Source organism: Pinus tabuliformis, chromosome 6 (assembly GCF_031772625.1).
Source record: "Pinus tabuliformis cultivar Carrire ecotype Pingquan chromosome 6, CPIR1, whole genome shotgun sequence".
NCBI lineage: Eukaryota > Viridiplantae > Streptophyta > Pinopsida > Pinales > Pinaceae > Pinus > Pinus tabuliformis.
Window position 1 is genome coordinate 1,307,797,271 of NC_142292.1, and position 144,179 is coordinate 1,307,941,449.

At 39.1% G+C, this 144,179-nt stretch overlaps 1 protein-coding gene and 2 long non-coding RNA genes across 3 annotated transcripts; 1 reads left to right on the top strand and 2 right to left on the bottom strand.

Moving 5' to 3' along the window:
- Window positions 1–34,632: 34,632 nt before the first annotated feature.
- Window positions 34,633–34,895, bottom strand: LOC149263417 (uncharacterized). Its single transcript, XR_016249672.1, has 2 exons — window positions 34,863–34,895; window positions 34,633–34,755 (listed from the first exon to the last, which is right to left on the bottom strand). It is a non-coding gene; the product is annotated as an uncharacterized LOC149263417 (long non-coding RNA).
- A 249-nt stretch (window positions 34,896–35,144) lies between these two features.
- On the bottom strand, window positions 35,145–121,624 carry LOC149263418 (uncharacterized). The gene is made up of 2 exons (XR_016249673.1): window positions 121,559–121,624; window positions 35,145–35,201 (listed from the first exon to the last, which is right to left on the bottom strand). It is a non-coding gene; the product is annotated as an uncharacterized LOC149263418 (long non-coding RNA).
- Window positions 121,625–125,249: 3,625 nt separating this feature from the next.
- On the top strand, window positions 125,250–126,545 carry LOC149263419 (uncharacterized). Its single transcript, XM_089388209.1, has one exon. The coding sequence runs from the start codon at window positions 125,250–125,252 to the stop codon at window positions 126,543–126,545; it is 1,296 nt and encodes a 431-aa protein (XP_089244335.1).
- Window positions 126,546–144,179: the final 17,634 nt, after the last annotated feature.

The following is a 144,179-nucleotide window of genomic DNA, read 5'->3' on the forward strand; positions in this document are numbered from 1 at the left end:
GTAATGTTATTTACAAGATAATAACAACCTTGATCGCCAAAAGATTGAAACCCCTGTTGGACAAGTTAATATCTACTGAACAAACGGGTTTTGTAGAAGGTAGACAAATCCTAGATGGTCTTGTAGTAACCCAAGAGGTTATCCACTCATTAAAAGTGAAAAAACAAAAGGGCATGATGATTAAATTAGATCTGTCGAAATCATATGATAGACTGAATTGGAAATACTTGGAAGTAGTCCCGGAAAGTTTTGGCTTCAGTAAGAGATGGGTAAAATGGATTCATAGTCTTATTACAACTCCGAATTTATCCATACTTGTTAATGGAACCCCCTCAAAAACTTTTAATGTGTCTAGAGGAATTAGACAGGGAGACCCATTATCTCCGTTTCTTTTCATATTGGCAGCAGAGGGCCTTGGTAGATATATTAAAAAAGAACGGGCAGCGAACAAAATCAAGGGCTTGAAGCTATGGGGTAATGATCTGCCCTTAACCCATCAGCAATTCGTTGACGATATTATGTTGTTTGGGGAACCAACTGTAAAAGAAGTGAGACAGCTGAAGAGGATTTTGGACTTATTTGCTGAAGCCTCCGGACTGGAAATTAATAGAGACAAATCCTGTGTATTTATATTTAACACTATGGATCAGATTAAAACTCATCTTACAAGACTGATGGGCTTTAAACGAGGAGAGCTGCCTACGAAATACCTGGGGAATTTACTGGACTTCACATCCAAAAAATTGAAAAATTGGCAAGGAGTCTTGGACAAATTGAGAAACAGAGTAGCGAACTGGGCTTTTAGAACTTTAAACATGGCAGGAAGGGTAGTGCTGGTGAAATCAGTCCTCCAAGCTATTCCCATATATCCTCTGTCGATAATGGCGGCTCCTTTAGGAGTCTGTTCAAAGATTAGAGAGATCATGAGAAAGTTTATTTGGGGAGGGGCGAATCAACAGAAAAAATGGGCCCTAGTTTCTTGGAAACACCTAACGGAGAGGAAGGAAAAAGGAGGATTGGGATTACGCGACCCGGAAAAACTCAACAAAGTGTTAGGAGCAAAGCTCTGGTGCCAATGGTTAAGAGAGGGTAATGACCTGTGGAAAGCCATTTGGAGACTCAAATACAATATGCCAGACACAACAGTTGACATTTTAAGACAGAGAGAAACCCCCAAGGGTTCTACAATCTGGGATCTAGCTCGACAGAACAGAGATATAGTAGAAAACCATACATTCTGGGAAATTCGAGGCGGCGAGGAAGCCAACTTCTGGGATGAAAAATGGCAGTAGAAGGAAAAAATGAACAGAATTCAAACGGTCCAACAGCTACAGGAAAGAATAGAGGGAAATTGAAAATGTGTCAAAGATTATTGGAAAGATAATGAATTGGATGGAATCTGGAGAAAATGGATAGAACCAATTGAATGGGATTGCGAGCTAAATCAAGAGAAACAAGAAGCTTATATGAAAGAGTTGGATTCCAGGAAAATTAGAGCTCGTACAGGAAGGGACATTCTTAGATGGGGCAACTCCATGAAAGGCTCTTTCACCGTCAAAGAGGCATACTACTTAGCGGACACACAGGCTATAAATGAGGAGAATCTCGAATGGAAAATTATTTGGGGAAGCAACTGGTGGCCGAAAGTTTCCCTATTCATATGGCTTGCAGCTAAGAACAAGATCCTAACTTGGGACAGAATTCAAAAAAAAGGCTTCAGTGGACCCTCAAGATGTTGTCTCTGTAAAAACGAAGAGGAGACCCGAAATCACCTCCTAATTAATTGTTCGTTCACTAAGAAATTATGGATGGATACAAGAAAGATATTCGGCAAATCTGAGATAGTTCCCAGAGACATTAACACAATAATTTTCCAATGGAACAAGGAGAAATTCCAATGTAAAGTTGTTAGTAGAGCTTGGGATCTTATTGCAGGCTTCGTGCTATGGATGATATGGAAATAAAGGAACCGTCGGATTTTCCAGGACAAAATAAAAGATTCGGAAACTATATGGAGACGAGCGGTCAGTCTAATGAGGGAAACAATCTTGGTGGAGAAATGGGGTGTGGAGGACTGGAAGGCTAATCAAACAGAGGAGATGATCCTGAACAGGTTAAACTTAAAGTATGAGATGGTGTATCATAAGCAGGACATCAGGCATAGCGCGCGAGCCCAAAATTCAGATAAATTTATTTACCCTAGAGACAACTTCATCAAATTAAACTTTGATGGAGCATCGAAAGGGAATCCTAGCAATGCTGGTTTCGGAGGCATATTCCGCGATAGTCAGAAACAGGTAAGGTGGATTTATGCTGAATGGGGCGGGGAAATGACGAATAATGAGGCTGAACTTTGGGCGATCCACCAGGGGCTGAGAATCGCAATCAGAAATGGTTATACAAACTTGGAAATAGTTGGTGACTCTCAGATCGCGATTGAAATATTGAAGAAACTTAGCAATGGAAGAGATTGGGAACGAATTACCAGTAGTTGGAGAACTGTCGGAATTGTCCAAGAGATAGTGGGTCTGCTAAAAAGGATAGAATACAAATTATTTAACCATGTAAGGCGGAATGGGAATCGCGCGGCCGACTTCCTGGCGAACTGGGGTTGTAAAGGACGAGGCAACATTGTAGACATCCAATGGAAAGCGGTGCATGCCAGCAGAGATTGGGTAGACTTGGCAACGATTATTAATGAGGATCATGATCAGGCAACGAGCGAGAACGCCAGGATTAGTGAGCTGGATAGGTGAGTGGGACTGGAGATCTCGGTTAATGAATGCAGGTCAGTATGGACAGAGGAATGATATGATGGAAATGCATAGTGCAGTACACCGGCGGTGTGTGTGGAAGGCATCTTAGGATCACTCCCACCGAGAAATAATTAATGCATGTGATCGGAGAGGATGGTGGAGTGGCATGTCAGAACTTCAGACGGTAAATGATAAACAAGGAATGATGGCCAGGAGAGGCAATGTCCCGGATAATAAATGGCGGCAAGGCATCGCTGATATCGTGGCATAATTTGATGGCAGAAAGGTAATAAGTACCCAGACGGGCAAGGGAAGGCAGCAGGGTAGTTTCTTTCCACTTCAGCGTGCAGAGGTTAGGACAGTAGCGAGACAGCGAGACAGGAAAATTTTTAGCCAGCACCAGAACATACCCCGTGACATAATTAGAGATAGCATGGAAACCAGGATGAAGTCTAGGGTGGCGGAGGAGCTGACTATTGCAGCTGACAAGAACAGGGACAGAAAAGGCAAGGCTGTTGCGAACGAGGAGCTCCCGGCAGAAATTTTTGAGATTGAGGACGATTCTGAGGATGAAGAACCCCGTCGCGAAGCTAACAGGAAGTATAAACCACAGGGCAGATCAACAGGCAGTTGGGTCAACCAGCAGTCGAAAGAGGATCAGCCAGCACCGCAGGTGGAACGCGTAAGAAGATACGGCAGGAGAAGAAGTGATAGGGGAGCGGGAAGCAGGATGGATACGGGCGGCAAGAGAGGTCGGGGGCAGAGCAGGAATGAAGGCGACAAAGGCGAGAATCTGAAGCAGGAAGCGGGACCAGCCAAAAAAACAAGGAGATCGATGGAGCAGAGAATTCACCAGGCTGAGAGGGCCTATCAGCAGAATACAAATCCAGAGGTCAAAAGAATTATGCAGCATTTGGAGGAGGAGTCTTTACAAGGCCAATCTGACTCAGAAATGGAGGACTGAGAAGTCTTACTGCATGACCCAGGCAACACCAGGGGCAGAATGTCTCTGTTCAAGCAATCTCTCCACATTTACTGGGTAATGAAAAGGTTATTGGCAAAAGCTTTAGAGCAAGTTGCTACTGAGATGATGGAAATAGCGCAGGGAGGCCCTGAACTGCGTAGGGAACTGAGGTTCATCCACATTTCTTTAGAGAGGCAAGAGAAGAAATTGGATGAATTACAGCAGCTATTGAAGGGAGAACATCAGGGAGCAGATGGAGGAGCAAACCAGCAACCTGCAACTGAAGATGTCTGAGAAAAGATATGTATATGAAAGTACATAGTCTAGTTAAATATAGTTTTTTGCATGTTATAGATAAGGGAATATACTTTTTGCAGACTAGTAGGATTAGGAGTACTCAAGACTATTTAGTTCATCTTGCAAGGATAATCAGACTTTGGGATTTCTATTTTTGGTCGGCCATTAAAAACTTTAGATGGCTAAAATACTCGATTTCCCCATGAGGGCGAGTTAATATGTTTTGATACTATGTTATGTTTTATTTTCTATATAGTAATAGAAAGAGTCCCACCTCAGCTTACAAAAAAAAAATGTTATATAAAGAATCCACATTTATTCATTTTAATCATAATTCCCATGTCAAATTATTATATTTTTATCCTTTATGGACTACATGAGTTTGTCTCTTTTCTTATAATTCAACGATGGCTTCTCATAAGTATAATCAAGTTCATCACAAAGAAGCATCATCAACAAAAGGGGGATGCTTGATTCGTACCAACATCAACATCAATAAGTTGAATTGATACCTACATTGACATGACTTGACATGGTGACTTCACAATGCTACCCAAGTCAACTCTTCTTATTCACTTGTCAATTTGACCTTGGATATCTCAAATTCAATTAAGGATCTCAAAATTCACATCAACTTAATGAAGAAAAAAAGAAACCAACCACCCCTCGACTAAAATATCAACTATTGTAATCACAACATGATTCAATTTCAAGAGGTTGTAACTATGTCACAACCTCGTCCGATAAAGTACAACTACTTAACTCTAAGGATATAGAATTAAAATACATGTATTTTGAGCACTAAATTCTAAAATCTATAATACTCAATGGGGTTCAATAGGAAACTCCCATGACAACACTAAAATTGTGCTATAATAACAATTATACAAATTATTTTCACTACAATGTTTTATAAGCGTTTTCCTTTACAAGCTATGTTACTAAGTAGAATATAGATCTATAGTAAGAATTTCAACATAATAGAGAAGAGACATATCCACCCACCTCATTGCTAAACTATATAAGAGTAACTATATTTCCATTTAAAATCACAAAACAATACCCATACTAATACATAATTCAAAAGATGTAGCTACCCTTCATGCTCCAAGTTTCTTCCACCTAGTCTTTAGATCAAATCAATGCCTCCTTATATAGAGGCAATATCCTTCCCTCCAAAATCTTGAAGGCACACATAGTTTAAGTATCACGAGAGGAAACAACAACACAACCTACAAAATCTCTAGTGTAATCTTACCCATCTTGTTATTATAGAAGTAGAGATGCACTTTTTTACGAGGAAAACTCCCTTGTAAAAAGAACAAATGAACCAAAACCCCTTATTAGCTTTACATTTAATTGAATTAAACGTTTTTATCAATTGTCTACTCTATAATCTTGTGCCACAATTTCTTATATATATATATGATAATCTACTTTGAAGATCATGACATAAGGTAATATATGGCATCCAATTGGTTGTGGGACTATATCTATATATATCTATATATATATATATATATATATATATATATATATATATATATATATATATATATATATATATATATATATATATATATATATATATATATATATGGGTGTTGATACTAAGATAATTATATTTCATTAATTACAAAGTAACTACACCACTCATAAGGATATAGACAAGTACATTAACTAGGGAGAATTTAAATCACTGAGGAGCTCCACTTAGCAATACACGAGATAGGGAAAGAGCATTCATGTTAATGATTTGAACTTGAATCATCCCCATTGAAACCTCTAATACAACACATAGAGTGAGAGAATGTCTGCCTGTTGTGGGGAAAAGTATCCGATGCGGATGACACTAACCCTTCTAAAGGTGACAGTCTTTAGCAACAACTGAATGATAAAGTTTTCATGTTCCACTTTATGAAAGTACAGAGAGAATAGTAAGAAGGTCAACCAACCTGGTGTCTTGCGCTTAGTCGATCCTTGTCCTTCTCTCTTTGTATCCTGCTCCCAGCTCTTTGCTCTCCTAGCCGATCCAGCTACATACAGATCCTGCACAAAACAAGAGAGCGAACTACAAGATACATGTACTCATAACTGAAGCATGGATTAGGGTGCATCAAATATACATGTAAACACAAAGCATCTATGTAAAACAAGTATATAGGAGAACATGCAAACTTTATTGATAGAAAGTAACAGGGTTCCAGAGGAAGTTACAACCAATGATGTTGGATCCAATCCAGCAGCACTTCCTCGGCAGCAAGAACTCTCCTCTTCACCTCTAGTAAAACAATCACCCAATAATCCTGGCGGTATACCAACAGCACCTCCTTGCTTATACAAAATTCCAGCCTCCTTAGACCTCATAGAAGAGCTCTATATATAGGAGGGAAGAGGAAAGGATGAGTCAGCTGGAGGCTGGCATATAGCTGACTAGTGTCCTCTCCATCTTCAGTTAATCTTTAGTTCGTGTGTCCACTTGGAGGTCCTTGCTTACACATGGTGATCAAGTACCTCTTACTCATCACAGGGCGAATCTCCTGAACCAAGTGTCATTTTGGAAGCTTCCTGGGCAATTGACACCTTGCAGGATGACTGTGCCACTTGGCCAATCTCGCCCAGCGCAGGTAGCCTTCATTGTTTTTGACTTCCAGCGCAGGTACAGAGTGGGACAGTTGCAATACAGCGCAGATGCTCAGTTAAGCAGCTGACATGATCCAAAATAAGCCTGTTTTGAAGTGTTTTCAAGTGGAGAACTGATTGGAAGTGCTGTTGTTTGATGACCTTGTTCTTTTAGGGGTAAGAACAACATATTTAGGGACTGAGGATCCCTGTAATTATTGACATTCCATGCTCCTTGACGCGAGGCACAAAAATGTCTATAACACTGCCAAGGATTTGAATGAGTCATTTTCACTAAAATAGCTTGAAGTTAGTGCTATACCCCAATGTGATAAACAAATTTTTTGTTTGCATGTGCACAAACTAGTAGACCACAATGTGATGAAAAAATTGTCGAGGTGAGAGGAAAATATATTTTTTCTAATAAAACATAATATATTATAACATTCCATTATGTTAAAGCCCCCAACTTTTATCAATGTATACAATTTAAAAATAAATTGTAATGTTCTAACTTTTTAGTTATAAAGTGCGCTTATGATAGATTAATTATAGGGCCATCTATTTGCCCCCACATCCAACCTAGTCATTGTTGCTTAGGAATTTCAACACTCCAGGTATTTTATTTGGGGATCACAAATACCTTGTTAACTTAAGGACCATGGTGTTTGGACGTAATAGAGTGACTACAAGGTTGACATTAGACATGAAAACTCTAATTTTTAACTTCTCACAAGGGTTAAGTGTTAAAATTGGCAACCAGGGAAAAGCTTCATGCGGGTCATCTTATTCATGGCTGATAATATTTTTATTAGATTCCTCTCATCGAGAGGTGTAGGATTGATATAAAGATCATCCGATTCCGATAAGTATTCATGGAGATATGAATTTATTTTGATTATGGAATTATTATCAAGCCGACCTACAACTCATGTAGGCTCATAAGCCCAACAGTCGCATCTATTCACCCACCAAAGTTGTGTATAAATATAAGAGGACTTTTCCTTATTTGGAATCACTCATCTCATCACATCTCTCTCTCTCTCTCTACTGCACAAAAATGGGTCTCTTCTCTACTGCGCTGAAATGGGTCTCTCTCTCACACATGTGAAGCTGGAAGCTGTTGAATTTGAAGCTGCAACTGCAGAAGTAAAGATTAACTTGCGTGGCCTAGAAGATCTCCTCTTTCGAAATACGTTGTAGGTTCATCTGAACCTCCTCTGAAAGCCGCAACTTTTGGTGGTGGAATGAAGTCAATTCGATGAACGGTTTGCAAGATATCAACTGCCCTAGTTTGAAGCCGGAAACTGCTGAAACTGAAGCTGCAACTGCAGAAGTAAAGATTGACCTGCGTGGCCTAGAAGATCTCCTCATCTGAACTGCACTATAGGCTCATCTGAACCTCCTCTGGAAGCCGCAACTTTTGGTGGTGGAATGAAGTCAATCTGACGAACGGTTTGCAAGATATCGACTGCCCTAGTTTGAAGCCGGAAACTATTGAAACTAAAGCTGCAACTGCAGAAGTAAAGATTGACTTGTGTGGCCTAGAATATCTCCTCATCTAAACTGTGCTGTAGGTTCATCTAAACCTCCTCTGGAAGCCGAAACTTCTGGTGGTGGAATGAAGTCAATCCGACGGTCGGTTTGTGAGATATCGTCTGCCCTAGTTTGATAATGAAGCTGCTAATGCTGATGCTGCTGATCTAGGGTTTGCTACTGCTGATATGAATCAGATTTATTGTACTATTTCTCTTTGTTGAATTATTGAAGATAAAAGAAAATTTGATCAAAGGGTTTCCGCACACATTGTGGGGTTTGTCCCTGGCTAGCCGCCACATCTTGTGTCTCTTGTCTTGGCTTGTTTTCTGTCGATCGTTTAATGTTCTATCTGCACTTTAATTTATGTACATGTGATTGCTAATCTGTGGAATATAATAAGAAAAAGAAGTAAACTGTTATAAGCATAGAACATACCATAACTTAACATGGTATCAGAGCTGAGGTGAAGACAAAGCCCGAGCAAGAGCAAGAGAAATCATCGAAGAGAAGATTGGCAAGGCTATCCTAAAAGAACTATGGGGTCCTCAACACTCTTTCCTGCCGAAGACAAGCTCCATGAGAAAGATGACTATCACGGATGGAAGATGTCTATCGATCTGACCCTTGAGAATCAAGGAGTGTTGGATCATGTGAGAGGTAATATTATTGAGCCTCCATCAAATGCATATGCTGCTGCCTGGAACAAATGGAAAAATAGAGAAGTCAAAACAATAGAAGATCATCCGGGACTCTATCGACAAGCATTTGGTGGCCTACATCTTTGAACTGGACACCTCTAAGGAAATCTACGATAGACTGGATTACCATCCGAATGGTACGTGTTCAGGACTACTCTTCTGAACTATAATGTAATTCCTGGTTTCAAGGAATTAATGGCTAGATGCATTCAAGAAGAAACAAGGGAAGAAGTGCAAGAAATGCCCATGCCTAAAGGTCCTCATGTTGCCTTTTCTTCTCATGCTAAGAAAAGAAATAATTCCGAGACTAAATCAAAAGGAAAGGCTGGACCTAAGGCTAGAAGAAAATGACGATGTTACATTTGCGATAAAGCAAGTCACTATGTATGAGATCATGAGCATCATGATGAATGAGATCATGGACATAAAGGGCAACATGAGATCATGGACATATAGGACAGCATGATGATGATGCACACTAGTTTGAGCAACATTATGATGGATAAAATCATGGACATGGGCAACATGATGATAATCATGATTAGAGCAGCATGGTACAGTATGCAGTGGTGCAACTAGAAATCCCTCTGATGGCAATCAAAGGAATGACAAATTCAACAACAAAGGTAAGAGGAGAGTTGGGAATCAAGGAAGAGGACAAGCATTAAAGAAGGCTAGAAAGTTCAAGATGTATTAAATGCGCCTGACCTCAAAAAGAACCTAGTGTCCATCTTGGCAATGGAAGAGAAAGGCTACAAGGTAACCTTCAGCAATGGCAAGGTATGTATATGGAAAAATAATTTTAAAGATGCATTTACTCTTGGGTTTAGTGTTGATTCATTATATCAGGTCGATGGAAGTCTGCTAGGTGTCATGTCTTATGACACATCGCTTCAGTCTGAACTTTGGCATTAGAGGTTTGCCCCCCTTCATTATAAAGCTATACTTGGTGTAAGACAAATGGTGACAGGGATGCCCGAATTCTGAGTAGAGAAAGAAGGTGTATGTCCAGGATGTGCCGAAGGAAAGCTCAAAAGGGGACCATTCCCCTCAAGCCAAAGCAAGACCTCCGATATATTACAATTGGTTCACTCAGGCATACCTGAGGTTGGCATTAAGAGGGAGACTACTACACCACATACTCTTGAGCAGAATGGTGTGGTGAGGAGGAAGAACCGCACGATGATGGAAGCTGTCCGGGCCATGCTACATAATCAAAGACTTCCGAAGTTTCTATGGGCTAAAACTACTGTACAAAATCGATGCCCTCATCAAGCATTGGGTTCCAGGACTCCTAAAGAAAAGTTCACCGCAAGGTGAACACTCTTTCGACTTTGAGGAGCTCTCAAGAAGCCGACACCAGGGAACCGAAAGAAAAGGATGATGAATGAATGCCTGATGTAGAAGAACCCATGGATCTGATTGATTCTCATCCACATGAGCCTTCCTCTTCTAGGAAGTGGCCTTCATGGCTTAGGGGGATACTTGAAGATGCTGAAGGACATGCTGCACCCTGAGGAACCTTCCGTCAAAGTAAAAAACTTGACAGGTATCAGGGATACCTGACCATCATGCGCATGATCATACAAAATGATCCTTCATCATTCTCAGATGTCGTCAAGCATTAACTATGGAAGGGTGCTATGACCATAGAATATGAGTCTATTATGGAGAATGATGTCTAGGAAGTAGTTCCCAGACCCTGGACAAGACAATTGTTACTTCAAAACGGCTTTACAAGATAAAGCATGCAGCAAATGGAAGTATGGAAAAGTATAAGGTTCATTTTGTGGCTCGTGGTTTATCCCAGAAGGAAGGTATAGACTATGATATTTGCACCTGTTGCCAGATATACGACCATCCACTTGATCATAGCCCTTGTGGCTTCACAAGGATGGAACCTACATCAGATGGATGTCAAGACCGCGTTCTTGCATGGTTCTATCAAATAAGAGGTCTATGTGGAGCAACCTGAAGGATTTGAGATTTATGATTGAAAATCTCATGTATGCAGGTTGAAGAAGGCTCTCTATGGGCTGAAGCAAGCACCCCGAGCATGGTATGAGAGGATCGATAGCTACTTGATGAAGCTAGGATTCACTAGGAGTGAAGCCGATCCTAACCTTTACTTTAAGGTTGAAGATGACAAGCATCTCATACTGGTGTTGTATGAGGATGACCTCTTTCTAACAGGTGCAGACCCTCTCATTCACAAATGTAAGAGGGAGCTGGCTTCTGAATTTGAAATAAAGGACCAAGGACTTGAAGTATGGCAGAAGCAAAGGGAAATTTTCCTATCTCAAGGAAAATATGTGGTAAAGATATTGGAAAGATTTGGTATGATGGACTGCAAGCCTGTGACCACCTCGAGGATCTTAACTTTTAGAAGTTATATGGTAGTGATGTCGGACTAGACTTGGGAAATGCCTCTGAGTTTCAAAAACTCATTCGCATTGATGTTCTTGGTGAACCTCTGTCCGAACATATGTTTTGCAGTTAGCACTATGAGCTCATATTTGGTTGAGCCTCACTGCATTGATGCCAGGAATCTTCTGAGATGTCTTCAGGACACAATCTCTCATGGATTAAGATACACTGCCGGAGATGTGAGACTACTTGGATATACTAATGTTGATTGGGCAAGCAGTGTGGTGGACCGTAAGAGCACTTCCGTGTGTTGTTTCACCTTGGGATCTGCTTCAATATCCTGGATGAGCAGGAAGTAGAAGTCGGTGGCTTTGAGCACCGCCGTAGCAGGATATATTGTTGCTAGCATGACCTCGTGTGAGGCAATCTGGTTGCGAAAGCTCTTCAGTGAGCTGTTTGGATTTACATTGGATACCACTGTGATTCTCTATAACAACCAGAGGTGGGATTCAATTATTGAGGAATCCCGTATTCGTCGATTGCTCCAACAGATAGACATCATCTGGGATATGGTAATTTGATGAGCAAGGAGGCTCCATCGCATTAAGATGATGTACAGGTTGATACACCTTGTCAAAGCCCCGAGGAAAGATCTAATCTGTGATTTTCCCAAACGACTTGAAGTCGGCAAGAAACCCTTGTACAAGGGTCCTGCATGTTGCATACATTGAGCTCTAGGAGCTCTGAGGGCTTGCGGTTATTACTGGAGCAACATACGACCACAGGGTGACTCACCCCTGGTGGTGCGCACTGGAACAAGATGATTCGCTCTTGTGGGACAAGATGATTCGCTCTCTTGTGGAACAGGATGATTCGCTCTCCTGTGTAGCAGGATGATTAGTTCTCCCATAAGGCCTGGATTGATGTGTTCTCCATGGCGATTATAGCAGGATTGATGTGTTCTCCTGTGAGGGCAAGATTGATTAGTTCTCTTGTTGAGGCATCCTACCCATGCAGTCTGGGACTCATGGGAAGTACCTCTCATCTGATCAATGAGCAGGGAAATGAAGTTAGGGACCATAGTAGTACCGATGGACGCATCGTTGTATCTACCATACTCCCTACGCTAGGATGACCTCCATTGATCTGGGATCAATGATACTGGTCTGGGACCAGTGGTAGGAGTTGTACCATACTATGACGCTGACTTCGGGTCGGTTGAGACTGGTCTGGGACCAGTGGTACATACTCCGAGACTGACTTCGTGTCAGTGCAGTACTGGTCTGGGACCAATGAAAGTGGTACATATTATGACATTGACTTCGGGTTGGTTGAGACTGGTCTAGCACCAGTGGTACACTCTCTGAGACTGCGATACTGGTCTAGGACCAGTGGTAGGAGTTGTACCACACTATGACGCTGCCTTCGGGTCGGTTGAGACTGGTCTGGGACCAGTGGTACATACTCCGACACTGACTTCGTGTCAGTGCAGCACTGGTCTGGGACTAGTGAGAGTGGTACATACTATGACGCTGACTTCGGGTCGGTTGAGACTGGTCTGGGACCAGTGTTACACTCTTTGAGACTGCGATACTGGTCTAGGACCAGTGGTAGGAGTGGTACTTACTATGAAGCTGACTTCGGGTCGGCTGAGACTGGTCTAGGACCAGTGGTACGCACTCTGAGACTGACTTTGAGTCAGTGGAGGATGATACTGGTCTAGGACCAGTGGAGTTGTACTCACTATGACGCTGACTTCGGGTTGGTTGAGACTGGTCTGGGACCAGTGGTACATACTCTGAGACTGAATTTGAGTCAGTATGATACATCCTTGATCATTTCTTCTTCTTCATAATTCGGACAAAAGCAGAGCAGAACAGAACAATGCAAGAGCAGAGCAGAACAGAGAAAAACAGTACCGATCAGTACAGGGCAGAACAAGACAAAGCAGAATAGGTAGAATAGAGCAGAGCAAGGCAAGGGTCAGGCTGTACAGGGCAGTGCATTTGATTGATGAATAGTAACGACCAATAGACAGATTGCAGATGAAGTTCTCCCTAGTTGAGAGGGAGTGTTAAAATTGGCAACCAGGGCAAAACTTCATGTGGGTCATCTTATTCATGGCTGATAATATTTTTATTAGATTCCTCTCGTCGAGAGGTGTAGGATTGATATAAAGATCATCCGATTCCGATAAGTATTCATGGAGATATGAATTTATTTTGATTATGGAATTATTATCAAGCCGACCTACAACTCATGTAGGCTCAGAAGCCCAACGGTCGCATCTATTCACCCACCAATGTTGTGTATAAATATAAGAGGACTTTTCCTCATTTGGACTCACTCATCTCATCACATCTCTCTCTCTCTCTCTACTGCACAGAAATGAGTCTCTTCTCTACTGCGCTGAAATGGGTCTTTATCTCACACATGTGAAGCCGGAAGCTATTGAATTTGAAGCTGCAACTGCAGAAGTAAAGATTGACTTGCATGGCCTAGAAGATCTCCTCTTTGGAACTGCGTTGTAGGTTCATCTGAACCTCCTCTGAAATCCGCAACTTTTGGTGGTGGAATGAAGTCAATCCGACGAACGGTTTGCAAGATATCAACTACCCTAGTTCGACGCCGGAAACTGTTGAAATTGAAGCTGCAACTGCAGAAGTAAAGATTGACATGCGTGGCCTAGAAGATATCCTCATCTGAACTACGTTGTAGGTTCATCTGAACCTCCTCTGAAAGCCGCAACTTTTGGTGGTGGAATGAAGTCAATCCAACGAACAGTTTGCAAGATATCGACTACCCTAGTTTGAAGCCGGAAACTACTGAAACTGAAGCTACAACTGCAGAAGTAAAGATTGACTTGTGTGGCCTAGAAGATCTCCTCATATGAACTGCGCTATAGGTTCATCTAAACCTCCTCTGGAAGCCGAAACTTTTGGTGGTGGAATGAAGTCAATCCGACGGTCGGTTTGTGAGATATCGTCTACCCTAGTTTGATAATGAAGCCGCTAATGCTGATGCTGCTGATCTAGGGTTTGCTACCACTGATATGAATTAGATTTATTGTATTATTTCTCTTTGCTGAATTATTGAAGATAAAAAAAGATTTGATCAAAGGGTTTCCCCACACATTGTGGGGTTTGTCCCTGGCTAGCCACCACATCTTGTGTCTCTTGTCTTGGCTTGTTTTCTGTCAATCGTTTAATGTTCTATCTGCACTTTACTTTATGTACATGTGATTGCTAATCTGTGGAATATAATAAGAAAAAGAAGTAAACTATTATAAGCATAGAACATACCATAACTTAACATTAAGGCAACACTAGTAAAAATCCTATCCATCATGATAGGTCAACCCACATTCACAAGAGGTTAAACAATGACCATGAACCTTCATCCATCCTAGAAACACATGGATATTTCTTGTTCTCATGTTGACTCATTATTTATCCATATTAATGATCAACTAAGTGGAACTATTCATCATACACGCAAATACCATATCAAATACCATATCAAATACCACATCAACTAGTGCAACCATATAAATTAAATTGCTAGTAAATGCAAATAGACACCAATCCATGATCAACATCAAAACACTTACCCCATGATACATCTCACATTTCCAATATTAAAAAATTAAAATAAAAAATTAACTAAATAATAATAATAATAATAATAATAATTATTATTATTATTATTATTATTATGATTTATAAAAAGAAGTAATATATGAATCAAACAATATTCTTAACCATAGAGACTCACCCCCACTTTACCATGGAAATTCTTAACTTGTACATAGATTTTGTTACAATACCACAACTTATCAATACCACATACCCAATATGACATGTGTTGATATAACATTTTCTTTAATTAATTATTTTGAGATAAATTAATTAAAAGAACATAACTAACTTGGAGATAAATCTTAACCCTTGATATGTGAACATTGCTATGAATATTTTGGCATATTGCATGGAGATTAAATCTCTACCATTCCCCTAATGAATATTGATAATTAAATTAAAAATTTTAAAGGCCTATTCTGAAATAGACATGCATATCGCCATAAATACTTGACTCGTCATGGTTATATATATAACAAATTAGGAGGTGTCATTTAAGACCTTGAGAGTCCACAATTACAATAGATGCAATATTTTTACTCACACCTAGGTCAATTACACTTGTCAACTAGTTAGCACATTCTTTTTAGATCACATATTATCATTAAAGCATAGTGCATTAATTACTCATAACTCGGGTTTTTAACCTCAACCTATGGCTAACTCTAAATTCACAATTGAGATCTAATACTAACAAAGTTGATCTTGCTCACAAAACGAGAGACATTATATTCAAGATTTCTAGTTCAGAAATAGAGTTACAATCAAAGTCTCAGATCTAGGAAGGTAATAGAAGGAATTACAACCCCTAATCTACATAGTGTAACTTATACTTGGTAATTGTACATTTAGTTTACCAATATCACTACAATTTTTGGGTTTTCTTGCTCACAACTTTGTCAGCATCTATTGGTTGATATAAGTGATAAATCTAAAAATACAAATCAACACAAACTAAACTATGACTTGATTCAACTGATATTGGATTTTAATCCTAATACCGATATTAGATTTTAATCCTAATATCAAAATTATCAATTTGGTATATGATACTGACAAATGAATTTAGCCAACTGGGTATCAAAGCCAATCAAAGGCAACTGACTAAGTGGATAATTTGGAAATATTGAAGGTATCTCATATAAATAGATGAATGGAATATAGCCCCAGCATGAATCAAATCCATTTTAACTTGTATATAGAAGAAAGCCTTCTAGAGAGAGGTCTTCTCACTTGGCCTAAGTGGGTGCTCAAAATTTTGGGGAAATTTCACTTAATATAACAAGAATCTCGTTGTTTCTTAGGATTTTGTCTATTTTATGCCAATTTGAGATCTTTTTTGGTCAATTTAGCTAAGTAAAATAAGAAGTTGGGGTTTTGATCCTTGAGTAACCCAAAATGGCATAAATTTTACAGAATGTATATGGAAAATTGCTTACATATTTTGTAGAGTTTTTATTGTTTTCCATGCAAGTGACATAACAATGTGGTACCCGGTCGTATATATTTATCATAAAGTATCATAAACATTTGGTATAGCTCATTATGAGAAATGTGAAGGTCAAGTGGATCATATTGTGGATTGAATACGTTGATGTCGTTGTTTTTGAGATTTGAAATGATACATTATATGATTGTTGTGAGGCCAAATGCATAACCATTACTGCACCACTCTTTGAGAAGCCAATGTCTTCATGTTCTAGCTAGTGGCTATGGGTTTTAGCTACAACAATGGAACTGGATGCTTTTAGGGAAAACAATTAGCTGTGTCATACCCTAATAGGCATGAGAATTTGCATAATCCCTTTTAGGCATGCCAAGACTTAATACTACATCTATGACCTACATAGGCATGCAAATTGTCTACACGTCCTTGAAGGGAAATGATTTCTACATCATACAAGGTTAGATATTGGTTAAAGTTTTGTTGATTATCACATATAGGCCTTGTTACCCACCAAAATGGGTAACACCATAGAATAAAACATTTTCTCCTATCTTGGATGACATACAAGTTTCGTTCGCCATCTGCACTAGTTATACACCTCTCATCATCTAACATTCCTCTTGGATGAAGGTGTACTACCACTCAACAAGTACTTTGACCATTTTATAATCAAGTGCTTTTATTTAATGTTTTGGGCATTTTAGGATGGATAAAGGGTTGGTCTGGATGATTGACTGATCTTGACTGTAAACTTGTTCTCTCACTTTACTGGGAGGGTTAATCATTAACTACTAGGAATATTCCCTAAGGATTTAAGGTCAAAGGAGGGGCACTACTTGGAAAACTTGGATTGAAGTAGCATGCCCATTCTCCTTTTCCATAACATTTTCCATGTCACATAGTCTCCTTTGATATCATCCCCATCCTTTGGTTTAGCTTTCACTGGTTCATTGGGATTCAGCACCCACATATCCACATACTTAAGTCAAGCCAAGGAACATTGCCTTGGAGGTTGATGCAACTAAAAGAATGAAAAGCACAAGATGGCCACAATGAAAGAAAAATAAAAGTTAAAATGAAAAAGATGGCTAGGACAAAACTTAGCTCATAGGCAAAATGTTAAAATTGGAAACTAGGGTAAAACTTCATGTAGGTCATCTTATTCATGGTTAATAATATTTTTATTAGATTCCTCTCATCGAGAGATGTAATATTGATATAAAGATCATTCGATTCGATAAGTATTCATGGAGATATGAATTTATTTTGATTATGGAATTATTATCAAGCCGACCTACAACTCATGTAGGCTCAGAAGCCCAACAGTCGCATCTATTCAAACACCAACATTGTGTATAAATACAGGAGGAATTTTCCTCATTTGGACTCACTCATCTCATCACATCTCTCTCTCTACTACGCAGAAAAGAGTCTCTTCTCTACTGTGCAGAAAAGGGTCTCTCCCTCACACATGTGAAGTCAGACGCTGCTAAAACTGACGTTGCAATTGCAAAAGTAAAGATTGACCTGCGTGGACTAGAAGATCTCCTCATCTGAACTACGCTATAGGTTCATTTGAACCTCCTCTGAAAGCCACAACTTTTGGTAGTGGAATCAAGTCAATTCGACGGACGGTTTGCAAGATATCGACTGCCCTAGTTTGAAGCCGAAAGTTGCCGAAACTGAAGCTACAACTGCAGAAGTAAAGATTGACCTACGTGGACTAGAATATCTCCTCATCTGAACTACATTGTAGGTTCATCTGAACCTCCTCTGAAAGCCGCAATGTTTGGTGGTGGAATCAAGCCGATCCGACGATCAGTTTGTGAGATATCGTCTGCTCCAGTTTGATGATGAAGCTGCTAATGCTGATGCTGTTGATCTAGGGTTTGCTACTGCTGATATGAATCAGATTTATTGTACTATTTCTCTCTGCTGAATTATTGAAGATAAAAGAAGATTTGATCAAATAGTTTCCCCACACATTGTGGGGTTTGTCCCTGGCTACCCGCCACATCTTGTGTCTCTTGTCTTGGCTTGTTTTTTGTCAATCGTTTAATGTTCTATCTGCACTTTACTTTTTCTACATGTGATTGCTAATCTGTGAAATATAATAAGGAAAAGAAGTAAACTGTTATAAGCATAGAACATACAATAACTTAACATGGTATCGGAGCTGAGGTGAAGACAAAGCCCGAGCAAGAGCAAGAGCAATCACCGAAGAGAGGATTGGCAAGGTTATCCTAGAAGAACAAGGAGTGTTGGACCATGTGAGAGGCAATATTGTTGAGTCTCCATCAAATGCATCTGCTGCTGCCTGGAACAAATGGAAAAACAGAGCAGTGAAAACAAAGAAGATCATCCGGGACTCTATCGACAAGCACTTGGTGGCCTACATCTCTGAATTGGACACCTCCAAGGAAATCTACGATAGACTGGTGAGTTTATTTAAAGTCAATGATGCAAATCAAGTTTTGTTTCTTAGAAACAAGCTGAAGGAAATTAAGAATGGAAAAGATGAGAGTATGCAAGCATACTTCTTAAGAATCACCGAGATCAATAACGATATCCTATCTATTGGGGAGACTATTATTGACAGAGAAATGGCACTCACAACTCTTGGAGGATTACCATCCGAATGGTACAGGACTAGTCTTCTGAACATAATGTAATTTCTAGTTTCAAGGAATTAATGGCTAGATGCATTCAAGAAGAAACAAGGGTAGAAGAGCAAGAAATGCCCTTGCCTAAAGGTCTTCCCGCTGTTTTTTCTTCTCATGCTAAGAAAAGAAATAATTCTGGGTCTAAATCGAAAAGAAAGGCTGGACCTAAGGGTGGAAGAAAAGGATGATGTTTCATTTGCAATTAAGCAGGTCACTATGCAAGGGAATGTCCTGATAGAAAGGACTCTCACCGTGACGATGATAAAAATCCCTCTCATGGTAATCAAAGCAATGGAAAATTCTATAGCAAAGGTAAGAGGAGAGTTGGGAATCAAGGAAGAGGACAACCATTCAAGAAGGCTAGAAATTCCAGGATGTATTAAATGCACCTGACCTCAAAAAGAACTTGGTGTCCATCTCGGCAATGGAAGACAAAGGCTACAAGGTAACCTTTAGCGATGGGAAGGTACGTATATGGAAAAATAATGTTAAAGATGCTTTCACTCTTGGGTTTCGAGTTGATTCTTTATATCAGGTCGGTGGAAGTCCGCTAGGTGTCATGTCTTATGACACATCTCTTTAGTCCGAACTTTGGCATCAGAGGTTTGCCCCCCTTCATTATAAAGCTCTACTTGGTGTAAGACAAATGGTGACAGGGATGCTCAAATTCCGAGTAGAGAAAGAAGGTGTATGTCCAGGATGTGCTGAAGGAAAGCTCAAAAGGGGACCATTCCCCTCAAGCCTAAGCAAGACCTCTGATATATTACAGTTGGTTCACTCAGGCATATCTGAGGCTGGCATTAAGAGGGAGACTACTACACCACATACTCCAGAGTAGAATGGTGTGGCACCGTACGATTGTGGAAGCTGTCTCTATGGGTAGATGATGTAACAATGCTTGATGTGGAAGAACCGATGGATCTTATTTATCCACTTGAGCCTTCCTCTTCCAAGAAGAGACCTTCATGGCTTAGGGGGCTACTTGATGATGCTGAAATAAATATTGTACCCCGAGGAACCTTCCGTGAAAGTAAGAAACCCAACAGGTATTAGGGATACCTGACCAGTATGAGCACAATCATACAAAATGAGCCTCCATCATTCTCATATGCCGTTAAGCATCAAGTATGGAAGGATGTTATGACCATTATGGAGAATGATGTCTGGGAAGTAGTTCCCAAACCCCAGGACAAGACAATTGTTACTTCAAAATGGCTTTATAAGATAAAATTGCAGCAGATGGAAGTACGACATAGTGTAAGGCTCGTTCTGTTGCTCGTGGTTTCTCCCAGAAGGAAGGTATAAACTATGATGTGATATTTGCACCTTTGCCAGATATACGACCATCCGCTCGATCATAGCCCTTGCCGCTTCACAAGGATGGAACCTACATCAGATGGATGTCAAGACCGCGTTCTTGCACGGCTCAATCAAAGAAGAGGTATATGTGGAGCAACCTGAAGGATTTGAGATTTATGATCGAAAATATCATGTATGCAAGTTGAAGAAGGCTCTCTATGGGCTGAAGCAAGCACCCTGAGCATGGTATGAGAGGATCGATAGCTACTTGATGAAGCTGGGATTCACTAGGAGTGAAGCTGATCCTAACTTTTACTTTAAGGTTGAAGATGACAAGCCTCTCATACTGGTGCTGTATGTGGATGACCTCTTTCTAACAGGTGCATACCCTCTCATTCACAAATGTAATAGGGAGTTGGCTTCTGTATTTGAAATGAAGAACCAAGGACTTGAAGTGTGGCAGAAGCCAAGGGAAATTTTCCTGTCTCAAGGAAAATATGTGGTGAAGATTCTGAAAATATTTGGTATGGTGAACTGCAAGCCTGTGACTACCTCGAGGATCTTAACTTTAAGAAGTTATATGTTAGTAATGTCGGACCAGATTTGGAAAATGCCTCTGATTTTCATAAACTCATTCGCATTGATGTTCTTGGTGAACCTCCGTCCGAACATATTTTTTGTAGTTAGCATTGTGAGGTCATATTTGGTTGAGCCTCACTGGATTGATGCCAAGAATCTTCTGAGATATCTTCGTGGCACAATTACTAATGGGTTAAGATACACTGTCGGAGATGTGAGACTACTTGGATATACTTATGATGATTGGGCAGGCAGTGTGGTGGATCGTAAGAGCACTTCCGGGTGCTATTTCACCTTGGGCTCTGCTTCGATATCCTAGATGAGCAGGAAGCAGAAGTCAGTGGCTTTCAGCACCGTCGAAGCAGAATATATTGCTGCTAGCATGGCCTCCTGTGAGGCTGCCTGGTTGGGGAAGCTCTTCAGTGCGCTGTTTGAACACATACCACTGTGATTCTCTGTAACAACCAGAGGTGGGATTCGATTATTGAGGAATCCCGTATTCTTTGATTGCTCCAACAAATAGACATCATCTGGAATATGGTAATTCGATGAGCAAGGAGGCTCCATCGCATTAAGATGATGTACAGGTCGATACACCTTGTCAAAGCCTCGAGGAAAGATCTAATCTGTGATTTTCCCAAACGACTTGGAGTTGTCAAGGAACCCTTGTACAAGGGTCCTGCATGTTGCATACATTGAGCTCTAGGAGCTCTAAGGGCTTGCGGTTCTTACTGGAGCAACATATGACGACAGGGTGACTCACCCTCCCCTGGTGGTGCGCACTCGAACAAGATGATTCACTCTCTTGTGGGACAAGATGATTCGCTCTCTTGTGGAACATGATGATTCTCTCTCCTGTGTAGCAGGATGATTAGTTCTCTTGTGAGGCCTGTATTGATGTGTTCTCCATGGCGGCCTGGATTGATGTGTTCTCCATGGCGATTATAGCAGGATTGATGTGTTCTCCTGTGAGGACAGGATTGATTAGTTCTCCTGTCGAGGCATCCTAGCCATGCAGTCTAGGACTCATGGGAAGTACCTCTCATCTGATCAGTGACCAGGGAAATGAAGTTAGGAACCATAGTAGTACCGATGGATGCATAGTTGTATCTACCGTACTCCCTACACTAGGATGACCTCCATTGATCTGGGATCAATGATACTGGTCTAGGACCAGTGGTAGGAGTTGTACCATACTATGACACTAAATTCGGGTCAGTTGAGACTGATCTGGGACCAGTGGTACATACTCTAAGACTGACTTCGTGTTAGTGCAGTACTGGTCTGGGACCAGTGAGAGTGGTACATACTATGACGCTGACTTCGGGTCAGTTGAGACTGGTCTGGGACCAGTTGTGATACTGGTCTAGAACCAGTGGTAGGAGTGGTACTTACTATGAAGCTGACTTCGAGTTGGTTGAGACTGGTCTGGGACCAGTGGTACGCACTCTGAGATTGACTTTGAGTCAGTGGAGGATGATACTAGTCTGGGACCAGTGGAGTTGTACTCACTATGATGCTGACTTCGGGTTGGTTGAGACTGGTCTGGGACCAGTGGTACATACTCTGAGACTGACTTTGAGTCAGTATGATACATCTTCAATCATTTCTTCTTCTTCACAATTCGGACAAAAGCAGAGCAAAACAAAATAATGCAAGAGCAGAGCAGAACAATACAAATCAGTACAGGGCAGAACAAGACAAAGCAGAACAGGCAGAATAGAGCAGAGCAGAGCAAAGGACACGCTGTACAGGGCAGTGCATTTGATGGATGAATAGTAACGACCGATAGACAGATTGCAGATGAAGTTCTCCCTAGTTGAGAGGGAGTGTTAAAATTGGCAACTAGGGCAAAACTTCTTGTGGGTCATCTTATTTATGGCTGATAATATTTTTATTAGATTCCTCTCGTTGAGAGGTGTAGGATTGATATAAAGATCATATGAATTTATTTTGATTATGGAACTATTATCAAGCCGACCTACAACTCATGTAGGCTCAAAAGCCCAACAGTCGCATCTATTCAAACACCAACATTGTGTATAAATACAGGAGGAAATTTCCTCATTTGGACTCACTCATCTCATCACATCTCTCTCTCTACTACGCAGAAAAGAGTCTTTTCTCTACTGCGCAGAAAAGGGTCTCTTCCTCACACGTGAAGCCGGAAGCTGCTAAAACTGAAGCTGCAATTGCAGAAGTAAATATTGACCTACGTGGACTAGAAGATCTCCTCATCTGAACTACGTTGTAGGTTCATCTGAACCTCCTCTGAAAGCCGAAACTTTTGGTGGTGGAATCAAGTCAATCCGATGAACGGTTTGCAAGATATCGACTGCCCTAGTTTGAAGCCAGAAGCTACCGAAACTAAAGCTGCAACTGCAGAAGTAAAGATTGACCTACATGGACTAGAAGATCTCCTCATCTGAACTACGTTGTAGGTTCATTTGAACCTCCTCTGAAAGCCGCAACTTTTGGTGGTGGATCAAGCAGATCCGACGGTCGGTTTGTGAGATATCGTCTGCCCTAGTTTGATGATGAAGCTGCTAATGTTGATGCTGTTGATCTAGGGTCTTCTACTACTGATATGAATCAGATTTATTGTACTATTTCTGTTTGCTGAATTATTGAAGATAAAAGAAGATTTGATCAAAGGTTTTCCCCACACATTGTGGGGTTTGTCCCTAGCTAGCCGCCACATCTTGTATCTCTTGTCTTGGCTTGTTTTCTGTCGATCGTTTAATGTTCTATCTGCACTTTACTTTATGTACATGTGATTGCTAATCTGTGGAATATAATAAGGAAAAGAAGTAAACTGTTATAAGCATAGAACATACCATAACTTAACACAAAAGCCTAGCATGAGCTCTACTCCCTCATTAGCCATCACCCAGTTGTTGAGCACTTGATGCTCCACCTCATCAAAAGGAACCCTTGCATGTCCCAACCCTGATGAGTGAGAAACTATCTCAAGGGGTAAAACAAATGCTACATCATAAAGAGCAAGCTTTGATCCTTGAGCTATGCACCAATTAAAAAGCATTATCTAAAAGAAGTAAAAGGCACACCAAAGGGGTGGAAAAAGTAGGCCAAGAAGGGTAGCTCATTCATCCACAATTTCTCTCTATGTTACATATATACATTGAAGGATGTGGACTCTCATTAGTTGGTCCCTTGACCATGGTACTTGGCCACAAAGTCCTTCCCCTCCATTTCCATGTATTCTCACTAACACCTATGGATTGAAGGGTTAAAGTTGGAAATACCACCTCCCCTTGGCAGTTGGAATCACCTAATAGAGTTGACTATTTAGCCACCCTTACAAAGGTAAGAAATAACTTTACGAGACTTGGTCTAGTTAGATATTTAAATGTGATCTCAATTTGAAGTATTAATATGCCCTTAACACGTATGTATGGTCCACTTAAATGCATCGACAGTTTTAGTCTCTATTGAATGGTTTATTTCACTTGAGTTTGAGATGGCTTTTCCAAGTGGTTCAAAGCAACTGAGGCCTGGAGGGAAGCTTACTCCATGCATGCTCCACATGATGCATTTTACCCACCACCTGTAGGTAGTGTGTATGGGAGAAATGTTTTCTCGTAGATGGTCCTCAGTCGACAGCCAGCAGCCCCTTGTAGCCACCAGATAACTTGATGTGCCATTTTCTCTGCCACCTGAGTCGGTCATGTGGTCCCTCAACCACTTGCCATGAATGTATGTTTGAAGGTGGGCCTTTTGACCCCAAAGGTATGGCTTTTCAATGGTATAGTTGAGAAATTTTCCTTGTCATGGGCACTTTTGGACATAGATTGGTGGGGGGACTCGACAGAAAGAGTGGGTTGGGCTTATATTCTTGTCTCCATTGCCCGATTTCGTGGTTACCCTTGTATCCTAGTTCCGTGGGGTCTCCTTTACTGACCATTTGGCTTTTGGGTTGGCACTACAACGAAAATCCTGATTTTGGCTGTGTGTTCTTGTTTCCTAATACCACCTACATCACTCCCCTTCTACTAATTTTACCCCCATTCATCTAATTTCCCATCTAGGTCCATATGTGTCCACTGGGTCCACATAGGGTTAGCCTCCCCCTCCCCTTGTCCACACCTTGGGTCGGGCTTGGAACAATGCCCCGAAGGTTGATGCAGTTAAAAAGAAAAGTAAAAGCATAATTTGTCCACTCTCAACAGGAATTGTACCACAAAATGCAAAAGATGGCCAGGACATACAAATTTAGCACGTGGGAAAAAGTAAAACATGAGCTCTACCCCTTACCCATGGCCATCACCCTGGTTCCTATGGGCCCTAGATGAGTTCCCTCTATCATTAAGGAACCATGATTGTTCCAACCCCTGGTGGACAATGAACTGCCCCACTTTAAGGAGGTATTCACTGCTACATGTCACACATCATGCTCTCCATCCCCTAGAGCCCTGAGCAGTTATAAAGAAAAATAAATAAAAGGAAAAAAGCATATGAAGAAGGGTGTAAAAAAAAGGTCGCGTAACTCATGTACCACAATTTGCTCCCTCCTACACTTATATACCCAAGTATGGGCTTCCCCTGTTATAGCTACCCTTGCACCTTGACATGTGGCTTGGATGGTTCCCCTAATCCCCACTCCATTCCATTATTATATCATTTTCCACTTGCCACTTGAAGGATGCACCATGCACATGTCACCCCCTTTAGAGGTTGAAACCACCTAATAGGGTCCTTGGCTAACCCCTATTGAGCTTGGAGACACTTATACATACCAAAGCCCACTATGGAAGGGCATCCCACCATGAAGTGCCCCACCGGTTCCATGACTTGTAAGCTCTTTTACTTGATTATTATAATTATTTTTTGTATTGGAGGGCAAGGGGACGCATTGGATCTTATGCAGGATTGCAGGTGTATTGTCGTTTGGGGCTTGGTCTCCCTATACGAGGTCCTAGCCCTCCAGAGGTCCACATTGGCACTTGTAGGGTGAGCGTTGAGAGCCATGGGTCTCCACCATAGCCGAGATTACTTCATGGATCCCCAAAAACATTTTTTGATTGCTCCTATTCCATATTTTTGGACGAGGATGATGCGCCTGGTTCACCATGCCCAACTGACTCCACAGAGGCACCATACACTTGGCAGATGTCCCAAGGTCCAGAGAATTGTTCCCCACTGCAGAGGCAAGGATTATGTTATCATTCCAACCCTTACAGATGGTCTACAGGCACTTCCGATCCATTTGGAGACCCATGAGGATGATCTTGTGCCCCCACACCCACTTGGGAGCACCACAGGTTTTTTCTTGGAAAACAAGGGGTCAACCCCTTGTCCATTATGTTAGGAGTCCATTTCTACATCATGGCACCCTTTGGACTTCATTAGGCCTAACGACTCACTCAGTTGATCATTCGAACCTCTTGAGAGGCTTATTCATGTATTATTGAGCTAATTGGTGGGCTTGTCACCAAAAGTTAGTGTTATTATGCACATTGTTTTATTCTAGGGGCTAAATTAGCCCTAACTATCCAAATCGAATTCACTAGGAAGTGTATAAATAGAAGTGTGATGGAATCATTTGATCATCATCACTTGGATTGATCATATTCTCTTGTGACATTTTCACTATTCTCTTTGGAGGACGAAATTGGATGGATGGATGAATTTTGATGTTTGGATATCTTCATTTTTGGCTTGTGGGATATGATGATGATTGGATATTTTTGTTCTCACATGTAAGTGCTCTTTTAATGCTATTTTGTCATTTTTTTCTATGTCACATAAATGATGCTGGGATTTTCGTTGTACTAGGCCGAAATTTTGCTTCTTTTCCTTAGTGAAAGGGTATAAATTTTTCTTTTATTAACGTTGCATCATGTTATGGGCCATGTTTGAATAAGTGAATGTTCCTAGAGATATTTCATTGAAATTTATCTTGATAAGTCATCACATATTGCACATTGAAGTATAAAGACCTTGATGCAATTTTCCTCATGCCCTAATTGACATGCAAAATTGTTCAAGAGGCCTCCTTGACTGAATGAAACCATCCTAAGCATTGGAATCATCTTGACTCCATTTCTCCCAAAGGATTAGGCATTGGTCCTCCATAGATGATCACCTAAAAACATATTTTTCTCACCTTTCTTTCTTTCTCTCTAGGTCTAGCCTACATATGTCATATAGGGCATCGATTATCTCACAATCTAGCCATCCAAACACTTCGATTTTTGGTCCACAACTACATTAGAGTTTGCTCTAGAGGCCCTCTAAATTTGAAGGAAATCTGATAGTGGGATCTAGAAATATTGCAAGCCCTAGCTCAGGGACCGTTTCTTGCCCTAGGTTTCCCTTAGCTAGTGACCTCATCTAGATACATGGGGGCTTCATTCAATGAACCTCCGACATATCACGTGCGTTCATGGTATATTAAAAAATACCCTTAATTGTCTACATATTGGAAAATACCTCTAAAAATCACATTATTTAACCCCCTATCAATACGACCCCAATACACCTTCCCAATTTAAAAAACCCCTAATTTCAATATATGTTGTAGGTATCCATTTTTTCATTAATATTTTTTATACCCCTCTATATTTTTCCATTAACTTAGAGCTCCAATTTTTTATACCTATCAATATAAACACCCTTTCTCTCTATATATCCCCCAATATATTATGTCATTTTTTCCTCAATACATATCCCCCAATATGAACCCACGTCATATGGTATTGCTCCCCCAATGAAGCCCCCGTGTCTAGATCATTGCATTCCACTCCAAGAAGATTTGTCCATTGATCCTCTTCTCTTCCACAATTAGGTCAAGCCCCTCCATGAGTGACCAATTCCTCTTACTTGACCTAATTTTGGGTCCACTTGGTCCCTTATGGTCCCGCATCTTTTTGAAAATAATTTCACAAAGACCACTTGGAATCCAAGTTTCCACAAGGATTTCAAGGTCTAGGAATCTCCTTGACAAGTCATATACTCAAACCCTAGCCCTTGGAATTCTCTTAAGCCCTTCCTAGAGAACCTTTCATCTTGCTTTCAAAGAAAGCAAGCCATATATTTGAGCCTCTCTTGTGAATAGGCTTCTAAGATCACCTTTCATCCAATCATTGATCCATTCATCTTCGTGATCCTTATTATACTGGGTCTCCTCCCATTAGTGAAAGTCTGTAAAGAGCAGGGAGCCTTAGTTGAGGTGACAGTGGCCTATCGCTTCATTATTTCCCTTGACCTAGTAGTTTCCCTATAGGATCCCCTCATAGGACCCCTGCTAGTTTGAGAAGTAATAATGGCCAAGCCATAATTTGCTTCTAGAGAGCTTGATGATCTTGTAGATGCATCGTTGCCCCTATGCAGCAAAGCATTGGGCACTTTGATGATCTTAGCAGTTGATGGATACCCCAAAGCACCCCATATGCTAGAACGCTAAGCTTCTCTTGCTTGGCATGGGGAATTCTTGATGGACCCAACAAACCCCCAGGTTGGCCTTGGCACTACTTGGTCGACATGCCTTGATCTAGAAGCTCAGATGAGGATGGTTATCCCATAAGATGATTGAGGAGGGCTTATTGCACTTGATGGATCCCCAACATTAGAGAGAGAACACATTACATTGTCTACTTAGCACCCTTAGAAATGACATAAGGCACCAAAGGCTAAATTTTGGACACATGGAGATGCTTTGAGGACCTTCCCTCAAATTGAGGATGATCATGATGCTTGGAGACCTTGTTTACCTTACAATGCATTTTTGGAGCATTTTGAGTCCTAAAAGGGCATGACATCATCCTTTTTAAAGGCTTACGACTCACATGTGTGGGATTTTATTGGCATATTTTATTGTTGAGCTAGTAGGTTGGCATGTAACCCAATTTTACTCAAAATCAAATTTGTTTTAGGGGCTTTTACTAAATTATTAAAGGTGATAGACCTCATATAAATAGAGGATCACCTCTTTCATTTGTTCATCATCACGCATGGATTTTGGCCTCTCTAGAAGAGCTTGACTTGATTTATTATACCTCCCTACTTATGGATGTATCCACCTCGTCCCACATTTACCCAATTCACTGGCCTGTCAAGGTAACATGAGACGAAGAGTTACTATGACATGACCCAACCACCCAACTCCAATTAAGGAAGTGGGGCCTACAACTGACCACAAACTAACAACTCACAACATCCCTCAAGACTACACGACACTCAGAGGCCAAAGGACAACCCCAAGTGACCAAACCCTAAGTTGGGACTCCTTTTCATTGACCTAGACCCCCAACCGCATGCATGACAAGGCTTGGGTGCGGTTGAAGGCCTCCAACCACATGTACAACACTGCCTCCATGCGGTTGTGACCCAACTTACCCAGTTTAGAGGGTGTGGTCTCGAGATCTGAGCCACAATTCCCGGTCAACCTCCAAACCATTGTCCAGAACCACCTGAGACTTTTCAGAATGATACATGACATGACAACGCTGAACATTCAAACTCGAAGCAAAAACTTGACCTAGACTACCTAGAACACACTAGACATTTCGTCAAACACATGGTAAACATGTAAGATGCAGGTCATGAATGCATATCTAATCATGATAGTCTGGGATTCATCTGAGAATCACAAAGAAGGCTTTATGCCCTTTCCACATAGTTGCAACAACAATTGTTAGTCCATACATCCATTAACCAATCGATAACTAAATGATTCATGCCAAAAGCCATAGATGGTACACATCATACCAACATATAACCAGAAAATAACCAGGTTAGAAACCATGGCAACTCAACCATAATGTCACCAACATAATTACTACAAATGCTCATAGATCATAATAAGGAAATATCTCATATTAACATGTGAAAATACCAACCAAGTACCACCTGATCATAGATTGGGCTGAACCAAATCTCTCTTTTAGCCAATCACCCACGCACCATATTCCAAGTATGAATGTAGGATCTCATGGAATAAACCAAAACAAAACCAAATTAGGGTTTCCAAAGGCCAAACCACCTCAACCCTCATCCACATTGATTCCACCTCCATGATCAGACATCAATAACTCCAAATAGATTAGTCTCTACCCAAGTTGTCCAGGGCTCTAGGAACTAGTAACTCAACCCACAACCTTCCAAGGTTCCAGAGCGTTTGTCCAACCCGACTCTAGGGACTAGTATCTCAACCCACAAAGGGCTCCAGAGAATTTGTCCCAACCTAGGCTCCAGGACTAATAACTCAACCCAAATTGTTACAGGGCTTCCAAAACATTTGTTCCAACCCAAAGCCATAAGGAACATGAACACGAATCAGAAAAAACAATAGTGGAAAAACCCACAACACCATGGCTATCCAGGAAATGGCAAGGCTAGGCTAAACGACTATCAAACTAGGCAAATATCCATGCCAATTACAACACATAACCAGAAAATCACATGCATATACCATGCATCCAAAAATCAACAAGGAAATCATACATGCAACTTGTTTCCTGCAAAGCAATCTAGCTGTAGTTGTTGATCCACTTGTTCCCTTGCACTTTCCTGCTTTTCTTTGTCTTCTTTATCCAAATCCAACATATGCCAAAGTGCTCCAAGAATGCTCCAAGAATACTCTAAGTGTGCAAGAGTATGAAAAAATAAAAGAGAGCTCCCCCAAAAAACTGTCAAAAAGTTGTCAAAAGCTAGCAACTGATCCTTAGAAGCCTTTTTATTACTGAGGCTTCTATTTTCTTCATTTTCCTTTAATTTCCCTTTCATGCAAATCTATGTCTCTTCACGTCCCTTTTCTCCTATTTTCATTTATTTCATAAATAAAATGTCAATTAATGCCACTTTGTCTTTGCCGATTTCTATAACTATTAATTAATCACCAGTGATACCCATCACCATGTTTTACCCAACATTCAACCTGGAATACGTGCCCCATGACCTTGGTCTTATTTATTTACATAGAAAATCAACTAGGGGTTGTTACAATGGAGATGTGACCTTATGTGAATTTTGGCTATTGGAGACTAGTGTTTGTTGTGAAAACACCATTTTGGTATTGAAAGAAGGCTTGTTCTTGGATAAATTGTGAATATTTTCTTGAATATCTTTTATGGTTTTGCATGTAATGGAATATTACTAGGGTCTATTGTTCCTTTTGTAAATGCATATGCTTATTTGAAATTCTTGGTAATAATTGCATGTTGAATCGTTTATCCTTGAACTCCTTAGAAAACATCTTAAAGAGCCTTTTTATAGTGAATTTCTCCACTCGTAAAATGATAGCTAAGGTTAGAAAGTGAAAACTATGGTTTTCCCCTTATTCCCTTCAAAGATTTGATATTTTTATGGTTAAAGTTCATAAGACTCCATTACCCAAGTAGGGAAAAGGCACTAACATCTCTCTTGATGATCAAAACCTTGAAAAAGTCATCTTTTACCTCTCTTCCTTATATTTTCAACCCTTCAAGGCAAGTCGCTACGGCTAGGCCAAGGACCGAATTCAACCAGATCTTTCCTCAAGTTAACGTTAGAGCTAATTTGGCTTGCTTTCACCTTGTTTGACCTTGCTAACTCAAAATCTAGCCTTTTCTTTGGTGGAAATTGCCTCATTAAGGCTGACATCATTAACCCTAGGCAATTTAGGCATCTTAAAACCCTAGTTCAACTTAAATGCTTTAAATTAGGGCTAACTAAAGGTTTGTCATTACATTTTTTTATCATCTCTTTCAAAGAAAACCTTTTCCTTGTGCTTGTATGCCTAGATGTACTATTGTTGAATCATATCTTGAAACCCTAGGCTTCAAGTGTTATTTCCTAGGCTTCTTCATAGGTACATTGTTCCTTTACACAAAGAATTGTGCCTTGTTCCAAGTGAGAAGTACCTTGATCAAGCCTCCTTTACATCACCTTGATCTTATTGACTTAGAATACCCTTAGGTGATATACAATGGGAAGTCTCCCATGTGGTGAGATTCCACTAAAGAGTAGGAGTTGGAGTGCTAAGGTGACAGTGGTGGCCACCTCATTGTTGTATTAGGGTCTATCCCTTGCCTTGTGAGCCCTCTCTCAAGGCTTGCTAGATTTTGAGGCAATGGGCCCATTTGTTAACCTTGCCTATGCATCTCTTTATATGCATCATTTTAAGCTAATAATACGATGGATAATTGTTTACTTGTTAATTGTACATGTGGTAGATGACAATTGTTAAGCATATAAGATTACAAATGAAGACCCATTGCACACTTGTAGAAATTCATAGTGTTACTCATTTGAATTGACCTTTGCATACGTAGCACTAATTTGGAACTGTCCAATTATAGTCTTCACTGGTCATTGATTATATTATATTGGTTGGCTCACATAATAAAGAAGTGAACTTGAGAAGTTAATTGTTACCCACCCAAGTGGGCAACCCTTAGGACAAAAATTTTCTCTTGTTGTTTCACCTTTCCAACTAGTAGTCCTATCATGATCCATAGATAGCTAGCCTCAAATGCCTCCCATCCATGCTCTAGTCTATGCTTTGGTACATCTAGCCTACTCATCCGATGAAGTCGGGTCATCAAATATGAGGTACATTAACCATTTTTGGAATCAAGCGCTTTCATTTAATGTTTAGGGTCATTCAACTATGGATCACAAGTTGAAATGGATGATTGACCACTTTAGGTTGCATCCTTGTTCCAATGCTTCACCATGGAGGTTATCACTTGCCCCTATTCCAATGTGACCCACCTTGAGGCCTTTCTTTCCACTGTTTAGGAGGGGAATAATTCACAAATAGGAGGTTGTGATTGATATTGTGTGTCCAAGGTAATCCATACCACTTTCCATCTCTCCCAATTATACATCTTCATTCTTCAAGTTGGTAGTCACGGGTCATTAGGATTGGCACCCTATATCCACATCCTTGAGTTAGGGCTCGAAAACTTGGGTTGAGAGATTGATGCAACTGCAAGAACAATAAAAGCATATAAAGCCATAATGGAAAGATAATGTAAAATGAAAATGCTAGCTAGGACATATTTAGCATACAAGAAAAAACCTAGCATGAGCTCTACCTCCCTCATTAGCCATCACCTAGTGCCTTAAGCATTTATTTCTCTGTAAGTGTTCACTAGCTATTTTCTTCTATTCTACTTCACTACAATGTGATTCTGTCATGTGAATTTTTCTTGGAGAAGGATTTTTGCATGATGAACATTTCTTGAGATAGATTGAAGAGATTCTTGTGGAAATTTGGTAAGTTTATTTTCTATTTTTTAAATTTTGTCTGCTATCTTATGTGAATTAGGGTTTCTGTATGTGACATGTTTGAAATTGCAATATTTATCTTCAAATCTTGACTACTTATGCCATGCAAAGTTATTTTCCTTGAATCCTTCAAGAAAACTCTGAATTGTGCCTCTTGAACTTAAAATCCCCCTTTTAAGGAAGTCATTAGGGTTTGTAAGAAGAGGCTATTTCTCTCTCAACCTCTTTATCATGGTCGTCTTCATTAATTTTCCCTTAGTAACTCCATTGCCCATTTAGATCAAGGCACTAGTTTAGGAGGCATTGATCCATCTCTTCTCTATAACTATTTTCTCTCTCTTCTCTAAATTCTAGGTACCTAGGGTTAGAGTTAGAGTTTCTTGAAATATTGAAAAATAGTAATTTTACTTGATGTGTGACTTGCCTTTTAATAGGGACTGGGTTTTAATAATTAAAAAAAAATCAATATCTAGCATTAATTGCGTAATAAAACGCTAATTATAGGGCTGACATCATCTTTTATATTGTTGTTTTATGCTTGTTTCAGCTATAAAAACTCAATCACAAACACTAAACCGTGCATATATAATTGATCATCTTGCTCGTTTATTGACCTATCATTGTAAGGCCATTTCATCTAGCTGTTATATGACATTGCATTAAGGTGCTAGATTTTGTGGTAACATTAACAAAATGCTACAAACTAATCATATACACAGTCTAATCTATTTTCTCATCTATGTATAAAGGAGTCTTATAAAAAAGTGTTCATCACATATCCTCTCTTAAAATGATACCTATCTGCTACAAACTTCCCTAAATTTGCAGGATATTTATGTTGACACAACTGGCATAAGCCAAGATCTAATAGTTGTGCAGACCTTTCAAATGTAAAAATATTAATGTAAAATTGTAGAACATTTTGTGGCTCTTGAGATACCATGTTTTCCTGTCAATTGCATAAGTCAAATGCACATGCCATTCCAAAGCGATGTTCGCTGTTTTGAATGCCCAAAATGGAGAGCAAAGAGGAAAAACAAACTATGAAAGCGATAGACCCAAAAGCTTGCCTTTATTGCCTTCGAAAATGTGTTCCCAAAGTAGTGATTGCATGAATTTAAATTGTTTGTGAATAATGGTACAGATGCAGGCCTTCCATTGCAACAATTTTAATGTAATTTGATTCCTTAGCCAATGTGGCCCAGCACTTACAAAGACTTTATTTCGAAAAATTCATCCAATAAAAGAATAGGACTACCTTGTTGATGCCTCAGTTTCAAAGTTACCACCTGAGACACTTCATTCCCAAAACTTGTTTGCTATTCTGACGGTAGATTTCTCCAAAGTTTTCTTACTTCTCATTAAAAAAAATAAAAGATAAGCCAATCATCTACAGCCCTTGGCCAAACAGCTCCCGTGTATGATTAACTACCAGGAACTAAGCAACATTGAAGAAAACATATAAGAGAAACAAAATACCCGCCAGTTTTCAAGGTAGGATCAAGATACATTTACAGCTCTGCTCAAAATCAACAAAATGCAGTACCATCACTTGGAAACTGAGCTGAGCCTGTTTTCCCCACATGATCAAAGACATCAAGGCCTGGTGGAATGAAAACAATTTCTTCCCATGCAGAGTTTTCTTCCCCAGACTGCATTGTTCATTGGTAGTAATAATTAGCGGTTCTAACTTCTGTCGATGTCTACCCAAAAATGACCATTGCAACAATAAAACATTGATGTATAGTTAAGAAAATACCTCCATCCTCCTGATTACATCTTCAAAGCTTCCATCTTCAAAGGAAAAGGAAAAGAATATTTTCTAATCGGACATTTAGGATTGTAATCAATGTAATGAATGATATCATATGTTGAGTTCATCTAATGCAACATACTAAGAATATTATAGATGATGTCCTGGGTTATCTTCCTGTAAATCACACTATGAAAAAACAAATCCCAGCACTTGATACTCTCTAGAAAAATAGTGAAATCAATAGGGTTTGCATCACACCTGAATATCTGTACTAACGTCAAAAGATGGATTTAGTTTCTTCTGCTTTTGAAATGCTCGTGCAAGAGAGCCTTCCAAGTCTTCCTAAAACACTAACACAGATATATTATTATGGAATTTCATGTTCAAAAGAATGCAGCTATATGTTAAATTCAGTGAAATTCTGTCTACATACAGATTCATATTGATGATGAGTAGGAGAAATTATGAAAATGAAATCAAAATATTAAACAAGTGTGATCATACACGTTCATTAATTGTTATTTTTTATAAAAGTAGACCACAAAGAAAAGAGAGCCTTCCAAGTCTTCCTAAAAGACTAACACAAATATATTATTAGGGAATTTCATGTTCAAAAGCATGCAGCTATATTTTAAATTCAGTGAAATTCTGTCTACATACAGATTCATATTGATGCTGAGCAGGAGAAATTATGAAAATAAAATCAAAATATTAACCAAGTGTGATCATACATGTTCATTAATTGTTAATTTTTATAAATGTAGTACAAAGAAAATTGCAAATGCCAGAATTTCTTGTAGCAAGTGCAACAACAAAAGTAAAACAGTTTATTAACGTCTAGGAGTTATAAAAGGAAAAGGGGAATGCGAACTGAAGATCCATATGTCATGGCTCATCTCTTGAGCCAATAGACCTAACACTAATTGATGCAAGCCTTTTTGTTAGGTATGTTGTCTTCCTATTTGCAGCTAGAGGTTTTCGTTGTTGTGTACAGTGTGTTGGAACTGAAAGTGATCAGCAGTTAGACTGTTAATTGTTCTATGCTGTATCAATTACTTTAGCCCAATTCAATCCTTCAATTAGAAATCTTTCAATTACAATTAGTCTTTCCATTCATCAATAGTAATTGATTATAGAACAACAAATGCAATGACAAGGGAGACTGTCAACACATAACAAGAGATATAACCCTTTGAAATTCTTCTTCTATTAGATTGTCATAAAATGTTCAGCAGAGAGTACAATGAGCCCAATACATTATCGTCTAGCAAAACAACCCAACAGTATTCAGAAATATGTTTCCAGCATCAAAATATATCAGAGACAACTTTTCCCGTCTGCGGTCAACTGTGGTCAACTTCAGTCTTCTGTCAAATTTGAGTCAAACTTCCCAGTCGCAATCATGAAGAGGTTGTGCGAGTGACTGAAGGTTTTTTGTCACTCCCTTAATGCTTGCAAGCCAACGACTGTGGATGATTTTGCTCTGTGATGTGCCGGCGACTATAACCCAAAAACCCTAAAACAGATGCGAGCCTCAGACCCTATAATTTTAGAGCCTTTGCAAACCTTTGTTTTTGTCCCTGCCTCAGACCTGTGTGAATAAATCAATGAAGAAGAGAAGAAGAAGATGCTTGGTGATGTCCAAATGAGCTTAAGGTCACTTGTATTTATAGGCTTCCAAGGGTGTCCAATTTTCTTTAGGGCCAACCTTGTTCAAATGTGCATATGTGGCTTTCCTTCATAAGTGCACTTTCCCTTATCCGATTTGAGTGATCTTTAGGTTGATTTTGGTCCTCTGGAAAAGTGGAATTCAATGCCGTTCTCATCTCCATCAAATGCGTTGTCGAAAGTGGAAATTGACTGTAGTTGCATATTTTTAACACTCCCTCTCAACTAGGGAGAATTCCACCTGTCAATATCTGACCATCGATCATCATGTATATCCTATCGTCATATCATGTCCCATATCTGCTCAACTCTATCTGTTGAAACATTCTCGAATCTAAAGAAGAAGAATCATCAGGGAGCTAAAGCTACCACCCTCTATCTCGTCAGAGAGCATATCTCAATCTGAAACCACATCGGGGAGTACATCTCAACCCAGAATCTCATGGGGGAGCTAAATATCTCCGACCCCATATCAAGCAATAGGTGACATAGGGGAGCATATCTCAACCCATCCTATTGCCTACCATTCTTCCCAATAATGACCCTCAAGAGTCATGTGGTAGAACACTTTCATCATAATCCGATCTTGGGCGACATATCCGACTTACCAAAAGGTAAGGGTCACACACTCCAAGCCGCCTCAACCCGTTGGCCAGATGGGGAGGGACAATCCCAACAAGCCCAACTTGTGGGTATGATGCCAACTGGGGTATACTCTGCAAAGACCAAGATAGGGGAGCAACATCTCCAACCCTATGGGTAACAAATAGGGGTGATACCCTATTGTTCAGAGATCCCTCAACCCCAAGAGCCCTCTATCTCAATTCCACACCCTGAGAGCTCAAGCAGGGGGGAAGAGCTGGCTCAGTGTCCTCAATTAGCAATGCCCTTTATCAAGAGGAGTCACATCGATCAGTGCAAGTTGCTCTCTGAAGACCAAGAACTTCCCTTTCGAAAAAGCCTTGGTAAGAATATCTGCAATCTACTCACCTATCAATATGTGATGGAATCTAACGACTCCTCTCTGTACCATGTCTCGAATAAAGTGATATCGAATCTCTATGTGCTTGGACTTGTCATGAAATATAAGATTCTCTGTCAGACGGATCCCACTCTTGTTGTTGCAATATATCACTGTAGTATATAGGACCTGCTCAAATAGCTCTCCAAAGAGATTCCTCAACCAAACTGCTTCGCAGCTAGCCATGGTAGCGACAATATATTCTACCTCAGCGGTACTCAATGCTACGGACTTCTGCTTCTTTCTCATCCAAAATATCATGGCAGATCCAAGGCTAAAACAACATTCAGGCGTACTCTTCATGTCGATAATGTTTCTTGCCCAGTCAGCAACGGTGTATCCATGAAGTCGAACATTTCCGATAGAATATCTCAGATCAAGTGTGATCGTCCCATGCAAATATCTCAAAATGTGTTTGGCAACGATCCAGTGTGCATGGAGAGGCTCAGTCATGAATTGACTTAATGTATTCACTACATAGCATATGTCAGGACGAGTGTTCACTAGGAACATCAGAGCCCCAATCAACTGTCTATAATCGAATGGATTCGCCAAATCGGGTCCTATAACTTCTCCACATAACTTCTTGAAGTTTATTTCCATCGATGTGGGTAGTGACTTGCATTCTGTCATTTCAAATCTTTCCAACAACTTCACAACATATTTTTCTTGTGAAAGGAAAATCTCACTGGGCCTTTGCCACACCTCAAGGCCTAGAAAGTAGTGCATGAGTCCTGTAGCCCACCATTTTGTGGGTGATATCCCTAGAAATTTTTTTTCCTAGAAGATGGTCCTCAGTTGGTAGCCAACATCCCCTTGCAACCACCAACTAGCTCGTTGTGCCATTTCTCTACCACCTGACCCAACCATGTGGTCCCTCACCCATTTTTCATGGTCGTATATTTGAAGTTGGGCCTCCCAAACCTAAAGGTATGCCTTGTCATTTGGTAATTGAGTATTGTAGTTTACTTATCATGGAAACTTTTGGACATGGATTAATGGGGGGGATTCGGCGAAAAGAGTGGACTAGGTCTGTGCTCTTGTCTCCTAGACCTCTTTTGGATATTAACCTTGGACCCTAGTCTCGTGGGATCTCTTTTACTGACCTTTGGGCTTTAGGGATGGTACTTCATGGGAAACCATGATTTTGGTTGCGTGGTCCTGCTCCCTCATCCACATATATCACTCCCCAAACGCTCATTATAACCCCGTTTATCACTCCTCTCACCTGGGTCCACATACCTCCACTGGGTCCACACAGGGTTAGCCTTCCCGTTCCTCTTGCCCACACTTTGGATTAGTCCTGATACGATGCCCCAGAGGTTGATGCAGCTAAAAACAAAAGTAAAAGCATAATTGGCCACATTCAACAAGAAAATGTACCACAAAATGCAAAAGATGGTTGGGACAAACACATCTAGCACGTGGGCAAAAGCCAATACATGAGCTCTACTCCATTATCATGGCCATCACCATGGTTCCTACAGGCTCTAGATGAGCCTACTTTATCATTCAGGAACCCATGGTTGTCCCAACCCCTGGTGGGCAATGAACCACTCTACCCTAAAGGGGGTATCCACTGTTATACCTTACACATCGTGCTCTTATCTCTTGAGCCCTGAGCAGTTAATCAAAGAAAAATCATAAAAGGAAAAAGGCATATAAAGAAGGGTGGAAAAATCAAGGTCGGGGCACCTCATGTACCATGATTTCTCCCTCCTATACATTATATACCCAAGTGTGGGCTTCCCTTTTGCTAGCTACCCTAGTACCCCAGCATGTGGCCTAGGGCTGCCCCTTTTCATTCCCTACTCCATTCATCTCTTTATCACATGCCACCACCCTTTGAAGGATGTACCTTGGACATACTATCCCCTTTAAAGGTAGAAACCACCTAATAGGATACTTGGTTAACCCCATTTGGAGCTTGGAGACATTAGCACATGCCAAAGCCCACTATGGAAGGGCATGCCATTATGAAGTTCCCACCTGTTGTCCATGATTTGTAAGCTCTTTAACTCGATTTCCTTTGATGACTTGTTGTATTGGAAGGCTAGGGGACGCATTGGATCTTATGCAGGATTGCAGATGGTCTCCATTTTGGGTTTGGTCTCCCTATATGGGGTCCTAACCCTCCCGAGGGCTACATTGGCACATGTAGGGTGTGTGTTGAGAGCCATGGACCTCCACAGTAGTAGACAACACTCCATGGATCCCCAAAGATGTTTAGAGATTACTCGAGATTCACCTATTGGACGAGGAAGATGCACCTGGTTCACCATGCCTAGTTGGCCCCACAGTTGTACCATACACTTGGCAGATGACCCAAGACCTGTATGTTGGTGTGGCATCACTTACACCATCATCTGAGCCCTTACAGATGGTCTAGAGGCATCTTCGACCTACTTGGAGGCCCATACGGTTACTTGTGTGCCCTCACACCCATTAGGAGCACCACAGGTTTATTATTTGGAGAACAAGGGGCCAACCCCTTGTACACTACTTTTGGGAGTGTTATTCATCATTGTGGCACTTATGAACTTCATCGGGCCTTTTAGAAGGCCCAACGACATGTATTATTGATCATTCGACCTCTTGAGAGGCTTATTCTTTTGTTTATGAGCTAGTTTGTTTGGCTTGTCACCAAAAGTTAGTTGTTTCACACATTATTTTATTTTAGGGGCTAATGTAGGCCCAAGTAGGTAAATCAAACTCATTAGAAGTGTATAAATAGAAGTGATGAGGATTCATTTTAGCATCATCACTTGGATTTGGAACTAGTATCTCTTTATATATTTTCGCTATCCTTCTTGGAGGATGAATTATTGGAGAATGAAATGAATTTTGATGTTTGGATAATCTTCATATGTCTTGGAGCTTCTTGATGGCAAGTTTTTGGATGGTTGGATATATTCTTATACATGTAAGTACATTTTGATGCTATTCTTTCTTTCTAATTTTGTCACATACATTGTTGTTGGGATTTCGCTATACTAGGGCTTGTTTGTTGCATCTCTTATGCGAAATTGTGGAAATTTTGTTTATGGATAGTGAATGCTTCATGTATGGACCATGTATAATGAATGAATGTTCCTAGGGATGTTTCATTACTGAAATTCATCTTGACAATCCGTTTACCTTGCAAAACGAAGTATAAAGTCTTTGAAGTTGCATTTGTTACTTCCCTAGTGCCAAGCGAAGTTGTCTTTGAGGTCTCCTTTATTGGAAATAATACTGAGAGGGGGGGTGAATCAGTATTATCAGATCAATAATTTAATTTTCAAAACAGATTTGTATATGCTACTTCAGTTAAGTGAACTAGCGTGTATACACGATTGTACTTAAGGCAACCAGCGTATATGCAGAGATCTTTTGATTTACCCAATTTATCATGCATTGAACTTTAACCAGTATATTAGGAATTCATTAGAAAGTGCAGTAAAAGCAGAATAAAGCATCACACATAAGCAACACACATGAACACCAAGATATAAGGTGGAAACCCAATGTGGGTGAAAACCACCTGCTGCTGTCATCTCTGTCTTCTTTTAATAATAAGAAAATTATGTTTACAATTAGGTACTGGGGCAGACTTATACCAGTACGCAAGCTTCTAGCTGTAGAAGGTTGCAACGTTCTTTTGTTTTCCAGCTGCTACTGGAAGGGAGCTACAACCCCCTAGCTCTTGTACTAGCCGATATGTTTGCTGGTACATAGACACCGACCTACAGAAGGCTATGACCTTCTTTCTTCCTCCAGGGACCATGCTTCATAAATTTTCAGACTGGATCCATCAACAACATCATTCAATCATCAAATACATCTGCATCAACCAATCACCTTTTGAACCAACCACAACCGAATCAATCATTCACTTAGACAACCCATCAATCTAATCATTCAGAATACTGTCACCAGAATACAGTAACCAAAACCCAGAACTCTGCAACAGTGAAGAGAAGCAACTGAAACATATTTTATAAGGTATACGTTACTTCCATGTGTTGAAACTGTGTGTACACGCGTTTTTCTCAAAGCCAACCAGCGTATACATCTGCAAATATAAATTCAGAGTTCTGCAGCTATTCTAGACTTTAGTTATACCCAGATCATATCATTTACAGAATAATATATGCGTCAGTATTCAGATCTAGAATATACATGAGCAAAAACACATAATGATAGTTCATTTTACGCCTTAAGATCCCGATCCATCATTAGATCTAATCCCTCATCATCCGCTAAGGTTCATCCTTGGTTCAGATCCAGCAATGCACCATAACCCAATAACCTGCATACTAGATCTCACACTTCATCATATATTCGATACTTGCACACCTTGGCCTAATGATCTTCTCCTCCTTTTATAGTTTTAGGCATTTTTCAATACCATGGACCAAAACCACTTAGGACCCATACCTTGGACCAAATACCTAGGGTCAATACCTCGGACCAGATACCTTGGACCAATACCATGGATCAAAATACAATGGACCAAATACTTTGGACCAAAAACTTAGTCTTCCAAGATATACATGCTTTTCCTTCTGTGAAAGTGCGTGTGTACGTATACGCGACTTGTATACAGTGAACCTGCGTGTATACGCAGCTTGGTTAATGGTGAACCTGCGTATACCTCTCTTTCTTCATTCTGTGAAGACTGATCTGTAAATATTTGTTGTTTACCTGCTATACTGTGATCTTTCATCTGAGTGAGTTGCCATTAAGGACAATACCTATATCATAATGCCAACAATCTCTCCCTTTGGACTTGATGGCAACAACCACACCAAATCACTATCCCCTTTTGACATCAAGGGCAAAGGGTCATGCTCCCCCTGAGTACATGCTGAATTCTATGATATGCTGAAGTGTGTTGATTGAGCTCCCATGATCGAGTCCATGCTCCCTTGAGCACAAGCAAAGTCTGCAAAAAGATGTTCTAAAAGAATAACATGACTCTATACATACATCACCAATGACGCATACATACATCCATCTCCCAACCAAGTGGGGATACAAATTAGGTCTTTTCATGACCTTTACATGATATACATGATATATGTAACAGAGACCAAATATCTTAAACAAGACCATGATAGTCATCAGCAACTATCATATGATCTGTATCATCAACAACATCTATCAACAACATCCAGACCAGCAACCTGTATATGTCCATCATTAGTTCCAAAAATATCATCAATTAAGAACTCATCATCATTGATTAGGTACCAAGTACTTCTAGACATAATGCCAACAATACCATGTTCTCCCCATGAACCTGTTCCACCTGTTCACTATCAGATCTGATCATTGCATATGTCAGTAAGAAATATCAAAGCATCATCATCAATCAGATATATATCAATTTATCAACAACTTTATGAGGACCAATATATTTCCACATGTTATCAGCAGGTTGTAACCATCATCAAACAGAGCAGACAATTGACAGAACCCTAGACCCCCCTTTTTTTAAGTCTGGCCCACTGCTTTTCTTCAAACCAACATATACGCGACTGTGCCCTCAAAAACCTGCGTATGTACACGGCTACGATTCATGCAACTCGCGTATAACCACCTTTCTCTGAAAAATAGGATTTAATAGCAAGATGATGCAGCAACTACTCCCAGCTTTTGTCTGAGATATTCAAATGTCTCTCTGGGCAGTGGTTTAGTGAATATATCAGCAACCTGTTCTTTGGAGGGAACATACTCCAATTTGACCTTTTGTTCAAGCACTTGTTCACGTAGAAAATGATATTTGATGGGTATGTGCTTGGTCTTGGAGTGCATGACTGGATTCTTTGAAATACTGATGGCACTTGTATTATCACATAGAATGGAGATGGGTGGAGTACATGTGATCTGAATGTCTTGCAAGGTTTGCATCATCCAAAGTAGTTGTGTGCAGCAAGATGCAACAGCCATGTATTTTGCTTCAGCTGTAGATAATGCAATTGAACTTTGTTTCTTGCTGAACCAAGACACTAACCTGGAACCCATATAGAATGCACCACCACTAGTGCTTTTTCTGTCATCAACACTTCCTGCCCAATCTGCATCTGTATATGCATGAAGTGTAAGATTTGTATCTCTAGGATACCATAAACCAAAGTTTTGTGTTCCTTGAAGATATTTGAAAATACTTTTGACTGCCTAAAGGTATGATTCCTTTGGATTTGCTTGGAATCTTCCAACTATTCCTACTACATGCATGATGTCAGGTCGGGTACCTGTTAGATAAAGCAAACTGCCAATCATGGATCTGTAAGTTGGTTTATGTACTGCTGTTGACTCATCATTTGAGCTAAGACTGCATCCTGTTACCATTGGGGTACATATTGGTTTAGAATCTTCCATGTCGTACTTTTTCAAGATCTGTTTGAGATATTTGGTTTGTGAGAGAAAAATACCATCTTTATTTTGTTGAACTTGTAGACCAAGAAAATAGGTAAGCTCACCAAGCAAGGACATTTCAAATTCTTGTTGCATTACTGACGCAAAATTCTGACTCATGGATTCTTCATTGCTACCAAAAATGATATCATCAACGTAAACCACAATTATTAGTAATTTATCAGTGTCAATCTTTGTATATAGATTGCTATCTGTTGACCCCTTTGAAAAACCCTGTCGGTGGAAATATTTGTCAAGACGGTAATACCAGGCCCTTGGAGCCTGTTTTAGACCATAGAGAGCATTTCTAAGTCTGCATACAAGTTTTGCATCATTTCCAAGAATGAATCCTTCTGGTTGTTCAATATAGACTTCTTCTAAGTCTCCATTAAGAAAGGTAGATTTTACATCCATTTGGTATACTTTGAATTTCTGAAAACTAGAAAGAGCAAGAAACATTCTTATGGCTTCAAGTCTAGCAACAGGTGCAAAATTTTCTTCAAAATCTATACCTTCTTTTTGAGCATATCCTTTACAAACAAGTCTGGGCTTGTTTCTAATAACTTTTCCATTTTCGTTTAGCTTGTTTTTGAATATCCATTTAGTTCCTATGATATTCTTATCATGAGGTCTAGGAACTAATTCCCAAGTATTATTCTTTTCAATTTGCTCAAGTTCTTCATTCATGGCCTTGACCCAACATTCATCTTTACATGCTTCATTTACATTTTGAGGTTCGGTGGAAGATAGTAATGCTAGATAGCTTGAGGCTTCTATAATAGTTCTTCTTGTCTGCACACCTGCCCCCTTTTCCCCTATAATTTGAGTTTTTGGATGATTTTTCTGAACATACCTGGACAGAGTCTTTGCTTCTACCGTTATCTCTTCTTCTGGTGCTTCATTGGTTTCTTCTTCAGAATCAGTGTGATTTGATGTGGGAAAATGATTCTCATCTTCTTCATTGTCATAATCTTCGGTTTTTATCTGTTTTGGATTTTTGCATGCTTCATCAACCACAACATCAATACTTTCAATAATTTTCCCAAGTCTTTTATTATAACATTTATATCCTTTACTTTGAGAAGAGTAGCCAAGAAGAATACCCTCATCTTCTTTGGGTTCAAACTTACCAAGTTTTTCATCAGCCCTTTTGATGTAACATTCGCTTCCAAAAACTTTGAAGTATTTTATAGTAGGAGTCTTACCATACGAGAGTTCATGTGGAGTTTGAGTGTTGTTTACCTGTACATTTTCTTGGTTGAGAATAGTGATGGCGGCGAATGCAGCTTCACCTAGAAGGTTGCAGGAGTTCCAGATTCATCTAGCATAGCTCGAGCCATTTGTTGAATAGTTCTGTTCATTCTTTCTACCACTCCATTTTGCTGAGGAGTCCTTGCGGTGGAGAACAACCTTTTTATTCCATGTTGTTCACAAAAGTCAAAGAACTCATCCGAGGTAAATTCCCCTCCTTGATCAGATCTAAGGCATTTGATTTTGCGATCTGATTCATTTTCAACCAAAGCTTTGAAGGCTTTGAATTTTTCAAATGCTTCATCTTTATGCTTTAGAAGACCTATCCAACACATTTTGGAAAAATCATCAATGAACAATATAAAGTATTCTTCTCCACGAAGTGACTTTTTCCTTGATGGTCCACATAAATCAGTATGAACAAGTTCAAAAGGCTTACTAGCTGATCCTTCTTTTTCAATGAAGTGAGATCTGGTTTGCTCACTAAATTGACATGATTTGCATATTATATTTTCAGGAATGCTGATATCAAGAAGATCAGGAACAGCCTGGAATCTGCATGCTTTTCTTATTTGAGAAAAGCTTAGATGTCCCAATCTTCTGTGCCATAGCCAGTTTTCATCATTTTTGCTTAGATAGCACTATTGTTTACTCCCTTGAGTATGTATAAGTTGTTTGGAGTTCTTGTACCTTTGATCATGGTTTCTCCTGTATCAAGCTCACGAACAACACATCCGTTTGATCGAAATACCACTTCATTTCCTTTATCACACATTTGACTAACACTCAACAAGTTATGCTTTAGACCATCAACATACATAACATTCCCAGCTTTAACCTTTTCTTTCAAGAAAATAGAGCCTTTACCTTTTATGACAGTAGGAGTGTCGTTTCCAAATGACACATTCTTTTCCTTTTCTAAGGCATTAAATGAGTGAATTTTTTCTTTGTCGCCTATCATGTGTTTTAAGCATTCACTGTCGATGTACCACTGATTTTCTTGTCCTTCTGCATACAGGGCTATACCACATCTTTCTGTTTGCGGTTCTTTCTTTCTCCATATTTTTGGATTTAATGGAGTTTGCTCCTTTTGAGGTATTTGCCGAAATTTACTCCTGCATTCAGATTCTTCATGGCCGAAGTTGTTACAGATTGAGCATTCTATTTCATTTTCAAGAAGAGAAAAGTTATTGTAGGAACTTTTCTTGATCCCTATCACATTCCTTTGATTTCGTGCTTCTCTAGTCATGATGGTCTTGTAAGCAACACATTGAGCAGCTTTGTGTCCAAAGTTATGACATGAAAAACATTGACCATTAAAGAAGTTCCTGCGATTATCGAATCTATTGACCTGGTGATTGTAGTTTCTATTGATATTCATATTTGAAGCAAATTGAGTATGATTTACCTGAGGTTGGTTGTGGCTTTTGTTCATCCTTGAAGTAAATTGAGCCTAATTTACCTGGTGATCTGCTTTATGCCTTTGCTGACGATTGTCATATTGTTCATTGTTCTTTGCTGCATCAAGATAGCTTTTAGTGGAGGTTGACAGCTTTTGTGATTGAGATGCTTCTTCAGTATATCCAAGACCTATCTTTATCAGAGGAGAACGCTGCACTTTGATAATTTCATTTAAGGTTTCTGATCCTTTAGCAAATCTAAGATTGAGAGCTTTTGTTTTCTCAAGATCCTTTCTTAGACCCACAATTTCACATTCTAGTTTTTCATTGTGTTTTTCTTTTTCAACAAGTTGGTATGTCAAGGTATCTATAATCATATTCTTTTCATCTAAACAGATTTTGAGTTTAGAGATTTCTTCCTAGAGGTCATCTTCATTTAAAGCATCCCAAAAATTATCATCTTCATAAGCCATCAAAAGTCTATAGTCATTACTATTTTCATCTTCATCACTATTTGATAAACCATCGCTATCTTCATGAGTATAGTAGCTCTTTTTACTTTGTTTTCTATTCCATTTTGCAGATTCCTTCCCTTTATCATATTTATCTTTATGAGGACATTTGGCAGCATAATGACCGACTCTACCACAGCAAAAACATTTGAAAGGTAGTTTACCTCTGAATCTTCAGGAACCCTGTTGAAGTTTCTTGACAAAATTTACTTCATGTTCTTCTTCTGAAATATGTCCTGATTCATTGAGTTCTTCTTTTCCTTTTGCTGAAGCTTTAAATGCGGCTTCTCTCATATTTGATGGGCCTCCTTTTCTCATCTCAAAGGCAGTTAAAATTTCGTGAAGCTGTGTCATAGTAATAGTCTATAGATCCTGTTTTTCTTCTATGGTAGATACTTTTGATTCAAATTTAGTAGACAAGGATCTTAAAACTTTCTCAACTAAGGTAACTTCCTTTATCTCTTCACCCAAACTCTTCATGCAATTAACAACCTCATCTATACGTAAGACGTAACTAGCTATACTTTCATCATTGTGCATCTAAAGAGTTTCATATTGAATTCTGAGAGTTTGCAGTTTAGCACGTTTTACTTGAGAGTCTCCTTCGTAGCTTAGAACGATTTTGTCCCATATTTCTTTAGCTGATTTGAGCTGCATAACTTTGACAAACTCTGATTGTGACAGACTTCCCAATAATCTATTGGCAGCCTGGGCATTGGTTTCATATTGCTTTTTACCTGCTATATCTGTAGGAATCGCTGAAGGAAATGTATATCCTCCTTCCACGATTTCCCAGACATCTATTCCAAGTGATTGAAGATAGGTTGTGGTTCTTATCTTCCAATAAACAAAGTTGCTCCCATCAAAGATTGGCGGTCTGATGGATCCCCCGCTTTCTTGATTACTCATGATGATGGATCTTCCTTCAAGCAGTCAAGCTTCTTCTGAAGGGCCTGCTCTGATTCCAATTGTTGGAAATAATACTGAGAGGGGGGGTGAATCAATATTATCAGATCAATAATTTAATTTTCAAAACAGATTTGTATATGCTACTTCAGTTAAGTGAACTAGCGTGTATACGCAACTGTACTTAAGGCAACCAGCGTATATGCAGAGATCTTTTGATTTACCCAATTTATCATGCATTGAACTTTAACCAATATATCAGGAATTCATTAGAAAGTGCAGTAAAAGCAGAATAAATCATCACACATAAGCAACGCACATGAACACCAAGATATAAGGTGGAAACCCAATGTGGGTGAAAACCACTTGCTGCTGTCGTCTTTGTCTTCTTTTAATAATAAGAAAATTCTGTTTACAATTAGGTACTGGTGCAGACTTATACCAGTACGCAGGCTGCTAGCTGCAGAAGGCTGCAACCTTCTCTCATTTTCCAGTTGATACTGGAAGGGAGCTACAACCCCCTGGCTCTTGTACTAGCCGATATGTTTGCTGGTACGTATGCGCCGACCTACAGAAGGAAACGACCTTCTTTCTTCCTCCAGGGACCACGTTTCATAAATTTTCAAACGGGATCCATCAACAACATCATTCAATCATCAAATATATCTGCATCAACCAATCACCTTTTGAACCAACCACAATCGAATCAATCATTCACTTAGACAACCCATCAATCTGATCATTCAGAATACTGTCACCAGAATACAGTAACCATAACCCTGAACTCTGCAACAGTGAAGAGAAGCAACTGAAACATATTTTATAAGGTATACACTACTTCCATGTGTCGAACCTGCGTGTACACACGTTTTTTTCAAAGCCAACCAGCGTATACATCTGAAAATATAAATTCAGAGTTCTGCAGCTATTCCAGACTTTAGTTATACCCAGATCATATCATTTACAGAATAATATATGCGTCAGTATTCAGATCTAGAATATATATGAGCAAAAACATATAACGATAGTTCATTTTACGCCTTAAGATCCTGATCCATCATTAGATCTAATCCCTCATCATCCGCTAAGGTTCATCCTTTGTTCAGATCCAACAATGCACCATAACCCAATAACCTACATACTAGATCTCACACTTCATCTGATATTCGATACTTGCACACCTTGGCCTAATGATCTTCTCCTCCTTTTATAGTTTTAGGCATTTCTCAATACCATGGACCAAAACCACTTAGAACCCATACCTTCGACCAAATACCTAGGGTCAATACCTCGAACCAGATACTTTGGACTAATACCATGGATCAAAATACCATGGACCAAATACTTCAGACCAAAAACTTAGTTTTCCAAGGTATGCGCGCTTTTCCTTCTATGAAATTGCATGTGTACGTATATGCGACTTGTATACAGTGAACCTACGTGTATACACAGCTTGGTTAATGGTGAACCTGTGTATACCTCTCTTTCTTTTTTCTGTGAAGACTGATCTGTAAATCTTTGTTGTTTACTTGCTATATTGTGATCTTTCATCTAAGTGAGTTGCCATCAAGTACAATACCTGTATCATAATGCCAACATCCTTGACCTAGAAAATTCAAAGGTCCATAGTCATAATTCTACCTGACTCCAATCTCCCCAAAGGATTAGGCACTGGTCCACCCAAAGGTGATCACCTTAAACCTATTTTCCTTCCCCCCCTTTCCTCTTCTCTAAGTCTAGTCCTCTAGGTCATCAATTATCTCACAATCTAGCCATCCAAATACTTTGATTTGTGTCCTCAAGAAGCTCTCCAATGAGATTCTGATGGTGGAATCTTGAGATATCGCAAGCCCTAGCTCGAAGACCAATTCTTGCCCTTGGCATCCCTTAGGCTAGAATCCTCACTAGGATCCTTGCATTGACTTTTATTGAAAATTCATTCATTGATCCCTTTCCCCTCCCTAATTAGGTCAATCATATCATTGGTTGCTAAATCCTATCCCCTTGACCGAACCTTGGGTCCACTTGGTCCCTTCTGGTCCCATGCACTATCAAGGTTAATTCTTCAAAGATCAACTGTAACCCAAGTTTCCATAAGAATTCTAGGACTTAGGGATCTCCTTTGTAAGGCACATACTCAAAACCTAATCGTAGGAATGTTCCCCAAGCCCTTCCTAGAAAGCCTTCCATCTTGTCTTCCAAGACAAGAAAGCCACATATTTGAGCCTCTCTTATGAATAGGCTTCCAAGATCACCCCATGCTCTATCATTGGTCCATCCATTTCTTGATCCTTATAATAACGGGTCGATATTATTTCCCTTAGCCTAGTAGTAACCCTTCAAGGATCCGCTTTTAGGACCCTTGCTAGTTTGAGCAGTAACAAGACCAAGGTCTTTCATCTCGAATTCAGAGACCAGCTCCCTCTTACACTCGATCATCAAGGGCTCACTACCTATCAAGAATAGATCGTCAACATATAAAACCAAAATCAACGACATACCTTGGACTACCTTGAAGTAGAGGTTGGGATCGGCATTGCTTCTTGTGAATCCCAGCTTCACCAAATAACTGTCTATGTAGGCGTACCATGCTCTGGGGGCTTGCTTCAAACCATAAAATGCCTTCTTCAACCTGAAAACATGTGTCTTTCGAACCTCTACTTCAAATCCCTATGGCTGCTTAACATACACTTCTTGTAACATGCCATGGAGGAATGCAGTCTTCACATCCATCTGATGAAGGCTCCATCCTTGACTTACGGCAAGGGAAACTATCGAACGAATGGTTGTATATCAAGCCACAGGTGCAAATATATCATCATAATCTTCTCCCTCTTTCTGGGAGAAACCTCGGGCCATGAATCTTGCTTTATATTTTTCGATGCTACCATCAACTCCATGCTTGATCTTGACTTAGAAGTCACCACAAATTTACCTTTTGGTCTTAGCAAAATATCCCATACATCATTCTTCATAATTGAATCATATTCTTCAGCCATATCATCTTTCCAAACTTTTTCCTTCACAACTTCCTTGAATGTGGGAGGTTCGGCTTGAACATAGTGCTCATCGCTGCAACATATCCCTGATACCTACATGGCTTCTTCCTTTCTCTAAATGATCTTCGAACAGGAGCTCGACTCTCATCATCCTCTAATGTGTCTCAAAGCCAAAGTGGCCTCTTCCTGGCAGGAGGATCACTTGGAGGAGGATCTAAGGGATCCATGGGCTCCATGGGATCATCAACAATCTTTGTCTTAGATTCGAGCACGGAAGGACCATCCAAAATATCCATATCATCATTCTTCTCAGGAGGAGGAGGCAAAGGAAGGACCCTTGCTTTTCCAAGGGCGAAATATTCATCGACTCTAACATCCCTACTAATTTCAACCTTCCTTTGACCAGGAATATATATTCTAAATGCTTTAGAATTTTCACAATATCCAACAAACGTAACTTTTCTTCTCAAGGCTTCCAACTTGTCCCCTTGTCCTTCGGCACATGAAAGTATACAGGGCAACCAAATATACAAAGATGACCAACATCGGGCTTGATACCTGTGAACACTTCTTTAGGGGTCTTCTTGTCCAATGCTTGATGATGTACCCTATTTTGAACATATATGACAGCATTTGTTGCTTCTCCCCAAAGAAACTTTGGCAACTTTTGATCATGGAGCATGGCAGAGGTAGCTTCTATAATGGACCTGTTCTTTCTTTTAGCTACTCCATTTTTTTCGAGAGTATACGGCACAATTGTCTCTTTCTTGATACCTTCCTTTTGCAAAAATCAATTAACTCCTTTGATGTGTACTCCCCACCATTGTTGGACCTGAATATTTTTATTTTCTTTGTTGTTTGATTTTCAATCAAAGCTTTGAACTTCTTGAACATTTTGAAGGCTCCATCCTTGTGCTTCAAGTAATATATCCATGTCTTCCTCGAGAAGTCATCAATGAAGGTGATGTAGTAGAGATGGCCACCAATAGAATGCATGGACATCGGAACACATATGTCAAAATGGATGAGATGGAGGATGTCATTTGTTTTGTTCTCGCTAGAGAGGAATGGCCCCCTTGTCTTCTTTCCACTGGCACAACCTGGACATACTCCATCATGATGGGCTTGAACCTTGGCAATCCCTGAGACCAATTTCTCCAATTTTCGAAGAGCATCATAGTGTAGATGGGCCAATCTTCGATGCCATAGATTGCTTAGATGATTAGTATCATGGACCAATGCTAAAAGTGGTCTTCAGGTAACTCTATAGAGTCCTTCATATCTTGATCCCAATGTGAATGCATCTCTCATAGGTGATCCAATAGGCCAAGTAAGAACCTTTTCCTTGATGAAGGCAACCCTCATCTCTTTGTCTTCCAAAGTGGATATTGATACCAAATTCTTCTTTAATCCCAATTCCCGACACATCCATCACATCATGGAGCAAAATAGATTCTCCCAAATTCAAATGAAATTTTGATGGACCCAAAACCTTTAACAAGATGAGTGGAGTTGTCTCCAAGGATGATTTTCAAATTCGACTCCCTCTCTACCAAATTAGAGAGAATTTCCTTATAACCAAAGAAGTAGTGAGTGGCCCCACTATCAACCAACCAACTATCCCACAAATCCGGAGGAGATGAACTAGTAAGGGAAGAAATAAGAATATATTCAGATTGATTCGCAACATTTCTTTCATATCTGGAGAGTTTTGACTTCTTTTGTGGACGACGATCTTCTTCATGATCACTTGGAGCATCTCTTCTTCTTTCATATCTTCCATTGCGATCATTACTTTGGTCATCTCTTCTTCTTTGATCATTGAACTTTTTGTTGTTGCTTATAGTATTGTAGTGTGGTCCATTGTTCTTCTCAAGGCAATCTCAAGCATAGTGGCCTTTCTTATGGCAACTGCAACGTTCGATGTTCAAAAATTCATTTCTTCTATTTGGATTTTGAGAAGGAGGCTTTCTTGAATTTGATGGACCTCCTTTTCCTTTCTTCTTCTTCTTATCATGAGTGATGAATGCAATCAGCTCTTCTTCGTCATGCTTTTGAATCCTTCCTCTTGATATCATCCTTGATTCTTCTTAAATGAGCTTTCCAACAATTTCATTAAATGATGGAAGGACATTGTTGTTGTTTATCGTAGTAATAAAGGTTTCCCAAATAGGAGGGAGACCTCTTAGAGTCATAATCACCAATTCCCTGTTAGGCACAAATTCTCAAACTCTTTGCAATTGATCTCTAAGACGAGATATCCTCATTATGTAGTTTTGCACATATTTTCCTTTGTTCATGTTTGTGTCTTTGAGTTGATCTTTCAAGGAGATGACATCCTTCAAATTGTTGACTTCATAGATGCAAACTCTCTTATCATACATATCCTTAGACCTTCTCAAGTTTCCAACATATGCAAGTAAATTATCTTCTATACCACCAGCGATAATTTGCTTTGCTTTTAACTCACCTTTCTTGTGCTTGTTCTTGGAAGCAGCGGAAGCATTCTCCGGAGGATCAAGTACTTTTCCTTGAATGCAGTCCAAAACATCATTGTTATCAGCTATGATCTCCAACCTGACTTTCCATGTAGCAAAATTGGATGAGTCATGTTGACCCTGCCACCTACACCTACCTACAAGCTAAGTCACCTGACACGGGGATTTGGGACACGTAGGATTCGGGATTCGTGGTGTCGGATTCAGGACACGTTGACCCTCCGGAACAGGACACGTTAGGACACGTTATATATTATTTTATTAAAATATATATATATATATATATATATATATATATATATTTAAATCTATATATATATATATATATATATATATATTAAAAATTAGATATTATCATATTTCTTACACAAATTTTAATTAATGATACAAATTTATTGATTTCAAACATAGATCTTCATCTATAGCTATTAGCATGCATAGTACATACAAAATTCAAATAAATGTCAGTGGTACTGGTCACATAAATGATAAAATCATAAATCTATTACAAATTTAAATCATGATTCATAATTCATAACTGAAAGACAACTTACAAGTTACAACTACAAGATGAAGATAGTAAGATAAACACACTGACAACTGTAGTTTTCTCATTAAGTCATCAAATCAAAATGTGTTACATAGGTAGTGTTGGTGCAATGCCAATGGCAAATAGAAATAGAAAATATAAAACAACTACAACCTACAGGTATACAAGCCTCAAGGCATCAATCAGCATCAGAATCAACATAACTGTCCCCATCATCATGGTCCCCACTGATCTCCTCTGCATCCTCCTCCTCCCCTGTATCCATAGTCGCCTCTGCATCTGCTGGTATGGAGGTTGACCCCTCTAAGTCATCAAATCTAACATGCTCTAGCACTGGATCACTGAGATCCATGTTGGCCAATGCCAACTCAACAGTGGTGTCCAGACCCATATCATTAGGAAAGACATCCCACATCTTTGTCTTTCCCCTCAACCACTCTTCCCTCTGCCTGTAAATAAGACGAAGGTTGGTGTGCACATACACCATTGTCTCTGCCCTGGACTGCTCAAGCATGCTCTTCTTCACATTATGCAAATTCCCATATGTTCTCCAATTCCTCTCGCAACAAGAGGATGAAGTCACCTGAGAGAGGAGCCTCATGGCTAACTGCTGAAGAGGAGGGCTTGTTGCCCCATGATTTGCCCACCAAGAATAGGGCTTCTTAACCCCCCCTGTCTCTAATCACATCATAACCTCCAAATCGACCAGTGCCAGTGGAAAACTTTGCAAAGGCATCCTCCACCTCAACAAGCAATGCACTATCCTGATAAATCCGCCTCAATGCCTCTTTCCTCCCCTGTGAGATTTCACCATCCATGTGAGGAGGGAATCTGCGGGAAGGTCCACCATTCAGCCACTCATGGCTGTAGTATTTGGGGTTCAATGAGTGAGCCAAACAATGTAAAGGTGTACAATTCTTGTCCCATCTGCTGACAAGAATATCATGTATGGTATCGCAGAGGGCCTCTGTTGATGTCTCATACTGGGGGCACTCACTCTGTAGAATAATGCTCCTCACAGACTCAACCATGGAATCGTATCCCTCATAAACTTCTCCTAGGATGGGTTTGTCTGTATCTGCAACTCGAATCAAAGAGATGATAGGGTCCATGATCCGAATAATTAGATCTACCCTCTCCCACCAAGCATCATCTAGTACTGTGTCCTTCACTCTTTTAGAGGCTGCCTGATCTGTCTTTCTCCAAAAAGACCAAAACTCAGAAATAACCATGGACCCAAGAGCAGTCTTGACCTCCCTCAACCTCTTCAACATCATGAATGAATATGCAAACCGTGTATCAGCAATCTTCAACAATGATAGATTGTTGTACTCCTTGTAGATAGTGAGGGCATTTGTATGATTTTGCACAAAGTTACGGATATGTCTTGCATCCTCAATAATGCTTCCAATCCAAAGCACATGAGAAGCAATGGATTTCAGTGCTAAGTTCAATGAATGGACAATGCAAGGTGTCCAAAACACTTGTGGATATTTAGCTTCCACAATCATGCCAGCAACCTTGCAAACAGGTGCATTATCTGTAATGATTTGCACACAAGATTCAACACCTACATCTTCAACAACTTTAATAAATAACTCACCCATAAATTGTGCATCCTTGTATTTGCCAAGTGTATCCACTGCTTTCATGAAAACTGGACCATTCAAGGAAGACACCATGAAGTTTATGATTGGGTGTCGTGCTGGATCTGTCCATCCATCAGAAACAATGCTAACCCCAGATGTTGGCCATGATGCCATAATAGGCTCAAGCATTTTTTGCACCTCTTTTTTTGCCTTCGTCAACAATGTGGTTCTCAGCTTCTCTGACCCAGGAGGCACATACCCTGCTAGAGCCCCTTGAGTTAGAGCTCGGCACATCTCAACAAATAAAGGTGAACATGCAACATTAAATGATATGAAGTTTTGATAGAAGAAGAAGGCAATGGTGAGATCAAGCTCTTCCCGTCTCTCTTTTTGGAAAATCTTGTCCATTGGACCAAGTGATCTTCTTTTTAATGCTTGTCCCCCAGTAGAAATAGAACTCTCAAATGGAAATTTGGTGGTGGCTTTCCTCAAAAATGGAAGGGGGTCTTCATTCTTGGTGTTTTTGATTTTGAAGCCAGTGCCACATGTTCCATACCAACATTGGCCTCCTTTTCCAATTCTTTTCTCTTTTGTGAAGTAATAGCTCTACAAGATCCAATCCCACAACCAGGTATAGCCAACAAATGTGATTTCACACGGTAATATGTGCTTTTGAAAGAAATGTTACAAAAGTTGCATTTCCATTGCACATTGCCTCCTCCCTTTCCCTTGTTGTTTGGCCCATCCTCTCTTGTGACATATTTCCACAATGGATATTTATCATTGTCTTTAAGTCCTCTTCCCTCAACATTACTTGCAGCAGACTCTGATGATATTGGGGGAGGAAGGGCATCTCTACCCATGACATTCTTGCCCTTCCTTTGCCCCCTAACTGCTGCCTTTGATTGAGCCATGAACACTGTTACCTCAACCTGTAAAAAAAATGAACAAACTGTTGTAAAAATTTAAAAATGCAAAAAAATGAACAAGAATCAACACTAATTTGAATTGTAATTTGTTACCATTACCAATTTATTGCATAGATGATGTGCAACTGAGTTTTCAGTGGCACATTTCATCAAACAGTTTATAAGCACACTGTTGTAGGTGCTCTTCTTGTATTTATTTCAATGTATTATAAATTTATACACAGTACCACAAGAATGCTTATAAGTTTGGCACAAACTACAGTCTACAATATAAAGGTGACCAAGGAAAATAGCTGACAGACATCACCTGTGGATTGCATCAGGCCATGAATAGTGTCTTTCTTTTGCACATCAAGGTTCATTGTCTACAAGGGGAAGCATAATTTTTTGGGGCAGACTGGGCAGTGCATTGTATCTATAATCTACCCCAGATCCAGCCAGTCATGTTATATGCTTCAGGTTTTTTACCCTTACTGCTTTTTGGACACAACATTTGATTGAGCATTTTCCCTCAGTTTTTTATAGTTAGAGCCCCTCAATTGGAAGGTCCTTGCTGCATGAGTAAGATTTTATCATATGCGGTCAGGATGTAAGCATGTTGTTCTTCTGATGTGTGCAGGACTGAAAGAGTTTGCTTTATCTTCACATAATGCAATCTCCTCTTAACCTCAAAATGACTCTCCAATCAACAAGCTAGAGATTACTAGTTAAATAGCCGATTATCAAATATGTTCTGCTGAACACACCTTTGTCTATCTGCATAAATTTAAGGTAACATTTGAATGCTGAGGCTAGGGTTATATCAATATTATTATGGTTGATCCAATGATCCACCATAACCACGGTCCACTTGTGTTATAAACTGCACTAAGATATGCTGTAAAGGAGTGAGAGAGATGTGTTGAAACTTGACTGCAACAGTTTTAACTTTTAACTTTTAACTTTTAACGGAAGTCTATTCCAAGTTATCATATTTCCACCGTCTATTGGAAGTCTATTCCTTATGAATCAAGAACTGCAGCGTAATAGGTAGGTTTACTAGGTTACGTAGGTAGGATTCAACAAGCTGGAGCACGCTAAGGTTTCCGGTGGCATGAAATAAAGTTTTACGGTTACCAAAGAAGAATATAAATCTTCCACTAACTTGAATCTCAATTCCATTCAATACACGCTACCTCTTTTACGATTTATCTGGTGGACTACTTACCTGGTGGACTGTGGACGTTTGGTGGTCGATTCTCCTTGCTGAGAGTCTGCTCCTCGCTGCAACAGCACAATGAGTTGCCAAATCACTTGCAAAATGAGCCTGTCAACGAGCAAACACGCCCCTTTAACCCGCGCTGGAAACGAGTCCCAGAAACAGGACACGTTCCTAAAATCGCGACACGCTGTGCCAAATCGTGACACGTTATAGGACACGACGTGTCATAGAGGGACACGACGTGTCATACAGTTTGGACACGAATCCGTAGCGAATCATGTCGGATTCGCTGGATTCGCGATTCGAGAGGACTTTTGGACGAATCCGGTGATCTAGCCTACAAGTTAGTGAGAAAAGCCTTCAACCCCACAAGGTGTGGTTGGTGGTAGGGAACTCAAAGAATGGGTTGTCAAACTAATCCCGACTCTCTCCGTTTAAGCTATCACCTAGGTTAGCTAAGGGGGGTGGTCCCTAATGAATTGTTAGAGTTAAATAGATTATAAATAGATTATCTATTTAAGATTTATAAGCAAAAACTGATATGAGCAATAACCATCATAAGGTAAGCATGGAATACATAAACAACCAATGCCTTCAAAGTATTTTCTCTTTAAGAAATGAAATTGTATTTTGCTTAAAATAAAGTGAGATGCTTTCAAATGGAAAGCCAAAATAACCCTAAAAAGTGAAACAATAAATTGTTAGCACAAGATATTATAAATGCTTTCAAGATGAATAAGTCTACAAATCAAAGCATGGAAACTATCTTGCTCAAAAGGATACAAAAAGAACTCAAATGTTAGACCAAGATGACAACATGCAATTAAGTTTGCAACCCAAAATAATAGTACTTGAAAGTAAAATCAACCATTCATGACAATATGCAATTAATCCAAAAGATGAGTCAATTTTCAACTACAAGAAAATTAAACTTGTTGCAAAATTAAAAGAGATTACAATGCTTGCATCCAAAGTGCCTCTTGAAATAAGATTTGCATGTGAGACTTTAAACCAAAGGAAATGTGATGGAATGTTGTTCTTGGTTCATTTTATTAATTAGTGCTAAGGCAAAGTTACAATTGAACTCTAGTCCTCAGACCTTATCCTTGCCCAAATGTTTGGATCTCACAATGAGGAGTCAATAGAGGTAAAAGGTCCCTGAAAGTCTATTCAACCAACTTAAGTTGGAGGTAAGTTTTAATGAGGCTTGAGGCTTTCCTATACTAAAATGCCTAGATGAAGTGCAAATTGTGTTAATTCCCAAAATTAAACTAATGCTTCATGCAAATGCTTCAAAGAGAAATAGTTTGCAAAACTTGATAGCATATGCATGTGGTAATTTAAATACAAGATTAGTAAAAATTTGCATGTGGAGTAAAATGTATTGATTTTAAGCATGCAAAATATGAAATTTAAAAGCTAGAAAGCTCAAAAAAAAAAAACAAAAAAAAACTAAAAACAAGATTAGGCCACCCACGAGAATCCCTCCTCTAAATGAGGAAGGGGGATGCCATGGGAAAAATCCCAAGCTCCCTCTAACAATTTTTTTTATCTTTTAGTAGCACTTAAACCGGGTAAAAATGCCTCTAAGAGGGCAGCCAACAATACGAGATAGATCTTTACAAAGATGGGACTCTAACAAAGCTAGACTCTCTCCCTAAAAATATAACAACAACAAACTTGAAGATGGAAAAAACTCTCTAAAAGAGATTCACAAGGCTCAAAAGGCCCATGGCCTAGGTGAGTTTGCAACTCTCTCCCAAGTGCTTATGGCCTCCGTAGAAATCAATCTTTCGACAGTGCGAGGGGATCTTGCATACACACGAGTGAGTAGTTTTCCAAAGCTTCTCCTCAAGCTCCTTGCTGCCCAATGCTCAAACCTATGGGCTACAAAACACAATAAAATACCAATTGTCAATGTGAAATTAGAAAAAAGAAACCAAAACTAAATTTAGAATTTAATTTACAAAGTACTAGCTCAAGTAATGGGAGTGAACCCCCATACTTGCCTAGCTTTAGAAATGGCTCCTGAATAGGAGGAATAACTTTGTAAGAACTAGAACCAAAGAAGTATTTTGAATTTTAAATGGATGATCAAGTAGCTATAGACTAAGAAAACTCCCTTTTGCTCTTCATTGGATGGAAAACTTGGAGCGAAAAAATGGCTGAGCCTTGGATCAATGTGACTCTAGAAGTGAGTTGATCTAATTGAGATTTCTCCCACTTCCAGATGGATTCCTACACACAATACAAAAGATCTTTCCTGCACACTTGAACATGTATTAGTTTGCACAAAATTAGACCAATATAATGAATTAGATAAACCAAGCATTCCTCCTAAAATGAATTGGCAAGCTTATCCCTACAATACTACTCTAAATCAATGATATGTGCAAGATTGCTGGCACACATCAGTCCAAGCAAGATGGCAAGCATAAACTAATATTAATCCAACATGCGAAAGAAATTAAACACAATAGCAGTAGTATGAAAGGAGATCACCTCATAATGCCCAGAGAACACCAGTCAGATAGCCCCAAAGTCTTGATTATATTAAAAAAGTATGCAAGTACAAAATGACAAAGTTTCCTCAAGCCCAATAGCTTATTACATGATACAATATGAGAGCCCATGGCTCTATTACATAAAGAGTTGGGAACAAATTCCAATGAAGAATGACAATGACTAATGGCCTTGGAGCCAATCCCAATGTAGAAGTGATTAAACAAGTGGCATGAGGTGACAATCCCAAAGAGAAATTTGAATTTGTTGAATGGAGCTCCAAAGCCAAGTGTAAAAATCGAATTTTGGCAAGTGGACATCATTTTCTTCTTTCCTTATGTGCTAAATTCGAATTTTATGATAGAATGACAAGTGTATATGGGTGGTAACCCATGTGGGGACAATTTTCCACAAAAATCTTCACCAAATATTCTCCCAAATCCTCCCAAATGTGCATTAACTTCACAAATTCGATTTTATTTGAGCACACGTCATTTCCTTGATTTTAGTAGTCTACATCACCTTGGAACTTCACTTTAACCCCCCCATAATTTTCCACCTCATTTTCACAACATTTAACATGTGTGGATATTTATTTTTCTTCATTTATTTAATTTATGGCTTAATTAATTGCCAAATTTCCCACTAAACTTAGGAAAAGTGGGTTTTGAGGGTTCAAAGCACATTTTTAACCCCTCAAAGTGTGTCATAGTAGAAAGTTGAGGGTGAGAGGTTCAAATTTCATTACTCATACCTCATACAAATTCTCTAAACATCAGTTATTACATTACAAATACAATTTTATTAGCAATTTCTGTAAGGCGAAAATCTAAAAAATTAAAAAATGACTACCTAGACCTAACCAAATTCCACAGAATTTTTTGTGTGATCTAGTATGGTAATATACATCGACTCTAGACACTAAGATGTGTTAGGGGCTCAACCTTCAAACCATCACCCCAGCTTTGGGGTAAAACGTGAGTGAAAAAACCCATAAAATTATCGCCTCTGAAAAAGAAGGGATAATTAACCAGATAAAAAAAACACTCCAAGGTGTACTTGTTTGTTGATCGAGTCCCAACACCCTAGGCTTGTTACAGACTCAAATACTCATCATTACTAATATCACTTATTACAATTCCCCGCAGGGTGTGGAATCTGGGTACAAGAAAGATGATGAGAAGACAGAAGTAGAGTTAGAAAACTCTGTTTGCTGATGATATCTGATGGTACAAGTGTCTTCTGGATCATCCTTGGGAATGGAGTCTTCATATAATCGTCAATTGCCACTCCAGTGGTCAACAAGTTACTCAACTTCTCATTTTCCTTGAAGAAAGAAGTCCCCTTCATTTGGCTAGATCGTCTCTTTCAACTTTACAAAGATTATTGCTTCAATGCTTGTCTCCTTTTGGACTTGCCCTTCACCTTAACTCTGATACCATGTTAATTTTTCAGATTATTCTATGTTGTATCAATTACTTTAGCCCAATTCAATCCTACAATTAGCAACTTTTCAATTCCATTTAGTATTTCCATTCATCAACAACAATCGAAGATAAAACAATAAATGTAATGACAAAGGAGACAATCAACACATCAACAAGAGACACTAGGTTTGGTCAAGACCGGGGAAAAACCCCACAAGGGGGAAAACCCTTTGAAATTCTTCTTCTATTAGATTGTCATAAAAGGTTCATAAGAGAGTACAATGAGCCCAATACAATATCAGCTAGCAAAACAACCCAACAATATTCAGAAATATGTTTTCAGCGTCAAAATATATCAGAGACAACTTTTCCCATTTGCAGTCAACTACGGTCAACATCAGTGTTCGGTCAAATCCAAGTCAAACTTCTCAGTCGCATGCATGAAGAGGTTGTGTGAGCGACTGAAGGTTTTTGGTCGCTCCCTTGATGCCTACAAGCCAACGATTGTGGACGATTTTTGCTCTGTGACATGCCTACGACTATAACCGAAAAACCTAAAACATATGCAAGCCTTGGACCCTGTAATTTTGGACCCTTTGCAAACCTTTGTTGTCATCCCTGCCTCAGACCTGTGCGAACCAATCAATGAAGAAGAGAAGAAGAAGATGCTTGGTGATGTTTGTTCTCACCTGGATCGTACAAGCACTGAGACAACCACTCAGGGTAGGGGTTGTCACTCTGATCCCTGCCCACTCCGTTCTCGTTGTCTCCCAACAACAGGGTATGGGGGTAGTGCCTATGGGTTAATTTTAGGATAACAATGGTATGTTCTATGCTTAGAGAAATTTTACTTCAATTTCTTTATTAGCCCAATATCAATATTCAGTTCAGCAATCACATCATCATGATAGTAAAATGCAGATAGAACATAAACAATAGCAGTAGAAGACAAGCCAACAAAAGAGGACACAAGATATGGCACTAGCTAGGGACAAACCCCATTGTGCGAAAACCATTGATCAATTCTTCTTATAATTCTTCAAAAGTTCAACAAAGAGAGAGAGTACAATTTACAATATTCACTTGTTGAAACTGATCAGTAAAAACAACAGAAATAGAAATCCCTAACCAGAAAGTCAACGCTGGTCAATAGGGCTGAAATTTACCTCCAAAACAGCATGGTCAACCTTGGTCAACTCAGCCTACAAAAGCAAGATAATGCAGCCCAAAACAGTCCGAAAATAACCAATCAAACTTGGTCAATAAAAGTCAATGCAACAACCTGAACCTGAATTAGGGTAGTCAACGCTGGTCAAAACAAGGTTCAAACTGCCTCAGTTTTTGTGCCCAGAACTGTGGCTTTCCTAAACAGAAGTCTCCCTCACAAAACTGAAGTCAACACTAGTCAAAGTCAACCACCTGAAATTTTGGTCAAATCTGGTCAACGCAACAGCTAGAAAATCAGGCCTTCCTTCACACGTGTGAAGAGAGAGAGAAGCCCAGAAATCTGTACCCAATCAAGATGAGAGAGAAAAAGATGAATGAGAGTGATGCCAAAATGAGGAGGAGACACCTTGTATTTATATGCAACGTTGAAGGTTGGAAGAGGCTAATTTGATCGCTCGCCGACCTTGACAATTTGTCCAAAATTAAAATAAATTCATAATTTCATTTGTACATGTCAGAATGGGATGATCTTTAGATCAATCCTACACCTCTTGGAAAGAGGAATCCAAGAAAAATATCAGTTGCTTAATAAGAGTTGTCCAAAGTGATGTTTGGTCCTAGTTGCCAAATTTAACAAAAGAGGTGAAGGAAAACGAGTTGGGAACCAACTCGCTTAGGAGACATAGATGAGTAGCCTAGATACTCAGTGGAATTTTAGCAAGATTAATGATTAGATTAGATTTCAAATATGAGACTAGTGTAGATTTCTTGTCTTGATCTTGAAGATGTTCGGATGAAAGATCTAAAGAAACTAAAATATGCCCCATCTTATTCTGAATATACTCTGTCAAAGGAGAGACATAAGCTTGGTCATTCTCAAGCTCTTTTCCAACTATGGTGAACTTCTTGCAATGAGATGAGAACTTTGGCGGACTAGGGGACCTGTCAGTTGTGAAAAGTCCTTTGTGTTTCCCCCTAGGATCTTTTGGTCTGAGCTGAAGTCTCGGAACCTGTGTCTCTTCCATCATTTGCAGCTTATTCTGAAGAGTGGTCCTTTCAATTCTGATGGCATCCATCTGATTTGAGTGTTCAACTTTTAAAGCACTTATTTCCTTGGCATGGCTTTCCTCCATGGTCAACAACTTATTCTAAAGGCATGTCTGACCAGCTTCCATATCTTGCATTACTTTGTCATTATCCGCTTTCATGGCAATCAAATGATTCTAAATATTGGACATCCCTTGAGCACACTTTTCCTCGATGGTAGCGATCTGATTTTTGTGATTAATTTTTTTGATCCTCAGCTCCTCATCATGTTTTTCTTCTATAGATGACAATCTGCTCTGAAAACTGTTTTCCATGTCCCTTATTACTTTGTCATGATTTGCTTGGATAGAACTCATATCTTTTTTATGATTTGCTTCCATAGTGATCAAATGATTTTGCATGATGGCCACTTGATCAAAGTGATTGGTCTTCATGATTTCTATCTCCTCATCATGCTTTTCCAATTTCGTGTACATGGCTCTCAAATATTTGGCGTGATCTGCCATCAATTTCTCTTGATTAAGCTCCATGGTTTTCATCATTTGAGTTAACTCATTGATAAGTTTCTTATCTTTTTCGTTTTCATTGTCAATACCAATTCGACAACTTCTCCCTGCTTTTCCACTATCGCGGATTCTTCTTGCAGCTGCAGAAGTGGATTCATCATGAAAAAGATTACAAGGTCATCAATATGGTACATCCTCTTGATATCTTTCTATGATATTTGGGTCCTTCATATGACTAATCTCATCTCTTTGTTCAATGCTAGAGATGCAAGGCAAGCCCCTTTGATTTCCATATTTATCTTCAAAGGCCTCAAAAATTGATTGTAAGGAGTCAAAGGTTTCATCAGGGAACTCCCAAAACCAATCTTGTGCATCATCTTCTAATGAAAGAACAAAGAGTCGTGTCTTGACATCCTCATGTTCATCATATGCACAACCACCAAACTTTACCATACGAAAAATGAACTTTGTAAGATGATCACTAGCAATGACTACATCATTACCTGTGAAAGAAGGCAAATTATCAATGGCCTCTCTCGGAAGATCATGAAGAGTGTCAATAATGCGATAAGGGGAAAACAAGTCATCTATGATGTCTTGATTTATAGGATGGTTTATGCAAAGCAAACGGAGATCAAGGAGAGCTCCCTATCCGAGAAAATTTAAGTGATCTCTAAAATGTAATTTGTTTAATTGGGCTCTTAGAACCTTTTCAGGATCGGGAGCGGGGTTACCCAAGCTACCAGGATTCCTTCTAGAGTACGTTCTTGTGAATGGATGAAAAAGTGGAGTCGCCACCCAAACAAGAAACCAACCTAAATGTCCAGGTGCTAATGGTGTGAATGAACAAGATGAGAAGATTAGTGAGAGAACGAAAGATAAGGTAATGAGAAGATGAAGAATGATGAAAAATAAGCGCCAAAAAATGTGTCACTTCACGGGCTAATGAATGAAGAAAGATGGAAATATTGAAAGATCGAGAAATTGTTGTAAACCCCGGGAATAGAAAAATCTATCCCCGGAAACGGCGGCAAAAAATGTTGTTGCCCAGATTGTATAGTCAACGCGACAACCGCTCAGGGTAGGGGCTATCACTCTGATCCCACACATTCCATTCTAACTGTCTCCCAACAACAAACTATGGGGGGTAGTCCCTATGGAATGAGGTGAAGGAAAACAAGTTGGGAACCAACTTGTTTGGGAGACACAGATGAATGGCTTAGCTACTTGGTTAAATTTAGCAAGATTAATAATCAGATTAAATTTTAAGTATGAGGCCAGTGCCTTATGGAGTCACAATTCTTGCTTAATGTAAATTAATGCCAAGTAACCGGATGGACACCCGCTACTTAATATGATAGACTAACCTATATGAGATGCAAGCCCTAAGAACTAGGTGTGATGCAAGGATATTGGTAATTTTAGATTAAATGCCTAGTCTAAGTTGAACCTCTCCCTTAATTGTTTTGAGAAATAGTCTTCAGAATAGGTTGTGAGATGGAAGCCAATGGGAAGCAGGAAGTGGCTTAATTAACGATACCCCCCCGTGTTCCAACCACCCAATGCCACCGACGCTGCAGAGACTGTGGCTCTGATGATTGCAAGGTCACTGCATTAGCTACTAAGAAGGGTTGAATCCCTCAAGCTGATTGGAAAAGGGTTGCCCTAGGAGTCTATCAACCAAGCTTATGCTTGGAGGTAAATTATTAATGCAAACTAAGTCCTAGGATGCTTATGCAACGATTATGAGTGAAGTTATCTCGAGTTAAGATTGGTTTATGTTATTTAAGTAATTAATGTGAATTATCTTATAGCAAGAGTACTTAACAATAATGAGATAACAATCTTAAACAAGATAAATGCTTAAAGATACAAGTGCAAGCTTAAACTATAGCATCTAGATCAATCCACAAGATGCTAACAATTGAAAGAAACTAGAGCACTTATCTCACAATGATTATGAACACAAGATGTAAATCAAAGCCACTCAAGAATATTCTTATGCTAGTACCACAATGCCAATTAGATCTTGGATGCCAAAATTAACTTTATTCATCAACAAGATTAGAATTAGATTTTTGAGTGTTTTCAAGTGCAAACTTAGACTAGTCTTATGATCAAGATAACATAAGTCAATTTTAGATTTCCAACAATTCAGATCAGCAATAATACTTCAGAAATTTCAGAACTTATTAGTGTTATAACAGCAGTAAGAGATTTACTTTAGATCATGAAATTTACCAAACATGTGAAACAGAAAATTTTTCAATGACTAGCAAATGTAAATTGATGAATTTAGCCCACTTTAAAATGAAATATTCAGTGATAAATCAGATCTGAAGTAACTTATTACAGCAGTAAACAAATTAGTAGATCATCAAGCTAATGATGCTACAACAAGTGCCCAATATGCCCAAAATTAGGAAAAATTTGCCAAAACTGAAAACTTAACTTTTTGAGCCCTTTTAGATATGTGATTCAGAAAATTTCAGATCTTATATACTCAGTTATACAGTAAATTCCAGCAAGCAAAAATTTAAATCTAGGCTAGATGATGAATGCCCAAGTGGCCGAATTTTGAGAAAATTTAAATTTTGCAATTTTAAATTATTCTGACTAATTTAAATGTGTTTTTGAGCAGTTATATCACTGTTATAAGATAAAATTTACAGCAGTAGTAAAACAGTGAAAAACTAGGGTTTAGAGAGCAAACCCTAAAAGCCCAAGGCATTGAAGATCCCTTTGTCAAATTTTGTTGAAACTTTGGGATCAAGTTGCCACCTGAAAAATAGAGTTTTTAAGGCCAAAAACCTGTAAAACCATCGAGTATTCAGTCCAGAAAATTCAGGGATGAATTTAGGGCAAACTAGAGTCAAGGTGGGCCAACGCTAGACTTAATAAGGCTAGCATTGAGGGAAAAAGAGGTTGGGAAGGTAGATTCGGGGTCAAAAATGCCCAAGGAAGGAAAAATGAAATGCCATGGGGCAAGGAAAGCCCTAAAGGGGCTGGACGCTGGAAGAAAGAGGCAACGGCTAGGGCTTTTAGGGCTGAAAAGGCCACAGCTAGCCCAAAGGGCAGCGATTCAAGGTCTTTGAAGGAGGCCAAAGCCCTCCAAGGCCACGGCTAGGCCAAATTTGGCATTAAATCCTTAGTGCAGTGGCTAGAAGGGGAGGCTGACACCTCTAAAGCTTACGGCCTACCCTAAAAGGGCCTCAAACGCTGACACAAGGGGGAAAGAGGCTAACGCAGGGGCCTTAGAGGCTGGCACTAGGCTAGAGGAGGCTGGATCCGGGTCCAAGAAGCCCAAAAATGAAACCCTTGCTTTAGAGAAAAAAAAATAAAAAATAAAAAATAAAAATAAAAATTTCCCTTTTCAGATCTGAATGTTGCTACAAAATATCTAATAGCTAGCCCTACAAAAATATTCAGAAGCTAGATCTTACCCTCAAGGGCCTAGATTTAGTTGTACTTCAGCTTCTCCAATTGGCTTCACCTATAAAAATGATAATAAAACACCCAAAACCCCAAATATATACAAAATCTCAAAATCCCAAAACCCCAATAAGCAAAAATAATTTACAAATTTAATCTACAAATCATTCACAAAATTTACAAATATACAAGGGTCTTGAAAATTAAATTTTTTGAGAAATATTATTTTTGCGGTTATTTTCTTTGATAAATGGCTAAAAACACTTTAGAAACCCCATGCACACTAAAGCCTTAGCGAAGATTTATTCCACTACATAAATATTCAGGATCCAAGCAAAATTGATCCCTGCCCATAGTTTGTGAACTTGGAGACCAAGGACTAAAGTACCTGCAAACACATTGTATTTATCTCAAGCATTGTTATCAGAACAGAAACCGATCCGAACCGGAATACCTTGTGGACCGAGAACCGGCTGAAACCAAACCGGAACTAGAAAAAAACTAGTTTACCAAAAACACAAAATATTCATAATTAAAAAAAACAGATATATTCATGTGCATCCATATGAATCCAAACCATTTATACAAAAATATGCAAAAGTTCTCATTTATATAGCAAGTAATAGTGCATATAACCAAAATAGCACTTAGTGCAAAACATCGTTGAACCAAAAATTTTACAAACATCAAGAAGCAACCTCTAAAAGGCCTTTATAGTCCAAAATAACATGATAAATCATAGTATTATACTACAACCTACAATAATACAAGCTACATCAATGATCAAATCATCAATCATCATCAAAATCATCATCTGATTCATCCTCATCCTCATCCTCATTTCAAGAATGAGTAGCATCCAAATCTGCAATGGGATTATGGCTTGATTCCCCTGGCCCTAAAGCTGCTACTGGTGCTTCTGATATATCTGCCTCTGCATCCTGTGGAGGTGGGTCCAAGTCCAACCAAGAAAGGTCTTCATTGTCAAATGTTGGTGCTTGACTCTCCACAACCCATTTTGATGTTGGATCAAAGTCACCCAAGACAATGTTGCTTGATTTAGGTGTTTTATTTGTTGAAGAAAGTGTAACTAGGTTCGATCTTCATAAATGTAATTTTGACATTTGTATTTATTCAAATAAAGAGAAATTATTTTTATATTATTTCTCAATGATTTTCTTGCTCATTGAAGTAGGTCAAGCATATGTTTAAGTGCTTCTAGGAAGTCAAAAGGTCAATGTATTTATGTAAGACTCTTAGAGGGCATGTTACACCTTGTATAAAAATTGTATAAGGTCAAGGGAATACCTCCAATCCAAGTGCAAGTCCTCTCCATGCAGCAACATCCTCCAAAAGAAGCTAAACGATGAAAATAATGAAGAAACAATCAAGTCAGCCTAAAGACATCGTGTCGGCCTAATGTCGGCCTCAAGGATGGACACTCCTCTATATATAGAGGTTGTCCACTCCCTCTCAACGTCCAACAAGCAAGCTCTGAAATCAGCGAAGGTAGAAGCCGAGGAAAGTGAAGGAAAAGGCAAGTATAAGGGTCTCCAAGATAAGCGAAGAAATAAGGAAGAAGACCGAAGTGAAGAGGTCTGTTTCTAGGGCAGAAGACAATCACACGATAAAAGAGGTCAAGTCTACGAGTATGACAGTAGTGACAAAACAGTCCATGAACTAGTGTTTTTTGGGCTAGAAACTAGGTCTACAAGGCCTCCCAAGTCAAGCGAAGAAGCCTATCTCTCTAGCAAAGGAAAAAGGACCCTAATTCTCTAGGGTTCCTACTACACGTGGAAAAACTAGGGTTGTTGTTCAGTTACATCAGTTTGCAGACATATCTCAAAAAGAATCTCATTGGATCAAGGGAAGGGTGTCTCGTTAAGCAGAGAACATCTCTAAGAGAAGAAGAAGCATATCCCATCAAGAAGCTCACATAAACAAGGTCTATCTCTAGACAAGCAACAAAGAAGGAGGACAGAGTGCTGGGGAGCAAAGTTTCGGAAGGAGGAAGTCTATGTGTTGTGGATTAAAGTGCAAAATAGAGGAAGGACTTGACTTGTGCTTGTAGGAAATCCTAGTCAAGGGTCTAGGGTTTGGCATTGATCAATAAGAGAAACTTACTAAAGGGTTTTCCTCTCTAAGAGAGAGAGGTTTTGGCCCTGGCAGAGAGCCAATATCTGTGTTTTGGTAGTAGTTTGATGAAACACACACACTAATAATAAGAAGATCAAGCTAAGATAATTATAAAAGTGCTTCACAAATTGTTATCAAATAGAGAAGAATCATAATATACATCATTGCCCCTCATTCTTCAACATGGTATCGGAGCTAGGGTGACACATCAAGGAAAGGGCATCTCAAGAACACTCATCAAGGAAGGACATCTACAAAAGTTGAAGCATCTAGCCAAGAAGTCTCAAATCACTTCAAGAAGGTTTACCATCTATCTTTCATCAAGGGAGACTACAAAGCAAGAACAGCCTTACATAAAGGCACCTACAAGAAAAGAAAATCAAAGAACCTACATCAAGGTACAAGTCATCAAGCAACTCTCATCATCAAATCAAGACCACTTGGAGTAAGCAACTTGAAGAACATCAATATCTAAGGAAGGCAAGCCATCAAGTCTTCAAGGAGAAAGCAAGTCTACTACATCTCAACATCTACCAAGTAAGTATATGTCCCTTCCGAATATACATCAATGTCTTTTTGCAAGAAAAGCAATAAATTGGTAGGTACCAATAACTTTCTTGCATGGAAGAAGAGAACTGATTTACTTCTCAAGGAGAATGAACTCCTAGAACACATCAAAGGGAATGTTACAATTCCTGCTAAGGAGCAAACTCAAGCCTCAGCCAAGTATAATAAGGATGAGAGAAGAGCTCAAAGGATTCTAATAGAATCCATCAAAGAATCTCTCATTCCTTATGTCTCCAAACTTGAAACATCAAAAGAAATCTATGATAAACTAGTAGAGCTATTCTCAGCAAGCACAACTAAATAAGTGATATCTCTTCGAAATGAGTTGTACAAGATGAAGATATGAAAGGAAGAAATAGCTCCCTACTTCATGAAGATCTATGAGATGAGGGATCAACTTCAAGAGCTAAGGGAAGTCATGTCTAATAGAGAAATGACAACTATAGTACTCAATGCTCTTCTTAAGGATTGGGGCAACTTCACATCAATCATATATGCAAAGAAGGAAACCACCCCACTAAGTGAAATGTGGTCTCTATGCAAGATAGAGGAAACAAGACTCAAAGCAAAAGAGGATGTGGGATCAAAGGAGCAAGAATTTGCTACCATGGCCAAGAGAAAGGGAAAATTTGGCAAATTTGGTCCACGAAGAACAAACAACAAAGATATGTCCAAAATCCAATGCTATGGATGCCAAGAATATGGACACTACAAAAGGAATTGTCCTAAACTAAAGAAGGACAACAACAACAAAAGAAAAAGGGAAGAAGCTCATGTGACTCAAGAAATGAAAGAAGAAGACAAGAAGCAAAAGAAGGAAGATCCTCCGAATCTCTACTATGACTAATTCTACTTCTTTACTTAAGGTCTTCTTTCAAAGTTTTAAGTAGTATAGGAGCATGTAGGAATAGAATAAAATTGCATGGCTAAAAACATCTTCTAGAATCTAGAAGCATGATGTACATAGAGTTCAAAATACTCGTAGAAGGAGCATTTATACTAGAACAAAAATGTATGGTTAGAAATATTTTCTAGAATATAGGAGCATGGTAGATATAGCTCAAGATATCCATGTAGAAGGAGCATACCTAGTATAGGACCTCATCCACAATGAAAGAAAATTTATCATGATTAAGAATCTTAGAAGACCTCCATCATGAAAAGGAAAAAAGCATTTGCAGGGTAAGGATCTTCAAGATCCTATGATGGAATCTTCAAAAGAAGATTCATAAACAAAAGCAGATGTCTCATTGGGAATCCCATTCATGGGATTCAAGAAAAGGATGATATGTAGGCAAGCTAAGATGAAGCAAGAAGGGCCACACCATGGACAACCAAATGAAGCTAAGATGATCAAAAGAGAATCAAGATGAGGTATGTATGCATCAAAGTTTAGTCATGTTATCATTTGTATATTATTGAGTCATGAGAATAGTTCTATGACATGATCAAGTAGGAAAGAATCTCTTTCACCAATGACATGCTCGAAGGCATATACTACAATGCAATGAAGGTCAACAAAAGGAAATACTCACATAAGGAGTATAAAATTGTTGACTAAGAAGCAAGTGAAGAAGAAATGTTGACTAGTCCTAGAAGCAAGCAATGAAGAAGTGCTCAATCAAGCATGCGAAGAACACCATGATCACAAAGAATCTCTATCTGACAAAGATACTTTGAAGACATCTCCCGAAAGAAGGCATGACAACTCTAACAAAGGAAGAAAAAAAATCAAAGGACCCTTGACACCTATGAAGGCCTTGGAGATATGAAAGGTGCAGATAACTGATTCTACTCTATGAAGATGTCATGATGAAGAAACCATCCAATGAAAGAACCATTTAATGCTGAAGCAATATCAAGATGAAGTCATGAAGGGCTACTAGATAAAAGCATGGGAACAAGAAAGTACAAAGAAGCATCCATGTGAAGAGTAGTCTGAAGCATAGACAAGATGACAAGGAATAACCAGATGACAAGAGAACCTGATATATGAAAAGAAGGCCACTTTCCACGATGAAAGCGATGACATGACAAACCAAGAAGGAAAGTGATCGATGGATGGTGCCCTACCAAGAAGAAGTTCGAACAAAGACTTCATGACATCAAAGAAAAGAATGAGATCAAGCAGCTGGAGAACCCACAAAGAAGAAGTTGTTGATGAATGGGCAAGTCCCTAGCTAAGAGGGAGTTATAACAAGTTCCCAATTACAAAGGAACTTGGACAAGTACCTTGTCAGAGGATACTTGGGCATGTCTTCCCCAATTAAGAGGAAGTGATAGAAACAACATTCTTGTCTTCACTTGGGAAGAAAGAATGAGAGGATTGGGTAATCATCTGGCATCCAATACTCTTTGAGGATCTGTAGGGCATCCAAGACAAGAGTAGGTAAGAGGACCGATATTCTTTGAGGGTTGGGAACCCAAGACAAGAATAGTCCTAGAAGGTCATACTCAATGAACACCGAAGTGGGTATGTACCTTGAGAGACAATAATGAAGGTGTCTATAAATCATTGGTCTCGTCGGCATTGTAGCTCATGGTCTCATAGTGAGATGGAGTTGTTAGTCAAGGCCTTGCACTATGACAATGCTAATTGATATGATGCTATAACAAATGGATTGTGTTAGTGTCGGTCTTGAGCCCTCCATCAGTGATCAATAACTCTTTGCATATGCATTTATAGGTGTCTCATCAGTGTCAGTTTTGCATCCCGCTAGGCATGCCATAACACTGAAATGGAGGAGCTGGTCTTTGTTCCCTTCTCGGCTTTGCTGAATCAGGTCATACCACAATGTAATTGAGTCATGCTTGTTTTTATTCTTGTTTTGAAATTCCATGGTCTTAGGTCTAGGGTTATGAGTCAAAATCATTTCAAGGTCATGAGTCATGGTCAGTAGGTGCCCAGCAAGCCGGAAGGAGTCTTGTACATACGTTTCATTTTCATTTTCTTCAGCTATAGCTCATTTTATGCCTTGGGTTTAAAAACCCTGTTTTTAAGTCCAAGGCCATGTGGAAATTTGAAAAAATAAAGAAATTCTCAAAAATTTGTAAAAGTGTCGGCAATAACCCTGGTTCCTTCACTACAGTCCCTCAGGCGGTCAACCTGCAAAAAGAAAGGAGTCAAACGCATCAAAAGGCTCATTTCAGGACAAAATGACTCCAAAACAGTGTTAAAAAAGAATGTCCAAGTGGAAACATTAGAAAGTGGGTTCTAAAGTTAAATTTTTTTTAAAATGAACCTATAAAAGCAATTTTCCCTCTTTAGTTACTCTTATTGTGCATATGAAGGTCAAAAATTCATGTTAGAGGCAAGAGGAGGCAACTCGGGCAAAATTCTGCAAATTACAAGGGTAATTCTGCTGCGCGACCACGTGGGTGGGCGCGACCAAAAAAAGGCCAACGCGCTGTGTTAAATTACACAGGCACGACCAAACGGAGGGGTGAGACCAAACTGGCAGCTTGCGCGACCAGAACTTCCAGGGGCGCGACCAGAACTTCCAGATTTGCCAGTTTTTTACTAGTTCGGCCAGAAAAGCACTATTTTCACTTTGGTTGACTATTTGGGCATGTAAATGATGGATTATTGTGTAAATTTCATGGCATTAGATACTTTTACTCTTCTTTACCACTTCTAGAAGCTTCTTTGATGTAAATAGTGAATATTTAATGCATAGATAAGCTTCCTAAGTTTTAGAGGTAAGTTGTTGAGCTGGCCTATTATCTAGTGACTGATTTAGAATTAGTTGCAACAGCTCCTAGGAAGCTGAGCTCGACCCCTAGAGGTGGGGAAAGAGGTTTGACCTTCTATATTATGCCTTCTCTTTCTCATTTTGATGGTTGGACTCTAGAGGGAGAAGGGCTATTGTATTTTTGACTTGTATTTTCTGCAATTTGAGGAAAAGGAAGGCCAGGGTTTTGCAGACTTCATTGTGGATTCTTGTGGATTATTATGTTGATGGTGTGTCTCCTACTGTTATTGTAAGTGTGTTTATGTGTTCCATTTCTTAATCTCTTACTGCTATTTAAACAAAAGAAGTGATAAAGTTTGAATTCATGCATGCCATGCTCAGCTTTCAATTTTGTTTAAAATTTATGTTTTCCACTGTCTAGAGAGGATTCAAATTCATTGTTTGCCCTCTTTAGCCTCTCTTCTTTCTTCCCTGATCATCTCTTTCAGCTAAAGGCATCAGCATAGACTCCTACCTTGCCCCAAAGACCCACCTGCAAAAACTGAGCTCAATCCCCGCACCCTGAATTGCACTCCCTCCAATTGCCACCAAAAAACCCAAAAACTTTAAATCAACCTTCCTTATCAATTTACTAGCCTAATATCTTTGATCCTAATTGGTCAGCTTATTATATTATAAGATCTATCAAATCTGACCCGAGAGAGCCTTCTCATACCTCGTAGGGCTAGCTACGAGGTGAAATGGTTTGATGTAGCCTTGAGAGTTTGTCTATCTCAGCCTAGGTGAATTCCAAGCGCTAACAGATTGCAAATCTGATTTCTCTTATGTGAATTCTTCACGATTGAAAAATAGCCAAACACCTTGTAATGATTTATGAATACCTCCCTAGTTAAGAGGGAGTGTTCAAGAAAATGTAACTAGGTTCGGTCTTCATAAATGTAATTTTGACATTTGTATTTATTCAAGAAAAGAGAAATTATTTTTATATTATTTGTCAATGAGTTTCTTGCTCATTGAAGTAGGTCAAGCACATGTTTAAGTGCTTCTAGGAAGTCAAAAGGTCAATGTATTTATACAAGACCTTTAGAGGGCACGTTACACTATGTATAAAAATTGTATAAGGTCAAAGGAATACCTCCAAGCCAAGTGCAAGTCCTCTCCATGCAGCAACGTCCTCCAAAAGAAGCTAAACGATGAAAACAATGAAGAAACAGTCAAGTCAGCCTAAAGACATCATGTCGGCCTAATGTTGGCATAAAGGAGGGACAGTCCTCTATATATAGAGATTGTCCACTCCCTCCCAAAGTCCAATAAGCAAGCTCTGAAATCAACGAAGTTAGAAGCCGAGAAAAGTGAAGAAAAAGGCAAGTCTAAGGGTCTCCAAGACAAGCGAAGAAAGGAGGAAGAAGACCAAAGTGAAGAGGTGTTAAAATTGGCAACTAGGGCCAAACTCCATGTGGGTCATCTTATTTATGGAAGCTGCTCTTTTTCTTGGATTCCTCTCGTCGAGAGGTGTAGGATTGATCTAACGATCATCCGATTCCGACATGTATTCATGGAGATATGAATTCATTTGTATTTCTTGACAATTTTTCAAGGTTGGCCAGCAAGTAAAATAGTGTTGCACACCCCCAGCTAAACCTCAACGTGGCATATAAGTAGAGGAGGCCTTGAGGCATTATCACACTCATCTCATCTCCACGTCTCTTCTCTCTCCTTGTCTCTTGGGTATGTGAAGGAGGAAGAAGACTCTCTCTCACATGGGAAGAAGAAAGAGGATGCAATTAGGGCAGCAATTGTAGGGGGATGTAGGAAGGTGCGGCAACTTTGTTTTGGGTGCTAAAGGACTGCGTTGACCAACGTATAGGTTCCTTTTACTGCGGATTTGTGTGGGCAACCTCTCCTAGGCTAGCCAGATTGTTGGACAATCTGCATTGACTTATTGGAGGATGTGCTTGGGACTGTGTTGACTGGTTAGGGCTGACTGCAGTATTGTTGTAGCATTGACTGTTGTTTTGACCTGCTTCCATTGACTGTTTTGGGCTGCTATCTACTGTTGTTGGAGGCCGAGTTCTCCTAGGTTGTCTTGAGGACATTTGGAGCTGATTGATCAGCCTTGTCATAGCTGTTCAAGGGTTGTCAACACTGTTGTTGTAAATCACATATTTGTGATGTTGTACTATCTCTCTCTCTGCTGAATTATTGAAGAATATAGAAGAATTGATCAAAGGGTTTCCCCGCATTGGGGTTTGTCCCTGGTTGGCACCACATCTTATGTCTCTTGTCTTGGCTTGTCTTCTGTTGTTTTCATTTATGTTCTATCAACATTTTACTATCATGTTAATGTGATTTCTACACTGGAAATTGGCATTGAGCTAATAAGAAGAATTGAAGTAAATTGCTCTTAAGCATAGAACATACCATAATTTAACATGGTATCGAAGCTGAGGTGAAGACAAAGCCCAAGCAAGAGAAAGAGCAACCACCGAAGACAATTGTAAAAAGTCAGAAGGCTTCATGGGTTCCTCATCACACTTCCCTGCCGAAGACACGCTTCGTGAGAAGTCTGGCTATCACAGATGGAAGATGTCTCTTGATATGACATTGGAAGAGCAGGAAATGTTGGACTATGTAAGGGGCAGAATTACGGAGCCTCCATCAAATGCACCTGTTGCCACAAGGAACAAGTACACTAAAGGTGAAGTCAAAGCAAAGAAGATCATCCGGGACTCAACTGACAAGCGTCTAGTGGCCTACATTTCTAAGTTGAATACCTCCAAGGAGATCTATGATAGACTGGTAAGCTTGTTTAAAGTTAGTGATGCAAATCAAGTTTTGTTCCTCAAAAATAAGCTGAAGGATATTAAGAAGAGAATCACTGAGATCAAGAATGATCTCCTATCGATTGGAGAAGTCATCTCTGACAGGGAACTAACTATCACTACCCTTGGAGGGCTCCCATATGAATGGTCTATATTTAGAACCACTCTTCTCAATAATGATCGAATTTCGGGATATGAGAAATTGATGGCAAGATGCATTCAAGAAGAGACAAGGATGGTGGAGCAAGAAATTCCTTCAAGCAAAGGAAATCTCACTGCTTTCTCCTCTCATGCCAAAAGCAGAAATAATTTTGGGTCTAAAGGTCACTTCAAAGGAAAGACCAGATCGAAAGGTGGAAGGAAGGGAAGATGCTTCGTTTGCAATAAATTTGGCCACTATGCGAGGGAGTGTCCAAATAGAAAGGACACATCACATGACGATGATCAAAATCACTCCCGAGGCAACTCCAACCACAATCAAAGGAATGGCAGGTTCAATGGCAAAGGAAAGAGGAATGTGGGAAATCAAGGAAGTGGTCAACCCTCCAAGAAAGTAAGGAACTCTAGGTATGAATCAAATGTTGTTAACAAAAAGCAAGATGAATATTATTTGATATCCGTCCTCTCCACTACCTCTGCTCCGGACTCGTTGAACAATTGGCTTATTGATAGTGGTGCCTCAAGGCACTTCACTGGTTACAAGGAAGCTCTCTCTAATCTGATAGAGAAGGAGACAAACTTGGAGATTATTCTTGGAGACAATTCCACCTATCCCATAAAGGGTGTAGGGAATGTTACTCTTCAATTAAATTAGGGTAACACAATTCATTTGCAAGAAGTCCTATATGTACCTGATCTCAAGAAGAACCTGGTGTCCATTTTGGCAATGCAAGACAAAGGCTACAAAAAGGCTACAAGGTGGCGGTTGGCCTTCATCGATGGCAAGGTACGTGTGGAAAAAGAATTTTAAAGATGCTTTCACTCTTGGGTTTCGAGTTGAATCTTTATATCAAGTTGGAGGAAGTCCGTTGGGAGTCATGTCTTGCGACACATCTCTTCAGTCTGAACTATGGCACCAGAGGTTTGCCCACCTTCATTATAAGGCTCTACCCGATGTGAGACAAATGGTGACAAGGATGCCCGAGTTCAAAGTAGCGCATGAAGGTGTATGTCCGGGGTGTGCCGAAGGGAAGCTTAAAAGGGGACCATTCCCCTCAAGACATAGTAAGACCTCTGACATTTTGCAGTTGGTTCACTCCGACATATCTGGTATGATGCCCGTGAACTCTTTAGGAGGATATCTATATTATCTCACTTTTACAGATGATTATTCTCGCAAAACTTGGATATACTTCTTGAAAAAGAAGGATGAAGTGTTCTCCTGTTTCCGTCACTTCAAAGCCTTGATCGAGAATCAAACTGAGAAGAGGATCAAGATCTTAAGGACTGATAATGGGACCGAGTATGAATCCAATGAGTTTCATGACTTTTGCAAAGGAACTGGCATTAAGAGGGAGACCACAATACCATACACTCCTAAACAAAATGGTGTGGCGGAAAGGAAGAATCGTACAATTGTGGAAGTTATTCATGCCATGCTCCATGATCACAGGCTTCCAAAGTTTCTATGGGCCAAAGCTGCGAATAACGCCATATATGTTCAAAACCGATGCCCTCATCAAGCTTTGGATTCCAAGACTCCCAAAGAGATGTTCACTGGTAAGAAACCTGATGTCTCTCATTTTAGAATTTTTGGAAGTCTCGTATATTTTCATGTGCCGAAAGAGAAAAGAAACAAATTGGGTGCATCTGGAAAGAAGGGAATCTTCGTGGGCTATAGTGAAAATTCTAAGGGCTATAGAATCTATGTGGTTGTTCAAAAGGAAGTCGAGATAAGTCATGATGTCACCTTTGACGAAGATATGGCTCCTAGCAAGGTTGGCAATCTTCCTATTCTAAGGAAAGATAAAGAAGTTGACACCAAGAAGCCAGATGAGAAGGAAGATGAGATGATGCCTGATGTGGAAGAACCTATGGATCCTATTGATCCCCCTCCACAAGAACCTTCCTCTTCTAGGAAGAGGCCCTCATTGCTTAGGGGGACACTTGATGATGCTGAAGGACATATTGCACCCAGAGGGACTTTCCGTGAAAGTAAGAAGCCGACCAGGTATCAAGGATACTTGACCATTATGAGCACCATCATTCAAAATGAGCCTTCATCGTTCGAAGAAGTCGTGAAGCATCAAGTATGGAAGGATGTTATGACTGAGGAATACGAGTCCATCACGAAGAATGATGTCTAGGATGTGGTCCCTAGACCCCAGGACAAAACAGTTGTCACCTCGAAGTGGCTTCACAAAATCAAGCATGGAGTTGATGGGAGTGTTGAAAAGTATAAGGGTCACTTTGTTGCTTGAAGCTTCTCTCAAAAGGAAGGTGTAGATTATGATGAGACATTTGCACTTGTTGCCTGATACACCACTATCTGCTCGATCATAGCCCTTGCCGCTTCGCAAGGATGGAACCTGCATCAAATGGATGTCAAGACCACGTTCTTGCATGGTTCGATTAAAGAGGAAGTCTATGTGGAACAACTAGAGGGGTTTGAGATTCATAATCAACAATCTCACATATGAAAGTTGAAGAAAGCTCTCTATGGGTTGAAGCAAGCACCCCGAGCTTGGTATGAGAGGATCGATAGCTACTTGATGAAGCTGGGATTCACTAGGAGTGAAGCTGATCCAAACCTTTACTTTAAGGTTGAGGATGATAAGCCTCTCATACTAGTGTTGTATGTTGATGACCTCTTTCTGACAGGTGTAGACCCTCTCATTCACAAATGTAAGAGGGAGTTGGCTTCTGAATTTGAGATGAAGGACCTAGGACTAATGCACTATTTCCTAGGGCTGGAGGTCTGGCAAAATCCAAGAGAAATTTTCCTATCTCAAGGAAAATACGTGGTGAAGATATTGGAGTGATTTGGTATGGTGGATTGCAAGCCCGTGACTACCCTGATGGAGCATAACTTCAAGAAGTTATGCAATAGTGCTGCCGAACCTGTATTGGGTAATGCTTCTGAGTATCCTCAACTCATAGGAGCATTGATGTTCTTGGTGAACTCTCGTCCGAATATATGTTTTGCAGTCAACACGTTGAGCCAATATATGGTTGAGCCTCATCACTCACATTGGATTGGTGCCAAGAATCTTCTGAGATATCTTAGGGGCACAATCACTCATGGGTTGAAATACACCACCAGAGATGTGAGGCTACATGTATTCCGATGTTGATTGGGCAGGCAGTGTAGTGGACCAAAAGAGCACTTTCGAGTGTTGTTTCTCTTTGGGTTTTGCCTTGATATCCTAGATGAGCAGGAAGTAGAAGTCAGTGGCTCTGAGCACCGTTGAGGAAGAGTACGTATGGCCTCATGTGAGGCTGTCTGGTTGAGGAATCACTTCAGTGAGCTGTTTGGAGACATGCTGGATACTACCGTGATCCTTTGCGACAACTAGTGTGGGATTTGTTTATCAGATAATCCTATATTTCATGATGCCTCCAAGCACATTGATATCAGGTACCACTTTATCTGGGATATGGTATAGCGAGGAGCAATAAGGCTCCATCATATTGGGACAGATGAGCAGGTCGCTGACATTCTGATGAAGCCCCTAGGAAAGGTCAAATTCTGGACTTCCCGAGAACAACTAGGAGTCGTTGAGAGACCCTCTTATGATGGTCCTATATGATGCATACATTGAGCTCTGGGAGCTCCGAGGGGCTTGGGGTACTTCTTGGAGCGACGAGCGACCATAGGGTGACTTACCCTCCCCTAATGGTGCACTATGTACAAGGTGAATGATTAAGCCTTCCCCTGTGATACCCAGTGGAAATATGTAGGCAGGATGAGTGGTTCATCCTATCCATGTAGTCCGGGACTCATGGGAAGTACCTCTCATCTGGCCATTGAGTAGGGAAAGGAGGATAGGGACCATAGTAGTACCAATGGACGCATCGTGTATCTACCGTACTCCCTATGCTAGGATGACATTGATCTGGGATCAATTGGAACTGACTTCGGGTCAGTAAGAGTGATATAACTCACTCTCTTTTGGAACTGACTTCAGGTCAGTAAGAGTGGTATGACACACTCTCTTCATTGGGACTGACTTCGGGTCAGTAAGAGTTGTATGACACACTCTCTTCATTGGGACTGACTTTAGGTCAGTAAGAGTGCTATTGGACACTCTCTTTTATCTGGGACTGACTTCGGGTCAGTAGAGGATGGTATGATACATTCTCAATCATTTCTTCTTCTTCATAGTTCAACAAAGCAAAGAAGAGCAAAGTTGAGTAGTGCAAGGCAATGCATTTGATGGCAGAGGTAGTACCTACAGACAGATGGATTAGTTGATGCAGTTCTCCCTAGTTGAGAGGTAGTGTTAAAATTGGCAACTAGGACAAAACTCCATGTGGGTCATCTTATTTATGGCAGCTAATACTTTTCTTGGATTCTTCTCGTCGAGAGGTGTAGGATTGATCTAATGATCATCCGATTCCGACATGTATTCATGGAGATATGAATTTATTTGTATTTCTTGACAATTTGTCAAGGTTGGCCAACAAGTAAAATAGTGTTGCACACCCCCAGCTAAACCTCAACGTGGCATATAAGTAGAGGAGACCTTGAGGCATTATCACTCATCTCATCTCCACATCTCTTCTCTCTCCTTGTCTCTTGGGTATGTGAAGGAGGAAGAAGACTCTCTCTCACGTGGGAAGAAGAAAGAGGATGCAGTTAGGGCAGCAACTGTAGGAGGACACAAGAAGGTGTAGCAACTTCGTTTTGGGTGCTAAAGGACCGCGTTGACCAACGTATAGGCTCCCTTGACTGCGGATTTGTGTGGGCAACCTCTCCTAGGCTAGCCACATTGCTGGACAGCCTGCGTTGACCTGTTGGAGGACGTGCTTGGGACTGTGTTGACTGGTTAGGGCTAACTGCAGTATTGTTGTAGTATGGATTGATGTTTTGACCTCCTTCCATTGAATGTTATGGGTTGTTATCTACTATTGTTGGAGGCCGAGTTCTCCTAGGTTGTCTTGAGGACATTTGGAGCTAATTGATTAGCCTTGTCATAGTTGTTCAAGGGTTGTCAACACTATTGTTGTAAATCACAGATTTGTGGTGTTGTACTATCTCTCTCTCTGTGCTGAATTATTGAAGAATATAGAAGAATTGATCAAAGGGTTTCCCCGCATTGGGGTTTGTCCCTCGTTGACGCCACATCTTGTGTCTCTTGTCTTGGCTTGTCTTCTGTTGTTTTCATTTATGTTCTATCAGCATTTTACTATCATGTTAATGTGATTGCTATACTGGAAATTGACATTGGGCTAATAAGAAGAATTGAAGTAAATTGCTCTTAAGCATAGACATACCATAATTTAACAAGGGGACTATTTCTAGGGCAGAATACAGTCACACGTGAAAGATAAAAGAGGTCAAGTCTGTGGGTATGACAGCAGTGACAAAACAGTCCATGAACTAGTGTTGTTTGGCCTAAAAAACTAGGCCTACAAGGCCTTCCAAGTCAAGCGAAGAAGCCTATCTCTCTAGCAAAGGAAAAAGGGCCCTAATTCTGTAGGGTTCCTACTACACATGGCAAAACTAGGGTTGTTGTTCAGTTACATCAGTTTGTAGACATATCTCAAAAAGAATCTCGTTAGATCAAGGGAAGGGTGTCTCCTTAAGCTGAGAACATCTCTAAGAGAAGAAGAAGCATATATCATCAAGAAGCTCACATAAACAACGTTTATCTCTAGACAAGCAGCAAAGAAGGAGGACGAAGTGCTGGGGAGCAAAGTACCGGAAGAAGGAAGTCTATGTGTCGGGGATTAAAGTGAAAAATAGAGGAAGGACTTGACTTTTGCTTGGAGGAAATCCTAGTCAAGAGTCTAAGGTTTGCCATTGATCAATAAGAAGTTTCAATAATAGAAACTTACTGAAGGGTTTTCCTCTCTAAGAGAGAGGTTTTGGCCCTGGAAGATAGCCAACATCTATGTTCTTGTCTTTATGGTTTTGGTAGCAGTTTGATAAAACACACACACTAATAAGAAGAAGAAGATCAAGCGAAGATAATTATAAAAGTGCTTCACAAATTGTTATCAAGTAGAGAAGAATCCTAATATACATCATTGCCCCTCATTTTTCAACATTATTCAGCAATTGGTTGCGCCTCAACCTAAGGTTGTACTGAACAAAAACCTTATCATTTAATCGCTTTTGCTCCAAACGGTTCCTCTTCTTAGTGTGTATCTCAAACACACTCTCCAACAACTATCCAAGACTACAATCAACTCTTCAAATATGAAACTCCCTCAGAACAACCCTGCAAAAAACTCTCTGAATTCTCCTCACTGAACTCAGCTCAAGAATTGCAAGAGACTCGAATGAATAGTGTGAGTGAAATAAAGGGGGTGGGGGTGTTTAAATAGCTTTAGGGGGGATAAGAGTAGCACTAGAAACTAGAAAAATTAAAAATTAAAATAAAAAATAAAAAATAAAAATGTTTTTTTTTATGCCCAAGTTGCACGACTGCGAGCCTTGTGAACCGGTGGAATTGGTCCAGATCATTTCAGTGACAAAACCAGCCGATTCGGTACCAAAACGGTCTTTTCCGGTTCGGAGGGCTAGTTCGGACCGGTCTTTCCCCTAAACCAGTTGGTTCCGATAACACTGATCTCAAGACAATTTGCTAATCATATGGCGAATCAAATCACCTAATATTAGCCCAAAATTATCAATAGAATGATTTTATCTCCATCTAATGAAAAACAAATCTTACCATTTATCAGCACAACATAGGAAAGTCTGTTGTCAGTACATACCACAAATCAATGAACATGGACACCTCGAGTTGCACCCCAAAGTCATTATTATGATAGAAAAAATAGTTCCCAACGGGACAATAGTTTAGACAAATGCTTTGGCAGTAATTTCTTAGACAGAAATCAAATGGCTAGACACTCAAATGACTTTCTAATTTATAGATAAATCCTCCAAGTGAAAAATAACGGCTAGTTTCCTTGATCCTTGTCAAAATAATCTTGGTCGTCGAAAAATACTTGATCATCTTTTAATATTAACCGTTAAATTTTTATTTTTGAGGAATTTTCGAATTTATTATTTAATTCCATTTTTATTAACTCAAAATTTAGTATTTTGAGCTAATTTCCTTCAAAAATTTGACTTTGATTTAACCACTAAGGTCCAAGGGTCCAATTTTTCTTGAAATATCCAATATTCCCTTGGTGGAGGACCTCCAAAATTTAATTCTTTTAACACCCACGAATTTTTCACTTGGAAATTTTAATTTTCCTAAGACATTTTAATTTGACTCTAATTAATTAATTTTTTGGCTTAGGATTTTAATTTATTTTTGCCAATTTTTTTATTAATTGACACGAGGGGATTTAATGTTTTTTCCAGCTTCTAATATTTTAACCATAGTGTCTAAGTATGAGGAACCATGCATTAAAATATTTCTTACATAAGATTTTTTATAGTTCAACCCTCAAAGGAGGAATACCCGATCAACTTATACCCTCAAATTACATACCTAATCTGCAACACAGTATGAACTAGTAGACCAAGTGATTTGTAATAAAATAATTTAGCCAATTAGCTTAAATTATTCCCAAATCACTTTTACATAAGACTCAACTAGAATGCTAGGACTCACTTAAAACTTTGATGAAGAATTCCACCCTAGCTTTGGAGTGAGGCTGAAAGGAAAAACTCTGTCGACCATCTGTGTTTAGAAACATTAATGAATCAGTGAGACAAAAAACCTCCTAGGATGAAACTCCCTCCAAAATAGTAGGCTTACCTAGTTTGTTACATACATTCATGGTCTCACTAGCATCATTTACATTACATAACTTGTAGAATGTGTTTACAATGACATATGAATTGATGATAGATGATCCAATCTTGTTGAAAAAATTTAGTACTTTTGCTTCCTTGGAACTTTGACAAAATGTGTGCAACAATGTCCAAATGAGCTTGAGGTAACTTTTATGTATAGGCTTCAAAGGGTGTCCAATTTGCTTTAGGGCCAACCTTGTTCAAATGTGCATATGTGGGCTTTCCTTCATAAGTACACTTTCCATTATCTGATTTGAGTGATCTTTAGGTCGATTTTGATCCTCTCGAAAAGAAGAATTCAATGCCATTTTCATCTCCATCAAATGAGTTGTCCAATGTGGAATTTGACCATAGTTGCATAGTTTTAACATAGACAAGTGAAGATAGGCTAAATTGATCTATACAAAATTGAAGATTGTTGTGTGGAATCAGCGTAAGGCTTCATAAAACTATACATTCCCTACAGCTCTACACAAACAAAAATTCTGGTGTAGAGAATTTAAGCTAAGTTGCACTGAAACAAATACGGTAACAAATGTGGATACAGGGTTTGAAACGGATACTATATATATATAAATTGCCATTCATATTTTAACAACTAGATTCTATATTTAAAAATACATAATCATCATCATGAATTTAACATAAACAAATCATCATCATCAATTCCACATAAACATTGTCATCATTATCAATGATTATTATGACATTCAACATATCATCAAGTTTCTATTTCAAATTTCAATCATCAACATCATCACCAAAATTAATGATGCACACCACATAGTACAAAGTACAAAATGAACTATGACTAGCAGTCTACTATCATATGACATATTATGGTAATCAATGTTCATTGTTCAAAAGTTTAAAACATCATCATAAATTACATTTACATATCATCAAATATGTCTTCATCCATGTAATTAAGATCCACATCCTCTCTAGGAGTGGGAGCATTGTTGTCATGTCCATTTGAAGATCCAACTTATTTATCTGTTTCTCAAAGGTAGTTCTTGGCTGCGAAACTACGCCGAGAAACCAACTAGACTAGTCTTTAGGTTCAAGCTGGCCCTTGAACTATAGGGGGATCCCTCAATATTACAAGGCTTTTAAATGTTGTTCACAGTCACTAGACAACAGCCTATGAAGCACAATGGCCAGATCTATTATTTGTTGTAGCTGTTTGTTGATGAGTATCCAACGTCCAACAAAGTGCCAACGTCCAAATTTAACAGAATAACATAACTTCAAAGAGTTTGGTACAGGAATAGAAGAGAATATATGATAATTAAACATTCATACTGAATACTTAATCAACCAGATATAGTAGATGCGTGTAGAAGAATTCTACAGCCAAACAAATATATATTTAAGAGATGACAGAAGGCAACAATTAAATGATGTAGAGGAGCTAATTTAAACATAATGTTCAATTAGCTAATCTCAATGTAAATGATAACTTTGCGATGGGCTATCATAGCAGTTAATACTTAAATTAGCCTTACCCTAACTTCTATGTTACCTTGAATATATGAAGAAATAGATTATGAAATCACTGGAAAGACATACTGAAAAAACTAATTCTGTCATGAACTAGAGCCAGAAACTTTCAATTAAAAATCTTGTAATAGAATTCTTTACAAAAATGGCAGGGTTTTGGCATCAAAAGCCAACCCTTTTAAATTTAAAATCAAATAATATACAGAGCATTACATCAATCAAATTGTGTCTAGCTTTCTAGAACAAAAATCTAGACAATATACAAAAAATAAAAAAAATCTCTTAAAAACTGCAAGAAATTTGGAGGTGATTGCAAGTCTTCTGCGTTGAAATCTTGAGCTCCTTAAATTGTCTGCTGGAAAACTGCACTTTGAATGACCACTGATCTTCCTCCTACTTCAGATGCTAAAATCATGTCCATAATCTGGTTGACTGTTACTTTTTATAGAATTGATTAATCCCTTGTCTTTTGATAATATCCTTCGATAATTCAATTGATTATCTTTCAGGTACTTAATCATTGTCATAAAATTTGGAGATGATTTTGAAATCATTGATTTTTTGTCGCTCTTTCGTTTTCAAAAATATTAATTTTAAGTTTTTGGGGATAAGATATTTTAATAAAAACATTTCCCAAAAATCTATAAAATTATATTTCCATAAAAATAATTCTTTCCTGTGGTTTTGAAAAGCCATGTCTTCAATAGAAAACCATGTCTTGTTTTGACTTGTAAAATTGTTCTTTTCTTCATGAATTTCATAAATCAAATCCCTACATATTTCCTTAAATAATCTTTTCTCTGTAAAACCATCCATGGTTTTGAAAACCATGTCTTGTAATACTTTTCCATTGTAGCATTTATTTGTTTATGAATTTCATAAATGAAATTTACAACAATACCTAAACCATCCACTGTTTCCATATTTAATTTTTCCCACTTTTGGTATACTATGAATAAATGAAACTTCATAAATAATTTCCATTTTTCTATGCAAACCATTTACTGGTTAACTTCCCATGGTTTTGAAAACCATGTCTCCAACCATATTTGGTAAATTATGAAAATATCTTTTCTATCCTCCTTTTTCAGCCCTGTAAAAATTTTGGATAAAAAATTATCCAAATATTCTGTTCACGTGCATTTCTCCTCTTTATAATTCTTTTCCTCCTTATACCATAGCAAAAAACATTCATTTGTCTGCTCTGTAAAATTTCATTTTCACCTCTGTAAAATTATTCCACAGGGAGGAAATATTTCTTTATAACATTGTAAACTCTATGATTTGTATTGAAATGTACTTCTGGAGCATATATTTTCATTTTTACATGCACAAAGATATATTTCAATTGTTGACCCAGCCCCCTCTTCCCTCAAGCTTTCACCCATAAGTTCATTCCAGAAAAATAAGACTATAAAATTCTTTCGTGTTATACCTTCAACACAAACTTTATAATTTTTTAAATTTTTCTCGCGCCATACCTCACATTTATAAATTCAAATCAATATGGTAAATGGTATGGCAATGGTATTGCGAGGGGGGTAGTAGGTGGTAAATTGTTTAGAAGATGTGGGAGGGAGAGGGGCATCCGCAATACATGAAATAAAGACACGTGTAAAAAGTGGTAAAAATAAAACAATTTTGCGGGGGGTGTAGATTAAAAGTCAGATAGTCGAGGGCCCCCACAAACTATCGATTTAATATTTCACACATCTCGAGGTATTATAGATTATGGTGTTTTAATGTGTGAAATGTAGGGTGGAGACATAGGTTTGAATAAACTTATTGATTTTGGTGTTCGACCCTGGTAATATATGGTAATAAATGAGGTTGTCATACTTAGAGATTGGCGCTGATTCAATATTTTTAACATAGGTTTAATATTTTAAATAATTAATTTTATAAAAAATATAATTATATATATTTCATAAAATTAAATTTTATTTAAAATGTAATATCCCAAACGGGATATTATGCTAAATTTGTAGAAAACAAACTCAACCCAAATTTCACCATTAAATTATCCTTCATTTAACAAAAAATTGGCATGTAAAATAAAACAAAACAACGTAAACTTTGAAACAGAAACTGATATTGTTACCTGTTTTGTAGAGATAGCAAAAAAGTGACCCGATTTTGAAAAGGGGTGATACAGAACACACATTTTGTTTAGAGCATAGTTTTTGGCACTATAAATTTTTTTATGTACATTGCGTTTTGGAATGGTAGTGATTTTGATGTTGATTTAAAAAAGTGGTAATTCTACACCATACTTTTTTTTTAAAAGGCTTTTTTTTTTACTTTTAATTTTATAATGTATGAAATGTAAATAATTATTTTGTAAATTTAATAACTTTGGTTGTGGTCTTCTTCTTCATATTTTCTTATTTTTATTTCTATTTTTATTTTTTTTTGTAGTGAGGTTTTTATTGTTTTTCACATTTAAAGAAGAAGGTCGATATTTTTCATTTTCGATATTGTACATATTTATACATCGTTAATTAAATTTTCAATCCACATGAAATAATTGTCTCTAAAAAACATATATAAAAAAGACAAAAATAAAAATTAAAAAACGTTAAAAATAATTATCTCATAAACCATAAAAGAATTTGGAAATATATATATATATATATATATATATATATATAAACAAAAACCAGGAAAAAAATTAAAAACAAACTAGTTTATATATATATATATATATATATATATATATATAATAAAAAATTAAAAAATAACGAAAAAAATTAAAAAACTAGTAACATTAATATTAAAAAAAACAAAAAAAAAAATTCAAATTAAAAATAGATATATATATATATATATATATATATATATATATATATATATGAAAATTATTTTAAAAAACCCAAAAAGATGTGAAAATATAAAAAAAAAAAGAAGAAAAAATTAAAATTAAAATTTTTTTTATTAAAAAAAATTATTATTATTAACTTTATTTTTAAACAATTTTTTTTATTATTTAAAAAAAAATAAAAATAAAAAAGCATTAAAAAAATTTTAAATTTTTTTAAACGAATTAAAATTTTTAATTTAAAATTTAAAAATTTTAAAAAATTGTTTAAAAAAAAAAATTAAACATTTTAAAAGTTTTTATGGATTTCTTTTATTAAAAAAAAATGGCATGGCTCGCTCACTCCCCCGCCGCCTGTGGTAGCGTAGCCGTGGACGGAGGGCCCTGCATGCAGGCCCTTCGCCCATGGTCGTACCACCACGGGTAGCCGGGAGGCAGGCAGCGCACGCAGGCCCTTCCGCCCACGGCCGCACCACCACAAGCGGCTGATTCCCGGAATCGGCCGCCTGCACCCCGGCTGCCCATGGTGGCGCAATCGTGGATAGAGGGGCCTGCATGCAGGTCGTCCACCCATGGCCGTGCCACCACGGGCGGCGAAGGAGCGAACGAGCCATAAAAAATCCATAAAAGACTTTAAAATTTTTTAAATTAAAAATTAAAAATTTTAATTTCGTTTAAAATAGATTTAAAAAAATTTTAATGATTTTTTTTAAATAAGAGAAAAAATTGTTTAAAAAAAAAAAGTTAATAATAATAATTTTTTAATAAAAAAAAATGTTTAAAAAAAATTAATTTTTTTTAATATTTTCATATTTTTTTGGTTTTTTTAAAATAATTTTCATATTTTTTTATTTTATTTTTTTTTTAACATTAATTTTACTAGTTTTTTAATTTTTTCGTTAATTTTCTTCTATTTTTTTTAAAACTAGTTTATTTTTATTTTTAATTTTTTTTGTTCTCCTAGTTTTTACTAATGTTTTTTTAATTCCTCTATTTTTACTTTTATACATATATATATATATATATATATATATATTTTAATTTTGTATTTTTTCCAAATTCTTTTATGGTTTATAAGATAATTTTTATTTTTGTCTTTTTTATATATATTTTTATCTTTGTTTTTTTAAATAATCAACATTTTAATCTTAATTTTAGTAGTTTTTAATTTTTTTAGTTAATTTTCCATTTTTTTTTTTAAATCTAGTTTGTTTTTAAATTTTATTTTTAATTTTTTAATTTTTTTTAAATTTTTCTATTTTTACCTACTTAATTTTTAGTTTATTTTAAATGTTTTTTATTCTTTTCCATATATATATATATATATATATATATATATATATATATATATATATATATATTTTGCCAATTTTTTTTATAGTTTACGAGACAATTTTTTTCCCATTTTTTTTTAAATATTTTTTTTTACTATTTATTTGTTTATAATGTTTATTTTTTTTAGTTTTTTAATTCTTATTATTAATTTTGTTTTTTTTTACATTTTTATGATTGATTTTTTTTTTTATATTTGATTTTTTTTTTTTTCGTTTTTTATTTTTATTTTATGTTTTGTTTTTAGTATATATTTTAATTTATGTTTTGTTATTTTTTTTTACTTTTTTTGTTTTGTGTTTTTTCATTGTTTTAATTTTATTAATTTATTTTATTTTTATAATTTTAATGTTTTTCAGGGTCATGATAAAATATTTTACGCCATTCTTTCGAAAATGTTGAAATTTTACTTTTGAAAAAAAAAAAATTGTTTTCCCAACATTGACACTTTTCGTTTTGAGGGTGTTTTTTTGACAATTTTTGGGCAAAAAATTGATTTTCACCGCCATTCTTAAAACATGTTGAAAATTTACCCAAGAAAAAAGGCATTATTCTAGCATCAACACTTTTCATTTTTAACACTGTTTTTGATGTTTTTTCGAAGTTTTTTTGCCAAAGTTCCCGTTTTGAGTTTATAATTCCCGTTTCAAAGTTTACATTGTTACAAGAGAATGCATCCAATTCAATCATACAATGAGCAGAATTAATCTCAGCATCCATTATAATAAATAACTTAAAGAGTGAACATGATGATAAAGCTGAAATAGCTGAGATACACAAACTGGTCTCCAAAACTGTTTTGCTCTGATGCTGAACTCGGCCCTCTCAAAACTAAACTGAAATCAATCACTGCACCTGTGAATTCTGGCTGAATCCACCAAGGACATGAGGTGGGTTTTCGTTCACTCTCACCAAGATCACCTGAGGGTTTCCGTCCTGGGGCTACTGCTGAAGTAGAGAACCGAGTTCTCAAACCTCCCCACAAGAAGAAATCACAAATCCAAGTTGTCTCCAAATGACCTCCTCCTCCTCTTTCATAGATCTGATGGATAGATCTCCAAGCCTCTAGAAGCATCTTATTTTATTATTATTCTAAAAGCTCCTCCATTGACTTTATCTTAAGTGACCTTTTAATTTTATTTTATTTCACTTAAGTCACTTTTGGTCCATTTCCTCCAATTGATTATTTTTCCTTAATTAAATGACTAATTAAAGTCATTTTTAATTAAAGAAAGTGGTATATTGCCCACCATACTCTCTTCGGGCACTGGAAGTCACTTTTCAGCATCCCACCCTGCAGATCTTCTCATTCTGGTTCCAACGAGCTATTACACTGAGGTGTTCCATCAATTAATCTCCCCAGAATGCCACCTCGAGCATAATTAATTAAGTTAAGCCCCATAATAATGCTAATTTTTTAGAATTGTCGAAATGCGACATAACGAAAGACAAACTATGTGGATGATGAAATATGTCAAGTGAATGCCACCAAATGCCATAAAAACTCCATCGGAACCCATGAAGACATAAACCTGCTCCACTGACCTGGCCATCCTCTGTCCTAGAAATCCACCCTAGTTGTACTTTGGAGGAAAATAAAAATGCGGACATTACAAATCCTCCCGCCACAAGATTTCTTGCCCTCAAACAATCCGTACCTGTCCACTATAGAGGCATCTGCAAACTAATACTAGGATCCCATATGAACCTGTCGTATCTCAGAGATGATAATGGTCAGCTATCATGCCAGGGCATCAAAGATGTTTGTTTTGAGGGTTTTGTTTTAATTTGGAGGACCAATATATGAAACAGATTTAAAATAGTGATGCCTAACCTTTTGAATAGTATTAATATTTAAACAGAGGGCTGCTATTAAAATTCACATTTATATAGCTTGTATGGTGGTGGGCAGAAATAGGGAGATGATATGACTATCACAGTGTTCAAATTGAAAATTAAATAATCATAAGTAAAAAAACCTTTAAACTATGTTCAGAAGGTTTAACAAAATATGCTTAAGCTTACAAAAGACACTGATGATTTTATGATTTAGAGGGAATTAATTAAACAAACAGTTTATATAATTCATTCTCTTTATAGATGATCACTTCATAAGCTTATAGGGAAAAATTGAAACACAATTATTCGTACCTAGTTATCTTTGTAAATCATAAGAATATGAAGAAAGCACTATGAAATAAAACTAGAAAAACTGACAGTAAAAGCAAAATTGTATGAATTAGAATTCAGAATCCTTTGCTTTTGTATTAATGATTCAGAAAAGTCAAGTACATTTAATGTTTAGAAATGCTTCTTCAAAGGCACAACCCTTAATAACTCGTGAAAGAGAGTTATTTATACAATCTTAGAACTAAGAAAATATCTTAAACTAATTTAAAAAATAGATAAATACAAAATCAAGAATATAAACTGATAGTGATCTGTCACTATTTTGGTGCTGAGTTGTTGATGACTGTTGTTGGAAAAACTGAGAACTATTGAGCTAGTGATCATTGTTCCTGAAAACACTGAATGTTGTTTGATCACCCTTTTAGTCAAGTAAATCAATTAATTATTCCCAGTGTTTCTTATCTGGGATAGATAACTTAGTTACCCTTCTATAAACTTCATCCATCTCTGTATATTTAATAAAAGTGGGTTTTGGTGGAAATATATGTTTGATTTCATTCATAATGAAAAAGGAATCTCCAAGTGCATTCAGCACAACCTTTGGTGTTGTTGCACCTCTTATGTTTGAAACTGAAGCTGCATTGGTGCCTACCTTTGTAAGCTTTCGAACATAATCTTCAATAGGCATTAATTTGTAATTTAGCACAAGCATAGAGGGCAAACCCTTGTTGATCAAGGGTTCTAACCTGCTAAAAAATCGTTGAACTACGGTATTCACACTACTGCACTTTTCCTCCAACTGAAGGATGAGGTTTTTCTTGGTAATGATCTTCTTTACTTCCAGTATAGTTGTTGTCCTGTCATTTATACCTAATTCTTCAAGCAAATAGTTGTCTTTAAAATTCAGGGACTTGATTATTTCAGAAGCAATTTTTGGCATGTCTTCAAGCTCTTTAGAAATAGTTTCAACAGCTTCCTAAACTTTCTCCAACAGAGGTCTTTTTGGTCAAAGATTATCTTGATATAGGGCCAGATATCCTTGATTGATTCAGTAATTTCTTCCCATAGAATCTCCTTTGCCAAACCTGGTTTGTTTCCAAGGTAAAATTCTTTGATTTCCTTCTGCAAAACTTCAATTTGACTTTTTGTCCTCTGCAACTCGGTTGCATGTGAACTGTTTGCAACTACCTTCTTATGTTTCAATTCCTTCAGTTCATCCTGCAACTTCTTAATTTCAACTGTCTGAATGGACAGATTCTGAACAACTTCTGCAAGTTGTTTAGCTCCTTCTATTGTACCTGTAGTTGGTGTTGTGCCTGAAGTAGAAACTTTGGTTATAGAGACTGCTGAAAGAGGAACTACATCCATTGGAATTTGAGTCCTCTTGACAACTTCCTCTTTCTCTTTGACCAATTTTTCCATTTGCTCCTCCATCTGTTTTATTTGCAGATTTTGTTCCATGATGAGCTTCATCATGTCAGATTTCTGAGTCTCGGTTTCTTCAATCTCCTTGGTCATTGGATCCTCAGAAGCTGGCAGTTTGAGCTACTTCCTTAATGCTAAGAGCTCAACATTTTTCTTCTTGACAAGTTCTTCTGCTGCATTTATGTTTGAGGGATCATATCCCATCTTCAACACCAGATCTTCCAAAGATTTGATCTTGGTGTCCTTTGCCAGTGAGGAAACTTTTTCCAACTTGAGCTGTGACTTTGTATTGGCCAAGGTGCCCTGCAACTTTGACAAACTCATGGCAGTATGAGTTAAAGTAGAAGAAATCATCTGGCGAGTCTGTTTATGCATCTCAATTTGTTCAATTGGATGTACATCTTTTACATTAAACTCAAATGAGGATTGCTTGTGATAATGTGCAAGAGTCCTGGGCTGTGGAATTTTAGCTTGCAAGAAAGCCATCTGCATCTTTCCCTTCTCAGAGTCAAAGACTAAAAGAAGCCTGACTTGAGAGCTGGAGGAATGTTTCCAAAATTGGGTATAGGTATTCAATTTCAATTCTTCATTCTTTTTAATCTCACTAAAAACATGAAAGATGTCCTCCTCCTTGTCCTTATGAATGCTTCCACTGGTCTGAATTACCTGCTGTTCCTGAGAAGTAGTGGAATGAGTTGGGCACTGGGTAGACTGTCCACCAAAATGTGCATAGACAAAAGTCTCTCCAAGTCCATCAAATGTTGTTTTCTGAGACTCATTTGTTGCACCAACAATCACAGAGATCCTAGGTCTCTTCTTTCTATGCACAATCCTAAAGCCCTGGCTTGATGCTTCAGTTGTAAGGGATGATTTTTCTTCCCTTCCTTGTTTAGCAATCTTTTCCTATGCAATTGGGTTTGTACATTTAAAGTAGAAATTGCCTACTCTTTAGCTTCTTGAAGGGTGTTCTCTTTCCATTCCAACTGATTTTTGTACTGCTCTATTTCAGGTCTGGTTGTGTGGTGATATGCAGTAAACTTATTTTCAACCCTGAGTTTAGAAATCACTCCCATTGGGTCATAAGACCAAGTGAAACTAAGACCAAACTTCATTTCCTTTAATGACCTATCTACTTCTTCTCCTGTTGCTCTAGTGTTGCAGATGACCGACCTGAGCTTTTAGCTTGAATTGTGATTTCTTCTTTGCAGCCACAAAGTGTACTTCATCTGCATTTAACCTCTGCCTAATATATTCCAATGCAAAGATTCTGATGGGGAGGTACTTGGGAAGTTTGTAGGGTGGAAGCTCACAACCATAAACTCTTATTTCTGTATAGTTTTGGTAAATATACCAATCTCCTGTTGTGGCTTGATCAACTAGCTACAACACTTTCACAATTTCACCACTGATTCTTGGTACTGGTGTGTTGCCCATAAGATTAATAGCTATATGAATAAACAATTCTATGAATTGTTTATATGTAAATTCTTCTTTCTCCTTCATTCCCATTTAAGTCTAAAAGATCATTGATTGTTGGTTGCCTTCCTCATCTAGCTTCTGTAAGGTGAATGGAAATTTGTCTTCCTGGAAATATATAAAAAGGTATGCAAGTACTAAAGCATACTTGAATACTTCTTTAGTGTTAAACTGGACAAATTTCTCATGTATGGCTTCAGCTAGGAATTGGCTAAAGTTATAGAGAACAGTGGGTTTGGAATCAGCAGAAAAGATTGACAAGAAACCTAGGATAGCTTCATTAACATATTGATCAGAATTGTAACCAAGCAGATAGGACAAAATAGTGGTGATTTGCTTGGTTCTGTCGGGGAACATGGATGAATCAAAGGGAGGGTTTCTTTTAGGCAAAGGACTATCTATAGCTAGGAAAACTTCAAGAGTCTGGGATCTTTTAGTAAAATCTAGCTTTTAATAATCTTCTATCAGGCTGGGATCTTTTAGTAAAATCTAGCTTTTAATAAGCTTTTATCAAGCTTTCATGAGAAAAAGGATGGGTTGGTGCAATAGTTGGGGCTTGCAACATATTTTCAATGGACTTAGCATTGATGAAACAAAAGATTTCTCCTGCGGGTGAAATGGTTTCTCTTTGAGTGGGATCATAGGATTCATGGCATTTCCTGACAAATTCAAGTGCTCTGTGTATCTGAGGGAAAATGTAGTGGGGAAGGTGGGAGTCCCAAAGTCCTATTTCATCTGTCTGATCAATTAATTGATCCTCCATCCAACAGTAAATTTCATATAAATCAAATTGAGAGGAAGACTCAATGATTTTACAATCTCTGTCGACCAGGGGAATATGATGGAAGTCAACTTGTGGATGAATAAGAGGATTTGGGATTTCTGCAATTTCTTTTCACTTAGGAGGTATCTTGTTAAGTGAATTACAAGTTGAAAGTGACAGAAATGGGAGAAATCAATGTGAAACACAGTGAAAATAGAAAAACAGTATAACTAAAAATAGATAGGTGGACTTGGATGTCGGCTTGGTTCTGTACAGAATGATGAATCTGTTGTTTAGGTTGTAAGCACGAAATCACTAGTGATGAATTGAGTTTCGGAATTATACTGTGTAACAGTTTTCATGAGGAAACAGGGCTTATAATGAACAAAAATAGAGCGGGGTTGTTTAATGAACGGCTAAATCCTCATTAATTATCCAACGGAACTGATAAATGGGTCTATAGGGCATAAATTCGCGGGAGTTGCGAATTAAATGAATAACGGATAGGCAGCAACTGATTGGACGGAGGAAGTGACATGGAGCGGATGTGGACTGTGATGTTGGAGTAGCGGTAATCGATCAAATTAAACTGCGTTCGGGACCAACTTCAGGGGGTAGGTTGTTTCAAGATTTTAAGTCCCAAAAGACTAGAATGAGGGGAAAGTAGTTTACGAGGGCGGTTTCCAAAACTTCCCACTTCGGACCACACCCCCCCCGCCCCGCCCCCGCCGATAAAGTTCGGATGGCAAATGAGGGCCGAGGAGCGATGTGGGCCATCGGATCTCGGGGGAGTGTGCGGGATGTAAGGTAAGATGAAAGGGATTTAACAACATGAGGCGGAAAGTGATGGTGGGGTCAAGATTTATGGTTGATGTGACAATTGTGGGTTATGGATGAATAAATGGATGAATGAGGTTAGGATATTTACAAAATAACATTGGTGCTTAGAATATATGGTTAATTAAAACCCATCACCGTATGCACACATTTCCAACGTTACAACTTAAGATAAAATCTTTTCATGCTCCAATTATATCTCATGTGTCTACCTACCCTTTACTCTCCTAACATTTTCACTCATTTCTCCGAGTGCATTTAGACTAGCAACTCAATATTTCCTTTTAATGACTAATATACTTCTATCCCTTATTTCCTCCATTGGCTCAGATTAAACTATTGAGCCAATTTTATTTGCTACCTATTGACAAATAATTTAAATAAAATCCAATTATGATTAAACTGTACAATTGGATTGTATAAACTGTGTGGCATTTAAACAATCTACTCACAACTTTTATTTGCAAAACTAAACTGGACTAAGAGTAGTGGCATTTGGATTTGCAACACTTTCAGAATTTATCATTTTTCTTTTATTTCTAGCCTAACATTTTATTTTTGCCTTCATTTTTTAGGGCATCTATTCTAACATTTTATTTGATATGGACTTATTCATTAAATATTCCTAACATTTTTTATTTAATATTCTTTTTGTTCATATCCTAACTTAACATTTTCTGAAATATATTTTCATTTTTTGACTAATTGATATTAACTTACCAAAACCAAAAAATGCTACAAAATCAGCTCCAACTGGGGGTTGCTTTCCCCTGTAGAATGCAGAGAACTTACAGATCCATGTGTCTTCTCCTCGGGCTATGGAGTCTTTGCTATGAAAAATCACACTGACAACTTGAAAAGTAAAATAAGCAGGAGTTTTTACAGTGATAGTGATGAAATTTACTTCAACTTCTCAGTACTGAATGTAATGCTTGAGAAACCTTCCATTAACAAGATAAGTGGAATATATTCCCTCAAGATTTTGTAGCACAAAAGTGTTGTTTCCCTTTACTTCAGCAATAGCTAAAGGTCCAAACCACAGGTTATCAAACTTGCCATGTTTTCCCTTATCTTCTCTTCTGGAATCCCATCTTAGAACTAGATCACCCTCCTTGAAGTCCCTTTCCCTTGTTCTTTTGTCAAACAGGCTCTTCATTTTATTCTAATATTTTTTCAATTTGTATTGAACTTCATCTCTGTTTTCATTTAGTTCAATAATCTGATTTATTCTCCTTGAAAAATCATCAAGTTCATCAGTTGAATCCTACAGGAATTTTAAAACAGGGAAGGCCAAGTTGGTAGGGAAGATTGCATCTTTCCCATAGACTAACTGAAAAGGAGATTTTCCAGTAGATCTCTTTGGAGTAATTCTGTTTGCCCATACTGCATAAATTAAATGAGAGTCCCAGCTCTTTTTATGATCTGCTAAAGTCTTTTTGATTACCTTTATCAGACTTTTATTTGATGATTCTGCAAGACCATTACCTTGAGGATAGTATGGAGTTGAATGATGTAACAGAATCTAATATTTCTGGCAAAACTCAATCGTTTTAACACTTGAAAATGTTGTGGCATTGTTAGTAAAAATCTGGGTTGGGCAACCAAATCTAGATAAAATATTTTCTTCAATGAATTTGATTACCACTGAATCAATATCATTTCTTACTGGAATTGTTTCCACCCATTTGGTAAAGTAGTCTGTTGCGGTGAGAATCCATCTATGCTGATTTCTTGAAGTGGGATGAATTTCTCCAATAAAATCTAGTCCCTATTGGGAAAAAGGTGTTGAGAATATTGTTGGAATCAGTGGAAGAGCTGCTAGTTTTTGCTTACCAACAAACCTCTGACAAAGGACACAACTTCTGACCTTTGCTCCTACTTTTAAGAACAATGTGGGCCAATAAAATCCTGCCCTTAATATCTTATATGTTGTTTCTCTCCAAGCATAATGTCCACAAAATCCTGTATGAAATTGATCAATGATTCCTTCAGTTTCTGATTCTGTTAAACATAATAACAAAATATTTAGTGGGTCCTTCCAGTATAGATTTGCATTTATAATACAATACTTGACTGCTTTCAACTTGAGAGTTTTACATTGACTTTTGGAGAATGACGCTATACATTCAAAATGGATCAAGAAATTTACGATATCTTAATACCAATTTGAAGAAAGAAATTTCTCATCAATGTGTAGAGAAATGGTCTGATTTGAAGGTAAAGGTTCTTGTGGATTCTTTTCTTCAGGATGGTGAGGACGTTCTTATGGATTCTCCCCTTCTGCACAAACAAAAGGTTCTTATGGATTCTTCTCATTCAAACTTTGGGAAGGTTCTTGTGGATTCTCCCCTTGTACTTCCAAAATAGAATTGATCCCAAGCACTTTACAGTTGGATTCAGCGAGAAACTTAGCTAATCCTTGACCCTTTACTAGCTTTGTGGTTTTGATTGCTAGATCAAACTCCAGTATTTGAGTGATCCATCTACCCCTCTTCCCATCAGTGTCTGGTTGGGTCAAAACAATTTTCACAACACTGTTAGGGACACAAGCAGTAATAGGTGAATGTAGAACATACATCCTGAATGATTTCAGGGCTTGTATAAGGGCATAAGATTGCTTCTCAATTATGTCATACTTAAGCTCGGCATCTCTCATAACCTTACTGAAAAAGTCTATAGGTTGGTCATGAGAATCTTCATTCTTTTGTAATAAAACAGCAGCAAGGGTTGTTTCAGAGGCAAAGGAAAATATACTGAATGGCTTGGTATCATCAGGACTAGCCAAGGTTGGGGCTTCAGAGATAGCCTTCTTGATTTGGTCAAATGCATACCTAGAAGAGACAGTCCATTTAACTTCATGATCTTTTCGGAGCAAATCAGTTATGTTTTTCACAATTTCAGCATAGTTCGGGATGAACCTCCTTAAAAAATTAATCTTGCCTAGAAAAGCTTCGATCTCCTTCTTATTTCTAGGTAATGACAATGTTTTTATTGCAGAAACACGTTTGAGATCAATCATCACTCCTTTTGAGATGATGTGGCCTAACAACTTTCCTTCTTTGATAGCAAACAGAGACTTTTTAGAATTGAGGGATATTCTGAATTTCCTACACCTATCAAAAACCTTCATCAAGTGTTTTAGATGTTTCTGATCATAATTAGAAAAAACAGTTATGTCATCAAGATAAATGACTACAAATTTGTTTACTTGTCCCACAAAAGCTATGTCCATAGCTCTTTGAAAAGTTTCTCCAGCATTGGACAAGTCAAAGGGAATTCTAGAGTACATAAATGTACCCCAAGGTGTAGTAAAAGTTGTCTTCTCTCTGTCTATTGGATCAACATTTATCTTATTGTAACCTGAAAAACCATCAAGCATGGAAAGTCTTTGTGCTCCTGAAACCATCTGAAGTAACTGATCCATTTTGGGTAAAGGGTAATTATCTTTTAATGATGCTTTATTCAAATTCCTAAAGTCCACACAAAGTCTGATTTCCCCATTCTTCTTTCTAACAGGAACTAAATTAGCAACCCAATTAGAGTATCTAAGAGGGAGAATAATTTGGGCATCTAGCATTTTCTTAATTTCCTTTTCTATAGTTGGTAGAAGTGCTGGATTAATCCTCCTAAGTTTCTGTTGACAAGGTTTTGCTTCTGGTTTTAAAGGAATCTTATGTTGTATTAGTGATGTATCATAAGTTTTTAGATCAACATAGGTCCATGCAAAAACATCGTTATATTTTTCAAATAACTTAAGGTATTGAGCTTTAATTCCAGGATCTAAGGATGCATAGATTTTGAGGCTCCTAATGTCATCATTTGTTCCAATGTTTACTTCCTCTATGTCATCTTGTGGAGAGATTGACTGTGGGTTTCTAAGGACATCATTTTGATCAAACAATTTCTCTAAAGGAATGAGACCTTTGGGAATAAAATTGTTAGACAGCTGAATGATATCATGATTAGCAATTTTTGAGTTGAAATCTGAATTATCATTTTCATTTGAATTTTCAATTGTTTCTATTCTATTTTCATCAATTTGTAGAACTGAAAATTCATCTATAACCTGCAGAAAAGATTTTAACTATTCATCATCTTCGAATATCTACCAGTATTTTAGGTTATATGGGATGGATGGCCTGTATTTGACTTGTATTTGATACAGCACATTAGTTTGATCAGGGATTTTAAATGAACTAGCAAAAACAACTAGGGAATCTGCATGAATATTCTAATCCCTTGGGATATAAGTCAAATTAAAAGCATTGAAGAAATTTTCAATTGAATCCCAAACCTCATTTCGATAAGATCTAAGCCTAGGATGTTTTGTTTGGCAAATATTTCTAACTTGTTTAACAATGAGCTCTGAATCAGTAAAAACACTCAAGTTTTGTACTTTTAAGCTCTTGGCTATCCGCAGTCCTAAAATGAAAACCTCATATTCAGCTACATTATTAGTGACTTCAAAATCAAAGTTGCATGATTGTGTAATGTTTTCTTTTTTGGGTAAGATTAACACTACCCCAGTTCCTGCTCCATCCTTTGTACAAGAACCATCAAAGAATAGCTTCCAGACATCAGTCTGATTTGGTACAGGTCTTTCAATTACATCTTCAATTTTTTCTTGAGTTTCATGTGTTTGGTTTGAAGAAAGTTGGAAACAACCAAAATCTTGATCAATTGCATAAATGGGATGGTTCCTTGGTTGATCTGTTTTGCAAACAGTGTGCACAAATCTCACCTCTCTATACAGCCTTAGTTTCTCTCCCCCATAAATTGGAATAGTGGCATAAGACATGTCCATCTGAAGAGTTCCCCCTAATTTGGCACAGCAAGACCTTGAAAGGAGCATTCCAAATTTGGGAGGGATATCTGTGACAACTATATCTAACACTACACTTTTTACTGGGATTTGGGCGAGAGTGACTACTAAATCCTTAATCAATCCTAGACAAGGCACCCTTTTGGAATCAAAGGTGTACAAATCATGATAGGATCTAGTTATGTCAAGATTTAAATGATCCATGATAGTTTTTGGCATGAGATTATGTGATGCTCCAAAATTGAGCATACAATTGTATAACATAAAATCATTTGTTTTAAGAGTCACATAGAAAGGGGGTACTATTTCATCTACCATATCTGAGCTAGGACCAAAGACAACTGCTAGTTTTTCATCTTGAAGACTAATGATATCACTTTCAGCATCAACCGAGGTGTTTTGTATCCATTTGGAGACTTGATTTTTATATCCAGGATTTTTGGAAAGTTCTGAAAGTGGTATAGGGATTTTAACTCTTTCTAACTCCTTTTCAACATTAAATGCAGTTAAAAGAGTTTTTTCAATTTGAGTAGTATCAGTTCACTGATTTTATGGTCGAATAATAGTTGTTTGAGTTTCAACAGCTTTGGTACGAGGTTCAATTGTTGGAGGTTCCTTAGGAGGTCTTCCAGGACCAGGTCTAGGCCTAAGATCATATCTTTTGTTTAGTTCTGCAATTAGGAATTCAAAGAAGGCATGGTATTTGGAAGCCTGTGAGGAGTCTTGATCTTGTTGAACCTGCTTTTGTTGTGAGAGAGAAATAATAGTGGTCTAACCAAAAGAGGTATCCACATTGTTAATAACTTAATATCTTCAGTGATAGTCATAGCATTATCATCAGGTTGTTGATCATCTATCAGTAAAGGAGTTGGATGCTACTAATCATTACTAGGTCTTTGAAGAATTTGTAATTGTGGATTTCTTTTGTATTGACCTTGATTTTGATTTTGGGGTCGAGTAACTGTTTGTTGAACTGTTCTAGGTTGAGTCTCAATCTTGGAAATTCTATTAGATAGATTTCTAAGAAGTGAAGTTATCTCATCTATTTTAGAATCTTCAATTTTAGTCTTAGAGGAAGTAGAGGCCTCTTGACTTGATTTAAGTTTTCTTTGGGCCTTTTCCTCTTTAGCTTTTAAAGTGGCTGAGGCAGACCTATTTGCTTCCACCTCTATAGCATTAGTTTGCATATCTTCAAGGGTCCTTGAAGTTCTTTCTCTTAACATTACAGCAAAATCATCTTCAAAAGCTTTTGAAAACCTAGATTTGGCTGCTGCTACAGGGGGTTTGCAATCAGGGGGCATCTTATGATAAAGTTTGTTGAACCTTTTGATAAAATCAGAGACAGGTTCACCGAACTTTCTTTTAAGTTCTTCAAATTCAGTCAAAAAGTAAAGAGCATCTTTCTTCACTCCCCATTGATTTTTGAATATATTTGTTAATTCTTCCCAGTTTCTAATGGAATTTGCAGGTAACTGCCTAAACCAAGTTCTCACATTTCCCTCAAGAGACTGAACAAACAACCTCATGTAAACATTTTCTTGTTCTACGTTCATGTTATCTACAAAGTCTAGAAATGCTTGAAGATGGTCCTCAGCTGAGGAACCAGTTTCTCCATTATACCTAGGGAGGTGTTTCAAATATCCATGAGGGAAAGCATCAAGGATTGGAGGTAAAACTAAAGCTGCATATCTTGCCTGTACAATGGGTTGAAATGCCATAGTAGAAGATGATGAATGAGATGTTTGTGAAGATGATGATAAGGAAGAGGGAGATGGTGAAAGAGGGGGAGAATTACTATGTGGGGGTGAAGAAGGAGGAGATAAAGAAGGTGGGGATGTCCTGAATGATTTTAAAGGAGTCTTAATAACTAACTTGTGGACTTGAGAATGAATATCCTCTTTTGTTTCAAAAAGTGGATTTGAATATATAGCAAAGGTCCCTTCAGGTTGTTTAGAGGTAGAAGATTCAGGTTGATCAGAAGTGGAATGGAATGAATAAGTAGTGGGGGATATAAAGTCTGTAGGTTTGTATTCAGGTAAATGAACACCCAAGTCAGACTCAGATTTAGGTGATCCGGTGGAAGTGAGGGTTCTGGATGAGATTCAAGTGAATGAATAAGGAAAGTTGATTTGAAATCAACTCCCCTATCTAAGAGTTCAGCAACCCTAGGTGATAGGTGAGTGTAATCTGGATTGGATGGAATGTTACTATAGGGATCAAATTGTATTATATCTTCAGACTACAAGGCTGAAGTGGAAGAAGATGGTTGATGTCTTCTTTTGGAATTGGCCTTTCTCAGAAGTCTTTCTGGATCTAACAGAGGACTAACTGTGTCAGATTCAGAATGGGATCTTGTGTGCTTAAAAGGTGCTAGTTTGGCTCAGTGGAGTCTCCAAGTGAAGGATTTTGACCTATCTAGACCTTTAATCACCTTAAAGGAATAGGAATAATATCGTTGACCCAGGAAAACTTAATGAAATTCGGTCCCCGACAATGGCACCAGATTGATGTTGTATCTCTGAGATGATAATGGTCAGATATCATGCCAGGGCATCTAAGATGTTTGTTTTGGGGGGTTTGTTTTAATTTGGAGGACCAATGTATCAAACAAATTTAAAACAGTGATGCCTAACCTTTTGAATAGTATTAATATTTAAATTCTAAACAGAGGGCCACTATTAAAATTCACATAGTGATACAGTTTGTATGGTGGTGAGCAGAAATAGGGAGATGATATGACTATCACAGTGTTCAAATTGAAAATTAAATAATCATAAGTAAGAAAACCTTTAAACTATGTTCAGAAGGTTTAACAAAATATGCTTAAGCTTACAAAAGATACTGATGATTTTATGATTTAGAGGGAATTAAATAAACAGACAGTTTATATAATTCATTCTCTTTATAGATGATCACTTCAAAAGCTTATAGGAAAAAATTGAAACACATTTACTCCTACCTGGTTATCTTTGTAAAACATAAGAATATGAAGAAAACTCTGTGAAATAAAACTGAAAAAAAACTTACAGTAAAAACAAAACTGTATGAATCAAAATTCAGAATCCTTTGCTGATTTAGAAAAGTCAAGTACATTTAATGTTTAGAAATGCTTCTTCAAGGGTGCACAACCCTTAATAGCTCGTGAAAGAGAGTTACTTATAGAATCTTAGAACTAAGAAAATATCTAAACTATTTTACAAAAATAGATAAATACAAAATCAAGAATATAACCTAATAGTGATCTGCCACTATTTTGGTGTTGAGTTGTTGATGATTGTTGCTGGAAAAACTGAGAACTATTGAGTTGGTGATGATTGTTCCTGAAAATATTGAATGTTGTTTGATCACCCTTTTAGTCAAGTAAATCATTTAATTCTTCGCAACGTTTCTTATCTAGGATAGATGACTTACTTACCCTTCTATAAACTTCATCCATCTCTGTATATTTAGTTAAAGTGGGTTTTACTGGAAATATATGTCTGATTTCATTCATAATGAAAAAGGAATCTCCAAGTGCATTCAGCACAACCCTTGGTGTTGTTGCACCTCTTATGTTTGAAACTGAAGCTGCATTGGTGCCTACCTTTGTAAGCTTTCGAACATAATCTTCAATAGGCATTAATTTGTCGTTTATCACAAGCATAGAGGGAAAACCCTCGCTGGTCAAGGGTTCTAACTTGCTAAAAAATCATTGAACTATGGTATTCACACTGCTGCAGTTTTCCTCCAACTGAAGGATGAGGTTTTTCTTGGTAATGATCTTCTTTACTTCCAGTATAGTTGTTGTCCTGTCATTTATACCTAATTCTTCAAGCTCATAGTTGTCTTTAGAATTCAGGAACTTGATTATTTTAGAAGCAATTTCTGCCATGTCCTCAAGCTCTTTAGAAATAGTTTCAATAGCTTCCTGAGCTTTCTCCAACAGGTCTTTTTGGTCAAAGATTATCTTGATATAGGGCCAGATATCCTTGATTGATTCAGTAATTTCTTCCCATAGAATCTCCTTTACCAAACCTAGTTTGTTTCCAAGGTAGGATTCTTTGATTTCCTTCTGCAAAACTTCAATTTGACTTTTTGTCCTCTGCAACTTGGCTGCATGTGAACTTTTTGCAATTGCCTTCTTATGTTTTAATTCCTTCAGTTCATCCTGCAACTTCTTAATTTCAGCTATCTAAATGGACAGATTCTAAACAGCTTTTGCAAGTTGTTCAGTGCCTTTTGTTGTACCTGTAGTTGGTGATGTGCCTGAAGTAGAAACTCTGGTTACAGAGACTGCTGAAAGAGGAACTACGTCCATTGGAATTTGAGTCCTCTTTACAACTTCCTCTTTCTCTTTGACCAATTTTTCCATTTGCTCCTCCATCTGTTTTATTTGCATATTTTGTTCCATGATGAGCTTCATCATGTCAGATTTCTGAGTCTCAGTTTCTTCAATCTCCTTGGTCATTGGATCCTCAGAAGATGGCAGCTGCTTCATTTATGTTTGAGGGATCATATCCCATCTTCAGCACTAGATATTCCAAAGATTTGATCTTGGTGTCCTTTGCCAGTGAGGAAACTCTTTCCAACTTGAGCTGTGACTGTGTATTGGCCAAGGTGACTTTCAACTTTGACAAACTCATGGCAGTATGAGTTAAAGTGGAAGAAATCATCTGGTCAATTTGCTTGTGCATCTCGATTTGATTAATTAGATGTACATCTTTTACCTTAAACTCAAATGAGGATTGCTTGTGATAATGTGCAGGAGTCCTGGGTTGTGGAATTTGAGCTTGCAGGAAAGCCATCTGCATCTTTCCCTTCTCAGAGTGAAAGACTGAAAGAAGTCTGGCTTGAGAGCTGGAGGAATGTTTCCAGAATTGGGTATAGGTGTTCAATTTCAATTCTTCATTCTTCTTTTTTATCTCACTGAAAACATGAAAGATGTCCTCCTCCTTGTCCTTCTGAATGCTTCCACTGGTCTGAATTACCTGTTGTTCCTGAAAAGTAGTGGACTGAGTTGGGGACTGGGTAGACTGTCCACCAAACTGTGTATAGAGCAAAGTCTCTCCAAGTCCATCAAATGTTGTTTTCTGAGACTCATTTGTTGCACCAACAATCACAAAGATCCTAGGTCTCTTCTTTCTATGCACAATCCTAAAGCCCTGGCTTGATGCTTCAGTTGTAGGGGATGACTATTCTTCCCTTCCTCGTTTAGCTGTCTTTTCCTATGCAAGTGGAGTTTGTACATTTGAAGTAGAAACTACCTGCTCTTCAGCTTCTTGAAGGGTGTTCTCTTTCCATTCCAACTGATTTTTGTACTGCTCTATTTCAGGTCTGGCTGTGTGGTGATATGCAGTAAACTTATTTTCAACCCGAGTTTAGAAATCACTCCCATTGGGTCATAAGACCAAGTGAAACTAAGACCAAACTTCATTTCATTTAATAACCTGTCTACTTCTTCTCCTGCTGCTCTAGTGTTGCAGATGACCGACCTGAGTTTTTAGCTTGAATTGTGATTTCTTCTTTGCAGCCACAAAGTGTACTTCATCTGCATTTAACCTCTGCCTAATATATTCCAATGCAAAGATTTTGATGGGGAGGTACTTGGGAAGTTTGTAGGGTGGAAGCTCACAACCATAAACCCTGATTTCTGTATAGTTTTGGTAAATATACCAATCTCCTGTTGTGGCTTGATCAACTAGCTGCAACACTTTCACAATTTCATCACTGATTCTTGGTACTAGAGTGCTACTCATAAGACTAATAGCTGGATGAATAAACAATTCTATGAATTGTTTATATGTAAATTCTCCTTTCTCTTTCATTCCCATTGAAGTGCAAAAGATCATTGATTTTTGGTTGCTTTCCTCATCTAGCTTTTGTAAAGTGAATGGAAATTTGTCACTCTGAAAATATATAAAAAGGTATACAAGTACTGAAGCATACTTGAATACTTCTTCAGTGTTAAACTGGACAAATTGCTCATGTATGGCTTCAGCTAGGAATTGGCTAAAGTTATAGAGAACAGTGGGTTTGGAATCAGTAGAAAATATTGACAAGAAACCTAGAATGGCTTCATTAACATATTGATCATAATTGTAACCAAGCAGATAGGAAAAAATAGTGGTGATTTTCTTGGTTCTGTCAGGGAACATGGATGAATCATAGGGAGGGTTTCTTCTAGGCAGAGGACTATCTATAGCTAGGAAAAGTTCAAGAGTCTGGGATATTTTAGTAAAATCTAGCTTTTAATAAACTTCTATCAGGCTTTCATGAGGAAAATGATGGGTTGGTGCAATAGTTGGGGCTTGCAACATCTTTTCAATGGACTCAGCATTGATGAAACAGAGGATTTCTCCTGTGAGTGAAATGATTTCTCTTTGAGTGGGATCATAGGATTCATTGCATTTCCTGACAAATTCAGGTGCTCTGTGTATCTGAGGGAAAATGTAGTGGGGAAGGTGGGAGTCCCAAAGTCTTATTTCATCTGTCTGATCAATTAATTGATCCTCCATCTAGCAGTAAATTTCATATAAAACAAATTGAGAGGAAGACTCAATTATTTTACAATCGCTATCGACGAGGGGAGTATCATGGAAATCAACCTATGGATGAGTAAGAGGATTTGGGATTTCCGCAATTTATTTTCCCCTAGGAGGCATCTTGTTAAGTGAATTACAGGTTGAAAGTGATAGAAATGGAAGAAATTGGTCTGAAACACAGTGAAAACAAAAAAATAGTATAACTGAAAGTAGATAGGTGGACCTGGTTCTGAACAGAATGACGAATTCAGTTGAATGATGAGTCTGTTGTTTAGGCTATAAGCACGAAATCTCCAGTGATGAATTGAGTTTCAGAATTATACTGTGTAACGGTTTTCATGAAGGAACAAGGCTTATAATGAACAAAAATGGAGCGAGGTTGTTTAATGAACGGCTAAATCCTCATTAATTATCCAACGAGACTGATAAACGGGTCTAAGGGGAATAAATTCGCGGGAGTTGCGAATTAAATGAATAACAGATAGGCGACAGTTGATTGGACGGAGGAAGTGACATGGAGCGGATGTGGACAATGACATTGGAGCGGCGGTAAACGGTCAAATGTAAACCGCGTTCAGGAGCAACTTCAGGTGGTAAGTTGTTTCGGGATTTTAGGTCCCGAAAGACTAGAATGAGGGAAAAGTAGTTTAAGAGGGCGATTTCCAAAACTTCCCACTTCGGACCCCCTCCCAACTGATAAAGCTCGGACGAAAAATGAGGGCCAAGGAGCGATGTGGGCCATCGAATCTTGGGGGAGTGTGCGGGATGTAAGGTAATATGAAAGGGATTTAACAACATGAGGCGGAATGTGATGGTGGGGTCAAGATTTATGGCGGATGTGACAATAGTGGGTTATGGGCGAATAAATGGATGAATGAAGTTAGGATATTTACAAAATAACATTGGTGCTTAGAATTTATGGTTAATTAAAACCCATCACCGTATGCACACATTTCCAATGTTACAAGTTAGGATAAAATCCTTTCATGCTTCAATTACATCTCATATGTCTACCTACCCTTTACTCTCCTAACATTTTCACTTATTTCTCTGAGTGCATTTAGACTAGCAACTCAATATTTCCTTTTAATGACTAATCTACTTCTATCCCTTATTTCCTTCATTGTCTCAGATTAAACTGTTGAGCCAATTTTATTTGCTAGCTATTGACAAATAATTTAAATAAAATCCAATTATGATTAAACTGTACAATTGGATTGTATAAACTGTGGCATTTAAACAATCTGCTCACAACTTTTATTTTCAAAACTAAACTGGACTAAGAGTAGTGGCATTTGGATTTGCAACACTTTCAGAATTTATCATTTTTCTTTTATTTCTAGCCTAACATTTTATTTTTGCCTTCATTTTTTAGGGCATCTATTCTAACATTTTATTTGATATGGACTTATTCATTAAATATCCCTAACATTTTTTATTTAATATTCTCTTTGTCCATATCCTAACTTAACATTTTCTAAAATATATTTTCATTTTTTGACTAATTGATACTAACTTACCAAAACCAAAAAATGCTACAACAGAACCATTGGTCCACATCATGCCTCCAAGCAATCCAAACATGAATGGATCCCCTAATTCCTGGATCCCATGCCCATCTCTAACTCAACCTGCTACTAGTAGATCCACCTGGAACCCAATGCCACCATGGCCAATCATCGCCCAAGTCCCTTGGCTTAGATTGTGCTCTGTCTCTGGCTAAAGTTGTTGCTCCATAAAGTGAATACCAACTCATCAACTCTCTCCAATCCAATCCATGACTCAATCCAATGTTAATCCTCCTCTCCTGATGCAGGGATGGAATGTTGAAGAGTTGTCTACCTTTATCCCACTGCCAACTGAAACATGTATTCATCATGTCTAAGGGTCCCCGCTCCACTATGCCCTTGACTAAGAATATCATACCATTAATAGGATAACAACTTATGATCTCCCGCCAATCTAATGTATGGACACCTGTATGAGGAATACATCTATGAGGCTGATACTGGTCCATGCTCAACCCTTGATGCTCTGCCCAATCAACCAACAAAATTTTTCCAAGAAACCCTACCCCTCTCTCTATAATGGGCAAAAGTGGGTAAGTTGTGTTGCAAGCCCTGCCTATGTACTCCTGGAGAGGGTTGTTTCCTAAAAATATTGTAGCTTTGTTGGCTGCCAGTACATCTGTCTGCACCTCATCAATGGGTAGTCCCAAAGATGGATGCACTGCCATCTCCCTCATCACGCTCCTCCAGTCCACCAATGTCCTGCAAAACTGTCCTGTCAGACCCCAACACCTCCTGAGGACATGTGTCTACAGATACTACCACCCTGCTAGCTATCTGTACATTTGCTTGTTCCTCATCAATGGCTGACCCCAAGGGTGGTTGCCCATCCTCCTCCATCATGACCTCAATATGAACCCTCAACTGGCTCTCCCCAAAAGGCTCATCATGCATACTGTGCGCATCCTCCTCCTCAGCTGACTCATGCTCCACCGTATGTTGCTCATGCTAACTCATCACTGGTGACACATCATCCTAAATGTCCCTCATAGGGTCCATTGACTGCTCATCATACACACCCGAATATGAATCGGGCCTGTTGTCAACAACACATGACTCATGCTCCTCGGGGGCATCCTCGTATGAACCCATGGACTCGTCCAAAGAAGAATCCTCACCCTGAAGGTCAGAAGGAATCTCCACCTGCTCTACCTTTGTCATCTCCTCAGTGTCACCCAAGCATGAGTGGTCAAGTCCCCAAGGTCGCCTACAGACGAAGCAAAGTCATTTCCTCCTCAGCTCATTCATACTACATGATCCACCAAACCTGAGCAGCTCCTCCCTGGTCAACTGTCTCCTGAACAACCCAATGTTCTACTCAACCAACCTTTCGACCAGTTCATAAGCAACAGGTGAAACTAGCGGTTCTCTCCTCCTAATGGTCAACAATTGAGCCTGCAACTCCCTGCAAATGGCATCACAATCTCCCATGACTAAAGAGATAATGGAGAACATGTTTGCTTTGACCATGTTAGGGCAATGTTTCTTAATGTTAAAGAAACATTGGAACATCTGATGGATCAAGTCATCACACCCCAAATCAAGCATAATGTCATAAGTTCTAACCAGGGCCATGGCTTTTAGAATCTCAAGCTTCTTCCCAAAAGTAGGACCCTCACTGTTATCCAAATCCTGAAAGGTCTAGACTATCAATCCGAGGACTCTCCTCATGATGTCATCACTGTAAGGAGGTATAGGTGCAATTAACCTCATCATGTTACTGAGACAGGATGCAACTGGAAGTCTAACCCCTTCATAAAGTTCCTCTAAGAACATGGATTGTATGAGAGCAAGCATAGCTAGTTTTAGAGCCCGAGTTAATTTCTTCCCCTCTAATTGTTTCACTTCGGAAAGGAGTGCATTCAATTCATCTAGTTTGAAAAGAACTTTCCAGGTGACACTCATGTACTTCAAATCTGTCCCAAGTTTCAAGATTTTGTGCCCTATTTCTTGTCCCTTCTACACATCTCTCGGTTGTTCTTTCTGAAGAATGGCATAAACCCCTTTTGAGAAGGGTATGTTCTTTGTTGTTGCTGGTTTATTAAGGGAGTTTTCAAATTCTTCTTCTTATTAGATTGTCATCAAATGATTCAACAAAAGGGAGTACAATGATCCATATCTTCATCCATACAACTATCTAGCGAAAACAACTACACAATATCCATGAAATGAACCCAACAATGCTTATACTCAAAATTCTGATTCTGAAGCCTGTAATGAACTATCACTGTCTGTCGTCAATTGCTGAACACTGCAGTCAATGAGCGAAATCTTCGGACAACTGAAATTCCATCATTTAGGTCTTGGTCAGACAAAGGAGTCATGCGTGCGACTAGGAAGCTTCCAGTCGTTCTCTGGAGCCTACAAACGAGCGACTACAGTTTGCAACTGAGATTCTAAAACCCTAGATGTCGGTCGCATGGAGGACGAGTGTGTGTGTGGTTGGGATGCTTCAATTGTACAGATGAGCCTAGTAGTGAGCGACTACAGTCACGATCTCTCTGTCATGTGCCTACGACTAAGGCCCAAAACCCTGAAACAGAAATGTGAGCTTTAGACCCTACGATTTCATCTTCAAGTGGACTTGTTCCTCCGTGGATGAACCTCAGACCTATGCAAGCCAAAAACCAAGATACAAGAGTATCTCATGATGATGTCGAAATGAGGTAGAGGACACTCGTATTTATAGCCTTCCAAGGGTGTCCAATTTTCTTTAAGGCCAACCTTATCAAATATGCACATGTGGTCTTTTTTTCATAAGTACACTTTCCTTTATCCGATTTGAGTGATCTTTAGGTCGATTTTGGTCCTCTCGAAAAGAGGAATTCGATGCAATCATTATATCCATCAAAGGAGCTTCCCAAAGTGGAATTTGACTGCAGTTGCATATTTTAACAACTTCGATAATAAATTTCACCCTAGCTTTGGGGTTTAAGCTGGAGGGAAAAAACTTTTCCAGTTAGCCGTGTTTAGAAACATAGCTAATCAGTGAGGTTAAAAAACCTCCTAGGATGAAATTCGTCCCCAAAATCATAGGCTTACCTAGTTGTTACATAATTACACGATCGTACTAGCATCATTTACATTACAAATTTTCAAAGTGGCTTTACAATGACATAATAAGTTGAAGGTTGATGATTCTGATCTTTTGTAAACTTTGGCACAATTGCTTCCTTGGAACTGTGACAAAACGTGTGCAACAGACCTCAAGGGTCAGATTTAGTAATCCTAGCCTTAGGGGCACCCCCTTGTGCCAAAGTAGAGTTGGCCTTAAATGAGCAAAGGAGCTATTGTAGTGGCATCAGATAACCCTTTTTAGTTCTCTTCATGATTGCACTCATTATTATGCATTTATAATTTAAGAGCAATTTTTGACAATAGCAAGTTGGAAACGGATATACATGACAAAATATAATGCAAATTGCTCACAAGGAAAGCATAAGTCAAAGTTGATTGCAAAAGGTTATGCACAGCAAGAGGGAATCGATAATGAAGAAACATTCAAACAATGAAGTTGGTAACAGTTATATTAGTTTCAAGATTCACCCAAGTTATAGGTGCAGTTTTGTGTCTATGTAAGAAGCAACATGCAGTATCATTTTCCTCCATTAAAGTGGATTATATGGAAGTAGTGATTGCAGCTTGTGAGGCAGTTTGATTGAGAAGGATACTTGATAATTTATTAGTTTCACAAACTTGTCCTACTATGCTTCACTACAATAATCAAAGTGGTTTGAAGTTGGAAAGAATCTTGATTTCCACAAATAAACAAAGCATGTGGAAGTACATTGCTACTACATTTGATAGCCGATGGAAAATGTAGAAATACTAAATAGAGCTACAATATTGTGGAACTTGGGAGTAGACTGCAAAAATAATCGTTGAGGCTCTCATTCTAGATACGTTTGTGCATTTCAGAGATAAGCTCAGTATAGTCTCCAGTATGACCATCAAGGGAGTGTTGAGAAATCTAGGGCATCAAGTATTAAGTGATTTCTCTTCAATTAGTAATTGCTTGTGAGTGCTTTTTACTTCTTTAGATTAGGATCTTCTTTTACTTAGGTTATTAGTGTTCTTCTTCATTAAACAACTACCAATGCATGAACATAAATAGACAAGAGACACAGAATGTAGGCTATCAGCCAGGGCCAAAACCTCTCACTCTTTGAGTGGAAAACCCATACAAATTCTTCTTATAGAGATTCCAATTGATGAATACAAAGACCAAGTCCCTTGACCTATTTGCCACTCCAAGACCAAGACACTAGTTCTCTTGACTGTCAACCTTCTACTCTTTTCCTCTTCTTGAATCCTCTTCCACTTCGATCTTCTTAGCACCGAGACATTATCACCATCGAGACCTTGTCACTGACATGACAACGAGATCTCCTTACTGAGTCATCACCAAGATCTCATTTTTGTGATGGCATTGAATCCTTCTCACTGTGATAACATCAATTCCTTCATATTGTGGTGGCACCAAGCCTTTCTCACTGTGGTGACATCGAAACATAGTTACAATGGTAGCATCAAACCGCATTGTGGTCACACTGAGATCATCTCCTATCTGAGCACACTGATATGGTCACCAAAACTATGATAGCAATGAACTGTGGTCACACTACGATGGCACCTGTCTCCACTGTAATGTCCGGACTTGTTTCAGAAAATGATCTGAACTTCTGCTTCTCTAAGTTAGACCGAGATATGCAGTCTTATGATGTGAATACCCTAGCCCTGTATATATAGTTGTTGTCTGACATAAATAAGCCGACATGAACATATGAACAGTTGCGTCTCCATTAGGTGCAGCCGACATGTGTTATTTATAATTTATTTTATCCTGAGGCCGACTTGAAGAGGAATAACTTATGCTTGTTTTGGAGGGCTACTAGATAATCCTATAGACTGATATACATTTGTAACATGCCCAAGAAGGGTTCTTCATACATGACATTGACTCTCTTTGACTTTTATGACTAGATGACAAATCCTAAGGGCTCACAATGGGAGCCATCTAAAAATAAAACTCCTTGCTTACAAAACCCATGAGGCAAGCATTACAATAATAGTTTTATTTTTCTTCTTTACATCATTTACATAAAATCACAATTACACATGTCATTATGAAGACCGAACCTAGTTACTTTCCAACACTCCCTCTTAACTAGGGAGGTATTCATAATGGTACTTGGTCATTCTCAATCTGAAGAATTTCTCATAATAAGAATCAGATTGGTAACCCATTTGTATAGCATCATATCAACCAACATTGTCACATAGCAAGGCCTTGACTAACAACTCTATCTCACCACGAGATCCGAGCACAATGCTAGCTATACTAATGATTTATAGACACCCTGATCAGGCTGATCATTGTCTCTCCTGGAACATACCCCACCCGGGTTCTCAGGGTGTTCCACCAGGACTATTCTTATCTTGGATTCCCATTCCTCAAAGAATATCAGTCCTCAACGACTACTCTTATCTTGGATGCCCTAATACATCCTCAAAAAGCATCGGATGCCAGATGCTTACCCAATCCTCCATTTTTTCTTCCCAAGTGAAGACAAGAATGATGTGTCTATCTCTCCCTCTTAATTAGGGAGGATATATCTATTCCAATAAAGGAATGTACTCATTCCTACAGAAGGAATGTACCTAAGCTTCCTCTTGGCTTAGGAATTTTTCAAGTTTCTTCCAAGTAAAAAACTTGTTTCTAGGCTCCTTCTTAATTAGGGACCTACAACAGCTCCTCAAGTGGAGGATCATGGGATAACTAGCTGCTTGAAGAACTCCTCCTCATGATGTCATGATCTTCTTTTCGTTATCTAGGAGTCTTTGTGTTTGGGACTTCTACATAGGGCAGCGACCATCCATCACTTTCATGCATGAGTTAGCCATGTCATCATCGAAAAGTGACCCATCAATCCATATCTGGTCTGCCTTCATGCCATGTTTACTTAAGGATCTTTCATCCTACTACGCATGCATCGGTGGTGGAAGATATCCATAGATCTTCCCTTAGCAGCCCTGCATAAACCCATCCAGATATTTGTTCAAAAATAAAGGAATGAACATTAAAATCAACATTACCTTTGTGATGGTCTTTCATCATGACATCTTCTAGTTTGCATTAGCATCCTGCATACATATCGACACATCTCCCAAAGATATATATTGTCAAGGGTCTCTTTCTTTTTCAAACTCCATTAGAGTCTTCATATCTTCCATGGAGATATCCTAGTCAAATCTTCTTGGTCTTTCGGATGTTGATTGCCTTTACCATTGTTGCATATTCCATGATCTCTTCCTTCCTTTCTTCACACATTTCATTCCCAAGAGCTTCTAATCAGAGTTCCTCAATTATAGTCAACCACCTCATACTTCATATGAGGACATATTATGTTGATTTCATCTAGTGAATGTGTGACCCATGCATTCCTGCATCCCTTTGAGGGAGGAGATCCTTTCTTTTGATCATGCTCTTAAGATAGAGCATTGGTTCATGATATATGCAACCATATGACATGACTTCCACAATATCAAATGTAAGCATACATACCTCATTTTTCCTTTGGGTCATCCAAACTTCCTACAGCAGCTTCCTTTGAAAGAGCTTCAATCCCTTGATCTGCTTCACTTTTATGTCATCATGCCATCATCCCATGAATTCCACAAGTTTGGAATTCTCAATGAAACACTTGCTTCCCCTCATGATCAGTGAACCTTTCAATGAAGATTCCGTCAGAGAATCTTGAGGATCTAAAGTATCCCCATCAGCAGATGTTTCCTTTTGACAGATGTATGGTGAACCTTGTACTAGAGAACCTTTCCACTTATGTTCCCAATGAGATTCCCAAGAGCTATATCCTTGACTTCCATAGATTCTAGCCATCTTTCATGCTTCTCTATGATGATGTCCCAAGTTCTTGCTTTCAATGTTTCTATGATGCCATGATGCATCCCATCATTTTTCTTAGTGAATAATGATAGCTATATCTTACAATAGAAGACTTTGGAACTTAATAACTTAGGTGAGGAAGACTATTTCAATCATAATAGAGATCTCTTACTTCCTCATTCTAGGATTTCTTCTTTTCAGCTTCCTCCACTTCTTCGGTGATATGGGCTTCTTCTCTTCCTCTTTTGTTATTGTCCTTCTTGATATTAGGACAATTTCTGTTGTAGTGCCCAGATTCTTGACACCCATAGCATTGAATCTTAGACATGTCCCTTATCTTTTTCCAAGAACCAGACTTTCCAAATTTTACCTTTCTTCTTGTCATTGTAGCATAAGCTTGACTTTGCTCACCTACTCCCACATCAGATTTGGCCATTAGTCTAGATTCTTCAATCTTGCATAGTGACCATAGATCCTCGAATGGAGTAGCTTCTTTCTTCTTATAGATACTTGAAGTGAACTTACCCCACTCCTTCGGTAGTGCATTTAATACAATTGTAGTCATTTCACTATCAGACATGACTTCTCTCAGATCTTGTAGTTGATCCCGGATCTCAAATATCCTCATAAAGTATGAGGCTATTCCATCTTCCCTAGACATCTTCAACTTGTAGAGTTCTTGCCTTAATGAGATGACTTCTACAACAGTTCTTATGGAATACAACTCTACCAGTTTGTTATAGATTTCTTTTGAAGTTTTGAGTTTAGATACATATGGGATGAGGGGATCCTTGATGGATTTTATAAGAATCGTTTGAGCCCTAACTTCCACTTTCATATACTTGGCAAGAGCTTTAGCATCTTCCTCTCCTAGTTTTGTGATAGATCCTTTGACATGATCCATGACCTCATTTTCAATGAGATTTAGATCTATCCTTTTCTTCCATGCAAGATAGTTTGAAGCCCTATTAATTTATGGTAAGTTCTATGCTTATAGCAGTTTACTTAGCAATCACATGTACATTAAGTAAAGTGCAGATAGAACATTAAACGATCGACAGAAACAAGCCAAGACAAGAGACACAAGATGTGGCGACTAGCCAGGGACAAACCCCAATATGGGGAAACCCTTTGATCAAATCTTCCTTTATCTTCAATAATTCAGCAGAGAGAAATAGTACATAAATCTAATTTACATCAGCAACATCAAACCCCAGATCAACCCTAAACTAGGGCAGCAAACCTTAGATCAAACTTGTCAAGTCTCCACCGGTGAGTCGTTCACCATGCACCAATCCAAGATTTCGCCACGCACCAGTGCAAGATTTCACCACACACCAGTGCCAGATTCGCCGCGCACCAATGCCAGATTTCGCCACGCACCAGTGCAAGACTTCACCACGCACCAGTGCAAGATTTCACCGCGCACCAATGCCAGATTTCGCCACGCACTAGTGCAAGACTCCACCGCGTACCAGTGCACGCTAGTCCAGGATTTCGAATGACCCTTTTCGGCTCGGGTGAGAGAGAGAGAGATGAGATGAGTTGAGTGAATCCAAATAAGGAAAAGACCTCCTGTATTTATACACAATTGTTGATGATTGAATAGATGAGACTGTTGGATTTCTGAGCCTACATGAGTTGTAGGTCGGCTTGATAATTATTCCATAATCAAAATAAATTCATATCTCCATAAATACTTATCGGAATCAGATGATCTTTAGATCAATCCTACACCTCTCAATGAAAGGAATCTAATAAAAATATTATCAGCCATGAATAAGATGACCCACATGGAGTTTGGCCCTAGTTGCCAATTTTAACAAGCCTCAACCAATTTGTTGCTTTCCTTGAAAAAAGACATTTTGACAAATTCAAATAAGGTCATATACTTACTTGATAGGATGCTCCTTTCTCCTTGTTTCTTCTTTGATGTTGATGATGGTATAGAGGATAGAAAACTTCTTCTTGATGAAGGTAGTTTTCTTTCAAGAATGAACCTTGATCTCACAAGGAGTGAGATAACACCACCTTTTGATCTAGCTTCTCTAGGAAGGAACTTGATGTATAAGTTCTTCAACTTGAGTAGGGTCTTTGTGGTCACTTGAGACGTCTTGAAGGTTCCACCAACTTCTTTGTAGGCTTCTTCTTTGGTTATGATGCTTCCTTTGTAGATCTTGACTTCACAATGATCTTTGCTTTGATGCCTTCCTTGAAAATTGATCCTTGAGCATCTCTTGATTAGATGCATTTTCTTGACTTTGTTACCTTAGCTCTGATACCATGTTGAGAAAACTAGGGCATCAAGTATTAAGTGATTTATCTTCAATTAGTAACTGCTTGTGAGTGCCTTTTACTTCTTTAGAATCTAGATTAGGATCTTCTTTTACTTAGGTTATTAGTGTTCTTCTTCAGCAAATAGCTACGAATGCATGAACATAAATAGACAAGAGACACAGAATGTAGTCTATCAGCCAGGACCAAAACCTCTCACTCTTTGAGAGGAAAACCCGCCCAAATTCTTCTTATAGAGATTCCAATTGACAAATACCAAGACCAAGACCTTTGACCTATTTGCCACTCCACGACCAAGACACTAGTTCTCTTGACTGTCAACCTTCTGCTCTTTTCCTCTTCTCGACTCCTCTTCCACTTCGATCTTCTTAGCTCCAAGGCATTATCACCACCAAGTCCTTGTCATTGACATGACTCCGAGATCTCCTTACTGAGTCAGCATCAAGATCTCATTTCTGTGATGGCATTGAGTCCTAACTGTGATAACATCGATTCCTTCATACTGTTGTGGCATCGAGCCTTTCTTGTTGTGATGGCACTGAAACATAGTTACAGCAGTAGCATCAAAATGAATTGTGGTCACACTTAGATCATATCCTATCCGAGCACACTGAGATGGTCACCACAACTGTGATAGCAACGAATTGTGATCACACTAAGATGGCACTGAGACTAGGGTTTTCTGAACTGTAATGACACAGGGACAGAGAGACTTCTTCTTTGTGATAATACCAAACCTTAATCACTGTAATTTCATCTAAATGTCTCCACTGTAAAGTCCAAACTTGTTTCAAAAAAAGATTCAAACTTCTACTTCTCTATGTTAGCCTGAGCTATGTAGTCTTCTGATGTGAAGATCCTAGCCCTGTATATATAGTTGTTGTCCAACACAAATAAGCCGACATGAACATATGAACAGTTGTGTCTCCATTAGGTGAAGCAGACATGTTTTCTTTACTTTATCTTGAGGCCGACTTGAAGAGGAATAACTTGTGCTTGTCTTGGAGGGCTACTACACAATCCTATAGACTGATATACATTTGTAACATGCCCAAGAAGGGTTCTTCATACAGGACATTGACTCTCTTTGACTTTTATGACTAGATGAAAAATCCTAAAGGCTCACAATGGGATCCATCTAAAAATAAAATTCCTTGCTCACGAAACCCATGAGGTGAGCATTACAATAATAATTTTATTTTTCTTCTTTACATCATTTACACAAAATCACAATTACACATGTCATTATGAAGACCAAACCTAGTTACTTTCCAACACAGAGGGTGATAAAGTTTGGATATTTAATTGTCCTACCTATTTCTTTACAAGTGTAAGTTAGAAAGTCTATTTTGTAATAAATTCAATGTGAGATGACTTTAAATTAGATTAGCCTTCTTTAGAAACAAAAAATTGGGAATATAAAATGAATAGTCATTTCCTCCATATAACCACATAAAAGACTATTGGGAAATAATCAGTTAGTTTGAATGGTTCTCTCTCAATCTGTTGTTATGTGATTTATGCTAGTGGGTATGCAAATTTTGATATTGTCAAATTAAAAAACTGTTCTTCTAATAAATCTCCATATCTTTATACCAGTTTTATTTGTTTTCCAGTTCCCCTATGATCCATTTTTAGGTTCCGTTTTTATTTTTTAGAGTCACATTGACACTCTTCCACTAGTTGCATGGATAACCTCCCTCTTTCAACACCTTAGAATAAGGGTGGGTTCAAAGAATAACGTGGTTGTAGCCTCTTGTGTTCTTCACAATATTAGAACCCACTTAAATTTTGTTTTGTAAGTAGTTCAGCAGAATATCACTTTTTAATTTCATTTATTTGATGATAAGCTATGATCATCAAGTTCAACCCAGTCGCTACTAGCAACCCCTATATTATCAACCATATTCTACTATACTTAACACCTTTATTTATCTCAAATCCATTTACAAATAATTATTTTAAGCGAGCTCAATTATGTTCCCAACCAATCTTCCTAATAATAATATTAGTTTGCATATTATCAAAAGTTAATAACCAACATTAAATAACAAAAAGAAATCCCTTATTCATTCTCATTAAGTGTATAAGTGAAAACAAGATAACCAAATGAAAAAAAAATGCATAAAAGTGAAACTGAGATAGAATGTTGTAGACCTTGCTAAAGAAAATTGGACGAAACCTCTTATCATGACTCCTCAGTATTAGATTGTTCGACTGCAATTCAATAAAAAGCACCAATTGCAATTTAAGCAAGGTTGTTAACTTGTTATAATGCAATAAACATCTCTAAGGAACTGAAATCTGAAACATGGGGAAATGTATATGCAAAAGATCTGAGGTATTTCATGCATGTCCATTCATATGAATTGAAATAATATATGAAGAAATCAAATCATATAATCCAGAGAGTAATTCCTGGAGAGACTGATCATTAGGAAATTCTGTCATGGAACCCACGAGTGTAAACCTTTACTCTGTAAATATATGTAAAAATTAACAGGATGATGCTCGATCTAAGCCCGTTCCATGGATTTAAACTTTAATGTAAGCATTTCATAGGTCAGGTTAAAAGGCAAGGTGCCTGAACCTCATCGCACACATTATAAACATTGAAAAAATATCATCTCAGAACATCATAGCAGCTATTTTATTTCTAAAATCAAAACAAACATAATGAAAGTACTGTCACAAGCATATCTCAACAAGTAAATAAATGTACTCTCGAGATATGTGCTGCTTAAAAAATAGGATCACACAAAAGTTATAGAGTTTTATGTCTACGTCAGTAATTTCATTTGCTCTCTCGCTTAGACTTCTTCCATTGTTTTTTTCAATATTATTATTTGGTATTCCAATGTGGTCAAAAACTTCTTTCAAGAATCCAATAGAGGCCAAATTAAATGGGTCCTGCCTCTAAACATAGTAGAGAGTTTCACAACATTTTTTAAACAAGTACGATTTTTATTTTGAAAAATACATCATTTGTTTCATCATAAATCAAAATATATGTACAACGAGGTTGTCACATCCAAGAGCCAACAAGTGGTCACGTAAGAATCCCCTTCCTACATAACCAGCATAGATCCATCTTTACTCCGGATCTACTAAGCGCCGAGAGGGATCAAATATTTTTTCACTCTATGCTAGTTTGCATATCAAGATATTGATCCCACTCGGCGCTTAGTGGATCTAGAGTAAAGATGGATCTATGCTAGTTTAATTTCCCCTTTTAAATAGGCTACATTCCACATGAATACCATGGGTCAATGCCATGTGCCATCTTTATTTTTACCACGTGAATACCATGGGTCAATAACATGTGCCATCTCTATTTTTATTAATACTAATATTAGGGTTAATAATGTTTTTTTTCATAATATTAATAATAATTTGGGCCTAATTGATTGGAACGAAACAGATGGAGCTGGAGGGTTTTGAAGGGGGGGCTAGGGTTTTCTGGTTTATTGCAAGTCCTGGTACTGTGACGGAGGCTACCTCGGCGGTAAGCTACCCGTGATCGTTTTTGTGCTTTTCATGTGCTTCTTGTGTTTTCACTACTAGTGATTTTATTGTTTTCTCCACCTACTCTCGGGCTCCAGAAGCAATCATCACATGTTATCAGACCGAAAGAGTCCTATTAACTTTTACCCTTTCTTCCCGAGGTTATTTACCATTGTTTTCATAGTTAGAGGTTGGGGAACAACCACAGTTTTTACCTGGGGCTTCCTTTTGGACTTTTCGCGGCAGTTAGGGTTTGTTTATGATAGATGTGGTAGATAGGGATAATATATGACTGTCGGACTTCGGGAGCTTTGAAGTTTTCACCTGGGGTCAGCGACCGTCGGGGTTTCGCCTGGGATTCTCGGAACAGCAACCGGCTCATCTAAACGGCATTGGGTTTATGCATGGATGCGGAACTGCTTGATTATTCATCTGACACCTTGGCCTCATCGGATATCTAGGTAGAAGATACACATGTCGGGTGTGAGGAAGGTACCAGAAACAACCCTTCTATTGGATGTGCAAGTTGCCGACCATTCCTCGTGAATGGAAGACCTGGAGGTAACCCTCCAAGGGTTAGGCTTCTCTCAACCGGCAGCCGTAGTTTTGGAAGGCCTATTATGTCTGGTGAGGGTACTGACTCCCCTTTTCTTACTATCCTGTCACCTTTGGAACTGCGGACCTGGGAACATGCTCAGCAGAGTACCGAAGCTCTTCAGGGCTGCATGGGTGTGACTACGACCGGGGGTTGTGGAACGGCACCAGAGTTGCAGGGTTTTTCACCTCATTCCTACAGAGATCTTGGGACTGCACATGACGGTTTTTCCCACCCAGTTTCTGCCTCAAACACTCACTCCTCGGGTTTCTACGATGGCATCTCCAGACAGGACATAGGTCCAGAAGAAAACAGGGCCTCGGACTCAAATGAAAACCCTCAAGCAGAGGGAGCATAGCAACCCTTAAGCCCGCAAAACAAACCTGGGGGGGGGGGGAGATCAAAGTTATCAAAGATTCAGGAGTGTGGTCGGCTTCTTTTTTTTGGGGCTGGTATAAGTATGGCCCAAGCTGCGCTGACGGAGAGCATGGTTCTGGTGGGCAGGGTCCATGGCCAAAATTACACCTTGGCACAATTAAAAAAATGGACTGCAACAGTTTGGGGGAACCTGATGGAGCAGCTCCCTGTCGTCATCACAATGTGAAGGGGTTGGTTCGCCCTCATGTTTTCACAACCGGAACCGGTGGATTAGGTCTTGACTCGGTACTGGCACATAGAAATGAAACCAGCCCTGCTCAAATGTTGGTCACCATTGTTTGACCCAGAGAAGGAAAACATGGGAGCAAGACCGATTTGGGTGCGTCTCCCTAGAATCCCTCTCCAATTCCAGGCAAGGGACATTTTTCTGTGCATTGGTGATGACATGGGAGTATACCCGGACCATGATAGATCTTATCAGGATACAGGTTGCATGGAAATTGCTAGAATTCTGGTACACCTAGACACCCGGGAAGGTCTGGTTGAGAGCTACCGGCTACAGATGGGCGAGATCACCAAGTGGCAGATCTTAGACTATGAGGGCATCCCCTTTCGTTGCAGGCGATGTCACGAGGTTGGACACTTGTACAAAGATTGCCCTCTGCTTTCTAGGAAACAGCCGGATCCCCCGAGGTCTCTGATATCGGCAAGCACCCAAACGGCGGAGGTGGAGGTTTCTTCTTTGATGGTCCTTCCTAGTGTTCCTGTGCAAAGTCGGGATGTTTCAAGGGTGACGCCTTCGTGGATGGACTCCAGGACCTCTGCGGCTCCAACCACCAAATCACGCTCCAGAGAATCAGCTCCTTTTTCGGGTACTCTTCCTCCCTCTCCTCTGTTTTCTCATGATTGTTTGTTATCTGGTATTGCATCTGCTTCTATGTTTATTTTAGGTCCAGGCACTGGGGTTAGCAAACTGTGTTCTTTAAATTGTCCTATGGTATCAGCTCCTCCTCCACCCCTCAGCTCCTCCCCGACCATTATTCAGGATGTCCCTCCTCTGGCTCCCAGAGGCAGCCCTAGCTCTAGTGGTTCTCACCGCTACAACCTGCGATCCTTATCTATTTCACGGAGCTCTTCCTTCAGCCTGGATGAGGACCCCCTCCCATCCTTACCCTCGAAGCCCCCCAGGGGCAGACAATACCACTTATCCAAAGCCATCAGGTGGGCTGGCATTGAGGTGGTTTCAGGAATTCAGTCTCCCATTGATCAGGTCCTTAGAGCAAAGGGAAACCCTGCAAATGTTACCCCATGAAGTGCCTCTCTTTAAATTGCAGGGATTTGGCCAGCCCGAGCAAAAAACTGGCACTAAAAATGTTATGCTATTCAGAGCATTTGGATGTAATTTTTCTGCAAGAAACTCTAGGGGAAGGGAGCTCTTTAAACAATGTGCTCATGAAAATCCTTCTGAATTGGGTCTTTCATTTTCTAGATGTAAGAGGGCGATCGGGAGTTTGTGCCCTGAGGTATAACAAAAGATCGATAAGATTGGATAATTTTTGGGGAGGGAAGGGCTACCTAGGCGCTGATATCACCTCAGCAGATATCTTTATTCCCCTCAGGCTCATCAACATCTATGGGCCTTGCCATAACAAGGAGTTATTCTGGGAAAGACTCCTGGAAGTTGATTTCATGCAATCTGAAAATTTGATCATTGGAGGTGATCTAAATTTCTCTTTAGGGCTGGCGGAATCCTGGGGTAACAGGGCCCAGACCGACCCCTTAATGGCCTACTTTGAAGTATTGTTGGATTCACATGACCTCCTGAACATTGAAACGACAAAGTTATTGCCGACTTGGAGGAATAGAAGGACTAGGGAGGATGTTTTGGCCAGAAGACTGGATCGTTTCCTCATAAGGGCTCCTCTGTTAGCCAGACTGGATCGCATTCGTCAATGGGTGGGATCAGGGGGGCAATCAGACCATTCCCTGATTTTCTTGGAGATTCGGGATGCCAACCATAAACCCCATTCGCCTTTTAAGTTCAATTCGACTTGGCTTACTGAAGCAGAATTTCACAAATTAGTAAGAGAAAATTGGACTCACTGTAGCCCTGATAACCGATCCTCCCCAACTGAGGTAATTGCAAACAACTTGGCCCGTTTAAAATTGAAAACCATCAGCTGGGCGAGGATCAAGCAGCAAAAGGATGAGGTAGAGATTAAAAGGATTGAAGGGGTCCTCAAACAATTGGAAAACACAGGGCTTTCCAGTTATGCAACTGCTGAGTCAAAGGAACAATTAATCAAACTGGAAACGGAAAAGATCAGACTGTTGAGACAGAAAGAGGAAACTTGGTGCTTAAAAAGCAGAGCGATTTGGTTAAAGGCGGGGGATGAGAACTCCAAGTTCTTTCAACAATATGCCAGAGGGAGAAAGTCCATCAATACAATTTGGGAACTGCAAGATAACTCGGGCAGGGAAGATAGTACTTTTAATCAGCTTGCTGATATGGGAATGCATCATTTCTCACATATTTTCAAGGCGCCTAGGGGTGCCACCCTCCCCGAGATCCTCCGCATCGTTGAGGTTCTCCCTAGATTTGTTGAGATGGAAGAAGAGGAGGCTTTAAACAAGCCTGTTTCATTGGGGAATTGGAAGCAGCACTAAAATGCTTCAATAGGGACAAAAGCCCAGGGTCGGACAGGTGGCCCATGGAATTCTACAGCACTTTTATTGAGCTCATAGGGTCGGATCTTCTCTTGGCCATTGAGGAATGCAGAATTACAGGCAGGATGCACGAGGGGTTTAACTCGACCTTCCTGGCCCTCATCCCTAAAGTTGACAAACCCCTTACTTTTGAGGACTATCGACCCATATCCCTCTACAACTGCATTACAAAGTTATATCCAAAATCATTGCCTTTCGTGTAAAACCAATATTATCCAGGATGATTTTCAAGGAGCAGTTTGTTTTCCTCAGCCACCATCAGATCCATGAAGCCATTGGGACCGCTCAGGAAGGCCTCCACTCGATCAAGAAACAGAACAAAAAGTCCATTATCCTCAAGATCGATCTTTCCAAAGCCTTTGATCGGGCTAGCTGGTCTTATCTACATCTCATCCTCACTCATATTGGTTTCCCTCATTCCTTCATTAACTGGATCATGTGTTGTTTCTCTTCCGCTTCCTATAGTATTCTCATCAATGGGGTTGCTTCTAGTTTTTTTCATGCTGAACGTGGTCTGAGACAGGGATGCCCTCTATCCCCCCTACTTTTTCTGTTAATCATGGAAGGTCTAAGCAGATTGATAAAAAATGCTCGCTCTGTTGGAGCTTTGGGGGGGGTCCTGATATCAGACATGACATCTCTCTCTCATCTATTGTTTGTAGACGATGTTCTTATTTTTTTAAATGGTTCTTTCCGTGATTCCTCTTGTTTCAAGAACATTCTATCATTGTTTTGTAAAGCTACAGGTATGGAGCCTAATTATGACAAATCCACCATCATTTTTGTGTCATGCCTTCAAAACGAGGAAAGGTATGTGTTACAGCATTTCGCTTTCGTTAGACAAGAGCTGGATTCTGGCCTTAAATATCTTGGGTTCAGGCTGAAGCCAAATGGGTATCGCATCGCCAACTAGTCTTGGCTTATTGCAAAAATTGAAAGCTGCAAAAAGATTTGGCAACAACAATGGCTCTCCAGAGCTGGTAGGCTTACTTTGATTAAATCGGTGCTGGAGGCCATTCCAGTTTACTGGATGACTCTTGCCTGGATTCCTAAAGGTATTCTCAATAGGATACAACAGATTTGTTGTAGATTCCTATGGCGGGGTCAAAATGTGGGGCGGACATTTGCTTGGGTCTGCTGGGACAGGATTAGAAAGCGAAAAAAATGGGGTGGATGGGGAATAAAGGATCTCCAGCTGTTTTCAAAGGCTCTGGCGGCCAAGATGCGCTGGCAAATTATCAAATCAGAGAGCCTATGGAAAGAGGTGGTCTACTTTAAGTATATCCATCCCATTTCAACAATTGATTGGATTCGCGGACCCTGCCAGTCATTACTTGGTGCTTTCGTCATCTGGAAGGCCATTACCCAATCTTTAAGTATAATCAAGGATGGCTTGGCGTGGAGTATTGGAAATGGTGAACAAGTTAGAATAGGCACCGATGCTTGGTTTGGTTGTGGCAATGCTCACATTCTTCCAAGGGCTTTGAGACAATTTCTTTTAGGGACCAGTATCACCTAGATTGCTCAAATTGTCAAGGTTGGGCATCCTACTTGGGCTCCGCAGCAATGGTTGGACTATAGGATCTTGGGTATTTCGGATAGATGGAGTAGAGTTTGGCACCGGTTCATTGGTGCGCTGGAGGAAGCCAACATCAGATTATCAGGGCGAGAGGATGAGATCATTTGAGCCCCTTCTCCTCATGGTAGGTACTCCCCAAAAGATGGATATGCGGCCCTTATGAACACATAGGATATGGGAATTATTTGTTGGTGGTGGAACCACCTTTGGAAACTAACATCTCCTCATAAATCGCGGTTGTTCATGTGGTATATCCTCTCGAACAAGGTTCCAACAGAGTTAAACATTATGAAACGGGCTTTCCAAGGTCCCTCCAGATGTTGCCTCTGCCATACCAATGCAGAGGATACGGACCATTTATTTCTCCACTGTACAGTTACCACTCAAGTTTGGTCCTCCATTATCAACTCCCTCAACATGAAGAGAAAATGGGAGGGTCAAGACTCAAAACATTGAGGAAGCATGGGTTCATTGGTGGTCTGAGGCTCCCTCTCAAAAAGCAAGGAATCTCCCTCTGATTGTTTGCTGGGGCATTTGGTTAAATAGGAACCGCCATATCTTTCAAAATGCTCAAATCAACTGGTCCGTCACCTGTAACAATATTGCTGCCAACTACAACCTGATACCTGACGATCCTGACTATCAGCATACTCGAGTCATCACGCCTGAAAGTATTGATAAAAGCTCTCCTTAGGCTTATTTTGATGGCTCGGCACAGGCTGTGGGTTGTGGGGGGGGTTGTTCTCCACATAAATGAGCACCTTTCTTTCAGAATCAAAGTGGGGCTAGGGAGGGGCACAAATAATTTTGCTAAGCTAAACAGTTTAAGACACCTTCTACATTTTGCACTGGAACAAAATTGTCATAGGATACAGATTTTTGTGGATTCACAACGTGTTATAAATTGGATCAACGATGCTTATCATTGTCACTTGCAATACTCAGGGATTCACTGGATGATGTCATCACTGTAAAATCACAATTTGATTTTATTGTATGCTCTCACATATGCTCTCATTGGACATTAAAGGAAAGGAAGAAGTCGTCCAGGTCAAAGGAAACACTTGCCAGATGGGGATATGCAAGATCATGTAGATTATCTGATAGAAACCTTAGCGAAGGATCCCCTAGTCTGGGAAGGCAACAAGTGTTTCATCAGGAAATCCAACTTATGGAATTCATGAGATGAAGGACTAATAACTTGAGAAATAAAGCAAATCAAGGGATTGAAGATCTTTTCAATCAAGAAAGCTACTGGAAGAAGCCTGAAGCAAAAATGAGGTATGTATGCTTGTATTTGTATTTAATATTGTAATGTCATGAGTCATGACATATGGTTGCAGGTAACATGGATCGAGCATGATCAAGAAAAAAAGGATCTCCTCCTCTGAAAGGATGCAGAAAGACATAAGTCACATTAGATGAAATCAACATAATATGAACTCATATAAAGTATGAGGTGGTTGACTATGATTGAAGAACTCTAACTAAAAGCTCTTAGGAATGAAATATGTGAGGATGGAAGAGATCGTGAAATACGCAACCAATGTTGTAGGAAGCGCCTCCCCCGGTTCCAAGCCCGGAAGCGCGTCCCGTGCGGATGCGTCTAGGAAGCTTCCCCGAAAGCGCGCTTCCGCCTGATTTTGCCGTTTCCTGGAATTTTCCGAAGCGTGGCTCCAAAGCGCAATTCTGGACCTCCGAAGCGCGCTTTGTACAGCGCTTTGGGCGTACGAAGCGTGGCACTTCAGAGGGAGAAGCGCACGCTTGCTGTACGCTTCCATACGCTCCCAGAAAAGCGCCGCGCGGAGGATAAAATTCGATTTTTTTTTTTTTAATTTTCGTTGACTTGGAATAAAGGGGGTGGGTTAGGGTGAGGTTAGGGTGAGGAATGAAGGGAATAAAGCCCCCATTCATTCCTCATTTGCTCACTTTGAGTTTATGAGAGTTGGAGAAGAGAAGAGAGGAGAGGAGAAGAGAAGAGAGGAAAGGAGAGGAGAAGAGAGGAGAGCTTGGAGGAGTGAAGGAGGAGGAGCTTGGAGCAAGAGCTTGGAGGACTTCATCTACAAGAGCTAAAGAGGTAAGTTCAAACCCCAAACTCCCTTATTTTTTTGACATTTTTTTTTGTATTTTTCTCCTCCCTCTCCTACTCTTTCCCATTGTTTCTACTTTCTCCTTTACTTGTAGGTTGTCCACCACCTATATCCATATTCCAAGATGGTGTTCTTTTGTCTTCTATGTATCATTCCACTCTTGGTTTCAATGATGGCAAGGGGGAGTAAGAATAGAAGGGAAGAAGCATAAGAGGACAGTGGTCCCAATATGAGTGACCCAATGTATGATGAGGAGGAAGGGTTTGAAGAGGAAGGGGATGAACCTGAAGGGGAAACTGAAACACTAGATGGAAAATTTCCATTAACACCCTTATGGAACTATGTGACCAAACTTGATGGGTGAAAGGGTGGTGGAACTTACAAATTTGTGTGCTCTCATGGTTGTAATGCAGGAAAACCATATTGTGGTTCATATACCCATGTGAGGAGGCATCTTTGTGGGGTGTTGGATAGTGATGATAAAAAAGGGTCTTGTGGGGGTACAAATTTGCCTGAACATTTCATCTGAAGAAAGAAGAAAATACATCCAAATAGAGGAGGCTGCACAACAAAAAAACAACAAAAAACTCATTCTGAATCAAGTGCAAGTGCAACCTCTAAATTTGGTAAGCTCATCTCCTCATGGTACTTCTGCAAGCTCTGGAGGTAGAAGAACAATAGGGGATTTCCTTAATGTTGCTGGGAGGGATGATGTGGATGGAAAGATAGTCCGTTTTCTTTGTGCTTGTGCTGTACCATTCAATGTGCTTCGCTCTCCCTATTGGCATGAAATGGTAAAGGCCATCAATGAAGCCCCAAAAGGATACAAGGCCCCCAACTATGAGAAAGCTAGAACAGTGTTATTAAAAAGAGAAAAAGCTAAGGTTCAAAGAGCTTTGACACGTTTTACAAATGAGTGGGTAGATTCTGGGGTATTTGTATCAGATGGGTGGACAAATATTAGAAACCAACATTTGATAAATGTTCTTGGTGTTTCTTCTAGTGGTGCAGTATTTATTACATGTCATGACTACTCCTCCATCAGTGCATCTGCACAAAACATTGCAGATCTCCTATTGAAATCAGTCAAAGATGTTGGTCCGAATAATGTGGTTCAAGTGATCACAGATAACGCAGCAAATTGTAAGGCAACAGGAAAAATTATTGAGCGTACTTATCCACACATCTTTTGGTTTGGGTGCTTGGTTCACACATTGAACCTTTTGATGCATGATATAGTGAAGCACAAATAATGTGGGTGGATTACTGAGCTTTACAGGAGAGGGAAGCAACTCATTAAATTCATCACAGGGCATACAAGGGTAAACTAATTCTATGGCACTTACTCCAAGTTGCAGTTGCTTAAACTTGCAAAGACAAGATTTTCTAGTTATTACCACACCTTTAGGCGGCTAGTGAAGGTGAGACAAGCTTTAACTAATCTGGTGTGTGCTAAATCATGGGATGAAATTAACACTGACATAGATGGTGCTAATGCAGTCAAGGACACTATTCTTGACAGTTACTTTTGGTCACAGGTTAAATACGTTTTGCAATTCACCAAACCAATTTATTACATGATCAAGTTTGTAGATTCAGATCGACCAGTAACTGGGGAGGTGTATGAGCAAATGGATAGCATGTTGGGGCAGATTAAAGACATTGTTGAGCCTAGAGATACCACCTTGTACAATTATATTCATGGAGAGGTGGAAAACTAATGGGAAATGCTAAATGTTCCATTGCATGCATTAGCATATGTTTTGACACCTAAATACTATCATCCATCATGGCTTTCAACACCAGCACCTGGGGGGGGAAGCAGGAGAAAACCACACCAAGATCAAGAGGTTCACAAAAAATATATGGTTGCATTGAGTAAATTAATCCCTGATGAAGAGGTTGCATTGGGACGGAGACAGTTGAGCAACTATACGCTTAACACTGGTCCATTTGGGAGCATGCATGCAATTAGAGATCGAGAGACTTTTTCTTCTCTTGAGTGGTGGAACATGCATGGAGGGGGTACGCCACTTCTACAGGCTTTGGCATTGCGGGTGCTATCACAGGTGGTAAACAATTCCTCTACAGAGAAGTGTTGGAGCTCTTATTCTTTCATCCACAGTGTTAAAAGGAACATGTTGAGTTTAGACCGGGCAGAGAGCTTGGTTTATGTTCATTACAACTTGTGATTGTTGTCCCATTACTGTGGAGATGCAAAGTCTAATAAAGACCTGTTGATTTGGGACAAGAATCCAGAGGAGCCCAATTTGGAGGATGGAGTGTTGCGATTAGAGCAATTAGAGGATGCTCTTATCCAGGTATGTCCATTGTGGTATGAATTTCCCAATTTTTCCTTATAAAGCATTTCTCTAATTCATGTTTTTAATTTTTTTGTTAACTAGTGTCTTTTTTTTGTATGAATTTTTTGAACGATTCCAGGATGATGATCGCGTTGATATGCCACCCCCACCCCCATCTGGTCCGTTGGTTCCTAGGTTCCATGGTTCAACATCAATAGGAGGGGGTTCTTCTTCATCAGTTTCAGTGCCACTGCCACAACTTCCACAGGCACCATCTTCTTCATTGCCACCACGTGGAGGCCCACCACCACGTCGAGGCCCGTCGCCACATTCTCTTTGTGGTTGAAGGAGGAGAGATTAGTAGATATATTCACAATTTACTACTTTTGTCATAGATTACTCATTAGACTTGTAGGCTTGTGAATTTGAATTTTGAACCTTTTTTGTCTTGGCGGTGACCAAGTGACATATTTTGTAAACATTATTATTTGAATTTTGGACATGACAAATGTTGACAGTGGCTCACTTGCTAGATAAATCATAATATGCTCTATGTTTTATGTTTTATAATATGCTTAAATGTTTTATGTTTTATAATATGCTTAAAAATTTGATGTATGTTTGTAATCACTAGAATATAGATGGTTGCTATACATACTAGTAACTACAACGGAATCATGGATGCCATATCTATCTTGATTTATGCAAAAATATGCATGTTTTCATGTCTTCTACAACTAATTTGGTATTTGGGATGTTTGTTTTGAGTATAAATGCAAAAAAATATAAATATATATATATATATATAGCAGACGCTTCGCTTCCTAGATTTTTGGAAAATGATGCTTCCGCATCCCCGCTTCATGCAACATTGTATGCAACCATGATGAAGGCAATCAACATCCAAAGGAACATGAAGATTTGACTAGGAAATCTCTCGAAAAGATATGAAGACCCTGATGGAAGTCTGAAAAGATGAAGACCCTTGACAACCAATATCTTTGGGAGATGTGTCAACACGTATGCAGGATGTTGATACCTACAAGAAGATCATAGGAAAAGGCCAACACCAAAAAGGTAATATGTGATTTGTCTTTGGTGTCTAACCTCATGGAGAAAGTATGGGTATGTGTGTAGGGCCATGGTAAGAAGAGTTGTGAAGGATGTCACAACTATGTACCTTGTGATCGAGAGTGATCACCATTGAAGAAAAGGTGAAGATAGATGGCCCTATGAAGGAAGTCCCAAATGTGAAGCCAAGGAGGATAATTTCCAGGAAAGAAGGAATGACATTATGAAGGAAAGTGATGGATGGTTGAACCCTACATGTGAAGAAATTGATGACATCAAAGTCTTGGACCTCAATCAACTAGAAGACCCTATAAAGTATTGATGATAGAGTCCCTAGGTAAGAGGGAACTTTGGGAGGTTCTTATGAGCAAAGGAACCCGAGTAAGTTTCGGAGAAGAGAAACTTGAAACTAATCCCTAGTTAAGAGGGAGAGTTAGACATGACATTCTTGTCTTCAGGTTGGAAGTGTTGAAATTTCTAAGTATTACCCGTTAGAAATTTTATCTATATTCTCTGGTTTGTTTCGCCTACTTGTTTAATTACTAACAAGTTATTTAACCATATAAACACTGAAATAAACACAATACACTCTCAACCATTTAAAGATTAGCAACTGAAAGAAATGATCAAACACACAAGTGACACCGTTATTTTTGGACAATCGTTCCCAGAAAAACCAAACTTGGGAAAACAGGTGCAGCAGTTCTAAGAGTTTTTATTATTAAGCAGCTTTTCTGAGTACATTGGGTGCCAAACTGGCTCACCCGACAGAGATAAAAAATCTACCAGTAATACCTCTCTTCGGAAGTAGATATTTTGAAAGTCTTCCCCGTGAAACCCTCTCCAGCACAATTTGAAGCACTGTGTCAGCCCTCCTGGCCTCTACATCAACCTGAAACCCTCTGTGCCAGCCCTTTGAGGCTCTGTGCAACCTCTCTAGCTCTCTGCGTCACTCCTAAAACCTCTGCGTGGGTGACGCAGGCCCTTCTGGACTCTGTGTAGCCCCTGCTAGCCTCTGTGTGGCTCCCTCTGGCTCTGTGTCTGCCTCTCTACTTATGTGCTGGCCTTTCGACACTATCTTTGCCTCTCTGCCTCATACTCACTGCCCCTTGTTGCAACTCTAATCATTGATTCGATTTCTCTTATCAAACCCCGCACTAGAAAATTGAATGACTGATCACTCTGGTGTATCTCCAACTGACCCTCAAGCCTCCTCTTATACTTTTTCTGTTGAGTCTTCAACGACCGAGATTACATCTCTAATCAATGGCTAAGAATAGATTTGGCTTAATCCATGTCATTTAGAACCTTCTAACCCAGTTTTATATTAATACCCATTAATATTTTTATTTTCCTAAGTTTAGACTTAGGAATCCATTAAAAGTATTAATTATTTTAATATCTCCTTAACCGGGCAGAATTTCCCCAAACCATTTCTGGGTCTTGGAGATCTCATGTGCTTTAGCCTCTCCACCAGTTTTCATGGCTAGAGCACATTCGATGCTACCCCAAAATCAACACTCCCTCTTAGTGAGGACTGTGCTCTAGTAATACTCCACACTAAGTATCACCCTAGTTATACGGCACAGGTACATGTGCTGATGCTAGGCCTCCCCACCCAACATCCTCTCCACTGCTGCCCATAGCTCTGCCACTGCCACTGCTACATCCGTACGGCAGCTCCCTCTGCATCCATGTTGTTGTTGATCCTTTCTCCCAACACTACAGTTCTATCTCATCATGCCGCATTGTGCTATTGCTACTACTACTGCACTGCAACTCAGTTATTGAGAAGTAAGTAACTGATCCACCCAACTACTAACATCCTTGTCAGGCTAGAAACCCTCTCGATGTTGAAGCTCTCTCTGCCACTATCATGTGCTCCCTCTGTTGCTGCAACAACTTTGTGCCTCTCGCACCACTGCAAACCTCTTTGTGCCATCCTGCACTTCTGCAACCTCTCTGCACTGCCTGGGACTACTGCACTGTAGCACTCTCTGCTGCTTCATTCGCATCCGCTTCTACCGACATCTGCCATCCTGCTACTGTCACTTCGGGGCTCCCGTAGCCAGGTATGATCCAAGAGTTTGGGTACCTCAAGGAGCCCGCCCCTCATCGCCTGCAGTCCTCCTGAAAACAGCTTGATGTCTCCCCACCTCTTCTCTAGAGTTACATGTGCACTCATGGCACAATCGTCATCCTCCTCTACCTCGAAGAAGAATAAGGGAGAGGCGTCTGATTCCAAGGCAGCGCCAGCAAAGGAGGACACTACTTTGCATAAAGCCCTAGTTCCCTACAGTTGAACCACTTTATCTTGGAGAGGTCCTTTTTCTTCCTCTTCTCCTGCTTCCCCACAGATGCCAGAGCTGCATCCTCTTCATCCTCTTTCTTGACCCGGACTCCTTTGCTGTTACTTCCCATATTGGTCAACTCCCTGATCTCTTCTTGGCGAAGAGCTGCCCACAATTCTTCCCAATCTGGAAGATTCACTCTGCACAGAATGCTCTGGACGAATGTCTCCCACTCCTCGGAGACTGTGTTTAGGGCGGTCCTCACCATCAACTCCTAATCCGGTGTGGCCCCTATGGAAGCCAGGTTGTCCCAGATCTCCTACAACCTGCTGAGGAAGTGATCTACCTGCTCCCCCTTCTGCATCTGGTACGACCATAGTTGATTCTCCAGTAGCATCTTCCTCTACACAGAAATGCCTTGATACAATGTCTTCAAGGTATCCCACATTTCCTTTGTCGTCTCCTTCTCAGTAATATGTTGGACCACATTATCCTTGACTCCATCAAGGATTATGCATTTAGCATTGGCCATCACATCCTCATACCTTTCATTGTCAATTGGGTCAACTAGGATAGCCATGGTTCCCAAAGCGAAGGCCTTGATGCGATGTCTATCTAGAACGAACAGGATCTTGGCCTTCTAGATGACAAAGTTGGTACCCCATCCAGCTTGTCCTGATCCCTCATTCCATTTATGGCCATCTCTCTGATCTTCTTTTCGACTCCTCTGAGTCTCTACTTCCCTCCTAGAAGTTCTCTTTTCGACTCCCTCTGAATCGCTACTTCCCTCTTGGAAGTTCTCTGCTAGACTCCCTCTGAGTCTCGATTTCCCTTCTGGAAATCCTCCTGCCAACTGCTGAATCGCACTTCTCCGATCTCCTATGCACCTGCAACACTAATCTTGATTTCTTGGCTAGAAATCCGCCTAGGTAGCGACTCCCTCTACCTTGGTTTTGCCCCGTTAGGTACTATTCTGTCTCGGCAGCAACAACACCCCACCAGCTTCACTCCATGCAATCTACCCACAGCTTCCTATGCCCCAGCAATTGAAGGACTGAGCCTCTAGGCTCTGCGCAATCCCGGGAAGGTTGACTTGCTCCCTTGGCCAACTACGTCAACCCTCCTGGTCTCTACGTGGCTCTTCGTGAGCCCCTTCTGCCTTCTTCTGCCTCTGTGTTGGCCTCTCTCTAGCTCGAACCAATGACGCAGGCCCTCTGCATCAACTCTTCTCTACTGCTTTCTGCTTAGGAACGACTTTTGTCACTTGGGGCAGTTGTTTCTGCCGCAAATTCTCTGATTCAGCTGGCGCCTTCAACACTCCTATGATCAGCAACCCTTTGATACCATGTTGAAATTTCTATGTATTACCCGTTATAAATTTTATGTGTATTCTTTGGTTTATTTCCCCTACTTGTTTAATTGCTAACAAGTTATTTAACCATATAAACACTGAAATAAACACAATACAGTCTCAACCATCTACGGATCAGCAACTAAAAGAAATGAACAAACACACAAGTGACACTGTTATTTTTGGACAATCGTCCCCGAAACAACCCAACTTCGGAAAACTAGTGCAGCAGTTCTGAGGCTTTTTATTATTAAGCAGCTTTTCTGAGTACACTTGGTGTCAAAATGGCCCATCGCTCACCCGACAAAGATAAAAAATCTGGCAGTAATACCTTTCTTTGGAAGAAGATATTCTGAAAGTTTGCCCCATGAAACCCTCTCTAGCACGATCTGAAGCACTACGTCAGCCCTCCTAGCCTCTGTGTCAGCTTGAAATCATCTGTGTCAACCCTTTGAGGCTCTGCGCAGCCTCTCTGGCTCTCTGCGTGACTCCTGCAGCCTCTTTGTGGATGATGCATGCCCTTCTGGCCTCTGTGCAATCCTTGCTAGCCTCTGCGTGGTTCCCTCTGGCTCTATGTCTGCCTCTCTGCTTCTGCGTTGGCCTTTCGGCACTATCTTTACCTCTCGGCCTCGTACTCACTACCCCTCGCTGCAACTCTGATCACCGATTCGATTTCTCTTAGCAAACCCCGCTCTAGAAAATCGAATGACTGATCACTCTGGTGTATCTCCAACTGACCCTCAAGCCTCGTCTTATACTTTTTCTGTTGAGTCTTCAACGGCCGAGATTACATCTTTAATCAATAGCTAAGAATAGATTTGGCTAGATCCATGCCATTTAGAACCTTCTAACCCAATGTTATGTTAATACCCATTAATATTTTTATTTTCCTAAGTTTAGACTTAAGAACCCATTAAAAACATTAATTATTTTAATCTCTCCTTAACCGAGCAAAATTCCCCAAACCATTCTGGGTCATAGAGATCTCATGTGCTTTAGCCTCTCCACCATTTTTCATGGCTAGAGCATATTCGATGCTACCCCAAATCAACAGGAGGAAAGAATGGAAGATTGTGTAATCATCTGGCATCCTAAACTCTTTGAGGATGTGATAGGGCATCCAAGACAAGAGTGGGCAAGAGGACCAATATTCTTGAGGGCTGGGAACCCAAGATGAGAATAGTCCTAGTAGGGCATACTCGGAGAACACCCGGGTGGGTATGACCCTAAGAGAGACAATGATGATGCATGTCTATCAGTCATTGGTCTCGCCAACATTGTGTGCTCTGATCTAAGTGAGAGATAGAGTTGTTAGTCAAGGCCTTGCTAAATGAAAACAATGTTGGTTGAAATGATGCTATAATAGATGGATTGCAAATCCGATTCTTCTTATGAGAAATTCTTCAGATTGAGAATGACCAAGTACCATTATGAATACCTCCCTAGTTAAGAGGGAGTGTTGAAGAAAGTGTAACTAGGTTCGGTCTTCATAATGACATGATCTTTGTAAATGATGTAATAAAGAGAATAAATTATTTTTGTATATCTTGCTACATGGTTTTCATGAGCAAGAAGTGTCATTAGGTCAAAGACTTCTTCTTGATGTCTTTAGGATTTTATTATATGTCAAAGAGTCATGTCATGTATTAAGAAGCGCTTTATGAGCCTATGTGTAATGTACTCTAGTCTACAAAATGTGTAGAATGTGAAAATTCTATCACTGCAACAACTGATTTATTTTAACTACTTATTTTCCAATAAGTTATTTACGAAAACCCTTCAGTAAACATTAAAATAAATTTTGTTGCAGATATCACACCATAATACAGAAACAAATACATGCACAAGAATCAAACACATCAACACAGATTGGACAATTGTCCCCGGAAAAACCCAATGCGAGAAAGCCAGTGCAGTAGAGGAGGATTTTATTAATCAGCGATTCTTGAGTACAATTGGGTGCCAAATTGGCTTACCCAATAGAGATAAATTCTCCAGCACCTCTTCTAGAATCAGCAGCAGACTTGTTGGCCTCTGCACAGCTCCTAAACCCTCTGCGTCAGCAATGGGCCTCTTTACGTCACCCATGCAGGCCCTCCAGCGACTGCGCAGTCCTGTTGCCTCTGCGTCTGCCTCTCTAATCTCTGTGCTGACCTTCTGGTACTATAACTAACTCTCTATTCCATACTTGCTACCTCTTGCTGCAATCCAGACCTCTAGTTCGAATTTCTCAGCAAACCCCGCTCCAAAAATCGAACTAACTAGTCTTCCTCAATATATCTCCAACTAACCCTCAAGTCCCCTTTTATACTTTTCTTGTTGATGAATCAACGGCCGAGGTTAAGTCCCTAATCAATGGATAAGATTAAAATAGACTTGACCCTTATCTTTTGGAAGCTTCTCATCCTTATCTTTATTAATACCCATTAATATTTTTATTTCCCTAAGTTTAGACTTAGGAACTCATTAAAAATATTAATTATTTTAATAACTCTTAATCCGGATGGATTTTTCCAAAACGATTTATGGGTTTTGGAGATCTCATGCGCTTTAGCCTCTCCACCAATTTTCATGCCTAGAGCACATTTGATGCTACCCCAAATCAACACTCCCTCTCAGCGAGGACTGTGCTCTAGTAATACTCCACACTAAGCATCACTCTGATTATACGATAACAATACTTGTGCTAAAGCTAGGCCTCCCTGCTCAACATCCTCTGCACTGCTACATCCTGTACTGCTGCCCATGGCTCTATCACTGCCACTACTACATCTGTACTGCAACTCCCTCTACATCCGTGTTGTTGCTAGTCCTTCTTCCCAACACTACATCTGCACTACAACTCCCTCTGCATCCGTACTACTACTGGTCCTTCTTCCCAACAATGCATCTACACTGCAACCCCTTCTCATCATGCTGCATCATGCTACTACTAACTGCTACTGCACTGCAACATCATCCCCATTTCTGCTACTAAAATGGATTCTTTATCATCCCCATCTTCTCCCTGAAATAATCAAACTTGGTTCTTCCAAGGGCCTTGGTAAGGATGTCTACCACCTATTCTCCTATAGGAGTGTAGCTCAACTATACAGCTCCTCGCTGGACATAGTCTCTGACAAAGTGACATCGAATATCAATATGCTTTGACCAGTTGTGAAATACTGGATTCTCGAAGAGCTTGATGCAACTTTGATTATCACACATGATCTTGGTCTCCTCCATATTTCTTTTGAATAGGTTCACAAGCAGTTTTCTAAGCCATATGGCTTTGCACAAATTTGTGCTTCCAGCCATATATTCTGCTTTAGCTGAGCTTAGAGCTATGAATTTATGTTTCCTACTGCACCAGGAGGTCATTCCCGATCCAATGTTGAAACAAAAACCCAGAGGTACTTTTCTGATCCACTGAACTTCTAGCCCAATCTGCATTAGTAAATCCACTCAATCCGATATCCTTACTCCTGGTGTACAAGAGTCCATAATCGACTGTTCCTTGTACATATATGAGAAGAACATGTTTGGCTGCTGCCCAGTGCGCCCTCTTCTGTTCTACCTTGAACTGACAAAGGGTGTTGACAGTGTAACAAATGTCTAGCCTGGTATTGACCAAATACATCAAGGACCCTATGAGCTGCTTGTATAAGGTGGGATCAACATCCTTGTCTTCTGATGCATCAATTTTCTTCCAGTTGGTGATCATTGGAGTAGCCATGGGTCTACAATCGTGATCCTAAATCTCTTCAGAATTTTTGTAGCATATCTCCCTTGCCCAAGGAAGATCTCCCCCTTTTGCTGCCAAACTTCCAACCCCAGGAAATAATGCATTTGTCCCAAATCTTTCATGTCAAATTCTGTGGCTAGATTCTTCTTGCAGTCTCTGATGAGCCTAGATGATCCTGTCAGGAAGAGATCATCCACATATAATACTAGGATTAGAGGCTCATTCTCTACAACCAGATAGTAGAGATTTGCATATGCGTCACTCTTGACAAATCCCATCTTCTGCAAGTAGCCATCAATTCAACCATACCATACTTTAGGTGTTTGTTTTAGCCCATACAAGGCTTTCTTCAATCTGCATACATGAGACTTCTTCTCATGTGTCTCAAAGTCTTCTGGCTGTTCAATGTATACCTCCTCTTCTGTCACCCCGTTCAGGAATGTCGTTTTGACATCCATCTGATGAATCTCCCATCCCATCTGTGCTACAAGACATATCACAATTCTAAAAGATGTATACCTGACTACTGGGGTGAAGGTCTCTTCATAGTCAATTCATTCCTTCTGAGCATACCCCTTAGCCACAAACCTGCTTTTTATTTTTCCACACTTCCATCTATAGCGTATTTAATCTTGTAGATCCATCTCGAACCTACCACCAATCTATCTTGAGGCCTAGGCACTACCTCCCAAACATCGTTCACCATTATGGAGTTGTATTCCTCTACCATCGAATCCAACCAAACCTGATTTTAAGCAGCCTCCTGAAAACTGGCAGGCTCCCCATCCTGATCTACTAATGCTTAATATATATCTGGTTGTTTTCGCTCCCTTTTATTGTTTCTTTGTGCACTGATGAAATCCTCTGCATCTCGCAGAATCTAACGAAGTTCCCTGCTCGTTCTTCCTCTAGTAGCAGGTGCTTCTATTAGCTCCTCCTCCTCCTATGATTCTTCCTGATCCAAGGAAGAATTCTTTACTTCCGTTGGTTGGAGTGGTTTGACCAACGACTCATCTTTTGAATGCTACTCAGAAGGCATTTCTTGAGATTTTCCGAAGGCCCTATCCTCCATGAACTTCACATCTCGTCGTACTGCCTTGCTGCTCCCTGGAAGATAGATTTTGCATGCCTTAGTGTTCTCGCTATATCCCACTATATATCCTTTCTCTGCAGTTTGATCCAGCTTCTTCCTCTTTTCTTCAGGTATGCAGCAATATGCTAAGCTCCCAAATATCCTAAAATCACTGACTTCAGGTGTCTTCCCTGTGAAGACTTTCTCTGGAGTAATCTTGCCCAATGCCCGATGAGAAGTTTTATTCTGAACATAGACCGTTGTGTTGCATGCTTTTGCCCATAGGAACTTTGGCATATTCTGATCATACATCATGGCCCTAATTGCTTCTATGATAGTCTTGTTCTTTCTTTCTGCTACTCCATTCTGCTCCGGATTGTAAGGAGTTGTCCACTCTCTTTTGATGCCCTCCTTAGCGCAAAAATCAGTGAAGTCCTTATCGACATACTCTCCACCATTATCTAAGCGCAAAACTTTTATTTTCTTCCTTGTCAAAATTCTCCACCAGAGCCTTAAACTCTTTGAATCGACAGAAAACCTCGTCCTTAGTTTTTAGAAAATAAATCCAGGTTTTCCTTGAGTGGTCATCAATGAAGGTGACGAAGTATTCGGCACCACTAAGAGCTTTAGTGGACATAGGTCCACAGATATCTGAGTGTATCAATCCTAGTACACTCTTGGCCCTGTTTTTACTTCTAGGAAATGTTGCTTTGGCATACTTTCCCAAAGCACATCCTCTGCATACATCATCTCATTTTGTACTAAGATCTGGAACTCCTGTTACAGTTTTCCTGAGAATTCTCAGAGCCCCATGGTGCAAATGTCCCATTCTTCTATGCCATAGTTCGTTCAAATCCTTGTCTCCATGACTGCCTATCAGTGCCATTGGTGATTCTAGTTGTAATTTGTACAACCTGTTACTTCTGATCCCGATTTGCACTTTCTTTTTCCAGCTCGAGTATTTGACGTATACTTTCTCCTTGATGAAGAAAACGTCATAGCCCTTGCCTTGAAGTTGCGATATGAAAAGTAAGTTCATCCCCAGTCCTAGTACATGAAGCACATTGGTAGCACGGAACCGCTCTCCCGTTTCTGTTTGAAAAACTATGGTACCCTTCCCTATTGGAGTACACTTTGCCTTATTCCCCATGGTGATCTGAAAATTCATCCTTTCCTCCTGATAATCTGAGAAACATTCCCGGATTCCCATCATATGCCAGGAGGCTCCACTGTCTATATACCATACCTCTGATGATGCAGAGCTAATCACACAAGCAACTTCTTGTTCCAATCTGGAAGCCAACATAGAGAAATTGAAATTACTATCTCTTATGCAATTTTCTGAAAATCTGTGCGAGTCTCCCGATGTAGATGCCTTTGCATCATGCTCTCGACCCGTAATTGATTTTCCCTTCCTGTCTTTGATTACTCCCTTTGATACCATGTGAAAATTATATCACTACAACAACTGATTTCTTTTACCTACTTATTTTCCAATAAGTTATTTACAAAAACCCTTCAGTAAATATTAAAATAAATTATGTTGCAGATATCACACCATAATACAGAAACAAATACATGTACAAGAATCAAACACATCAACACAGATATTTTGGACAATTGTCCCTAGAAAAACCCAATGTTGGAAAACTGGTGCAGTAGAGGAGGATTTTATTAATCAGTTATTCTTGAGTACAACTAGGTGCCAAACTGGCTTACCCAACAAAGATAAATTCTCCAACACCTCTTCCAAACTCTGCGTTAGACTTGCTGGCCTCTACGCAGCTCCCAGACCCTCTGCGTCAGCTCCTGCCTATCTGTGTCAACATTGGGCCTCTCTACGTCACCCACGCAAGCCCTCCAGTGACTGTGCAGTCCTGCTGCCTCTGCGTCTGCCTCTCTAATCTTTGCGTTGACCTTCTGGTATTGTTCCTAACTCTCTGTTCCATACTCGCTACCTCTTGCTACAATCCAAACCTCTACTTCGAATTTCTCAGCAAACCCCGCTCCAGAAATCGAACCGACTGGTCTCCCTTAGTATATCTCCAACTAACCCTCAAGTCCCCTTTTATACGTTTCCTATTGATGAATCA

Bases quoted from the DNA above. Each gene is read 5' to 3' on its own strand.
- LOC149263419 (XM_089388209.1), top strand. From the start codon at position 125,250: ATGTTATGCTATTCAGAGCATTTGGATGTAATTTTTCTGCAAGAAACT.